The sequence below is a fragment of the Mustela erminea genome, chromosome 1 (assembly GCF_009829155.1).
Source record: "Mustela erminea isolate mMusErm1 chromosome 1, mMusErm1.Pri, whole genome shotgun sequence".
NCBI lineage: Eukaryota > Metazoa > Chordata > Mammalia > Carnivora > Mustelidae > Mustela > Mustela erminea.
In genome coordinates this window covers 8,615,359-8,755,001 of record NC_045614.1, presented here as the reverse complement: position 1 = coordinate 8,755,001, position 139,643 = coordinate 8,615,359, and the positions used below count along the sequence as shown (strand labels likewise).

The 139,643-nt window shown below is 50.3% G+C and overlaps 6 protein-coding genes and 1 long non-coding RNA gene across 16 annotated transcripts; 5 read left to right on the top strand and 2 right to left on the bottom strand.

Moving 5' to 3' along the window:
* Positions 1–47,916: 47,916 nt before the first annotated feature.
* Positions 47,917–50,453, bottom strand: LOC116572739. The gene is made up of 2 exons (XR_004278502.1): positions 49,675–50,453; positions 47,917–48,563 (listed from the first exon to the last, which is right to left on the bottom strand). It is a non-coding gene; the product is annotated as an uncharacterized LOC116572739 (long non-coding RNA).
* Positions 50,453–52,820, top strand: ACP5 (acid phosphatase 5, tartrate resistant). Its single transcript, XM_032311985.1, has 5 exons — positions 50,453–50,539; positions 50,786–51,046; positions 51,243–51,370; positions 51,493–51,838; positions 52,217–52,820. Exons 2-5 carry the CDS (start codon positions 50,786–50,788, stop codon positions 52,487–52,489), a joined length of 1,008 nt encoding a protein of 335 aa, XP_032167876.1. The 5' UTR covers positions 50,453–50,539; the 3' UTR covers positions 52,490–52,820.
* A 6,373-nt stretch (positions 52,821–59,193) lies between these two features.
* ELOF1 (elongation factor 1 homolog) lies at positions 59,194–64,478 on the top strand. Of its 4 annotated transcripts, none has more exons than XM_032311970.1 (4): positions 59,194–59,291; positions 63,196–63,329; positions 63,497–63,567; positions 63,876–64,478. In XM_032311970.1, exons 2-4 carry the CDS (start codon positions 63,214–63,216, stop codon positions 63,938–63,940), a joined length of 252 nt encoding a protein of 83 aa, XP_032167861.1. In that variant the 5' UTR covers positions 59,194–59,291; positions 63,196–63,213; the 3' UTR covers positions 63,941–64,478. The 4 variants fall into 4 exon arrangements, with proteins under 4 accessions (XP_032167861.1, XP_032167844.1, XP_032167836.1 ...); XM_032311953.1 differs by having other exon boundaries at positions 59,219–59,291; positions 63,871–64,478; XM_032311945.1 differs by having other exon boundaries at positions 59,223–59,295.
* Positions 64,479–67,582: 3,104 nt separating this feature from the next.
* On the bottom strand, positions 67,583–74,187 carry CNN1 (calponin 1). 2 transcript variants are annotated; one of them, XM_032311933.1, is made up of 7 exons: positions 74,016–74,187; positions 71,802–71,923; positions 69,616–69,682; positions 69,377–69,514; positions 69,087–69,197; positions 68,461–68,487; positions 67,583–68,356 (listed from the first exon to the last, which is right to left on the bottom strand). In XM_032311933.1, exons 1-7 carry the CDS (start codon positions 74,076–74,078, stop codon positions 68,111–68,113), a joined length of 774 nt encoding a protein of 257 aa, XP_032167824.1. In that variant the 5' UTR covers positions 74,079–74,187; the 3' UTR covers positions 67,583–68,110. The 2 variants fall into 2 exon arrangements, with proteins under 2 accessions (XP_032167824.1, XP_032167814.1); XM_032311923.1 differs by having other exon boundaries at positions 68,461–68,607; positions 74,016–74,186.
* Positions 74,188–84,979: 10,792 nt separating this feature from the next.
* ECSIT (ECSIT signaling integrator) lies at positions 84,980–102,352 on the top strand. 4 transcript variants are annotated; one of them, XM_032311883.1, is made up of 9 exons: positions 84,980–85,087; positions 85,298–85,437; positions 93,079–93,197; positions 96,634–97,060; positions 97,192–97,415; positions 100,834–100,891; positions 101,000–101,148; positions 101,345–101,450; positions 102,011–102,352. In XM_032311883.1, exons 3-9 carry the CDS (start codon positions 93,102–93,104, stop codon positions 102,259–102,261), a joined length of 1,311 nt encoding a protein of 436 aa, XP_032167774.1. In that variant the 5' UTR covers positions 84,980–85,087; positions 85,298–85,437; positions 93,079–93,101; the 3' UTR covers positions 102,262–102,352. The 4 variants fall into 4 exon arrangements, with proteins under 4 accessions (XP_032167774.1, XP_032167793.1, XP_032167782.1 ...); XM_032311902.1 differs by having other exon boundaries at positions 85,298–85,472; XM_032311891.1 differs by having other exon boundaries at positions 84,997–85,095.
* Positions 102,353–102,776: 424 nt separating this feature from the next.
* ZNF653 (zinc finger protein 653) lies at positions 102,777–119,004 on the top strand. The gene is made up of 9 exons (XM_032311871.1): positions 102,777–103,132; positions 109,738–109,781; positions 111,826–112,041; positions 115,263–115,871; positions 116,027–116,207; positions 116,309–116,420; positions 117,510–117,624; positions 118,259–118,358; positions 118,567–119,004. Exons 1-9 carry the CDS (start codon positions 102,834–102,836, stop codon positions 118,742–118,744), a joined length of 1,854 nt encoding a protein of 617 aa, XP_032167762.1. The 5' UTR covers positions 102,777–102,833; the 3' UTR covers positions 118,745–119,004.
* A 2,484-nt stretch (positions 119,005–121,488) lies between these two features.
* Positions 121,489–136,781, top strand: ELAVL3 (ELAV like RNA binding protein 3). 3 transcript variants are annotated; one of them, XM_032311844.1, is made up of 7 exons: positions 121,489–121,922; positions 128,726–128,942; positions 129,269–129,372; positions 132,739–132,892; positions 133,048–133,273; positions 134,229–134,267; positions 135,755–136,781. In XM_032311844.1, exons 1-7 carry the CDS (start codon positions 121,914–121,916, stop codon positions 136,104–136,106), a joined length of 1,101 nt encoding a protein of 366 aa, XP_032167735.1. In that variant the 5' UTR covers positions 121,489–121,913; the 3' UTR covers positions 136,107–136,781. The 3 variants fall into 3 exon arrangements, with proteins under 3 accessions (XP_032167735.1, XP_032167745.1, XP_032167728.1); XM_032311854.1 differs by having other exon boundaries at positions 128,723–128,942; positions 135,776–136,781; XM_032311837.1 differs by having other exon boundaries at positions 128,723–128,942.
* The last annotated feature ends 2,862 nt before the right edge of the window (positions 136,782–139,643 follow it).

Here is a 139,643-nt window from a genome sequence, read left to right as displayed (position 1 = left end):
CGAGAGTGGCTTACTCAGACAAACCTTGCTATCTTCTAAATGCGTCTTCCTGCTGTTCAAGGCGTTAGACTCAACCCTCAGTCTTTGGAGCCCATTACTTTGTTCTTGTCATCATGTTTGCTGATACGTTATGAGAAGAGGCCTTTCTACATCCGACATTTATGTCAAAATGGTCATTTTCACAGGCCCTTATTCACTCTAATAGTGCCCAACAGCCCACACTCTCAAAGCCCACCCCTGGACCTTCCTCCTAACATTGCCTGTACTCTGTACCCCGCATGTCAGTATTTCATTTTGGGCTCCCTCTTTCAAAACCACCTCAGGGCCATCTCAACACAAATGGGATATTTTCCTACCAACTACACTCACACATTCATGGTCATGGGAGTCACCAGCACTGTCCGGGCACAGATGACGTTATTCAACAAACTCATGTAATTGGTCCCAATCAAAAAATGTCCCAAACACTCTAAGCACATGTAGCAGACAGCTGATGTTTTAGACGTTTTCCACGGAGGGAAACTGGCAACTACGGTAGCTGATGACTACTCGGCTTTGGACTATTTACTGGCCAGGCAAGGAGAGTTCCAATCCCTTAAAGGGATTGCTTGCTGCACATGTAGACAGCACTGGCAAAGTGTCATCAGTAACTCAACAAATGAGACAATGGATGAAAAGAACCAAATACATTACTAAAATAATTGAATAGAGCTCTGAAAGCCTACTGACATGATATTCCCGGGTCTCTCCCAAAACCTTAGGATGACTAGATTCTTATGCTTTTTCAAGTTTTCCTCATCTTGATTATAACATGTTGCTTGGACTTTTCATGTGGCTTTAAAAATTCATATTCAGGGGCACCTAGGAGGCTCAATTGGTTAAGCATCTGCCTTCAGCTCAGGTCATGATCTTGGGGTCCTGGGATTGAGCCCCGTATTGGACTCCCTGCTCACTGGAGAGGCTGCTTCTCCCTCTCCCTCAGATCCTTCTCCCTGCTTGTGCTCTCTCTCGTCTTTGGCATGTTCTCTGTCAATAAAAATCTTTAAAATAAAATTCATATTCAAATTTGTGTAAATGCAATGTGCCATTATTCAGTCAACAATCACCAAAGAGTGAACATTAATAAAGACACTAACTCCTGGGGTCCCTGGGTGGCTCAGTCGGTTAAGTGTCTGCCTTCAGCTAACGTCATGATCCTGGAGTGCTGGGATGGAGCCCTGTGTTGGGCTCCCTGCTCAGAGGGGAGCCTCTTCCTCCCTCTCTCTGACACTCCCCCTGCTTGTGCTCTCTGGCAAATAAATAAATAAAATCTTTAAAAAAAAAAAAAGGCACCGACTCTTTTTTGATGTTTGACTGTTGGCTTTAGATACCCACTCACCCTGCCTGGCCCACAATGGACAACAAAACTAAGAGAGTTCACACATGGCCCTTCTCTATTTGTGCTTATGGTAGGGGGCTCAAAGCTTGAAAATCCACAACCTCAACTCCTTGACATATTAAAGGGTGTACCTGCTTTTCCCCTGTTGATCCAGCCACCCAAACCCAGCTGTACTTGCCCTACCTTCTTAAAGTGCCTATGAGTAATGAACTGCGAGTTTCCACTCACTGTTGAGCGAGGAACCTATAGGAGCACAAAATGTAAGAGATGAGTTGCTTGAGGACAGACCGCTTTGAGAATTAAGTGGGTTGAGGAACCCAGTCTTGGGGTGCTCCCTACAATTCATAAATTCTTCCAAACCAGGTTCTCACCCTGAAGATCAGAAAAAATTGCCTCGTGGTTCATGCAGAAAACAGGAGGAAATGTTTTGATACATACACAATGCATTCTGTTCTCTGTAATTTAAGCCATCCTCCAAAGAAAAGGGATTTGCCAAAGCTTTATCTGATTGGGGAAAGAGCAGTTACACAACTACAGCCCTCTTCACCTTTCCTTGTTGACAGAAGGGGAGGAATAAAGGCCAAGAAAATTTTTTGATTTTCATAGTCCAGGGATTCTAATGCCATCGAAACATCACAGGTCTAATCATAATAGGATATGTCCCCTCCCAAAAAACCTACTCATCATATTGGCAGATTCCTAATGTAAGAACTGGATTAAAATAGCTGCAAGACACAGACTCTACCTAAGATTGAGTTGGTGGGATACCCAGACACACTGGGGAGAAAAATTCAAGGACACTGTAGGATACTGAAGCCCATGATACCTACAGCCAAAATAAGTATTAAACGCTTTCAAGAATACATAAAACCTCCCAATTAAAGGCTTATTTTCCTCAAATCCTATTAACTGATATACCATGACTGGCTTTCAACCAAAAATTGGAAGGCATACTGAAAGGGAAGAGAAACATTATTTTTAAAAAACATTTTTATTTTATTTGACAGATACCACAAGTAGGCAGAGAGGCAGGCAGAGAGAGAGGAGGGGAAGCAGACTCCCCACTGAGCAGAGAGTCTGGCATAGGGCTTGATCCCAGGACCCTGAGACCATGACCTGGGCTGAAGGTAGAGGCTTTAACTCACTGAGCCACCCAGGCACCCTGAGATAAAACATTCTTAAGGGGCAAAGCAATCATCAAAAGAAGACTCAGGTACAGAAGAGATTTTGAATGACCAGGCTATGAACTTTAAATAACTGTTTCACACAAAGCCAACTTCAGAACAAAGAAGATTATCTGGGCAAAAACGGAATTACCTACTAGTGAATGCGCTAATTCTCAGGAAAACATATCAAACCTTAATATATATGTGCCAAACAACAGATTGTCAAAATAACTGATGCAGAATGTGCAGAACTGCAAGAGAAGATAGGCAAATCCACAATTATAGTTGAAGACTTTGACGTTCCCCTATCAGACAGACCCAGCAGGTAGAAAACTGGCAAATGAATTGTTGAAGGAGCAGTACTATGAATCAACAAGTCTTATGTGATGTTTATATTTATGTGATATTTATAGATTTATAGGGGTTTATAGATGACTTCATCTGACTGCAGGATGAACATTCATCTCAAGACATTTATCTCAAGAGAACATGGAACAAGTCCAGATAGACTACATTCTAGGCCATAAAACACACCTGAAAAACAGTAAAGACTAGAAACCCTACAAAGTATGCTCTCAGACCACAATGGATTTAAACTAGAAATCAGTAGCAGAATCATAGCTGGAAAACCACCAAATATGGAAGACTTCTACATAACACATACATCAAAGGAGTCCTGAGAGAAATTTTAAAATATTTCAGCTGGGGCACCTTGCTGGCTCAGTCAGAACAGCATGTGACTCTTGGTCTTGGGGCCATGAGTTTAAGCCCCATGTTGGATGTAGAGATTATAAAACAACAACAAATCTTTAAAAAAATATTGCAACTAGGGGCACCTGGGTGGCTGAGTTGGTTTAGTGTCTCAGGTCATGATCCCCGGGTCCTGGGATCGAGTCCCACATCAGGCTCCCTGCTCAGCGCGGAGTCTACTTCCCCCTTCCTGCTCAGTAGGGACCCTGCTTCTCACTCTCCTCTGCACTCATGCTCTCTGTCGCTATTTCTGTCTCTGACTCCTGAATAAAGAAAATGAAATCGTAAAAAAAAAAAAAAACCAAAAAACTAAAATCTAACCAAGTCAAAATCAAAAAGGCTATTAACAAGGTGCAATCAAAAATGGAGACTCTTACTGCTAGGGTAAATGAGGCAGAAGAGAGAATTAGTGATATGGAAGACCAGATGATGGAAAATTGAGAAGCTGAGAAAAATAGAGATAAACAATTACTGGATCATAAGGGGAGAATTCAAGAGATAAGTGATACCATAAGATGAAACAGTCTTAAAATAACTGGGATCCAGAAGAAGAAGAGAGAGGGGGGCCAAAGGTATATTGGAGCAAAGTATAACAGAGAATTTCCCTAATTTGGTGAAGGGAACAAGTGTCAAAACGCAGGAAGCACAGAGAACCCCCCTAAAAAAAATGAATAAAAATAGGTCCACACCCCATCATCTAACACTAAAACTTACAAGTCTCAGTGACAAAAGAGAAAATCCTGAAAGCAGTTTGGGACAAGAGGTGTGTTACATACAATGGTAGAAATATTAGATTGACAGCAGACCTATCCACAGAGACCTGGCAAGCCTGAAAAGACCGGCATGATATATTCAGAGCACTAAACAAGAAAAATATGCAGCCAAGAATACTATATCCAGCTAGGCTGTCAATTGAAAAGCAGAAGGAGAGATTTAAAGAACTTCCAGGACAAACAAAAACTAAAAGAATTTGCAAACACCAAACCAGCTCTACAGGAAATATTGAAAGGAGTTCTCTAAGCAAAGAGAGAGCCTAAAAGTAACATAGACCAGAAAGGAAAAGAGACAATATACTTAACAGTCACCTTACAGGCAATACAATGGCACTAAATTTTCATATCTTTCAATAGTTACCCTGAATGTAAAAGGGCTAAATGCCCCAATCAAAATACACAGGATATCAGAATGGATTAAAAAACAAGACCCACTGCTATGCTGTATGCAAGAGACTCATTTTAGACCCAAAGACACCTCCACATTTAAAGTGAGGGTGAGGAAAACCATTTACCATGCTAATGGACATCAAAAGAAAGCTCAGGTGGCAATCCTTATATCAGACAAATTAAATTTTAAACCAAAGACTGTAAGACATGAGGAAGGACACTATATCATACTTAAAGGATCTATCCAATAAGAAGATCTAACAACAGTAAATATCTATGCCCCTAATATGGGAGCAACCAATTACACAAACCAATTAATAACAAAATCAAAGAAACACATTGACAATAATACAATAATAGGGGACTTTAACACCCCCTCACTGCAACAGACAGATCATCTAAGCAGAAGATCAACAAGGAAATAAGGGCTTTAAATAACACTCTGGACCAGACGGACTTCACAGATATATTCAGAACATTCTGTCCCGTAACAACAGAATACACATTCTTCTCTAGTACACATGGAACATCCTCCAGTATAGACCACATTCTGGGTCAAAAATCAGGTCTCGACCAGTACCAAAATACTGGGATCATTACCTGCATATTTTTGGACAACAGTGCTTTGAAACTCATACTCAATCACAAGTAGAAAGTTGGAAAGAACTCATATTCATGGAGGCTAAAGAGCATCCTACTAGAGGGGTGCCTGGGTGGCTCAGTGGGTTAAAACCTCTGCCGTCAGCTCAGGTCATGATCCCAGGGTCCTGGGATTGAGGCCCACATCAGGTTCTCTGCTCAGCGGGGAGCCTGATTCCCAGCCCCCCACCTGCCTCTGCCTACTTGTGATCTCTGTCAAATAAATAAATAAATCTTAAAAAAAAAAAAGAGCATCCTACTAGAGAATTAATGGGTCAACCAAGAAATTAAAGAAGAATTTTAAAAATTCATGGAAACAAATGAAAATGAAAACACACTGTTCAAAATCTTTGGGATGCAGCCAAGGCAGTCCTAAGAGGGAAGATTATAGCCCTACAAGCCTTTTTCAACAAACAAGAAAGGTCTCAATACACAACCTAACCCTACACCTAAAGGAGCTGGGAAAAGAATAGCAAATAAAGCCTAAACCCAGCAGAAGAGGAGAAATAAAAAAGATTAGATCCGAAATCAATAAAATAAAAACTAAAAGAACAGTGAGACAGATCACTGAAACTAGGAGATGCCAGATTTATCAAAAAGAAAAGATTAAGGACCCAAATAAATAAAATTATGAATGAAAGAGGAGAGATCAGAACCAATACTAAAGAAATACAAACAATTATAAAAACATATTATGAGCAACTATATGCCAGCAAACTAGACAATCTGGAAGAAATGGATGCATTCCTAGAGATGTATAAACTACCAAAACTGAACCAGGAAGAAATAGAAAACCTGAACAGACCCATAACCAGCAAGGAAACAGAAACAGTAATTTAAAAAATCTCCCAAAAAACAAGAGCCCAGGGTCAGATGGCTTCCTGGGGGAACTCTACCAAACACTTAAAGAAGAATTAATACCTAATATTCTGTAACTGTCCAAAACATAGAAATGGAAGGAAAGCTACCAAACTCATTTTATGAGGCCACCATTACCTTGATCCACAAAGCAGATAAAGACCCCATCAAAAAGAAGAATTACAGACCAATATCCCTGAAGAACATGGATACAAAAATTCTCACAAAATACTAGCCAATAGGATCCAACAGTACATTAAAAGGATTATTGACCACGACCAAGTGGGATTTATTCTGGGGCTGCAAGTTTGGTTCAACATCTGCAAATCAATCAATGTAATATTACATTAATAAAAAAAAGAACAAGAACCATATGATATTCTCAATAGATACAGAAAACTCATTTGACAAAGTACAGCACCCTGTCTTGATCAAAACTCTTCACAGTGTAGGGATAGAGGATACATACCTCTCTATCATAAAAGCCATCTATGAAAAACCCATAGCAAATATCATTCTCAATGGGGAAAAAGAGAGCTTTTTCCCTAGTGTCAGGGACACACAGGGATGTCCACCATCACCACTGCTATTCAACATAGTACTAGAAGTCCTAGCCTCAGCAATCAGACAACAAAAGAAATAAAAAGCATCCATATCAGCAAAGAAGTCAAACACATCACTCTTTGCAGATGACATGATACTTTATGTGGAAAACCCAAAAGACTCCACCCCAAAACTGCTAGAACTCGTACAGGAATTCAGGAAAGTGTCAGTATATAAAAATGAATGCATAGAAATCAGTCGCATTTCTGTATACCAACAATAAGATGGAAGAAAGTGAAATTAAGGCATTGATCCCATTTACAATTGCACCTGAAAGTATAAGATACCTAGGAATAAACCTAATCAAAGAAAAAAAGAATCTGTACTCAGAAAACTATAGAATACTCATGAAAGAAATTGAGGGAGACACAAAGCAATGGAAAAATGTTCCATGCTCATGGATTGGAATAATAAAAATTATTAAAATGTCCATGCTATCTAGAGCAATCTACACATTTAATGCAATTCCTATCAAAAAACCATCAACTTTTTCACAGAAATGGAACAAATAGCCCTTAAATTTTTATGGAGCCAGAAGAGACCCTGAATAGCCAGACGAATGTTGAAAAAGAAAACCAGAGCTGGTGGCATCACAATTCCAGACTTCAAGCACTATTACCAAACTGTAATCATTAAGACAGTATGGTACTGGCACAAAAGCAGACACATGGCTCAGTGGAACAGAACAGAGAGCCTGGAAATTGACCCTTAACTCTATGGTCAACTACTCTTCAACAAAGCAGGAAAGACTGCCCAGTGGAAAAAAAGACAGTCTCTTCAACAAATTGTATTGGGAAAATTGGGCAGCTACATGTAGAAGAATGAAACTGGACCATTTCCTTAACCCCACACAAAATTAGACTCAAAATGGATGAAAGACCTCAGTATGAGACAGGAATCCAACAAAATCCTTGAGGCAGTAACCTCTTCGACCTCAGCTGCAGCAGCTTCTTCCTAGAAACATCACCAAAGGCAAGGGAAGCAAGAGCAAAAATGAACTACTGGGTCTCATCAAGATCAAAAGTTTGTGCACAGCAAAGGAAACAGTCAACAAAACCAAAAGACAACAGACAGAATGGGGGAAGATATTTGCAAATGACATATCAGATAAAGGGCTAGTATCCAAAATCTATAAAGAACTTATCAAACTCAACACCCAAAGAACAAATAATCCAATCAAGAAATGGGCAGAAGACATGAACAGACATTTCTACAAAGAAGACCTCCAAATGGCCAACAAACTCATGAAAAAGTGCTCAGCATCACTCAGTGTCAGGGAAATACAAATCAAAACCACAATGAGATACCACCTCACACCAGTCAGAATGGCTAAAATTAACAAGTCAGGAAACAACAGATATTGGTGAGGTTGCAGAGAAAAGGGAACCCTCCTACACTGTTGGTGGAAATGCAAGCTGGTGCAGCCACTCTGGAAAACAGTATGGAGGTTCCTCAAAAAGTTGAAAATGGAGCTACCCTACAACCCAGCAATTGCACTGCTGGGTATTTACCCTAAAGATAGAAATGTAGTGATTCAAAGGGGCACCTGCACCCCAATGTTTATAGCAGCAATGTCCACGATAGCCAAACTGTGGAAAGAACCTAGATGTCCATCAACTGATGAATGGATAAAGAAGATGTGATGTGTGTGTGTGTGTGTATTATACAGCCATCAGAAAATGAAATCTTGCCATTTGCAATAACATGGATGGACCTAGAAGGTATTATGTTAACTAAAATAAGTCAATCAGAGAAAGACCATTATCACAGGATGTCACTGAAACGTGGAATTTGAGGAACAAGGCAAAGGATCATGGGGGAAGAGAAGAAAAAGTGAAACAGGATGAAACCAGAGAGGGAGACAAACCATAAGAGACTCTTAATCTTAAGAAACAAACTGAAGGCTGCTGGAGTAAAGGTGGGGGGCAGAAGTCGGGTGTGGGTGAGGGATGGACATTGGGGAGGGTATATGCTATGGTGAGTGCTGTGAACTGTGTAAGACTGATGAATCACAGACCTGTACTCCTGAAACAAAAAATACATTCTATGTTAATAAAAATTTTTTTTTAAAAAATTGGAAATGCATCTGAGAACTTAAACTCACCCATCTCACCTCTTGAGGTTCTCTCTCCTAAAAGGTACAAAGAGCCCAGGTTCCAGAATGTTTTTGCCTAACTCACACCATACTTCTCAAACCCCAAGAAATTTTCAAACCCCAAGAAATGAAAACTCTTACATACTCACACAGGAAACAAATTCCAAAATGCTAAGGGAAAATCAGTTATATTAGGGCCACAATAAGGTCAGGAACATGGCAGGGATGTCCATTATCACCACTGCTATTCAACATAGTACTAGAAGTCCTAGCCTCAGCAATCAGACAACAAAAGGAAATTAAAGGTATATTAGGGCCACAATGTTCAAATGATAAAGGAACCCAAAGGAAAGAAATGCAAAATTTTGAATCAGCTGAGATAAGCAGCCTGCTTCCCTATAACTGAAGAGGAAAAGCCACATTCTGAAGTTCAAGCACCTTCCCAAGCTTTGGCTCTGGACTCCTCTGGTGGAGACGGAAGCCCTGGAGAGGGTGGCGCAGTCCCTGGTAAGGGAGGGTAGGGACGCCTGAGCAGCCATACCAATAAACTCATCCCAAAAGCATAATGGAAATGCTCCCTCCCTCTGGCTCCCATTCTCACAAGTGAGGATCATCTCAGCAGGATTCTGACCCAAATAACTCCCACAGTCATAGACCCTTTGTCAGAAGACAGAACTCCTGATCTTCACAGACTTTCTTAATGTAGGCAACTGATGTATACAATCACATACAAATGTATACAGTTTAGACCTGAGTGCACCTACACTATCTATGGAGGCAGAACTCCAACCTGTGTCCATGAGCTGGCGGCCACAACCATAGGAAGCCATCACCTGCTCACCACCCATCTACCACTGAACATGCATCCCCAGCTATCCAGGGGGGGTGTAGCTTCTCCCAGCAGACAGGGCTCCTGTGAGCAGCAGGACATCTACAGGGGGAGGCTTCCCAGGAAGAACCAAGTGGTAATTCCCTGTGCCATTAGCTTAGAGACTCTGACCTCAAAGCCAGGTTGCTTTGGACCACCACTGATATTTAAAAAGCGATAAGCCCAGTGTTCAGAGAATTCAGTAAAATCACTCAAACCCAGTTTTTTGAGTGTAAAAGAGAGAAAACTGTAAGACACTTTTTCTAGTTCAACCAGAAAATTTAAAAATCTCTATTCCTTTCAGTAAATAAAGATGTCAATTAACTGTCATTGACATGGCAAGAAATTGCTTGGAAAACAAATCTATCTGAACGCTCCTAGGTGTTGCAAGTCTAAGCCTCAATATTCCATTTAAAATCATCCAAATCCAAGAACCTCCAAATATTACTAAATGCCCCCAGGGGAATACAAAAAAGGGAAAGAAGAATCTTTTAACAAATGGAATGTTATAATATGGAATCCATTCTTTCTTTTTTTTTTTTTTTAAGTTCTGAAATTTAGTTCTTTCTTGCCTCTTTGGAAATATTTTACACTGTGTTTCAATATTGATTGATATAATTTTTTTTTATTTATTGAGAATCAAACCCAAGGGAAAAAAAACTTTGAAGGGGACAAACCTAGGGAGGAGCAGTGCTGACAGGAGAGATCACCCAGAAAAGTTTCCAAAGATACATCTCTACCCAAAGGACTTCCCATAGGATGTCTGTGCCCAGGAAACATCCTGGAGGGTATATTGTGGTGAGGGAGAGGCGTGGGATTTCATACAACGTAGCTCCTGGTGGTTAATTTGCTGCTTCTCAAGTAAAATAACCACAAACATTTTTTCATGTGTCTGCCTTAAGAAATTAAAAATGGAGCTACTCTATGACCCTGCAATTGCACTACTGGGTATTTACCCCAAAGATTCAGATGTAGTGAAAAGAAGGGCCATCTGTATTGCAATGTTTATAGCAGCAATGGCCACGGTCGCCAAACTGTGCAAAGAGCCAAAATGCCTTTCAACAGACAAATAGATAAAGAAGATGTGGTCCATATATACAATGGAATATTATGTCTCCATCAGAAAGGATGAATACCCAACTTTTGTATCAACACGGTGGGGACTGGAAGAGATTATACTGAGTGAAATAAATCAAGCAAAGAGAGCCATTTATCATATGGTTTCACTTACTTGTGGAGCATAAGGAGTAACACGAAGGACACTGCGAGAAGGAGAGGAGAAGTGAGTTGGGGAAATCGGAGGGGGAGAGGAACCATGAGAGACTGTGGACTCTGAGACACAAACTGAGGGTTTTGGGGGGGGATGGGTGAGCCTGGCGGTGGGTATTAAGGAGGGCACATATTGCTTGGAGCACTGGGTGGGGTGCATAAACAATGAATCTAAGAACACTGAAAAGAAAAATAGAATTACAATATTTTAAAAAAAATAACCACAAACAAAAAATAAACCTTTTAAAAACAGCTGGCCATTGACTATGGGAAACTGATAAGCAGTTAAAACACTGGCTCAGGTTGAAACGCACCACGGAGACTAATAGTGGACGATGCTGTGAATCAGAAGGCGGCGTTTGGGGACGCGGAGAGCGATACAGAAATTTCGGGATTTACTGCTACCCTTAGGAAGAGCTAGACTGGGGGAAAGGATCCTGGATTTGACCCTCTGCTTCCCCCAAATGTGGAACACTCAGGAGAAAACGGGTGCCCCTCAGGACAAAGGAAGGACTGGGGACCCCAAAGACCACAACACCCACACACACGCTAACCTCAAAAACAGAGTCACTACTGTTCCCTGATGATCCCCGTGGTCACCGCACGACTGGGGGACACGCGGCTGCACGCAGAGACGGGACAGGAGGCGGGCGCCCGGGAGGGGACTGAGGTCCTAGCGGCGCCACCAGGGATTCTGGCTCCGCAGACTCGGGGGCTCCCGCGGGAGGTTGGGTCCCCGCCACCGCCCGTCGCCAGCCCCTAACCCCCTTCCTGGCACACCCGGCCCCGCACACTCACCATTTCCCGGCTTCTCGGTCCACCAGCGTCGTCCCTACGGCTCCCGCACCCGGGACAGCTCTCCGCGCTATAGACGCGGCAGCAGAGCCACCCGGGACCTTTAAGCCGAGGTGAGACTTGACCGCGAGCAAGATCACAAGCGTCCACGTGGCTGCGGAGCGTGGCCACACCCCCCTGCCCTGGCGGCGCCCCTGATTGGACAGAGTAACTGCAGCTGGTGGTCACGTGGGTGAACTGACACTGCTTTCACTTTTGCAGCAGTACTTGGCCTCTCCAGGATGTTTGCATTTACCTGCACCGGAATGGGAGGCAGGTGTGCCCAGGGAATTCAAGACTCGGGTGGCTCAGCCCATTAAACGTCTGCCTTCTGCCCGCGTCATGACCTCAGTGTCCTCCCATCGAGCCCTGCGTGGGTCTCCTTTCTCAGCAGGGAGCCTGCTTCTCCCTCTGCCTGCTGCTCCCCCTGCTTGCCCTCTCTCTGACAAATAAATAAAACCTTAAAAAAAAAAAAAAGACTCGGTTTCTAGATGGTCTTACCAGTGGTGGAGGAAGAGGGGGCGACCATGCCAAAAAACTGGAATAGGAGGGTTTGTTGTCGTCTAGAGGTCGGGAGCTTGGCAAGAAAGCACTCATGGAACTGTGACCCTCGTTTAAAAACACAGACGCTTAAAAGTCACCTAGCCATATATAATAATGGGTCCGGCCCCATCTTTATTTTTTTAAGAGATTTTATTTATTTGAGAGAGAGAGTACGAGCAGAGAGAGCTAGAGGAAGAAGCAGACTCCCCGCTGAGTGGGGAGCCCGACGAGAGGCTTGATCCCAGGACCCTGAGACCATGACCTGAACAGGTCAGACGCTTAACCCGCTGAGCAACCCAGGAGCCCCCTCCCCATTTTGATTTTTGACCATTGATTGCAGCTTTCCACCCTTTCCTTGGCCACCCACATATATTTGGTAATTTAAAGAACCCCTTAACCTCTCACTCCTTGGCTCTGATGGGAAGTTAGAATCTTACAGCTCTATGCTAAGCACAGGGACTCCTCTGGGAACAACCACAAACTATGAGCCGGGTTCAATAAGTTCTCAGGTGTACCTTTCACACTGGAAGGAAATTTACATCAAATTTTGAGTGTGTGCCTAGAGGACTTTGACGTGTGAAAGGCTATAATATTCCTAAGGCAACTGAATTCTTATTTTCACTGATAAGAAAAACAAATCATCCTATAAATTTGGGTTGCACCTGAAAACTACTAAAACACTTAACAGATTGGATGGCAAAACTCTGGCACTGAAAAACTTAATGCGTTTACCCCTTCATTTGAACAGTTTATCCAGACATAACAATGGACCCCTTTAAAGTGTACAGTGCAATGATTTTCAGTACAATGTATTAAAAATATATGCAATAATCGCCATTTTATAATATTTTCATAATCTCAAAAAGTTCTTAACCATTTTCCTCTTCCTGCCTTCAGCCCTGGGCAACCATTAATCTACTTTCTATCTCTATAGGTTTTATTTAGTTAGTTAGTTTAAATTTTATTTATTTATTTGACAGAGGGAGACCACAAGTAGGCAGAGAGAGAGGGGGAAGCAGGCTTCCCGAGGAGCAGAGAGTCGGACGTGGGGCTCGATCCTAGGACCCTGAGATCATGACCTGAGCCAAAGGCAGAAGGCCTAACCCACTGAGGCACTCAAGCACCCCTAGTTAGTTATTTTTAAGATTTTATTTATTCAACAGAGAGAAACACACAGCAAGAGAGGGAACACAAGCAGGGGAGTGGGAGAGGGAGAAGCAGGCTCCCTACTGAGCAGGGAGCCCCATGTGGGGCTCAATCCTAGGATCCTGAGCGGAGCTGAAGGCAGTCGCTTAATGAACTGAGCCACCCAGGCACCCCAGATTTTATTTATTTTTAAAGATTTATTTATTCTGGAGAGAGAGAGAGCATGAGCAGAAGGGGCAGAGGGAGAGAGAGAGAATCTCAAGCAGGCTCCATGCTGAGGGTGAGCCCTGCATGAGGCTCCTTTCATCACCAAGAGATCAGGCCTGAGCTGAAAACAAGAGTGGGATGCCTCACACACTGGGCCACCGAAGGGCCCTTCTATATACTTTTTTTAAAAAAAGATTTTATTTATTTATTTGACAGAGAGAGATCACAAGTAGGCATAGAGGCAGGCAAGCAGAGAGAGAGAGGGAGAAGCAGTCTACCCACCGAGCAGAGAGCCTGATGTGGGGCTCGATCCCAGGACCCTGAGATCATGACTAATATTCATTGACTTTCTTATGAATGAAATTATGTAAGAAGTAGTCTTTATGGTTAACTTCATTTACTCTGCTGAATTTGTTTACATCATCCTGCTCGCTTCCGCAGCACATATACTAAAATTGGACCGTTTACATTAGCATACGTTTTTTAAAATATATTCATGTTGTAGCATGTATCGATACCTCATTTGTTTTTGCAGCTGAATAATAGCCCATTGTGTGGATTATTAACCTCAAAAATAGGGCGCCTGTCAGGAAAGCGTCTCCTTTCGCTCAACTCAAGCATGAGCTCAGGGTCCTGGGATCAAGTCCCTCATCTGGCTCCCTGCTTGGCAGGAAGTTGGCTTCTCCCTCTACCCCTGCCCCCCTTTGTGCTCGCTCGCTCTCTCTCAGGCTCTCTCTCAGGCTCTATCAAATAAATTGCTTAAAAAAAAAAATCTTAAGCAAAAAATTTAAAAAATAAAACCGGCAGTTATTTTACCAGCAAAAATGGGATTATTCGAGAAAAGTAGAGAATTGCAATTTGGAACAAGCAAGACAGGGCAAAACCATAGGCAAGGCTGGAGAAAAAGGAGAAAAAGGCTCTTTTGTGGAAGAAAGGGGAGAGAGTGGGCAGGATTTTGCGAACAAAAAGTCTATTGGAATAAACTGGAAGTTCAAAGTATAGGGGCTTTTCATTGGCGGAGTCTGACAGTCTCTCATTGGCTATTGCCAAGGGAGGAGAAAAAAAACTTTCTTCCTGCGGCTGGGGTAGTCAAGTAGCTACCGCAAAAAGAATTTACAAGGTTCCCCTGTTCTGTGGAGTTTGCAACTGATCAGGAGCGGTAGGGCCCGAGAGCTCCCCCTGCTGGCCTCCTGGCACCATCGTCAATGAGGTTTCCCTTTATTCATTTTCACAGGATCCAGTGAGTTTTCTTCATCCGTTTCATCCATTAATGGACATCTGGTTTGTTATACTACCTTTCGACTCTTATGAATGCTATTCATGTACGTTTTTGTTTTTTTTGTTTGTTTGTTTTTGTTGTGTTTTTCTTTCACTTGGACATATGCCTGGGAGTGGAATTGATGGCTCTTATGGAAATTCTCCATTTAATCTTTGAGGAAATGCCAGACTGTTTTCCAAAGTGGCTGAATCACTTATAGTTCCACAAGCAGTGTATGGGGGCTCCAGTGTATGCATATACTCGAATACACTTATTATTCTCTCATTTGTTGAGTCTAGCCATTCTAGTGGGTGTGAAGTTGTATCTCATTGTGATTTTGACTTGCTTTTCCTTGATGTGTGATCACGTCCAGCGAATTTTCATATACTCTTGACCATTGGTATATCTCCCTTGGAAAAATATCTGTTTGGGTGCTTTGCTATTTTTAAATTGGGTTATTTGGCTTTTTACTTTTGATATGTAGTTCTTTATATGGTGGATACTCGATACAAATACCTTATCAAATATATTTTCTCCAAAATTTTCTTCCATTCTGTGGGGCATGTTTTCTCTCTCTTGCTCTAAAACATGTTATTTTTGATTGCGGCAATATACACATACTATAGGGGCACCTGGGTGCCTCAGTGGGTTCAAGCCTCTGCCTTCAGCTCAGGTCATGATCTCAGGGTCCTGGGATCAAGCCCCACACTGGGCTCTCTGCTTAGCAGGGAGCCTGCTTCCTGCTCTCTCTCTGCCTGCCTCTCTGCCTACTTGTGATCTCTCTGTCAAATAAATAAATAAAATCTTTAAAAATATATATATACACATACTATAAATTTAACATCTTAATCATTTTTAAAAGGAAAATCATTTTTAATCATTTTTAATCATTTATTTAAAAAAATAAATTTTTATTTATTTGAGAGAGAGAATGAAAGAGAGAGAGAGAGAGCACGAGAAGGGGAGGGTCAGAGGGAGAAGCAGACTCCCGCTGAGCAGAGAGCCTGATGGGACTTGATCCCATGACCTGAGCCAAAGGCAGTCGCTTAACCCACTGAGCCACCCAAGCACCCCAACATCTTAATATCATTTTAAGTGAATGTAAGTAGTATGTTAAGTAGTATGTAGTACACTGACATTGGGAAACCAGTCTCCAGAACTGTTTTCATCATGCAAAGCTGAAACTGTAGTCATTAAACAACAACTCCCCATTCACACGTCTGTCCAGCCCCCGGCAACCACAGTTCCATTTTCCTTCTCTATGAATTTCACTACTATAGGAACCTCATATAAGCAGAATCATGCAGTATTTGTGCTTTGAGAACAGGCTTATTTCACTTAGCATATTGTCCTCAAGGTTCATGCATGTTGTAGCCTGGGTCGGGAATTCTTTTCTTTTTTTTTTTTTTTTTTTTAAAGATTTTATTTATTTATTTGACAGAGAGAGAGATCACAAGTAGGCAGAGAGGCAGGCAGAGAGAGAGGAGGAAGCAGGCTCCCCGCTGAGCAGAGAGCCCCATGCGGGACTCGATCCCAGCACCCCGAGATCATGGCAGTGGCATAACCCACTGAGCCACCCAGGCGCCCGGGAATTCTTTCCTTGTTGAAGCTGAATCGTATCCCATTGTATGTATGTACGACATTCATCCCTTCATGGACACTTGGGTTGTTTCCATTTTGGCTATTGTGAATAAGGGTCCTATGAACAAATATCCATAACACTCTGATTTCTCTTTAGATCAAATAAATCTTTTGCCTTTTACTTAGAAAAATAGTTTATAAATATATCTGAGTTCATGTTTTGAATTCTTTGGGGTATATATACAGGGGAGGAATTGCTCAAGCGTGTAGTAACTCTGTAATTTCTAAGGAACCACCATATTGTTTTCCATATTAGTGGTACAATTTTATATTCCCACCAATAGTATACAAGGAATCCAACAGGTCTGTTTATTTTCTTTCTTTCTTTCTTTTTTTAAGATTTTAGGGGCACCTATGTGGCTAAGTCACTTAAGCATCTGCCGTCAGCCCAGGTCATGATTTTAGGGTCCTGGGATTGAGCCCCACATTGGGCTGCCCACTCAGGGAGGAGTCTGCTTCTCATTCTCCTTCTGTGATCTCTCTTACTCTCACTCTCTCCCAAATAAATAAATAAAAATCTTTTTTTTTTAAGTTTATTTATTTATTTATTCAGAGAGTAGGAACAGGGGAAAGAGCAGAGAGAGAAGGAGAGATTCTCAAGCAGACTCCACACTGAGCACAGAGCCTAATGCAGGGCTCGATCTCAGGACCCTGAGACCATGACCTGAGCCAAAATCAAGAGCCACCCAGGTGCCCTGGATATATTCATTTTCTTGGTAGTGTCCTTTGGAGCAAAAAAGTTATTAATTTTTATGAAGTCCAAAATATTTTTCTCCTTCTTTCTTTCTTCCCTATTTTTGCCTTAGGTGTTGTTGGGAAGGAAAATTTTTTTCTCTGGCCTTTAAGATTCTTCTTGGTGGCCTAAGAATTACATTGACATGAGATGAATTAAGAGGAGGAAAAAGAAAACATGTACATGGAGGCCCAATAATAAATTTGAGACCCAAAGAAAAGACAAAAGCTTGAAGCTTTTATATGTTTTAGACAAAGAAACATGAATCTTTGAGGAATAAACAGTACAACGAAAACTTATTTGGGGAGCTTCAATTAGTAAGGCATTCTAAGCAGAATTTGAACTGGGGAAGTAAATTGGTAAAGGTAACAAGGTTTGTTTATATAGGCTTTTCTGGCCCCAAATCCCCTTTCTTTAACAATAGGATGTCTCTTTACTACCTGCTGCAGGGAGATTACTTTTCACTTGGGATATTTATTTCCTGCTTTCTGAAGATAAAGGAGGGTCACAGTGTTCTTCCTGCACTGACCATTTCTTAAGTAAATAATTCAAAATAACCAATTTGGGATGGTCTGTCCTGGGCCCCTACAGTGTCATATAAGAATTATTTCCCAACTCCAAGGTCATGAATATATCCTGTATTTTTTTTTTTTTTTAAGAATGTTGTCGTTTTGGAGCACCTGGATGGCTCAGTCATTTAAGCATCCAACTCTTGATCTCAGCTCAGTTCTTGATCTCAGGGTCGTGAGTTCAAGCCCCACACTGAGCTCCACACTGGTCATGGAGCCTACTTAAAAAAAAAAAAAAGAGTACTATATTTTAACCTCTTATGTTTGGGTCTTTGTTTCATGTTTGATAGATTATTGTATGTGCTGTGAGTAAGTAAGAGTCAACTCCTTTCGTTTGCATGTGGCTCTCCAGCTGCCTCAGTACTGGGATTTCTCAGACCTCATCACAGTCCAATATTCACTTGATCTTCACAGGGTAAATTGTCTTACCCTGATTCAGTGTGGCAGAGGGGAGTCTCCTAGCCCTTGAACCAATGCCCAAAGGTGGATTTACCCTCATAAGTTGAAAATTCAGGCCTACATAAAAAACCGCCCATGAATGTGTATCACAGCTTTATTTATAATTGCCAAAAGTTGGGAGCAATGGAGGTGTCCTTCAGTAGATGAATGGGTAAACAAATGCTCCATGCAGACAATGGGATATTACATAATGCTAAAACGAAGTGAGCTCTCAAGTCATTAAAAGACATGGAGGAAACTTAAATGCATATCTCTAAGTAAAAGCAACCCATCTGAATATTAGATATTATATGATTATGACTATATGACATTCTAAAAAAGGCAAAGCTATGAGACAGTAAAAGGTCAGAGGTTAGCTATAGGGGGGAAGAGGGATGATGAGGCAGAGCACAGAGGATTTTTAGGGCATAAAATTAATCTATATGATAATCTATAGGATACCTTAATGGTGGATACATGTCATCAACACATTTGTCAAAACCCATAACATGTACAACACCGAGAGTGAATTCTAAAGTAATCTGTAAACTTTGGTGATAATAATGTGTCAGTGTAGCTTCATTGATGGTAACAAGTAGACCACTCTAGTGTAAGATGTTGATATTGGAGGAAATTGCACACGTATGGAGATAGGGGCATGTGAGAACTTTGTATTTTCTGTTCAATTTTGGTGTGAAACTAAAATACCCCAAAAAAATAAAGCTTGTTGGGACACCAGGGTGGCTCAGTTGGTTAAGCATCTGCCTTCAGCTCAGGTCACAATCCCAGGGTCCTGGTGTCAAGTCCCACATCAGGCTCCTTGCTCAGTGGGGAGCCTGCTTCTCCCTCTGCCAGCCCCTCCCCCTGCCTTGTGCGCTCTCTCATTCTCTCTCTCTCTGGCAAATAAGTAAAATCTTTTAAAAATAAATTAAAAATTAAGCTTGTTAAAAGTAAAACAAAAACCCAGTCCCAGACAGCCTCACTGCTGAATTCTACCAAATGCTTAAAGAATTAATACCAGTTCGGAGTTGGGGTTAAAAAAAAAAAAGAATTAATACCAGTTCTTCACAAACTCTTCCAAAAGATAGAAGAGTGAACACTTCCCAACTTAGTCTACAAGGTCAGTAATACACCAGGTCAGAATAAGACACCACACACACACACACACACACACACACGCAAACACACACATACACATGCACCAATTTCTTATAAATATGGGCATAAAAGTCCTCAACAAAGTACTAGCAAACTGAATTCAGAGACATATAAAAGAACTGGGGCACCTGGGTGGCTCAGGGGGTTAAAGCCTCTGCCTTCAGCTTGCGTCACCATCTCAGGGTCGTGGGATCGAGCCCTACATTGGGCTCTCTGCTCAGCAGGGAGCCTGCTTCCTCTTCTCTCTCTTCCTACTTGTGATCTCTGTTTGTCAAATGAATAAATAAAATCTTTAAAAAAAAGAATTATACAATATGACCAAGTAGAATTTATATCCCAGGTATACAAGCTTAGTTTAACCCCCCAAATCAGTTATTATAGTACATCATAGCAAAAGAATAACAAACAAAACTCAACTCCATAGACAGAAAAGCATGTGACAAAATCCAACACTGTTTCATGATTTAAAAAAAAAACAAAACATGCAGCAAACTATTAACAGAAGAGAATTTCCACAGGCTGACAAGGGACAGTTAAGATCATAATTAATAGTGATAGAAAGGATCTTTTTACCCATAAAATCAGAATGAGGACAAGAATGTCCACTCTTGCTAGTTTTATTCGACATGGTATCAGATGTTATAACCAGCTCACTTAGGCCAGAAGAAAGAAGTTAAAGACATCCAGATTGGACAGGAAGGAATAAAACAGATGATGTAGAATATCCTCAGGAATCTTCTAAAAAACTATTAGAATGATTACATGAGCTCAGCAAGATTGGAGAGACAAAATTAATATACAAGGATCAATTGTATTCTTATACACTTGCCATAAAATATGTTGAAATGAAATTGAGAAAACAAGTCTATGGTAAGAGTGCTGACAACACTGACTCAATCTTTGGCCTTCCCTCTTGCTCATGCCGGTGCAGTGACTTCCCTCGGCCTATGAGTTCCAGGCACCTCAGAGGCTAACGTGTGTCCTGACCAGAATGTGGGAAGACTTGTTCTGATCCTCCCTAAAGTGACTCACAGAAGGAGAAGGCACAGCTTTAGATAACCAGTAGAGATAACTGGTGCACGGAGGGTGCCACTTTTTTCTTAATTAATTATTAATTATTTTATTTATTTATTATATAATTATTTAAGAGAGAAAGAGAAAGAGAGAGAGCAGGGGGAGGGACAGAGGGGAGAGAGACACCCATAAGCAGACTTCCTGCTGAGCATGGAGCCCCGCGTGGGGCTCGATCTCATGATCCTGAGATCATGACCTGAGCTGAAATCCAGAGGTGGATGCTTAACTGGATGCTTGACTCACCGAGCCACTCCTGGGTAGTGCCACTTTAGGTAACTACCCTGTGGCCTCACCAACATGTCCCTTGTTCAGTAAAAGCTGGAGATTAAAGTCCAGACTTGGCAGAGAATAGTTGCTCAGCAGCGGGACTCTTTGTCCACCCAAGTCCTCCCTGTCAGTAAATTACCCTAAATAAAACTGTAAACAGCATGGACTGGTTTCCTTCATTTTTTGGTCTTTAAGTGCCTTCTCAGTCTGGAGGACACGTTACTGACCCTCCTTCATCTTCTAATATCTACTTACCATAGCACTTATAAACTATATAAGAATAAACCGAACCCCCAAAGTGTAAAACTTAGACTCTGAAAACTACAAAACCTTGTTGGAAAAAACTGAAGAAGATCTAAATAAATGGGAAAACATTCCATGTTCAGGGATCAGAAGATTTAATAATGTTAAGATGTCAGTTCTCCCCAACTTGAACTATAGATTCAACATAATCCCAACAAAATCCTAGCAAGTTATTTTGGATAACAACAACCAATTTTAAAGTTTATATAGCTTGGGGCGCCTGGGTGGTGCAGAGGGTTAGGCCTCTGCCTTCAGCTTGGATCATGGTCTCAGGGTCCTGGGAACGAGCCCCGCGTTGGGCTCTCGGCTTGGTGGGGAGATATGTGTCAAATAAATAAATAAAATAAAATAAATAAAGCTTACATGGATAGGCCAAAGGCTCTGGGGTGCCTGGGTGGCTCAGTCAGTTAGATGTCCAACTCTTTTTTTTAAAGATTTTATTTATTTATTTGACAGACAGAGATCACAAGTAGGCACAGAGGCAGGCAGAGAGAGAGGGAGGGAAGCAGGCTCCCCGCTGAGCAGAGAGCCCAATATGGGGCTCGATCCCAGGACCCTGAGATCATGACCTGAGCCAAAGGCAGAGGCTTAACCCACTGAGCCACCCAGGTGCCCCTAGATGTCCAACTCTTGATCTCAGGTCAGGTCTTGATCTCAAGGTTGTGAATTCAAGCTCCTCATTGGACTCCCTGGTGGGTGTGAAGCCTACTTTAAAAAAAGAAAGAAGGATAAAAGACTCAGAATAGGCAACACAATACTGATAAAGAGCAAAGTCACAGATCTGGCAATACCTGAAGTCAGGACTTACTATAAAGCTACAGTGATCGAGACAGTGTGGTTTTGCCAAAAATGAGAGAGAGGGAGAGAGAAATGGAACAGGACACCCCCAAATAAGCACACGTATATAGTCAACTGATTTTTAACAAAGAAGCAATGACAATTCAATGGAGAAAATCCTTTCAACAAATTGTCTTTTCAACAAATGGTGATGGAATGCCTGGACAACCATGTGCAAGGAAATTAATTAGATGCAGACTTTACAATATTCACAAAAATTCACTAAAAATGGAACTCATAAAACTAAATGTAAAATGAAAAATTTTAACTTCTGAAAGATATCATAAGAGAAAATCCAGATGACTTGGGTTTGGCAATGAGACTTTCAGATACAACCCCAAAACCATGATCCATGAATGAAAAAATTGATAAATTGAACTTCACCAAAATTAAAATTTTTTTACTTTTCAAAAGACCTTGTTAAGGGAAGGAAAGTACAATCCAAAGACTGAGACAAAATATTTGCCAAGTACACATCTGATAAAGGATTGGTATCCAAACGATACAAAGAATTCTTAAAACTCAGTAAGAAAACAAACAACTTAATTTAAAGACAGGCAAAAAATCTGGAAAGGTAGCTCACCCAAGAAGATACTCAGATAGCAAAATAAACACATGACAAGATGCTCAACACCATATGTAGCTAGGAAATTGCAAATTAAAACAACAATGAGGGGCACCTGGGTGTCTCAGTGGGTTAAAGCCTCTGCCTTTGGCTCAGGTCATGATCCCAGGGTCCTGGGATCAAGCCCCACCTCAGGATCTCTGCTCATCAGGGAGCCTGCTTCCTCCTCTCTCTCTCTCTCTCTCTCTCTGCCTGCCTCTCTACCTAATTGTGATCTCTGTCAGTCCAATAAATAAATAAAATCTTAAAAAAAAAAAACAATGAGGTTCCACAATACACCTAATAGAGTAAAATCCAAAACACTGACAACAAAAAATGCTGGCAAAGCTGTGAAGCAACAGGAACTCTCCTCCGTTTTTAGTATGAATAGAAAATAGCTCAATCGCTTTGGATGATATTCTGGCTTCTCTTACGAGCTTACACTGCCTTACCATAAAACTCAGCCATCTCACTCCTAAGTATTTACCCAAATGAGCTGAAAAGTTATATCCACACAAAAGTCTTCACGCAAATGTTTCTAGCAGCTCTATTCACAACGGCCAAAAACTTGAAGCACCCAAGATGCACCTTTCAATAGACGAATGGATGAGCAAAGTGTGGTGCATCTATAGAACTAAATGTTATTCAGTGATAAATAGAAATGAACTATCAAGCCACAGAAAAAAACATGGAGAGACCTTAAGTGCAATTTTAGTAAGTAAAAGAAGCCAGTATGAAATGGCTAGACACTGCATGATTCCACCAAATAACGTTCTGGAAAAGGAAAAACTATTGGGATAGTAGGAAGATCAGTGGTGGCCAGGGATTTGGTGAGGCAAAGCAAAGAAGGGGAAGAGAAATGAATAAATGAAACACAAGGGATTTTCAGGGCTGCAAAACTACTGTGTGGTACCCTGATGGTGGATACAGGACACCACACATTTGTCAAAACCCATAAAACTATAAAACACAAAGAGTGAGCCCTACTGTGAACTAAGAATTTAATTAATAATAATGTATCAGTTTGTCAACTCTAATCATCATCAAATGTAATACACTGGTTCATCAGTTGTGACAAATGCACTGCACTAATGCAAAATGTTAAAACTCGGGGAAACAGTGAGTCGGGGGGAAAGGGTATAAGAGAACTCTAATAGCTGCTCATTTTTTGGGTGAACCTAAAACTGTTCTGAAAAACAGTCTATTAACTAAAAAGAAAGAATGAATTACCATTCCATGGAAGATTCATAAGTGTGTAAAAATGAAACCTGACATAGTATATATATATTATGATGCCATTTGCATAAAAACAAAAAAAAAATATATCAACATAGGGATGCATATACAAGTTACAAAACTATGAAAAAAAAGCATGGAAATTGTCTTATAATTCATGACACTAACTCCATCTGGAAAGAGATGGAATGATTGTTTCCTTAAGTGATGTCTTGAGTGCGATGGATGGTATAAAGTGTTCTTCCAAGTCCTGGCCTGATTGACATTATATGGATTTCCTTTATACTGTTTCAGTTGACTGTGCAATTATTTCATTTATCTTCCATATATGTAATATTTTAGTAAGCTTCCAGAATGTAAAACTCAATATGAAAATAAATCTCAGGGCAGCCGTGTGGCTCAGTCAGTTGAGTGTCTGACTTGATTTTGCCTCAGGTCCTGATATCAGGGTCCTGGGATCGAGCCCTGGGTCAGGCTCTGCACTCAGTGGGGAGTCTGCTTGAGGATTTTCTCTCCCTTTTCCCCTGCTTCTGCCCCTGGTTCCATTCTTTCTTTCCCTGTCTCTCTCTCTCTCTTTCTCTCTCTCTCTCTCTCTCTCTATATATATATATATATATATATATATATATCTCAAATAAATAAGTCTTTAAAAAAATGAAATAACTTTCAGTGCAGTTCAAATTACTAGCAATAAGACACTAGAAGTAAATTTTTAGAAGATATCATAGCTATAGTTTTAATAAATTTCTATTAAAGCTAATTTTCTTAAAATCCTATTAAATGGCTAGGGTGGAAAAAGTATAGATTGAATGACATCAAGGTATCATGTGAAATAAATGTTAAAATGACATATGTCCTTCAAAAGGAGACTGAATATCACAGTGATGTAATCACTTCCCATGTAGATCTAGTGTTTTTATTTTTTTTTAAGATTTTATTTATTTGTCAGAGAGAGGGAGAGAGAGCGAGCACAGGCAGACAGAATGGCAGGCAGAGGCAGAGGGAGAAGCAGGCTCCCTGCCGAGCAAGGAGCCCGATGTGGGACTCGATCCCAGGACGCTGGGATCATGACCTGAGCCGAAGGCAGCTGCTTAACCAACTGAGCCACCCAGGCGTCCCTAGATCTAGTGTTTTAATAAATTCCATTAAATTCACAATCAGAGTTTTGTTTTGTTTTGTTTTTGCTTTATCTTTTAAAGATTTTATCTTTAAGTGATCTTTACACTCAACATGGGGCTCAAACTTAACAAGCCCGAGATCAAGAGTCACATGCTTTACCAACTGAGCCAGCCAGACACCCATGTTTTGTTTTTGAGCTCAATTAAAACTCCTTTTAAAAACCAAAACATAAGACAAATGTCTAAGAATAGCTGGGATTTTGTACAGAGTGCTGTTAGAGAGTATCATGAGACTGAATGTTTGTGTCCTCCAAAATTCACATGGTGAAATCCTGCCCTGCAGTGTGACGGTATTAGGAGGTGGAGCCTTTAAGAAGTAATTAGGTCATAAGGATAGAAATCTCATGAATGCGGTTATATGAAGAGACAAGAGTTTGTTTCTTCCCTCTCCATTCTACCATGTGAGGATACAATGAGATCACAGCCATCTGCAAACCAAGAGGTCAGTCTTTACCAGACTCCAGATCTTCTAGCATCTTAAACTTGGACTTCCCAGCCACCAGAACCATAAGACACAAAGGTTTGTCATTGAAGAGACCCATTCTATGGTAATTTGTGATAGTAGCCCAAATGGACTAAGTTAGGAAGGCACTTTCTTAGCCTATATCGAGGCTTTTCAATCTGTAGTAATCGGGACAATATGGTATCAGTAGAGATATGTACAAACAGACCAGAGCGAAATGGGAATTTCTGGAACAAGGGCATCAATTTAAAATACAAGAACCTATGACAGAACAGGTAATTATGGACATTTTAACACAGAGAAATGATAAATGGTTACCTACAGTAGAATAATGAATCACCTGCTCATCATATCCACATACAATAATTATTGTAGAGCTACCTATGAAAGACAGAAATAGAATGCTTTCAAAGTTACAGGCAAATGTGGGGTTTTTTTACAGCTTCATTGTAGGGAGAGCTTTCTCTACCTTTGTCGTGTGTCTGGCTGACTCACCATGTGTTCTCCCAAGATTTGTAGAATCAAGTGATTGTGGCTGAGAAACAAAAGCAGAATTGTCCCATTCCCCAATGGACTCAGATGAAAGCCTGTAATAAAATCAGGTACAACCCCAAGAAGAGACACTGGAGAAGAACCAAGCTGGGTCTACAAGGAATCACACATGAGATGGCCCATGTGTTTATGCTGCGCCATGGTCCTAACATCTCACCGGGCCACAGTGAAAACATCACCACAATCTCTGAATAGTCAGGCATATTTTATTCAGGAAATAATTTTTCTCTTTGTTTCTATGCTTCTGCATTAGTAGGTGAGTTCAGAAATAAATATGTGAGACTTTAGTTTGGGGGGAAAAAAAAGGAAGAAAAGAAGTAGACCCAAAGAGATGGACAAAGTCAACTCTATTAAAATTAAGAACAGGCTTTGGCTCAGGTCATGATCCCAGGGTCCTGGGATAGAGTCCTGCATCGGGCTCCCTGATCAGCAGGAAGGCTGCTCCTCCCTCTCTTACTCCCCCAGCTTGTATTCTCTCTCTCGCTGTCTCTCTCTCTCTCTGTCAAATAAATAAATTAAAAATCTTAAAAAGTGTATTAAGAACAGGGGTACCTGGGTGCCTCAATCAGTTAAGCATCTGCCTTCAGCTCGGGTCACAATCTCAGGGTCCTAGGATCGAGTCCTGCATCCAGTTACCTGGTCTGTGGGGAGCCTACTTCTCCCTCTCCTCCATGTTCCTGCTCGCTCTCTCTCTCTCTCTCTCGTTCTCTCTCTGAAATAAATAAATAACACCTTTTTTAAAAATTAAGAAAAGTCCATAAAAATGTAGAATTGAGTCAAAATTTGGGAGAAAGTGAATTTGGGAGAAAATATTTTAATGATGATGAAGGATTAGTGTGCAGAATAGTAAAAAAGGACAAGAAATCGGGACGCCTGGGTGGCTCAGTTGGTTGGACAACTGCCTTCGGCTCAGGTCATGATCTCGGAATCCCGGGATCGAGTCCCGCATCGGGCTCCCAGCTCCACGGGGAGTCTGCTTCTCTCTCTGCCCTTCTCTTCGCTCATGCTCTCTCTCCCTGTCTCTCTCTCAAATAAATAAATAAAATCTTTAAAAAAAAAAAAAAGGACAAGAAATCAATAAATGTACAAATAAATTAAATATGAGAAAATGACAGAAATTTCAATCAGAAGATGATTGACCATATAGGAAAAATGCTCAACACCAATGGTAATTAACTAAAACAATATATAATCACATGGAAAGTCTGTGTAACACCATATAGGCAAAAATAGAAGGTGCTGGAAAATTGCAGAGAATAAATAAATGCACATGTATAAATGGTCAGATAGTTAACTCATACCTTCTATCGGCATTTCCTAGTAAATTTGAATTTACCTATAATCTGTAGCCCAGCAATTTTTTCCCAATGTGTACAAAATTTAATAATGCACCAACACTTAAAGACAAAAAGAAGAATGACATTATCATCAAGATTAAAAAAAAATGAACTAGTCAACTCTGTCCCATAAGCAGTGGGGTGGGCAAGTAAATTGGATGACCCACACTTCACAAAGCAGTATGTGTGAAACAGACTGAGGCAAAGAAGCAAAAAAAAAAAAGTCTTTTCAGCATAATAAAAATGATATATTAATGGTAATATGAACTTAAAAGAGGCAGAAGTCTGCTTCATAATAAATAGATGAAGGTCACCACGTAAAGTTTAGAAAAGTCAGTTGAACAGAAAGATTTAACAATTTTAAACATGTATGTACCCACCACATAAATACACCTAAGTACATAAAGCAAATACTTACACGTGAAGGAAGAAACTGACAATATCATAATAATATGAGACTTTGATAACCTGCTTTCATTAATGGACAGAACATCCAAACAGAATATCATAAAGGAAATAGCTACCTTGAACTCTATATCAAGTGGAACTAAGGAATTATACACAGAGAGAAGGAAAGATATATATAGAGAGAACTTTTCATCCAAGCAGAACACACATTCTTCTCAAATCCTCATAGAACATTCTCCAGGATAGAGCATAGGATCACAGGTTAGGTCACAAAACAAGACTTAGTACATTTAAGAAGGTAAAAATCATCCCAAGTATCCTTTCACACAGTATGAGATGTGATGAAACCGGAAATGAATTAACAACAGGACACCTGGGTGGTTCAGTCTGTTGGGTGTTGGGTCTTCAGCTCAGGTCATGATCCTGGCCAGAGTCCTGAGTTCCCACGTCAGAGTCCCACATCAGTCTCCTTGCTCAGCAGGGAGCCTGCTTCTCCTTCTGCCTGCTCTGTCTGCCACTTCCCCTGCTTGTGCTCTCTCTCTCTTTCTTGAGCAAGTAAATAAATTTTTTTTTAAAATTTTAATAAATAAAAAGTTAAAAAATAAACATTTTAAAAAAGAAATGAATTAACAGCAAGAAAATTCACAAATATGTGGAAACTAGTTCCCACACTCTTGAACAACCATTGGTTCAGAGAGGAAATCAAAGAGAGGTTTTCTAAATATCTCAAAACAAATGAAAATAAAAACACAACCTAACAAAACTCATGTGATGCAGCGGAAGCAATGCTAAGAGGGAATTTTATAGTGATAAATACCAAGAAGAAAGAAAGATCTCAAATAAACTAAATTTAACTTGAAGAAACTACAAAAAGAACAAACTAAGCCCAAAGTTTCAAAAGGAAGGAAATAATAACAAAGATTAGAGAAAAAACAAATGAAATAGAGAATAGAGAAAGAGTAAAACTAATTAACAAACCTAAAAGTTGGATTTTTGAAAAAGTAAAATCAACAATGAGCTAGACCTTAAAACAAAAAAAGACAATTCAAATAAAGCCAGAAAGAGGAAACATTGTAATGCGGCTTCAAAAATAAAAAAGATCATGAGAGACTTTTATGTACAATTATATACCAAAAAATCAGATAACCTAGAAGAAACGGGCAATGTCATTCTTTCCAGAATCTGAAAAAAAAAATTCCTAAAATTCAGATGGAACCACAAAAGACTCAGAATAACTAAAGCAATCTTGAATAAGAAGAAAAAAGCTGGAGGAATCGTACTGCTTGTCATCACAGTGTACTACAAAGCCATGATAATCAAAACAGTATTGCACTGAAATGAAAATGGTCATATAGACCAGTGGAATAGAACAGAGAGTCCAGAAACAGATCTAAATATTTACTGTCAATTGGTCTTCTACAAGGATACCAAGAACAGACATGGGGAAAGTCTCTTTAATAAAGGTGTCAGGAAAACTGGATATTCACGTCAGAAGAATGAAATCGGGCTCTTATCTCACACCATATACAAAAATCAACTTAGGGCGCCTGGGTGGCTCAGGGAGTTAAGCCGCTGCCTTCGGCTCAGGTCATGATCTCAGGGTCCTGGGATCGAGTCCCGCATTGCGCTCTCTGCTCAGCAGGGAGCCTGCTTCCTCCTCTCTGCCTGCCTCTCTGCCTGCTTGTGATCTCTCTCTGTCAAATGAATAAATAAAATCTTTAAAAAAAAAACAACAACCCGAAACATTAAAAAAAAAATTCTGCCATTTACAACAATATGGATAAACCTAGAGAACATTAGTTAAGTGAAATAAGCCAGACATAGAAATACAAATACTGCATGATCTCACTTATTATTTTGAGAGAGAGCGAGCGAGCAGGGGAGGGGGGCCAGGGATAGAGGACAGGGGAGGGAAAGAATTCCAACCAAGCTCCAGACCCAGGGTGGGGCCTGCTGTAGAGCTCAGTCTCACAGCTCTGAGATCACAACCCTGTGATCACCACCTAAGCCAAAGTCAAGAGTCAGGCGTGCTCAACCGACTGAGCCATCCAGGTGTTGTGACATGATCTTACTTATATGTGGAATCTAACAATGTCAAACTCACAGAAGCAGAGAGTGAGATGATATTTACTAAAGACTGAGGGATGGGGAAATGGCAAGATGCTAGTCAAAGGGTGGTAACAAGTTTCCGTTACACAGGATACATAAGTTCTGGAGATACAGTTAATAATATTAAATTGCATGCTTAAAATTTGCTAAGAGAGTAGATCTTAAACAGTCTCATCACACACATGAAAAGGTAACTATGTAAGGTGTTGCATATGTTAATTTTCTTGATTGTGGTCATCATTTTACAATATATACATGGATCAAAATGTCATAAATGTATTTTGCATATGGTAGAGAAGAAAAATTCCAAGGTATTATTTATGGATATAAGTATTGGCAAATAATTATTTCTTTGAGACTACAAAGATGTCCATAAACTATCATTTTCCCATTAACAAACTGCTATGTAAAACAACTCATTGAATCTAAACTTCTTCCTCTGCTTCAGAGCTCTCCAACCTTCATCAGTTCATGGTTGTCACCAGATGTTCCATCCCTGGGGATACACATGTCCAATTTGCCAATTTGGAACTCTGTCTCAACTCAACTTTCACCCCTACTGATCCATCCAATCATTCCTGTAGCTAAGTCCTAACCATCACATAAATAGCTTTTTCTTTCAAGCAATCTGACTGGCTCCAGGTTGAATCCACCTATACCTCTCTAATTTCCCTAATTTCATTCATTCATTCACTCATTCATTGTAAGCTCTATGCCCAGTGTGCTTGAACTCATGATCCCCAGATCAAGAGTCACATGCTCTACTGACTGAGCCAGCCAAATGCCCCTTCCTCAATTTAAATTATTAATTTGAAATGATCTTTTAAGATAGGCTGTGATATCTTGGTTAAGTGCCTCATCCATTTTCTTTGTTTCTGTTCTCCCTAACCTGTAACACCACTTGCTCATTGAGGGCACACAGAGAATATTTTAAATTGACTCTCCCCTGCTGTAAGAGTGTGTGGGTATTGGGGCGCCTGGCTGGCTCAGTGGGTTAAAGCCCCTGCCTTCGGCTCAGGTCATGATCCCAGAGTCCTGGGATCAAACCCCACATCGGGCTCTCTGCTCGGTGGGGAACCTGCTTCCTCCTCTCTTTCTCTCTGCCTACTTGTGATCTCTGTCTGTCAAATAAATAAATAAAATCTTTAAAAAAAAAAAAAGAGTGTGTGGGTATTAAGGCTGCCCTCACCCCAAAAGGGAGCACCACTGCCTTTCCATTTCTGGAAATGGTGTAAGCAGTTTCCCAGAGGACTTTTTATATAGGAGAATACAGTTAATAGAAGTAAGAGTAACACTGTTCAACTTCATCTCATCTATATGGTTAATTTTTATAAGTTCTTTTTTTTTTAAGATTTTATTTATTTATTTGTCATAGAGAGAGGAGCGAGAGTGAGCACAGGCAGAGTGACAGGCAGAGGCAGAGGGAGAAGCAGGCTCCCTGCCAAGCAAGGATCCTGATGTGGGACTCGATCCCAGGGCGCTGGGATCATGACCTGAGCCGAAGGCAGCTGCTTAACCAACTGAGCCACCCAGGCGTCCCTAATTTTTGTAAGTTCTTAAGAAAGCAATAAACCCTGTGAACCTTGATTTCCCTAATTCTGAAAAATGTGATGAAAAAAAAAATCCACACTTGGAAAGTAGTAGGAGTCATTAAGGTGGGAGGAAGGACACTCTTGGAGGAGTTCACACTAGGGAAGAGACCTGATATAACTGATTAGTATAAGAAAAGCAGAGGAAGCTGGGAAGATGGCAGAGCAGAATGCACGAGGAATGTCTCCCTACCTATACAACAGTTGCACTGGTAAAATCTGTCTGGTAGAAGCACTTGCACTCTGTAGTCTATTGAAGGTTTGCAAATTCCAGGGGATGGTTTGAAAGGCAAACTGAGGTTAACTACAATTAATCTCAGCTCTTTGCACCGTAGCAGCCACCCACCCCCACCCCTAGCCTGGTGGCAGTAATTCCTGGAGCACGTATTCCTGGAGCAGCTTTCACACAGCTTGTAGAAGAAAGGGTGGGGAAAAAGGACCTGGTTCCCCAAATATCAGGGATCTGTGCTCTGATGGCTGATTACTGCTTCTGATCACAGAGGTGCAAGCCAAATTTGTTGGTTGCTGCAAATCCCTGCACTGCTGTAAGTTCCCTTTACAAGTGAAATCATTTCCAAGGTATCATTTGAAGTGTCGGTGCCCTTCTGTCCTCTTTCATTTCTTCCCCCTTCTTTTGGGAGTCAGACAAGAATAATAAAAATCAACTATGTATACAGGTAAAATTACATAGTCAACTGTGCATGCCCAAGGAAAGTCATACTCTCAGAAAAGACCTAAATTTATACGTCCTGCTGATCTTTGGCACAGAGACAACCTACAACAATAAAACAACAAAAAAAATTTGTAATTTTTTAAATTAAGTAAGTGCTAAAAAGAATGAGGGGCTTGAACTTACAACCCTAAGATTAAGAGTGACACACTCTACCAGCCAAGCACTGCTAAAATAACAACAACAACAACAAAATTATAAAGCAAACCTTGGAGAAGGGGGAGAATATGATTTCCTGAGTTACAACAGTTTTAGATTCAGTTGTCCAGATTTCAATGAAGACATCATAAGGCATACAAAGAAATGAGAAAGTACAGCCATTTCAAAGGAAAAAATAAACCAACAAAAACTGCCCCTGAAAAAAACCTGATGGCAGATCTACTAGACAAAGACTTTAAAACAATTGTTTTAAGGTTCCTCAGAAAACTAAGGGAAGATATGGCAAAAGAAAACAATGTATGAACTAAGTGGACATGTCAATAAGAAATAGGAAACAAAATTGGGACACTTGGGAGGCACAGTCAGTTAAGCATCTAACTCTTGGTGTCAGCTCAGATCATGATCTCAGGGTCATGAGATCAAGCCCTGTGTTGGGCTCTGTGCTCAATGCTGAGTCTGCTTGAGGCTCTTTCTCCCTCTGTCCCTCCCCTCTGCTTTCTCCCTCAGTCTCTCTAAACATAAATAAATTAAATAAATTTTAAAAATTAAAAAAAGATATAGAAAACATAAGAAAGTCTGGTTAAAAGTTTTATTTGTCGGGGCGCCTGGGTGGCTCAGTGGGTTAAGCCGCTGCCTTCGGCTCAGGTCATGATCTCAGGGTCCTGGGATCGAGTCCCGCATCGGGCTCTCTGCTCAGCAGGGAGCCTGCTTCCTCCTCTCTCTCTCTGCCTGCCTCTCTGCCTACTTGTAATCTCTCTCTGACAAATAAATAAATAAAATCTTTTAAAAAAAAAGTTTTATTTGTCAACTAAATATCAATAAAGACAAAAAATTTTTAAAAATAAACCTATTCAGGGGGAATATTCTGGAGCTGAAAAGTACAATAACTGAAATGAAAATTTCATAGAGGGATTCAAAGGCACATTTGAGCAGACAGAAGAAAGAATCAGCAAACTTGGAGATAGGAAAATGGAAAGTATTGAGTCTGAGAGACAGAAAGAAGACTTGAAAAAGTGAACAGCGCCTAAGGGGCACTATTGAATGGACCAACATACACATCATGGGAGGCCTAGAAGAAGAAAGAGTATTTGAAGAAACAATGGCTGAAAACTTCCCAAATTTGATGAAAGACACATACAAGAAGTTGAATGGACTCCAAGTAAGATGAACTCAAAGAAACTCACACGATGACACATTATAATCAAACTGTCAAAGCCAAGGTCATAAAGAATTTTGAAAGAAGAGAAAAGTGAATCTAGGGATCCTCAAAAAGGTTAGCAGACTTCTTATCAGAAACTTTGGAGGTCAGAAGACAATGGGCTGATATATTAAAACAAAACAAAACAAAACTATCAATCAAGAATCCCATACCCAGAAAAACTATCCTTCAAAAGTGTGTGAGAAAAAATTTGCAAGGCATATACAAAACAAATAACAAGATGACAGAAGTCCCTCTTTATCAGTACTTATTTTACATATAAATGGGTTAAACGCTCTAACCAAAAGACAGAGATTGGACTTTGAATTTTTTTTTTAAAGTGGGCTCCACTGAGCCCATGCAGAGCTTAAACTCTTGATCCCTATAATAACACCTGAGCTGAGATCAAGAGTCAAATGCTTACACAACTGAGCCACCCAACGTACCCCTGGCCTTTGAATTCTTAAACATTAAGGTTTCCCCCCTTTTTATGAATCATAACTACCAGATATAAAAGCATTATAAATTGGATGCTGATAGTCATGGGGAAAAAAAGGAGACAAAACATCCAATTGTCATTAAATAAAACAATATCTTTAATCCACTTACAATAGATGTAGCATTTTCTGCAAGATCAGATGGGCATGTTTGGAAGATAAGAGAACAAGATGACTGAGTATAATGAATGAATAAATGATCCCACTTCCTTAGAAAATTACACGCACACACACACACAGACACAGAGTCTAATATTAGGGCATGCCGTATTATTTCTGAGGGATAAAATTCTATGCTCTAAGATACTCTGCTCCTCACTCCTCACATTAACCACCCCATAACTGTCATGTTTCTTGTTCCCAAGAGGTGTTTAGAGAAAGGGCGATGTATCCACCTAAGTGGAAGGGGGTATTTATTTATGGCTTCTGTCCATTTTTAAAGATCACAGAAATTAAATAGTTGATTATTGATTTAAATATCTATGAATGCTTTCAGAAAAAAATAAGCTTTTGTGTTACCATGATGTGGAAAAAAGTCAGGAATAATTATTTTTGTGAAAATTATAAAATAAATCCAGAAACCCTATAGGTAGAGAAACTTAGGACAGCCATGAGAGACCACATTTTGGTGAGGAATTTGGAGACTGAAACACACACATCACCATATGCTTTTGTAGTAGGATATTTCCTTTTGGTGTTCCTTCAAAACAAACAAGCTTCTTCCCTACCACTTGGCCAAAAAATATTATCCTGCATCTGCTGATAACTTTTATGTTTTTATACTTTTACTTCTCACCATTTCAGTGTGAGTTAATTTTTCTGTATGATGTGAGGTAGGGGTTCTCAGGTCATCTTTCCGCAGTTTAATATCTAACTGTCCCATCATCACCATGTTGGATAGACTTTCCCCATTGAATTGTCTTAGGCAATCAAAAAAAATTAATTACCAGGACACCTGGGTGGCTCAGTCAGTTAAGTGCCCAACTCGACTTTGGCTCAGGTCATGATCTCAGGGTTGTGAGATCGAGCCCCATGTCAGGCTCTGCACTGGGCATGGAGCCTGTTTAAGATTCCTTCTCTAAAAAATAAAAATTAATAAAAATTAAATAAATGAATAAATAAATAACTTAGCCAAAAATGTAGGGAATTATTCCTGGACTCTCAATTCTTTCCCATTGATCTGTGTCTAATCTTATGGCAGTCCCCTACTGTCTTGGCTACTGGAGCTTTGTAGTATGTTTTGAAATGTCCTATAGTTAACTTCTTCCTGTTCTAGACCCTATTGATCTCTGAAACCCAGTGACTCTCCTCATCCGTACTCCTCCGTCCGACTGGGATCCCGCTTTCCCATCCTACATAATTCACCCCACTCTGGTCTCCTACTCCCCCATATCTCAGGATTTTGCTTTTTCTCTTTCTGGCTCTCTCTTCCTTCTCTCTCTGGAAATCAGCTCTCTGTTTCAACGTTATACCTCCTCACTCTCATCCCCATGACACCCTTTCCTCCTCAGGCTACCTGGTCTCCTCTTCCTGAGCTGGTTCCCCTTCCTTGGGCAGGACTTTTCCCTGGGTTTGGCTCTGTCTAGGTCTGTGGGGTGCATTTCATGTCCTCAGATTGTTCACCTGGGATGGGCATAGCAAGCACAGGGCCCAGGTGCACAGGACCCTGGGATCAGGACCTGAGCCAACGGCAGACGCTTAACAACTGAGCCACTCAGGTGCCCCGAGAGCAGACCTTTTACCAGGGAAAATTAAAGGGGCAAGAAAAACCAGAAGAATGTTCTTTTTATAAAGGACAACACACATGTGAGTTTTTCCTGAATTGAACAGTTCCTTTGTAACACAAACCTTCACCAGCACTCAATCTGTGCATTTTACCAACTCAGGAGATTGTATCCTTCAGGGAGAGTGGGAGACTTTGTTACTTATGAAACAACTAACTCTCAGCTTTGACCCCATCCTTTATGCTTTCTCGTGTGTTGCTGGAACGGGGCCTCAGCAAACCATGTTTCTGCTTTCCAGAGGTTCCTGGTTAGATGCCACCAGTAGAAGGTGGTAGTGACAGAGAGAAAGCCTGTAGGGAGGGGAAGGGGACTCACTTCTTCCTGTTTCCTGTCACACCAGCTTCTTTGCTTAGCGGAAACAGCCTCATGGACACTCCTTGGGGGAGACTAGCACGAGTCGAGCTTCACTGCTTGGATTCACAACTTCACTCTCAGGATTCTGGGTTTGAGCCCCCCAGAACCCAACTTCCAAGTTTATAATACTTATTCTCTCACCTTCTTCCTGACTCCCCTGATCCCGGAGAGAAGCAAAGTTTTCCTATTTCTCCCTCCTCTCTACCTTTGAGTCTTCTTTCTGTTTTTTGGTTCTTTAATACCTGGTAAAAAATGTTTATATTCAATTCTCTTTATTTGTGTAACTTCTGACTGGACCATGGATGATATAAAGACCGTCCTCTAACTCCCTAAAGCCTATGCCTTTCTTACCAGCCCTGGGTGACAAGGGAGTTTGAGCTCAGAGATAGACCCTGCCTCTACCAAGCCAATCTCATGACAGGGGGCTTTGATCCCCCATATTGGCCAAGCCTGTCTCTCAGAAACTTCTTCCCTCTCTATTGTAGCCTCTGCTTCTCCTTCTACTATGCTACTCTTCTCTTTGGATTGCATCCAAAGCTCGTGTTCCGCTTTTGGGAGCCTGGCCCTTGGGCCGGAGGAACAGAGAGACCTTATCCACTAATCTGTGTGTTAAACTGTTCTAACTTCTTTGGCAGATGCCTGAAGGACTGGTGCAAGGGGCTCATGTCTCTTCAACCTCACTCAAATCTCAAATGGGAAAAGCAGTAGGCACTACTCATAAAAGCTATACATTATAAAGACCCACAAATGCCCAGGGCAAGAGATTAGGGGGTTAAGACACAAGTAGACTGCCTAAATTCTGGAGAAGAAGCTAGAGAGTTTCTCTGAGGTTTCAGGCCATCTAAAAGCCGCTGTGTCGCAAGTAATGTCAGGGATGACGCGGAGTATGAAACACCAGGAATCTTTTTTCCTACCTAGACAATTATACTGCCATCAGTTGTCTGGAATTAACTATTTTGAAACTATGGAGTCTATTTGGACTTGCACTTCCCTTTCCAGTTTTCTAACTTTCCAGGCTTTGATCTTGTGGCTGGTAAATTGCAGTTAATTTCAGCCTTTATTGCAGGAGTGGAGGAACCTACCTATTCCCCACCACCCACTCTATGCAGACAGCTTTGGTGAAAGTGGCTTGTAATTCCTGAACTGAGGTGGGACAAAAAGACTGTCTTCCAGTTATCTGGGCTCTATGTTCTGATTGCTGCTTACTGCTTTCGATCACTGAGGTACAGACACCAAGGCTGGCAGTCATTATTTCAACCCCCACCAGCTAATCCTGGGAGATTCTTTTTTAAGACTTTATTTAATTACTGGAGAGAGAGAGAGAGCATGTATGCCTAAACTCATGCACAAGTAAGCACGAGGGGCAGAGGGAAAGGGAAACGCAGACCCCTCTGAGCAGGGAGCCCGATGGAGGGCTCGATCCCAGGACCCCAGGATCATGACCTGAACCAAAGGCAGATGCTTAACTAACTAAGCCATCCAGGCACCCCAGCTTCCATGAGATTTTAAGGAATAGTATCTGTTTGGGATCCTCCCCCTACCATTTTGCTCCTTTTGGGAGCCAGTCATTTAAGTGAGGATGGCGACACTCATAAGCAACCAGATCTATGGGTGAATTTAGAAAACCACTGCACATGCCCAAGGAAAAACAAAGGTTCAGAAAAGACCTCTGAGGGGCGCCTGGGTGGCTCAGTGGGTTAAGCCTCTGCCTTCAGCTCAGGTCATGATCTTAGAGTCCTAGGATCGAGCCCCACATTGGCCTGTCTGCTCAGCAGGGAGCCTGCTTCCCCCTCACTCTCTGCCTACTTGTGATCTCTCTGTCAAATAAGTAAATAAAATATTAAAAAAAAAAAAAAAGACCTCTGAAGCCCTTAAGCTTCCACCTCAGGCTGATCTACAGAACGGAGACCCTTACAACAATTTTAAAAAGAAAAGGAAAAAGGAAACCCTGGAGAAAGGGTGAGAATTAAATTATCATATTATAAGGTTCAATGATCAGTTTCAACAAAACACAACAAAGCAAAGAAACAGAGAGGTCTGATGCATTCATAGAAACAAAACGAACAAAAAACCAGCCCTGAGGGGCACCTGGGTGGCTCAGTGGGTTAAGCCTCTGCCTTCAGCTCAGGTCATGATCCCAGTGTCCTGGGATCGAGCCCACATCGGGCTCTCTGCTCAGCAGGGAGCCTGCTTCCTCCTTTCTCTCTCTGCCTGCTTGTGATCTCTGTCTTTCAATTAAATAAATAAAATCTTTAAAAAAAAAAAAAAACCCAGCCCTGAGAAAACTCAGATGTTGAACTTACTAGGGGGAAAAAACCTATAAAATAACTATCTTCAATATGCCCACAGAATGAAAGGAAAACATGGGCAAGATGGGGAAATGATGTATAAACAAAATGAGAACATCAATATAGATAGAAGCTATAAAAAGTAACCAAAGGGAAATTAGGGAGCTAAAAAGCACAACTGAAATGAAAAAAAAAATCTACTATAGGGACTTATAGATTTAAGCAGGAATAAGAAAGAATTGGCAAACTTGAAAAATAGACAACTGAAGCAAATGAGAATGAAAAGCATCCTTCTTTACTAGCAGAGCTCTTATCAGAAATCTTGGAGGCCATACAGTAGTGGTTGATATATTGAAAGTGCTGGGGGGGGGCACCTGGGTGGCTCAGTGGGTTAAAGCCTCTGCCTTTGGCTCAGGTCATGGTCCCAGGGTCCTGGGATCAAGCCCCACATTGGGCTTTCTGCTCCGCGGGGAGCCTGCTTCCTCCTCTCTCTCTCTCTGCCTGCCCCTCTGCCTACTTGTGATCTCTGTCTGTCAAATAAATAAATAAACTCTTTTTAAAAAATAAGGTAAAAATTAAAATATGCTCATTTAAACAAAAGCTGATAAAATTCATTACTACTAGACCTACCCGGCAAGAAATGGTGGAAAAAGTCCTCTGGGTTGAAATGAAAGGATATCAGGCAGTAACCTGAGCCACAGAGAGAAAGAAAGGTCTTCAGCGAAGGTGCCTAAAAGAACAGGAAAGTAAAAAGTGGTTTGTTTTCTTCTTTTAAACAGAGTCACTAAAGTCTGACCCACACTCAAACAAAGTTCGGGAATTAGGTTCCATCCTTTGGAAGGAGGATGTTGGGGACTGAATGCTTGTTCCCTCCAAATTCATATGTTGAAGCCCTAATCCCCAATGTGATAGAAATTGGACGGGGGCCTTCAGGAGGAGATTAGGTTTGATTGTGGCCATGAGGGGGGGGCCCTCTTGATGAGATGCTGCCCTTCTAAGAAGAGACACCAGGGACCAGAGACACCAGGGAGCCGCCCCCTCCCCCTTACCACCTCTGTCCTCTGTCTCCCTCTGCCATGTGACAGCACTGTGAGATGGTGAGCATTTGCAAGCCAGGAAGAGAGCCCTCATCAGGAATTGAATTGCCTGGCACCTTGACCTTGGACTTCCTAACCTTCAGAACTGAGAAATACATGTCTGCCGTTTAGGCCACCCAGCTGATGGCATCCCATTAGAGCAGGCTGAGTGACTAAGACAGAGGGACAGGCAAGAAGTTAAACCCATCACAGCAGAGATGCATCATGATGGGGACAGAGTGTTGGGATTACACGTGAGCTTTGGAGTTGGAAAGAATTGAGTTCACCATCAGGCTGGTGACCTTGGACAAGTCCTTTGAGTTCTCTGAACCTCAGCATGCCCTTTTGTAAAATGGAGATGATAAAGCCACCGTTTAGCCGCCTCTAAACCACATGACACAGACTTTGCAGCGTGTATCTAGAGGTAACTGCTGTTATTATTACTGTTATTGCTCATGTAGTTGTTCATGCCAATGATGTGACGGAACAGGCAGGGCCGGGTCTCCCACTACCCAATACACAAAGATGAAGGGTGTGGACTTGCTCTCCGGAGCAGTGGAGGCCGGGGCAGGAGCTTGGGGGCTGAGCAGAGGAGAGACAGTAATAGGTCCCTTTGGGACTGCAGTAGGTGACTAGGAATTAAAGGCTGGGACAGCTACCCAAGTGACCGGTGTCTGGCGCTGGGTGGTGGCCAGGGATGGCAGGAGTGAGAGCAAGAGAGGAGTTCAGGACCAAGTGTGGGTCTCAATGGTGACCCCATGACCCAGGCTGAGAGGAGCAGTTAGCAGGAGTAAGACGGGCGGATGGATCAGGAATTCAGCTTTGACCTTGCTTTGCTCAGGCCCTTCCTTCCGCCTAGGATGTCTTTTCTTAGTGCCTCCCTGATGCTCCCACTGGTCCCTGAAGATGCCACGTGGACCCCTCCTCTGAGAATCCCTCTGGAGCAGATGCAGTGTGCAATTTCCAAAGAAGCCCACCGCCCATCGGGTTATCCTGAAAGCATCTGAATCCTCAGGTATTTCACTCAGAGTTTCTCTGGACCAATTCCTGGACCGACGCATCTCAGGATTCTCCATGCCCTGCACAAGGGGTCTGGAAGAAGCCTTGGCTCACCGAAACGGAAACGCGGTCTGCAGGATACTGCTGTAGTTCGCACTGTAGCCACGCGGGGGCAGCAGTGCACAGACCAAGGGTCGGAGAAAGGCACCTAGGCGATCTGGTCCCTGCTGGGCGCCCCCCTACTCCCCCAGCCCGCCAGCTTCCCAGGCCAAAACCTCCGCCTTTTTTTCTTTTCTTTTCTTTTTTTTTAAATGTGTAGAGAGGAAACCCCTACGACCCAGTTTTTTTTTTCCCCACCTGCCCCACCCACCCAGTGCCCGAGCCTCAAGTCCAACAGTTAGTGGAAATTATGCAAAACCAAGTGAGATCAGTCACTCTGATCAGAATCCCCCATGGTGTGCACCTCACTATGGATAAAGCCCCCTTCCCTGCAGCCCCGGAGCCCCTGTCTGTCCCACACACGCCCTCTTCACCTCGTGGCCCTCACCTCCTCCCACTCCCGCCACACTGCCCTACCGGTTCCTCAAAGCAAACAGGTTCAGGACAATGCCTGGGTTGAGGACAGCTTTAGTGCCTTGAAAAATGCATCGTTGTGGTTACTTTGTAAACGTACAGTCAATTCAAGTTGTATTTTTAGGGATGCCTAGGTAGCTCCATGGGTTGGGTGTCTGCCTCCGCTGAGGTCATGATCCCAGGGTCCTGAGGTCAAGTCCCACATAGGCCTCTTTGCTCAGCAGGGAGCCTGCTCCTCCCTCGGCTTGCAGCTCCCCCTGCTTGTGCTCTCTCTCTCTCTCTAATAAATAAATAAAATCTTTAAAAATATATAAACAAATAAAATTATATTTTTAGAAACAGAAACAGTTTCCCTTAAGCCTTTGGTTCCGGTCACAGCTGTTATGTTTCTTTTATACCCAGATAAGTGGACAATCACTTGGCAAAGAGGTCTCTGGCTATTCATTTGGATCCATTCAGAAATGTCGTGGGCTGAAATTGCTTAAACGTACGTGGCGGGACGCCTGGGTGGCTCCTGAGTTAAAGCCTCTGCCTTTAGCTAAGGTCATGATCCCAGAGTCCTGGGTTCCAGCCCCGTGTTGGGCTCTCTGCTCAGTGGGGAGCTTCCCTTCCTCTTTCTCTGCCTGCCTCTCTGCCTGCTTGTGATCTCTGTCAAATAAATAAAATCGTTAAAAAAAATTGTACATAGCACTTATAAAAGTCATATATCTGATTCTTTAATCCTGTTAAATGCCTCCACCAAGCAAACCCTTCTGAACTCCTTAGCAGTTGTTACAAATCTAAAAATTAAATATAAATAAGGAGAAATATGTTCTTTTAAACATTCAAATACTACTTCTACACCTGGCCAAATTATTAAGTAGTTTCCAACTTAAAGTTACCGGCCTGGAATTAATCAATCATCTCTGGAAGAAAAACCTGGGGACTCTCGTTCCTTCCAAAGCAGAGGTGGGAGGAGGTAGTCGAAGGACCCGAGAGGGAGGGGGGCTTCTCATTATAAACTACTAGGGACTTTCTGAATTGAAGTTATGGGGGGTTTGGGGAGGGTTCAACTTCAACCCTGTTTTCTTTCTTTTTCAAAAGGAAAACATACACCTGAAGCAATTGCCACCAAATGTTAACTTTTGCTTCTTCATGTGGAGACACAGGGGTTTGGGGGGATTATCTTCTGTGCTTTTCTGTCAGCTTTTAATTTTGGTAACATACAAGTGAGAGAAAGTTTACCATCTTTACCATCTTTAACTGCACAGTTCAGTGGCATTAAGTACACTCAGGAGGTCGTGCACCCGGCCCCACCCACCTCTAGGACTTTTTCATCGTGCAAAACTGAAACTCTGTCCCCATTAAACCTTAACTGCCCACCCCTGAGCACCCACCCCTCTACTTTCGATCTCTATGGATTTGACCACCTTAGGAACTTCCTATGAGTGGAATCATCCAGACCTTTTGTAACTGGTTCATTTCACCCAGCGGAATGTCCTCAAGATTCATCCGCGTTGTAACAGGTGTCAGAATCTTGCCTGTGTTTTTCAAATTAAACTGAAATTGAAAATACAAAAGCATGTGCTCATGATTAAAATAAATGAGATCGGGACGCCTAGGTGGCTCAGTTGGTTGGACGACTGCCTTCGGCTGAGGTCATAATCCCAGGACCAGGATGGAGTCCCGCATTGCGCTCCCAGGTCCACACGGAGTCTGCTTCTCTCTCTGACCTTCTCCTCGCTCATGCTCTCTCTCACTGTCTCTCTCTCAAATACATAAATAAATAATCTTAAAAAAATAAAAATAAAATAAAATAAATAAGATCTTTTGCAGCACGTGTGATGAATGGCAAACACCTGCAGAATCGCGGCTTTCTCTGGTCATTTCCATCGTTCTGAAGGTGCTGGATCCTTCTAGTTGCCCGTAGGGGAATGGAGCCCTCACCTGCTGATTTTCCGTGGGGATGGGGGGGTCAGGATTTAGCTCACAGCTTCCTTCTCTCTCTTTGACATTTTTCAGGAACATCCTGACCCCATTATTTCTTCTTCCACCAACTCTAGTTCCTTTGACTGTTCCAATGGGCTAATGTTCAAAGTGAGTGTTCTTTATTTTTTAAAAGATTTTATTTATGTATTTGACAGAAAGAGAGATCACAAGTAGGCAGAGAGGCAGGCAGAGAGGTGACGGGGGAAGTAGGCTCCCTGCTGAGCAGAGATCCGATGGGGGGCTCGATCCCAGGACCCTGAGATCATGACCTGAGCTGAAGGCAGAGGCTTAACCCACTGAGCCACCCAGGCGCCCCAAAAGTGAGTGTTCTTAAGGCATTTGCTAGGGGCCAGGCCCTCCCCAGTATTTCTATGTAAATTAAGTAGTTTAATATCCACAATAACTGTGTCTGATCTCAGATAGTACCCTTACTAGCCCATTTTAGAGATGAGAAGCTGAGGCCCAGAAAGGGAAAGTAATTTGCTCCAGGTTACAGAGCTTATTATCAAGTGGCAAAGCCAGGGTGCCCTCTGGTAATTTTGATTTGTTTGTTTGGTTTGAGTGTCACTGGGGGTGAATAAGTTCTTTATTCCATGGCTCTAGCTGAGGCTTAGGAGAACTCAGGAAGTGTATACAACATTTGTCCCCATCACCGTATGCAAATTTTACATAAAAGAAAAGAGCTATAAACAGCTATTGAACTCTGGTTGATAGTATAGGCACTGAAGTACTGGGAGGTGAGTGTGCAGGTGTTTGTGGCACTTTAAAATGAGTAAAGAGGGGCGCCTGGGTGGCTCAGTGGGTTAAGCTTCTGCCTTCGGCTCAGGTCATGATCTCAGGGTCCTGAGATCAAGTCCCGCATTGGGTTCTCTGCTTGGCGGGGAGCCTGCTTCCTCCTCTCTCTCTGCCTGTCTCTCTGCCTACTTGTGATCTCTGTCAAATAAATAAATAAAATTTTTTTAAAAAATAAAAATAAATAAAATGAGTGAAGAGTGGGGCCCCTGGGTGGCTCAGCTGGTTAAGTAGCTGTGGCCGAGGTCATGATCTCAGGGTTGGGAGACTGAGCCCCGCACTGGGCTCTGTGCTGAGCGGGGAGTCTGCTTGGGATTCTCTCCCTCGCCCTCTGCTGCCCCCACCCCCACCACATGAACTCTCACCCTCTCTCTTTAAAAAAAAAAAAAAAAAGAATAAAAAGTAAGATGGACGAATGGGTAGGAATCAGATACTGGAATACATTCAAATGTTCACTGCAATATGTAGGACTGTGTGGGTATTCACCGGACAGTTGTATAATTCTTTTAACTTTGCTGTATGTTCGAAATATTTCAGAACAAAATGTGGGGACCCCTGAACTGAGCTTCCACCAGAAAACTTGTCTTCTCTCGCCAAGACAGGCAAGAAGCCTCTCAGCTCAAGACAGCCACACTTGGATATGTCCGCTTCCCCCAAAATGGTTCCTCTCCCCGAGGTTCTTCCTTGCGCTTCTGTCTCACCAGGCCCCAAAGCTGGGAGTTGTCAGAGCTTTCTCCGTCTCACCAGTGGGTCCCAAGATTTATCTCAGGGTGACCAGCTGCCCTCCTGTTTTACCCAAGACTGAGAGTTCCCGGGCTGCGGGGTGTTCGGTGCTAACATCAGGGAAATCCCAAGCAAATTGAGATGCGTTGGTCCCCAACCTATCATTTCTGCCTCTTAAACATGTTCAGTTTATCCAAATTACCACTGCCCTGGTCTGTACTAATAACACACTTTCCAGTGATGACAATGAACTGTGGTAACTGCTTATTTCAAGGGCTCGTTATGTGTGCGAGGTGCGGTTCCGCCTATTCACCCCCGTGAGGTCTTTTGATGCGCACAATACCCTGCAGCAAACCACGTGATATCGTCTGTGTCAGAGAGGCAGGACGAAGGCACAGAGAGGTACAGTCACCAGCCCCCAGTCACACAGCTAAATAACAGCAGAGGTGCCAGCATCTGAAGCCAGGCCGATAGCCACAGAGCCCCCAGGGTCAACTACTTTGGATAGCCCTCCTGGAGCGCTGACTCCATCGTGCCAGCCAACGCGGGGAGGGGGGGGGGCTCTGCTCACTGTAGGTTCACCCTCATTCACCCCAATCATCTGCGCCTTCACCCAATCATCCATGATCTCATCAGAACGATTACATCGGTAAATATTGTTTCCATCACCCACATATCACCAGCTTATAATCTTTAAAGACGAATGCAATAAAGAAATAAATAAAGTAGAAAGTAATAATTTCCCATAGCAATCCTCCCCCAGGAGACCACTTTATTTTTTTTTTTTAAAAGATCTATTTACCCAGGGCACCTGGGTGGCTCAGTTGGTTGGGCCTCTGCCTTCTGCTTGGGTCATGATCCCAGGGTCCTGGGATTGAGTTCCACGTTGGGCTGCCTGCTCAGCAGGGAGTCTGCTTTGTCTCTGCCCTTCCCCTGTTTGTGCTCTCTCTCCCTCTCTCTCTGACAAGTAAATAAAATCTTTTAAAAATATTTATCTATTTGAGAGAGAGAAAGCCCAAGAGCAGAGGAGCGGCAGAGGGGCTTCTCTCCTATAAGCAGACCCCCCGCCAGGGAGGCAGGGAGCATGCCTTCAGGCTCTATCTCCTGACCCTGAGGTCAAGACTTGGGCCAAAATCAAAAGTCAGACACTCAACCGACTGAGCCATGCAGGCACTCCAGGGATACCACTTTTAACTGCGCTTCTGTTGGTTCCAGAATTTCCTCGTGGAGTATAGCAACCAGCACTTTTAGTTCTAAATCACAACATAGTGTGATGGACGGATAGATAGATAGACAGACAAATATAGAGATGGATAAATGGAGGGACAGCTAAATAGAGAGAGAAAAACTGATATAGAGGATATACATGCAGATCTGCCTTTGTCTTGTTTTTTCCCAAACTGATCTTGTAAAAACACACTTCAGAACCCATTCTCCAAACCTCTCACCTACACATCAAGCCCACAGTCCCTGGCTCCAGGACCTTGTTCCCGTGTTCCCATTAGCCCCTTATCCCTACCTCCTGAGACCATCTACCTGCCTCCCACCTGGGGTTATCCTCACCACACATGGCAGTCTGGTACACAGAGCCCTTCACTGACCTACCCTTGTCAGAGTCATGTTAACACTGTATCCCCATCTGCCCCCACTGAGTGTACATTGCTTGTCCATGCAGATATGCTTTCATGGAAAATCCCAGTGGGGAGGTAGAGAGGGGTGCTTGACAACATAGAGATTGGGGAGTGGGGGGGGTGGGGGTACTGCTAATTGAGTCAAGAGGTCAGGATAGTCTGAGAAGGTGGCATTTAAGCCAAGTACTCATTGACAAGAAGATAAGGGAGAGTGGCCTAGTAGTGGGAACAGCAAGTGCAAAGGCCCTGAGGTAGGAATTAGTTGTCCTTGGTGTTCCTTGAGCACTGTGACCCAGACAAAAGAGAGATGCAGAATCTAATCAGGGGTCATTGAAATATCTCCAAGAGTCTTGTCCTGGGCATATTATCATCATCATCAACAACAACAACCAGGTTAGAGCCAAAGCAAGCTATAAGGGAGCTGGTGGCACCCACTCAAGGGATGGAGCCAGGAGAGTAGGGGAGGAGGCTGGACACTCAGATGGAAGGGAGGAGTGTGTGTGTCCTGAGGGTGTTGCTTATGCCGTCATTCCCCAAATAATTCCTCAGCAATGGCCCTTCTGTGCTCCAGATTCCAGATGCCCAAGAAAACAGCAGTGAACCAGGCCAAGAGAGTTTGTGTCCCCTAAGAGATCATTCTGGTGGGGAGACAGAAAATGAGATAAGCAGTTGTGTGGTTTGTCAGCCAGTGATAAGGGTTCCAGAGAGTGAAGAGGGTAAGAGGGAGTCAGGTGGGGGTGGGATGCATTTTTGACATGTTACATGAACTTGAATACGATGGGGAGGAGCCTCAGAGTATATGGGGAAGGAAGGGCCTTCTAGACAAGTAGAATGACAAGAGCCAAGGCCCTGAGGTCAGAATGCAGCTCTATTCCAGGAAGGGTGAGAGACCACAGAAGTGTGACTGCAAGGGTGGGGGGGGGAGTGGGGAGGGCAGGACCTTCAGAAGCCAAAGGAGGAACTCAGCCATAGGACTGACGTTGGTGTTGGGACACAAGGCAAGAGGGAGCCAAATCCTCATCCACCTCCATAGAAAATGGGCAGAACAGGGCTCTGCTGGGCAAATGGAAGCTTAAGAGCTTATTCAGAATCCAGGAGGTGACCAGAGAGATAAAGCCAGGAATCCACAGGTTTCCTTACATGCTCAACACAAAGTCTGGTTTATTTTGATCATGTGCCCATGCTTTTGCACTTTTTCTTTTTTTTTTTTTAAGATTTATCTATATGAGAGAGAGACATGGGAGGGGCAGAGGGAGAAGGAGAGAGAATCTCAAGCAGATTCTCCATTCAGCACAGAGCCTGACATGGAGATTGATATCCCAACCTTGAGATCAGGACCTGACCCAAAACTGAGGGTCAGACTCAACCAACTGGGCCACCCAGGTGCCCCTGCACTTTTTCACTTTAAAAAATATATAGAAAATGTTAACACTTGGAAAAGCTATAAAATAGTATGTAATACTGTTTCCCACTTTTTTGACAACAAATGTAGGCATAGAATAATTGACAGGAAAAAGAAACTAACGGATAGTGACTCTCTGGGCAGGAGTATGGTAGGTAAGTGTAATGGTTTTCTTTCTGTTTTTCAGTATTTTCTAACCTTTTTATGAAGACTATGTACTAAAAAAGATAATACATATAATCTTGTGGGGTCTCAAAAATAAAAAATAAAAAAACACAGGAAGCAAAGAAGATAATCCCTAAAGTACCCCAATACCCTCCACATAAAGAAGCAAATATTTAACACTTAGTCCTAAATGCTTCAGATATTGTGTGGGTGTGTGAATGGAAACGGTAAGGAGAAATAGAAGCCCCCTTCCCAGCCCCCTTGTCCCCAGCCCATCTCCCCAGAAAACACCCATTGCCCTGAATCTGAAATGAGATCTTTGTTTCCTGGGTTTACATTTTAACATATAGATATGTCAAGAGGACGTCTAGCAAAATGACTAACAATACTTTTCAGGCCAAAAATCCAAACAGCACATAAAATATAAAATGGAAAGAGAATGCCCCACCCTATCCCCAAAGAAAGGAAAGTAATTAACAGCTAGAGTATAAATTTCCCTGCCCCAACAGAGCAGGTTTTCCTGTCTGTCTTGTTCACTGCTGGGTCAGCCAGTACTGGGAATACAGTGGGTGTTCAATACATGTTGAATAAAATTTTAGGTTTCTTGGACCAGTCCCCTTTTTAAAAGAAAACTTTTTTTTTAATTTTAGGATATTTTTAGATTTCCAGAAAAGTGGCAAAAGGTGGTGCAGGGTACTCCACTGAAATTCAGGCTTTATTTGGATGTTACCAGTCTTTCCACAATTGGCCCTTTTTTGGTCCAGGATCCCACATTTCAATTTGTCCTCATGTCTCCTTAATCTGCTGCAATCTATGGCCACTCCTCTAATTTTTCTTCTCCAGGACTGGTGCATTTTTGCAAATACAGGTCAGGTATTCTGTAGAATATCACTCAATTTGGGTGTTTGCTGGGTGTTATTTTTCTCACCCTCCACTTGTGATTACAGGTTCCTGGGAAGAAACCCACAGAGGCAAGGTGTCCTTCTCAGGACATGATGTCAGTGAGACCTATCCCCAGGGCTGTTAGCCTGGACCGTTTGGTTAAGAGGGTGTCTGCCAGGTGTCTCCCCTGGGAAGGTTCCTGTCTTCTGCTTTCCCATACTTTATTCTTTGGATGAAAATCACTAACTCCTTTGACTCTAGACCACATTCAAAAGGAGGCTGGAAGGGTTAACTCCAGCTCCTGGAAGGGCCCTTTCCACTTAACACTTACTTGGAATTCTTTCTAGGGAAGATTTGACTTGTCTGCCGTCACACCCATTTTAAAGACCAGGAAGCTGAGGTTGAAGACAACATACTTCCTCACTAGAGGGTGGCCCAGAGTGAGGCCCTACCCAGCCATCGCGGGCTGTGGGCGCCCCAGGTGTGAAGGAAGGGGGGGCGACTCGGCCTGCGTGGGGGCAGAGGGAGGAACTCCGGTGTCTAAGCCCCGTCGCTGGCCCCAGTTGTAGCCCAGTCGGCGGGTCTGCGCCTCCCCCTGGGGTGCTGAACCCTATTCTATAGATGTGCCGCCTGCGCCCCAGAGGAGGCGTGGCGGCGCTCGGCGGCTCAGCCGGATTCGGAGGCGCGGCGGCCGGGGCCAGAGGCCCAGGAGCCTGCCCTCCCCGCGGGGGATCACCTGGGCCTGCCCAGGGCCCGCGGACCTGGCGGGAAGGCACGGCCTCCTGCAAGCCACCGCGAGCGCCCCGCACCCCTGCCGCCAGGCCCACTGCTACTCCGGCCGCAGACGGTAGGTGAGACGGACCCACGGGTGTGAACGCCGCTGGGGCCCGGGGGCGGGGGGGCGGGGGTGCTCCGCCTGCCCGGGTGACCCACTTCCTGTTTGTCCGGGCTCTGCGGGGGCGGGAGGCACAAACAGCCGGCCTCTGCTGGCTGACCTGGGGCAGGTCACCTCACCTCCCTGAGCCGGTGACCTCCGCGTGAAAAGAGGGCCCCCCCCAATTGGCCCATTGTGAGTGTGCAGGGGACAAGTCAGAGCGGAAGGAGGAAGGCAGGGAGGTGAGGGGCAGGTCAGACAGGGCACCGGGGCAGGGAGGTGGGGGGGCACTGCCCAAGCACCCACCTGCCTACTCTCAGGGCAGCCGGCACTGGGAGGCCTGCAAGCAGCTGCTGAGTGTGTGAGGGTCAAAAATCGGTGGTCACGTGGTGTGTCACCAGCTGCCCCGCCTGGGTTCCTCCTGTGGGGAATGGGGGGTGGGGAGGAGGGGAAGATGTGGGCAGGACTTCCTGGAAAAGGGAGACCCTGGTGTTTGGGGAAGGGAGGTGACCCTGGGACTCAAACCCAGATGTTGTCAAACACACAACTCATGTGAGACACAACATAGACCCACAACACAAGTCAGTCCACAGTGCAGGGTCACAAATCGATGGCCCACGCAGTTCCACTTTAGATCCCAGGCAAAGGTCACCCACACGCCACACGGGCCTTGCCAGGCTCTCTGTGCACATCTACAGGGACAAAGGACTCCCGGGCACACGCAGACATGTGACCCAGGCAGGCACGCTTGGCTACACACAGGAAACAGCGCAGACACACCCAGACACAGGCGGACAAACATGTCCTGGGAGTGCATGGACACACAAGATGGGTCTGGCTGGGGCACACAGATATACAGCCACAGACACGGCACACACAGATAACGGGGAGCCTCGGGCCCATGACACAAACAAGCTCATGTGGGCAAACACAGAGGCTGCACTCACTCGGGGGCCAGACCCCCACCCGAATCCCGTGTCCGGCACTGGGGAACTCCAAAGCTCACATGACCCAAGGGGAGGGCTTCTGGAACAGTCTGTGGAGAAACTGCATCATCCTCACTAATGATCCATTTCCGCCCCAGGGAATAAAGGCTCGGTGACCCACCAGTTCTGCCCAGGAGCTCACCTGCCTCTGAGCCCCCGGCTGACTGCCTTGTGTCTCCCCCAGGGTGAGTGCTGGGTGTGGGATGAGGGTGACCAGAATGGGCCAGCACAGCCACCCTTCCCTGCCCCTGGACCCCGCCTACCCTCTGACCCTCCCAGCGGGCTCCTGCCTGAAGTCCTGGGAACAAGGGCCACACCCAGGGCTTCCCCCTGGGCCAGCCCTGCAGGGAGCTGTCTCCCCCTCTCTGAGCAGGGGTCCCAAAGGCCCACTGCCCGTGCCTCAGCCCAGGACTCATCTCCCCTCCTCCCAGATGGACACACAGACCGTGCTGCTCATCCTGCAAGCCTGGCTGGTGCTCCCCCTGGCTGATGGAGCCAACCCCGTCCTGCGCTTTGTGGCCCTGGGTGACTGGGGAGGAGTCCCCAATGCCCCATTCCACACTGCCAGGGAAATGGCCAATGCCAAGGAGATTGCCAGGACCGTGCAGATTCTCGGTGCAGACTTCATCCTGTCCCTGGGGGACAATTTCTACTTCAGTGGGGTGCAGGATGCCAACGACAAGAGGTTTCAGGTGTGTGCCACTTAGAGTGGGGTGGGGGACCCACGTGGAAAAGCCACTTGACCTGTGGGCTCTGGAGAGGGCAGGGGGAAGCTGGCATTTGTGGGTACCTAGAGCACTCCCTGTCTCCAGCCCCCAACTTGGTGGGAGCACCTGGGTAGCTGCCTGACCGTGGGGTTTGGCGGGGGGTCCCTTCTGTGGGCTGCAGGAGACCTTCGAGGATGTGTTCTCTGCCTCTTCCCTCCGCAATGTGCCCTGGTACGTGCTGGCTGGAAACCACGACCACTTGGGGAACGTCTCGGCACAAATAGCCTATTCCAGGATCTCTCAGCGTTGGTGAGCCTGCCCCACCCCCCTGCCCTGCCTCGCCCCAGTGGACAGAGAGGCCCCCAGGCCTGCGCTGAACCTGGGGCTCCTCTGCTCAAGACACGTACCCCCTGCCTCCGCCTCCCCCGCAGGAACTTCCCCAGTCCTTACTACCGTCTGCGCTTCAAAGTCCCACGGTCCAACGTGTCCGTGGCCATCTTCATGCTGGACACGGTGACGCTGTGTGGCAACTCAGATGACTTCCTCAGCCAGCAGCCCGAGAGGCCCCGGGACCCGGCGCTGGCCCGCACACAGCTGGCCTGGCTCAAGAAGCAGCTGGCAGCGGCCAAGGAGGACTACGTGCTGGTGGCCGGCCACTACCCCGTGTGGTCCATCGCTGAGCACGGGCCCACCCGCTGCCTGGTCAAGCATCTGATGCCTCTGCTGGCCACGTACAAGGTCACCGCCTACCTGTGTGGCCATGACCACAACCTGCAGGTGAGGGTCTGCAGGGGAGGTCGGGAAGGGGAGCCCAGCCCAGCCAATGTGCTGCATCGGATCCTTCTGCTGCTGGGGGGGGGGGGGGGCTCCCAAATGTCCCTCAAGCTGTATGCTGTCTAACCACGGAAACAGCCCAAAGCTTCCTAAAAGTCAGCATCCTAGCCACCAGTGGCCAATTGCTTACTCAGTTCTCCCGCTGTGAAGCAGGATGGATACATGGCCGCAGGGAAGGAAACTGAGACCCCAAGGGGTTCTGGTCCTTGCCCAGGGTGACTCTCTGGTCAGGGACAGACCTGACCCTGGACTCCAGACAGGGGGGCACAAACTCTCGAAGGGGCTGGGGCCCCCCACTGACCCGGTGCCCTCCGCGCACAGTACCTTCAGGATGAGAATGGCGTGGGCTACGTGCTGAGCGGGGCCGGGAACTTCATGGACCCTTCGAAGAAGCATCAGCGCAAGGTCCCCAACGGCTACCTGCGCTTCCACTATGGGGCTGAGGACTCGCTGGGTGGCTTTGCCTACGTGGAGATCAGCCCCAAAGAGATGAGCATCACTTACATCGAAGCCTCAGGCAAGTCCCTCTTCAAGACCAGACTGCCAAGGCGAGCCAGGCCCGAGCGCCCACGAGTCCACCACCCTAAGGCCTGAGCCAGAGGAACCTTCCTGCCAGGGGGTGGGTGGGCTCTGCTGGGACCCATGCCTATGGGCAGGCTTTCTCACAGGCCTGCCGGGCCGCAGCGGAGCAGGGGTAGAACCACAGACGAGGAGCTGTGGTCCCTGGTGGCCCTTGTGACAAAGACGCCCACGTATGTGGAAAACACAGGGACACGTGTACCAGCTGGAGCGCTGCGCCCCCGTAGCCGGGCTTGTGCAACTCAAGCTCTGAGCATGGGGGGCAGGGAGGGAAAGCCTTCTCCTGAATCGAGCATCTTTCTGTCACTGCCGAATATTCAATAAAAGAACAGTTGCACTGGCTGAACGTATGCCCTGAGCATCTCTTTCCTCCCTTCGCTGGCATGTCCCATCACCTGGGTCCCAGAGGGTTGGGGACCCTCCCCCTCGCTGCTCTGGGTCTCCAGCTCTCAGCTGGTCTGAGGCATGGATGAGATTTTAAGGAAAGACCAAACAGAAAGCAGGGTTGCCATGCCAGGCAAGCCTTCCTCCTGCATAAGACAACACGACAGACACAACAGAGTTGGACGCACACTCCTGCTCACGACAACGTGACTGTCCATAACAGAACATTCCCTTTTGCTCATCTCTGTATGGAATTGGTATGCCATCATGGGGATTAAAAAAAAATCTAAGGTTTCTAGAAAAATGAACTATCGGGGTACCTGAGTGGCTCAGTGGGTTAAGCCTCTGCCTTCGGCTCGGGTCGTGATCTCAGGGTCCTGGGATCGAGTCCTGCGTCGGGCTCTCTGCTCGGCGGGGAGCCTGCTTGCCCCTCTCTCTCTGCCTGCCTCTCTGCCTGCTTGTGATCTCTCTCTCTCTCTGTCAAATAAATAAAAAAATAAAATCTTAAGGAAAAAAAAAAGAAAAATGAACTATCTGCTCCCCTCCCTGTTCTTCCGTCCCCTTCTCCTGGAAGGAAAAAAAAAAAAAACTCTTTGTAATTGCCGTGTTTCCTTCCAGGGTTTCTCTGTTCAAAGAAGAGCGTACGTGACCTTGTTTTCTCCCCTCTCCCATGGATCTGCGCCTTGCTTATTTGTTTTCAAACCTGTGGTATGGCCGTGTCATTGACACATTGACACATTTAAAGGGTGCAGTTCCTTGAGTTCTAACACAGGCACATAGCCACAAATGCACCACCAAGGTAGAAGCATTTCCCACAGCCCCAAAGGTTCACTTTGCACTTGGCTGTTGCTGCCCTGTTACACCTGGAGATCTGCCCATCAGCTCTCAGGGGAGCTTCTGGCTCTTGCCCCAGCTACAAAGGCCCTGCCTGGTCCCGCTGTCTATCTAACTAGCCAGCTACCTACTGAGGATTGTCTGAATTGCTTCCAATAATTTTGCTATCCTCAAACATTCCTTCAGGAAATGCCTCTATGCGTTCATTACCTACGGGTACAAATATGTTTGTAGGATAACTTGGGTACGTTCCCACAAGTAGGACCGCCCTTCTTTATAATGGCCATGGAGCTTGGCTCCTGGCTGGGGTCTCGCGAAATCTTTCCCAATCCTTCCCTCTTTCCAGCACAGCTTCAGGGTGCCTGGGTGGCTCAGTTGGTTAAGGGTCTGCCTTCAGCTCACAGCATGGTCTTCAGGTCCTGGGATTGAGCCCCGCCTTTGGCTCAGGTCATGATCCCAGGACCCTGGGATGAAGTTCCACATTGGGCTCCCCGCTCTGCAGGGAGCCTGCTTCTCCCTCTGCCCCTCCTCCCACTTGTTCTCTCAATCTCTCTCTCACTCTCTCAAATAAATAAATAAAATCTTAAAAAAAAACAAAAACAAAAACAAAACACACATCTGCAGGGGATACCCTTGGAGCCATGTGCCTTTGTATATCTGTGCAAGTAGGTACATAGCAAAACTTCCAGAAGCAGAACTATGTCAGGCCCCGTTTCTTACAATAAAATGTTGAAAGCAGAATGGACATTGGACATCCTAAGTCGAAAACTGCAGAGAAGTCTAGTTCCCCCAGGGGGTTGTGGGGGTGGGGGGTGGGGGGGAGTTGAGTAACACCCACCCACACACTGCCTGAACCAGCCAGGGAGAGGCCGGTCACAGACGCTGCTCCCTTGGCCCGCCCTCAACTGTCACTTCAGCTGCCACAGGGCAGGGACCCATCTGTGGGGCTCCAACTGTCAGCCCCACCAAGAGAAATGAAATAACACCCTGGACAAAATGCAACTGAGTTACTTCCAGGGAGAGGAACAGGCTGAAAGGGGCAACTTTCATTTGCTACTTAATAGAAGTCGATCTTGTTACGTTTGTTATAGATGGGCGGGTTCCTGTGGACATGAAGCAAAGCCCTCTCACCAAAATGCTAGCCCTGGGTTCCTTCCAGCTGACAACAAAGGGGCACCTGGGTGGCTCAGTGGGTTAAAGCCTCTGCCTTCGGATCAGGTCATGATTGAGCCCCACATCAGGCTCTCTGCTCTGCAGGAAGCCTGCTTCCTCCTCGCTCTCTGCCTGCCTCTCTTCCTGCTTGTGATCTCTGTCTGTCAAATAAATAAATAAAATCTTAAAAAAAAACAAAAAAACACAACAACAACAACAAAACACCATCACTTCTAGTCCCGACCCATAAGGCCAGGGCCAGAGTCATCCTTGCTTCTCTGAGGATATTCGAGAAGCTTGACAGATTAAGTGATGTGCCCAAGGTCAAGCCCAGGAAGTGGCAGACCCTTAATCTTAACCACAACTGTCCAGGCGGTTCACAGCTACGCAGCCTCTTCCCACTGACTCAGAGGCTCCGGGCAGGCGGGGATCTGAATCAGAAGTCAGCCCAATGTCCCTGTTCACAGGGCCCAGAGTGTGGAATTAGCCCAATGTCCCTGTTCACAGGCCCAGCACGTGGAAAGGAGAAGTGACACATCCAAGCTGACACAGGGAATGAGGGGCAAGGAGCGGGATGGTCAGCCAGGCCCCCTTCTCCGCAACGACCAAGTACTGCTGCCAAGCACCTAGCCTTGTGTCAGGCAGCTGCAGACCCAAGAAAAGCCAAAAAGAATAAGGCAGGGCAGACCCTCGCCCTCGGAAGGCTTCCATCCTGCTTCGGGGTGAATGCCAGTTAGCATGCAGCCACTGTTAGAAAGAAGCCTTCTAAACATCTGTCACACGATGGCAGAGCTCCTCAAGGCCACTCACAGGCTCTCACCTCCTCTCACTCTCCACAGGCAACCTCTAGTGATCCGACCACCATCACCATGGATATTATTATCTCCCCAACTCTGCTCCTCACACCAGGGCCAGGAGAGGCAGTAGTGTTCTCTTGAGGCCAGCAGCTGGTCGTGGAGGTCAGTGTATACCCTCCACAACCTCGCAGGCCAAGAATCGGAAATAAGAAGGTAAGAGACCTGCCTTACGAAATGCACTGTCATCAAAACAATGTGACATCAGATCAGAGAAAACATCCAGAGGAAATCCAGAAACAAATTCAAGAACACATGAGAACGTGACGCAGGTTGAAGGCAATGCTGTAACTTCGCAGAAAGGTGTTATTTGCCTTGTCAATTTTCCCAGAAGACAGAGCCTAAGCCCTACTTCAGACAAGAGGCAAAAATTAAAACCCGGAGGGATCACATATTTTAGTATAGAAATAAAACACAGGGGCCCCTGGGTGGTTAAGTTGGTTAAGCATCTGCCTTTGGCTCAGGTCCTGATCCCAGGGTCCTGGGATCGTGCCCCGCTCAGGCTCCTTCCTCAGCGGGGAGCCTGCTTCTCCCTCTGCCACTGCCCCTGCTTGTGTTCTCTCTTTCTCTGTGTCAAATAAATAAATAAAATCAAAGACAGAAAGAAAGAAGACACAATAGAAGAAAAAGTACATCCACACAAAGATAATAATGAGACGGTTGCGAGTAGCTCTACTCATAACCTGCCCCAAACTGGAAACAACCCACACGGCCATCAACAGGGGCGAGGATAAACAAACTGTGGTCCATCCACACAATGGGATACAACTTAGTGACAGAATGAAGGAAACAACTGAGAGACGCCACACAGACAAGTCTCAAACTGACTGAGCTGAGCTAGAGAAGCTAAAGTCAAAAGACTGTACATAACGTATGATTCTGTCCATAGGACTTCCTGAAAAATATAAGGGCTATAGGATCTAAAAACAGATCAGTTGGTGCCAGGGGCTGGGGGCAGGGGCAGGGGCACGAACTGACTATGAAGAAACTTGAAGAAACTTTTGGGGGGTGCTGGAGCATCTGAGTGGCTCAGTCAGAGAAGCCTCTGCCTTTGGCTCAGGCCATGATCTCAGGGTTCAAGTTGTGATCTCAGAGTCCTGAGATCAAGCCCTATGTTGTCACCGGGCTCTCTGCTCAGCAGGGAGTCTGCTTCTCCCTCTTGCTCTCTCTCTCTCTCACTCTGCTCCTCCTCCCTCCTCATGCTCTGTCTCTGTCTCTCAAATAAATAAAATCTTTTTTTTTTTTTTCTTTAATAGGAAGGGCCAGGCCATGCAGGACCCTGTGGGCCATGCTAGGAGTTTGGTCTTTTTTCTTTTTTCTTTTTTTTAAGATTTTATTTATTTATTTGACAGAGAGATTGAGAGAGAGCACAACAAGGCAGAGCAGCAGGCAGAGGGAAACGGAGAAGCAGTCTCCCCACTGAGTGGGGATCTCAATATGAGGCTTGATCGCAGGACCCTGAGATCATGACTTGAACCCTGAGATCATGGCCTGAGCCGAAGGCAGCCACTAAACCAAATGAGCCACCCAGGTGCCCCTAAATAAATAAAATCTTAAAAAATTTTAAAAAGACACCTTTTGGGAGTGATGGATACATTCACTATCTTAATTGTGGTGATGGTTTCATGGGTGGACACTTATGTCAAAACGTGAAATTTTGTACTTTACCTGAGACTTATTTTCTGTCACTTATTATCTCAATAAAGCTGGGTAGGAAGGAAGGTAGGAGAAAGTGAGAAAGACAGAAATAGAAAATAGAAGGAGAAAGAAAAGAAACTAACAAACCCGCCAATCATGAGCATATAAGGGATTGTCCATATATACCATGGCTGAGTTGCAATACGAATTGTGTAGCTACTAAAAACAAAAGCTACTCGGATGTGTTTTGACTATTCAGAGTAATAGCAAATTTCAAGGTAACATACAGTGGGATTCCATCCACAGCGTATACAAGTTTGTATCCGCACTGAAAAAGGTCGCTAAGTCAGTTCCAAGGCTAATACTGCCCCCTAGGGGTTACCTTGAAGATAGCTCAACTTAAAATACCTCTCAATACAAATTATTTTCCTGAACGCTCTAATGAAAACAGCTCTTATCAAGGTCACCAGAGACCAAAATACTTGCAGAGTCAGAAGAGTCAATTCTCTTTCCTCATCTCAGTGAATGTCTCAACCACATGTGAGACAGCTAACCAACTCTCCCTGTTTTGAAATAACCTTTTTCTGGAGGCTGCTGGAAAAGGACACCTACCTCTCCCCGCCCTACCTCATCAGTCTGTTCTGTCTCTTGCTGACACCTTTTCCTAACATCCAAGGATGGGGTGCCCCTAGTCTCCTTCTTAGCCCTCTTCTTTGGCCATACTTTGCCCCTCACCCTGAAACCAGATGACTTCCTCAGGCTCCAAGGCTTCAGATCACCTCTATAGGTGAGTGGCTCTCAAAATCACATCCAGATCCTTCCTCTGAGCCCCAGACTCCACTTCCAATGGCCTGTCCCATACCTCTTTTTGCTTGTCTCAAAAATCATGGCTAGAATACAACGCTTAATTTCTCCTCGAAATCATCTCCCTGAGAGGCAGCACCCAGGGCTTCCAGACAGTGGCTTTCATCTTTGATTCCTTTCTCTCCTTCACTCCAGAAATTTCATGTTTCTGTGTAACTCCGGCCCAGCCTTAGATTTCAACCTTAACGTCAGCCTCCCAGAGAAGCCTTCCCTAAGCTCTCAGGCTGGCTGGGCAGTCCCCACCGCCATCATATGCTTTGAGAGCCACACATTCTCCTCTGCGGCAGTGCAGTACTACCCTGAAGAGTGTAGTAATTGATTCTTTATGTCCAGCCTCTTCCCTAAGTTGTGGGATTCGTAAAGCCTTATTCCTTCTACCTCCAACTCCAAAGCGGTCCCTAACATGGCCCACAACACTCCACGTGGTCTGGTCCACGTATGCCTATCCAGTCTTTTCTTACAACTTCAGCACCCAGCGTGGTGCGTGGACTAGCAGCATGGACGTCACGGGCGAGCTTGTCGGAAATGCAGACTTTTAGACCGCACACTTGACCTAAAGAATCAGACCTGAACTTTAAGAAGATCCGCAGGCTCTTATTAAAGTTTGAGAAGACAGTCCGACAAGCTCCCCCGTCACCGATTCAGCCGTAATGGTATCTGCAATTCCTTAGCCCTGAGATGTTTGAATGTGTCCGCCGTTGGGGAGACCCTGGTGGGCTGCGAGGGGCTGGGGCTTGAACTAGGAGAAAAGACAAGTGAAGATGCTGCGGCCAAGGGCAAGTCAGCCTTTCCCTCGCTGGAAACTCAGCCACCGCCGCTCCCGAAACTCGGTTATCTACCCTCCTGAGAACTCAGCAGAAGGGATGCTGCGCAGTACCACAGTCCGAGGCGCACGCGCCTCCGCGCAGGCGCACTGCGACCCTGCCGTCCGGGCCCGGTACGCGAGTACGCGTGTGCACTGGAGGAGGCGGGGCCTGCCCGCGGGGCGGTCCTCGTCGCGGGTAAGAAGAGGAGAAGGGTTTCCGCTTCCGGCGGGAGACGGAAGTCACTGTCTCCCGGTGAACGAGCCGTCGCAACGAGGGGAGAAGAGTGTAGGTGACTGTTCGCACCGGCGGGCGTTGGGCTTGGCGTGACTGGGCGATCTTCCGCTTGGGGACGCTCAGGGGGTCCCAGAGGAGGCGTCGAGGACCTGGGGCTTGGGGGGGGGGGTGGCCTGCCGGGGAGCTTGGCTCCCTCGGACCCCAGCCCGCTAAGCGCGGCTGCACGGTGGCCGGGCTCCCACTGGCGGCCGGCGGGAGACGTCACCGAAACCTCGGTGAGCTTGGACGGACCGCTCACCTGCCGCCTCGTGAGTAACGGCAGGGTTGAGGACCGATTCCTTTTCCGGGCCCCATTGGCGCGCTTGGACTTAGGTCACCACAGGGCAGGCTAAGGCCCCTGGAGCTTTGTGTACAGGCCAGACCCCTTTTTCGCTGTGGGGTTGGGGATGCTGCAGATGCTGGGTAAAAGGAGATTCTGGGGTGCATCCGTACCTTCTGATTCAAGAGACTTATTCATTCAACAAGTAGTTATTGAACGCTTAATGCATACCAGGCACTACCCGTGCTGGGGATTCAGCGGTGGGCAAATGGTGCCTCCCACGCTGTTCCATTGGGGGCAGATCTGAGATGAGGTTCGGAAATATCCACCACCACCCCCATCCCCCCCGTCAGGTGATTCTGTTACAGATGGTACCCGCGACCGGCTTTGGGAAAACAAAACACTGCCCCTAGCAGTGGAGAGACATGGGTCAGTAGAAATGGCCACACCTTTGAGGTCTGGCTGCATTCCTCGGCTGCCCCATCTCGTACCCTTTCCCATTGCTCACTGAGCTTCTGCTGTACCAATCTTTCCCTTTCTGGGAAAAGGGGGGGGGGGAGCTGCTTCTACCTCAGCCCTTGCAATTGCTGTTCCATCAGGTTGGACTGTTTCACGTGGTTGCTCTGTCTCATCATTCAGGCCTCCGCTTAAGTGACTTTTACCCAGAGGGTCCTTGCCACCCCACTCTTACCTGAAGTAGCCCCATTCCAGAGGTATTCACTTAGCCCTGATTGATTAATCTCATAGCACTTACTGATAATGGAAATAATTTTTCTCACGACGTTGTTGAGGGTCTATCGTCTTCTACTAGAATAGAGGTTCCGTGAGAGCATGCACTTTGTCTGCCTCGAATGCAGCCTTGCTGTGGTTAGCAAAGGGCCTGGCATTGGTTCATTCATTCATTTATTCCGTAAACATTAGTTGTGTGCCAGCAGTTCCAGGCTCTGGGGATACAAAGAAAAGACAGAAATCCCTGCCGCCACATAATTTGCATTTGGAGGGAGGTGGGCGGGGAAAGAGATGCAGGGAGACCAGTGAGGAGGCTGTGTGAGCATGACGGGGACTCTGGACCCAGACCTTGGTCTTGGGGAGAAGTGGGCAGATTCTGGATTTCTTTTAGAGGCAGAGCGGTAAGATCACGATGAGATAACGGGTGTGAGAGGGAGAGAAAGGAATCAAGGGTGAGTCCAAGTTTTTTTGGATAGATGGATTTGCTGTCTGCTGAGATGGGGAAGACCAGAAGAGCATCCCAAAACCAAGCTGCTGGGGTGCCTGGGTGGCTTAGTGGGTTAAGCCTCTGCCTTCTGCTTAGGTCCTCGTCTCAGGGTCCTGGAATCGAGCCCCACATCCAGCTCTCTGCTCGGCAGGGAGCCTGCTCCCCCCGCCACTACTACCACCTGCTTCTCTGCCTACTTGTGATCTCTGTCAAATAAATTAAAACAAAACAAACAAACACAAACCAAGCTGCTGAGTTATGTTTAAATGTGTCTTAGCCTCAGGTGAAGGTGTAGCCGAGGCAGTTCAACGAGCCAGTCTGCGGTTGAGAGGAGACACTGAGGATGGTGGGATCAGGAGGCATCAGTATAGAGGAGGCATTTGAAGCCCTGCAGTGGGGCGAGATCTCCACGGAGGTGAATGCAAATGAAGTAGACCCCCAAAGATTGACCTTGGGGGCTCATGTACCATTAGAGACGTTGGGGCTGGGGGGAGCAGCAGCAGCAGAAACCGAAAGGAGCCATCAGTGAGTTCTGAGAACCGCAGGGGGAAGGGTGGGAAGAGGGACCAACGTGTTCAGTGCCCTGAGGCGGGGATGAGCAGACCGGTGGGGAGGTAGGGGGAGAGTGGGAGGAAATGAATGCAGGCAGTGAGTGCAGACAGCTCTTCTAGAAAAGCCCAGAGAGTGAAGAGGTGGTTGTCTTTTTGTTTAGAAAGAGTGCTCCAGCTGGTGAGCTCCGGCAGGGGCAGAGGGAGAGAGAGAGAATCTCAAGCAGACTGTGTGCTGAGCAGGGAGTCCTACGCGGGACTCCGTCCCATGACCCTGAGTTCATAACCTGAGCGGAAATCAGGAGTTAGACGCTCAACCCACTGAGCCAGCCAGGTACCCCATGAGGTGGTGGTTTTTAAGGATGTATATAATAACTGTGTTTGTTAATGAGCTAGAGGAGAGAGACAGTGTTGTTGGGATTCAGAGCAAAGGAGGGGAGGCAGCATGGGGGCTTCCTGGGGCTTGTGGGTATTCCGTATGACTACTTCTGGACACTCAGAATTGGGAACACCCCAGGTCAAGAATGAGGATGGGATGTAGAGAGCGATCGCTAAACATGAGTGAAATTTATTTTTCTGTTGATTGTGGCAGGCTTCTGGCCTCTCGTGTCAGCGTGGAATAGTTAAAGCCACACGGACTGGGGAGAGGGGCAGCAGCAAGGGGGGAGAGTGCTTTGGGAAGGCACTCCCAGGTTCGGTGATCATGGAGCCCTGAGCACAGTGTCTGGCAGGGGAGATGTGCTCAGTGGTCCCCCCTGCTTCCAAGATGTCTGTTCTTGGACATTCCAAGATGTGTTGTTCTTCCTGTGTGTTAGACATCAGAGAACGATGCCACCTTCTCTCCCACTCACCCTCTCCATCCGCCACCATTGTGGGAGTCATCCTGGACCCCTCCTCTCGCCACACCCACTCAGCTGACGCACCTCAGACTCTGAGCCACTGCGGTCCCTCCTTGCTGAACAGCCCAGCCCTGGTTCCGGCTTCATCCAGACCTCTGCCGGGATCTCCATGATGCCTTAGAAAGGCAGAGATTTCGGGGGCACCTGGGCGGCTCAGTGGGTTAGGCCTCTGCCTTCAGGTCGGGTCATGGTCTCAGGGTCCTGGGATCGAGCCCCGCATCGGGCTCTCTGCTCAGCGGGGAACCTGCTTCCCCTCCCTACGGCCTGCCTCTCTGCCTACTTGTGATCTCTCTCTCTGTCTCTCTGTGTCAAATAAATAAAGAAAATCTTTTATAAAAAAAAAAAGAGAGAGATTTCATCCTTCCTCTCCTCACTGCCCCCAGGTTCCATCCAACCCCCCCCCACCTGCCCCTCCTCCCTCCTTACCCTGCTCCTCACCCCACCTGTGTAGTCCCCAAATGTTGGCCTCAGGCACCTGTCCTCAGACTTGGTATGTGGCATTTCTGTATACTTGATGCTTCTCCCATCTCTTCTGCCCACCAGTTCTTTATCTGTAGAGAGCGGCCCAGGAGGTTCATCCCGAGAATCTGCCAAATGCCTTGAGTGTCGTTGCTTCCTTGCATGTCCCTTTGACGAGAGGAGCAGCTGCTCCTAAAATCATCGGCTTCCTCCTCTCTCTCTGCCTGCCTCTCTGCCTACTTGTGATCTCTCTGTCAAATAAATTAAAAATTAAAAAATTAAAAAAAAAAAAAGAACTCAGGCTTCCTGATTGATGCCAGAGCCTGCTGCCATGCCCCCTGCCCAGAGTGTGCCCGGACTGTCCACCTGCCTGGGGACTGGGCGCCTCCTCCCTCAGGGGCAGGGCCTGAGCTGCCAGCCAGGCTGCCTTCCCAGCCTGCCTCCTAGAGCATCAAGCTGGAGGGCTCTGTGGATTCCCCGAGTTGCTGACTTCCGCTCCCACCGCCCCCCCCAGGTTTGCCGTCCTTCAGACATGGGGCGCAGAAAGTCAAAACGGAAGCCACCCCCCAAAAAGAAGATGACCGGCACCCTAGAGACCCAGTTCACCTGCCCCTTCTGCAACCACGAGAAGTCTTGTGACGTAAAAATGTGAGTGGGGGCCTGGCCTCCTCCCTCCTCCCACAGTCGGGCGGCGGCTTCCCTGCTCCCACCATCCTCCTCTCTGCCCCAGGCCTTCCCGGGGGGGAGGGGGGGGATCGTCACCGAGAGACACAGGCTCCTTTACTCACCAGTCCCTCCCCCTCCTCCTGTTCCAGGGATCGTGCCCGCAACACTGGAGTCATCTCTTGTACCGTGTGCCTAGAGGAATTCCAGACGCCCATCACATGTATCCTTGGGAAACCAGGCTTTTCCTGGAAGGGGGGGTCGGGTGGGAAGGGTTGGGGGCAGTCAGGGCTCCCCTGCCCCGGGTGGGCTGCCCCAGGGCACCTGGCCAGGAGCAGAGGGACCGGACTCAAGTCTCTGCTCATCTGGCCCTGCTCTTTGCCGCAGTGCAGGGCTGTGGCTGCCCGGGGGAAGAGGAGCCACCTGCTGGTTTCCATAGGGTGCAGGGCAGGGACCTGGCTGATACCAGTGAGAGGTGTATACGGGGAAGGGGCCCTGTGCCACCGGTCGTCCTTGACTTCAGCGGCCCAGACTTGTCAGAACCAGTGGACGTGTACAGCGATTGGATAGATGCCTGTGAGGCAGCCAATCAGTAGCGACGCAGAGGACCCGCTCCCCTGGCAGCGCCGCCTGCCATGGACCTGCCCCTTTGGCTGCCAGTCCAGAGACATTCCAGGGTCCAGGGTGTGGGTCCAGGGCCTTCCCAGCCCTCTGTGTATATGGAGTGTGTGTGGCTGTGAGTGAGTGCGGTTGTAAGTGTGACCTTGGCGGTGTGCTTGTGGGCAGGGACTGGAGGTGAGGTGGGGTTGTTGGGCCCCCTGGGGGTCTGAAGTGCATCACTGGGCTCTGAAAGCCTTGAACTTGATTGCTCCTGCCAGCAGAGGCTGCCTCGGGACCCTCCGGCCTCCTCAGCCACTTCACCAGCACCTTGCCCGTTTGAACTGGACTGCCCTCCCTCCTTCCCTGCCTTCCAAGGCCTGTGGCCTGAGATTGAGAGCCACGGTCCCGTAGCCCCCTTGGCCAGGCCCTGGCAGAACAGCCCCTTTTCATGTTCAGTTGCTTTTGTAGCTGAGAAGGGGCTGGGTCGGGGCTAGCTGTCAGCCACAAGCCCTTAAATAAAGCAGCCGATGCAAACTCCTGCCTCCCTGTGATTTCCTGGGTTCTGGGTCAGGCCCAGGGGCTCAGTGAGGGAGAGGAGGAGACAGAGGCATTCGGAGGTGGCCCGGCGGGCCTTTGGAGATGGGGTTTGGTTAGTCCAAACTGTCCATCTTGTCCACGTGACACACATTCGGGGTGAAACCAGGGCAGTGCTGGGCCCAAGGAACCCACGGACGTCTGGCCAGGCACTTAGACGCACAACAAAATGGGACCAGTGGAGCCTGGGGTGGGGTGGGAGGTTGGTCAGGACGATCAGAGGCGGCTTCCTGGGGTGGGGGGTGACCTGACGGAAGTAACACTCCAGGCCCACCCTGTCCCCCCATGAGGTAGGTGCCCCAGGCTCACAGGTGACAAATTGGGCCAGAAATGGCAAGTTACTGGTTGAAGTCCCCCAGCCAGAAGGCTGCAGAGCTGAGCATTGAGCCCGGGAGGCCTGGCTTCATGGCCCAGAGTCTGTCTTCCTGTGAGTCCAGGGTCCAGGCTGAGGGAGCAGCTCGCAGATTCCTTGAGGAGGAATTGAGAGCACGGTAGAAGAGGGTAGGGTCCACAAAAGGGACCTTTTTCCAGGGGTGATGAGGGGGTCACTGAAGGCTGGACATGGGGCCAGCTGCACGTGCGAGGTACAATAAATAGTGGCCTTTGTCCCTGGTTCCTGGCACAGAGTTCCTCAAACCCTTGCAGTTTCCTGAACGATGGTGTCACTCAACAGCGCCCCTTTTGAACACACCTGAGTTGATGCTGGTCACCAAAAAGACGGTGTGCTTACCAAGTGGGCCCCTCGGTAACTCCCACAAGCTCTGAGGAGATAAAGGGGAGCTGCAGGTTAAGCCGTATAAAGACTTCAGTGAGATCCGCTGAGCTCGGGGCTGGTGAGCTGTGGGGCTGCCGGCAGAGTGGGGCACCTGCAGAGGGAGTGGGAACTCCACGCTCCGTGCCCCGCACTTCGGCCTAGGTGCCTCTTCCCTCTGGCTGTTCCTGATTTATGTTCTTTTCTAATAAACCGCTAATCTAGTAAGATACAGTGTTTCCCTGAGTTCTGTGAGCCACTCTAGTAACTGAGTCAAACCTGGGGAGGTGGTCATGGGAAGCCCTGACCTATTACTGATGGATCAGAAGCACGGGTGACAACCTGGACTTGGCAATGGGCCCAAAAGCAGAGGGACAGTCTCATGAGATGGAGCCCTTATCCTGTGGGACCTGATGTGGCCTCTAGGTCATGGTGGAATTGAGTGAATCGCTTGGTGATTCTGGAAAAAAATGCCTCTGAACCCAGCTTATGGTGAACAGCTGTGTGTTGCACAGTGGCCTTAGGCAGTCTCGCAGTTATGGAGATCCTGGTGCTCTGGCTGCCTGGGGCTGATCGGCACCTGCTCCCGGCCTCCAGCCTGGGCACCAGGTGACCTGTGCTTTGCGTTCCTCCTTGGTATAGCAGGAAGGATGATGGAACCTTCTGGACCATGCTGAGGCTGGAAGGGCCCCAACATAGTGCCTAGGTTTGAATGACTCTGGAACCCACCCAGGGCAGTAAGGGGTGTGAACAGTCGAGGGAGGGAGATGCTGAGCTGGCTGAAAGCCTGGGCCACTAGGCCAGGCGCTGGGTCTGGCATGCACCCCCCACCCCCACAGGCCCACCCAGCCCCTGACATGCCCTTCCCTGGTGTTCCCACCTCCCCCTCCAAAGTCCCAGGTAAGGTCGTCTGGCCCAGGAAGGAGCCAGTGGGGGTGGGCAGAGCCATGGACAGGAGCCTGGGTCGGTGGGGGTGCCCTCAGGGGTCCAGCAGAAAGGGGGCTCATTCCTCTGGCTTCCAGGGCCCGCCCACCCCAAGCACACAGGCCAAGTGCTAATATGGTGCTGTTTTCCCGAGGAGGCAGGCCCTGGGCCAGGCATGGATCCTCCTCGGCATAGCTTCCCCATGCTGGTCCTGGGGGAGCAGGACTTGCCCTGGACAGGCCAAGAGCGCCTGGAATCCCTTTTACGAGGCCCCAGGGGTTGCATGCGTCTGTGCGTGTCGGTCTTCTGGTGTCTGTCTCTGCAAGTCCCCGTGTTCCAGCATCATCCCCGCTACGGGGAAGGAGGGAAGAGCACGGATCTCTAGCCCCTCCCCGCCATGGCTGCGTTCTCTCCTTGGAATTCTGCAGGTGGTGGCTTCCAGGCAGGACGACCAGGGCCCACATCCCTGGGGAGACAGGGTCCCCTCTGAAATGTGGGGAGGTTGAGGCTGTCCGCACATTCCTAGGGCCCTGGGCTGGCAGGCCAGGCTCAGGAATCAGCCCTAAGAAGAGGTGAGCCGAGTGCACAGGGCAGCTGTGCCAGGCAATGCTACTCACCGGCTCTGTGCCAGTGTTCAAAGGGCCATTGCTCTGGGCCCCCAAAGTGCCCACGTCCTCCACTGCCTCGTCTCCTCCCACCTGTCCACCTGCCCTCCCACGGCGGAAGGGGCCCTGCTGCCCACGGGAGCCTCCAGGACCCGGCTTGTCCATTTTCATCAGTCAGTGCCAAATGTCATCCCCCGTCTGTTTCATGTCAACCTCCCCCTGTCCCCAGGAGTCTGTCTGTCCTCTTCCTGATGGAAAATGGGCCTAGGGAGGGCAAGCGAGTTGCCGCAGGTCACCCAGCTAGTGGGAAGCAGAACTGTGATTCACACCCCATTGTGCCTGTCCCAGTGCTAGGGCGCTTTTTCACCCCAACCCCAGGCTTCCCAGAGAGGCACGCCAGAGCTGAGCGTGTGTGTGGGTACCATGTGTGTTGGGGGGGAGGCTGTGTGTTGATGTGTCTTGAATGGAAGCGGGTCCTGCATGAATCTGTCTGAAAGGGGAGTGTGTGTGTACCCAAGGCTGCAGAGTATATGCACACTGTACACACAAGTGCGTGTGTGTGGATTTTGTGTGTGAGTGCGTGCCTGTCCTGGGTCCAGCCAAGGGCTGTGGGCTCCGTGTGTGTGTGTGTCTGTCTGTCTCACGGTGTGTGTGGTATGTGTGCCCGCGCCCCAGTGTATGGGGGGAGACGGAGCGCTTCTGAGGCCTGGCTGTCGGCGCATGCGCCAGAGCCACGCAGCTCCAGGACAGAGCAGCCCCGAGGCAATGATTTTACAGCTGTTTATTGTGCTCCAGTGAAATAGAAAAAGAAAGTGCTCGCGTTGACAAACGCCGCTGTCACATCCACACATGCCAGTCGCTGCAAACCAAACCGCGTGTGTCCGCTGGGTTTCTGGGCATGCACTTTGCTCCCACTGCGGGAATGGGGTGGGGGCAGGCCGAGCCTGGGCTCTGGGGGCTTTGCTTGGGGGGACCTCTTGTCCTGCGGGGACCCACCTGGGAGGGAGTGGAGGGGGGACAGCTGGGGTAGCTGCGCTCAGTGCGTCCTTTGGGTGCTGTTGGGCACACCCGGCTCAATGTAGGATCCTGCGGCGCTCCGGGGAAGAGGGTCTCCCTTCCCCCCCAACCTACAACTCCCCCCAGTCTGCCCCCCCAAACGCTAACCCTGTAGGCAGGTGCCAGGGGGCTGGAGGACGCCATGCAGGGGGAGGGGGTCGGCGGGGCCGGCTTGGCCCTGCCGAGAGCAGCAGCCAGCCTCCCTGGTGGGGAAGGCGGGGTGGGGGCCCAGGGCCCTAGGCGGAGTTATAGTAGTTGTGCGCGTGGTGGTTGTGGGTGGGCTCGCCCAGCTCCGGGTACTCGGGCGTCAGGCAGTACTTGGGGTCGTAGACCTGGCGCGGCAGCCCGTACACCGTCATGCCCCTCTGCGAGGCCCCCTTGTTGCTGCCCATCTGCAGGCTGACGTTAAGCGTGTCACAGTGCTCCATGCCCAGCCCGGGCTCGAAGATCTGTCGCTTGGTCCCAGGTGCAGTCATGCCGGCCTGCAGAGGGCAGAGAGGTCAGGCCTGGGGTGGGGGCGGGGGAGGGGGGAACCGCGGAGGACTGGGGCCCCACCAGCCCCACCCCAGGATCCCCCCTCACACACCTGGCTGGCTCCTTTGTTGGTGCCCATCTGCAGGCTGATGGTGGCCTGGTCCAAGGGCTGGTCCGTGCCCAGCTTGGGGTCGTACAGGTGACGCCGGGTGCCATAGGCCGTCATGCCCTGCTGGCTGGCGAACTTGTTGGTGCCCATCTAGCAAAGCAGAAGGAGAGTCACCCCAAAGATCGCAGAGAGCCTCACCCCCGGCCATGAGACATCACATGTCACCGGATGCCTGCGCGGCCCTCTAACAAGCCACGGCGTCCAGTCTCAGGGGTCCGGACTGGAAACTGAGGTCCAGAGAAGGCATGTCCCATGATCTGTAAGTGTGGAGCACCAGGGCCTGACCTCCAGGGTTCGAGCCCTAGCCCAGCCACTTATCTTCCTGGGCAGTCCCGGCCAGTGAGCTCACTTCTCCAGGCCCCCGTTCCCCCATCTGTGTGGAGGAGTGAGTTAAGGTACGAAAATGGCAAGCATGGTACCTACCATATGTGTGAGTTAAAGCCAAATATTCTGTGCCACAAAGTCTGCAGGACCTGGGTGCCCTCCTGGCCGCCTCGATGCCCCCCGCCCCTCCCCTCCCCATCCCTGCTCAGCTCAGCAGCAAGACCCCGGTGAGGAAGGGCCAGTACCTGCAGCCCGATGATGTTCCGCCCTTCTCTTAGCTTCTCTGGCTCAAATCTCCGTTCCTGCTTCTCTGCATACTTCACCCCTACATTCACCTTATTCCCTTTCGTCTTGGCCTGGAGAGGGCGAAGGAAGCAGCGGGCTGGCGGGGGAGCCTCGGGGCTACATTGTCCCCCCCTGGCTCCTTCTCTCCCCCTCCCACCCACATTGCGTTTGGGTGTCCCCCCTCACAGCCTAGACCCTCCAAAGCCACCCCTGCCCCAGCCCCACACCCCTACCCTTCGGCCCCACTCACCATGCTGGCCAACGCCAGCAGGGTGGACTGCACCTGGGTGTGGTTGGTGTTCTCAAACAGGTCGTTGGCCTCAAAAATGTCGTGGGGCTTCACCCCGTACTTGGTGATGGCCTTGATGAAGTTGCCGATGTTTTCCAGCTGGAGGGGAGCAGGAGGCGGTCAGTGGAGGGGGAGCGCGGTGGGGGGCTGAGAGGCTATGGGCCAGGGGTTGAGAGAGGTAAAACAGAGCCTGGGCTCACCTGGTGCCAATTTTGGGTAGACTCATTGACTTTCTTCACGGAGCCTGGCTGGAGCTTATTGATGAACCTACAAGGGGTCAGCGAGGGCAGGGAGAAAGGTGAGCCCCGCCCTCCGCACCCGTGCCCAAAACCGTGGGCAAAGGGGTCAGGATGACAGCCAGTGGCCATCTTGCCTTTTCCTACTACAGCCAGCCCAGCCGCAGCCCCCTGATCCACCCCACACATGCAGGCAGCACTGAGATGGAGAACTAACCTCCCGGAAGCTGGGCTCAGGTCTCTAGCAGGAAGCCCCCTCATCCCCCCTAAGCAAGTCTCCCGCTGCGCTCCCATCTCCCTGGCAACCACGTTTCCATCTCCTTGAGCTTTAGGGGGTACCTGCACTGTGGACAGCCCACAGCTCAGGCCTCAGACTTCCCTTCTCTGGCCACACTCACCGCCTTGATCTCCTCCAGTCTCTCGCCCTTCAATGCCACTGATCCGCCCAACTCCCCCCTATTTCCCTGCAGCCAGGACTCCCAGTCCCCAGTCCAGCGCCCTCCATGGCATCTTGAATCAAAGACACCCCACTCCAGACTCCTGGCACCCACTTCCCCCAACTCGGCTCCCTCCATACTCCCAGGCTCAGGAAACACCCTCCCAGGGGCTCAGGCAAAGCCCTCACTTGACTCTCCTATCCCTCTCTCCCATTCCCACACCCAACCCCTCCACATGGCCACTGGCTCTTGCCTTCGGAAGATATTCAGAAGCCTATGGCTCCTTGCCACCTCTGCCCTGCTCTGAGCTGCCCGGTGTGTCTCTCCGGGGCTCTTGCAGGGGCCTCCTATGGTGTCCAGCTTCTACCTTGTCCCCTGCAGACCCTCGTAGCTAGAATGGCCTTTTCAAAATAATTCTAGCTACTCCCAGCTCAGATCTGCCCCCCAGTCTCCCTTTAGCATACAGACCCTAATCCTTAGCGTGACTAAAAGACCCCCAGCAAACTCCCTCCACTTCCCCTAATCTCTCCTCACTGTTCCTTCAACACAAGATGCTTGCTCGCACCTCAGGGCCTTTGCACAGCTGTCCCTCTCCTCCTCCCTCAGCCTGGCCCACTCTTTCCTCAGATGCCCTCCCAGCCCCCTCACTCACTTCATCCAAGATTCTGCTTAAATGCTACCTCTTCCGAAAGACCTCTCAGACCATTCTGTGCAAAGCAGCAACCCTTTGCTCTACCCGACCCTCCCCTCCCCCATCCTTCCCTGCTTCTCTTCTCCATGGCACTTGCCACCACAGGCAAGTACTGGATTATTTCATTAATTACTTGATCAGTCTCCCCCACTGGGACTCAAGCTCTATGTGGGCTCAGAGGTGAGTCTGTTTTGTTTACTTTCCCCAGTGCCTAGAGCGGGCACACAGCAGGTGCTCCGTAAATTCTTGGTGCATGAATGACTGAGTGGGTGGGTAGTTCTAGATCTTTAAGGCCCGAGCAACCCTGTCTGAGCTGGGACACCAAGATGTCCCCGTCCTCCTTATTCCCACTGGATATGGTAGAACAACATCTCCCCACCGTGCCACCTTTCCAGCACCTAGATCTTGCTACGCCTGCACCATTGGGAAGCTTCCCAAGGTCACTCTTTGGCCATCACAGTCACCCTGCCCTGGATGAGACTCAGAGATACAGACAGGACCCCAATGGCCTCAGGGCCCTATCCTGCAGTAGTGTCACTGTGGAATCTGGAACCAGGGAAACATTCCTCTCGGTGATTTAAGTTCTGAGAAGAGCAGAAAACCAAGACCTACTCAAATTACCATGGCATAATTCTCTTGTCACCAAGCCAGTGACGAAAGGCCCTTGTTGCCCGCTGCCTTTTAGCTGCTCCTTGAGCACACTATGCTTGGAACTCTTTCTTGGAACCTCTTTCTTGGAACTCTGGAGACCATAAATGGGCCTGCCCTCTCTGCGTGGTGGTTAAGCCTAGATTCTGGTCATTTCTGTTGGGAACAGAACGGGACTCTGGGTGATGTGTTTTATTGAACTGAGCCTCTGTTTTCTTCCCTGTGAAATGGGTACAATGATTCTTTACCACCGCTCTTTCAGGGTTTCAGCTATAAAGTGCCTAACCCAGCTCTGAGCTCCGAGTTGAGGGGGTGAGGGGGAAGGGATAAATGCCCAGATCGGGGGCAGCCCAGGCAGAGCCAGCTCCACTCACTCGCAAAGAATGATGCCGTCTTTGAGGCCGTCCATGAAGTTGCTCCCAATGCGGCGCCCTGTCACCCCCTCGATCCACTCTCGAAGCTCCTGCTCCCGCTGGTGGTCGTACTTCTGGGCTAGCTGGGGGTGGGGGACAGAGAAAAGGTGGTAAGGATGCATTGGGGAGCAGACTTAGCTCCCTGGACCCAATTCAAGGTTCCCTAGGCCTGATCTTTCTCATCCCTTCCCAACGAAGGCAATTCTGCCCCAGCGTCCATGGGGGCGCTGAAGTGGGCTGAGGGCCAGGGCTGAGGTGGCACCTGCCCAGGGGGCCATTCCGGACATTCTGAGGTTTGGCACCAGAGAATGAAGACAAGGGGAGGGTGGAGAGCGGGGTACTCAGCTGGGGGTGGGGGGCGGTGCCTGGCCTCTCGGTTCCCCCTCCAAGCCAAACTTGGGGCTTAGCTTCCCCCGACCCCCCGCCCTGCCCCCCCAACCCTCTGCTGGGACCCTGGGAGCCTCAAGCAGGGGAGGAGGAGCCTTAGGGAGGTGGCTCTGAGTCCTGCGTTGCGTTGGGACTGTTCTGTCTTGCATGTCTGTCTGCCTCAGTGTCTCCCTAGGTCCTCATCCCCTGGGCTCTCGCTGGAGGCTTGGGGTTGGAGGGGGGGGCTTGTCTTTGTCTTAATCCTGGCCGCATGCACACATGGCTGTATCTCTCTCTCTCTCTCTCTCTCTCTCTCCATCCCCATCCCCATGGCCTCTGTCTCTCCCCAGCTCTGTCTTTCCACGGCCCTGTCTTCCTGTCCCCAACTCTTCGTGTCTGGCTGGGGCAGGGCGCTTGGCACGCCCCTCTCGCCCGCCAGTCGCTCTGGTCTCCGACTCCAGGTTCCCTGCCTCTGTGGGGGTGGGGCTCGTCTGTCTCCCCTCTCGGCCTCTCCAGCCCTGTCTCAGTCTTATCTGGCTCCCGGCTTCCCCTCCCCATCCGTCCCTCTCAAGTCTCAGGCTCCCAGAATCTCTGTCTGCGTCTCTCACCCTCTCCACCCCCCAACCCTGCCCCCTCCGTTTCTCCAGAACCCTCCGCCCCAGCCCAGACAGGCTTCCAAGACTCTGGGGGACCCAGCTGGCCCTTCTGCTGGGGGAGGAGGAGGTGGGAGAGGGAGGCCCCTCACCTGGCCCCGGCCCTGCCGCCCCCCTCCCCACCAGCCCGGCTTTATAAAGCAAACCGGCCCTTATATAGCGCGGCCCCGCGGGCCGGGCTCCCTGAGGCCGCCTTATATGGCGCGGCGCCTTCGCGCAGCTCTGGGGCCGGCGCCGGGGGGAGGAGGGGGGCGCTGGATCCCGCCTGGCCCGAGCACCCGCCCCCCACCAGCCCCCTCCTCCAGCCGCGAGGATCCCCCGACCCAGGATCCAATCCCAGCTCCCCACTTCCTCCCTGTACGCTGGGAAAAGCCACCTTGGGCCTCAATGATCCCCTCTGTCAAATGGGGCGCTGGGACTCCTCTCCTGGCAACGCTCAGGGGAGCATTCCAGGGAGTTGGAAGTTCACTGCCCTGGAGAAGCTGAACCCCATTCCGTGGTGTGTGTGTGTGTTTCCAGGGACGTGAGGCCAGGATCCTAGTTCTGCAACTCCTTTATGTAGAACCCAAACTCCTCGCCTCTCCTCTCCGGACCTCATTATACTCAGCCATATCAGGAAGGCGATGTCTGGATGTTTTTCCAGCTCAAAATTAGGAGACCCCTGCCGTGTCCCTAATGCTCACACTCTGACCTCCCCAGCTGTCTGCCTCTCCCTTCAGGATCTCCCCAGAATCCCAGCTCTAAAGCACTCCCCGGTTTCCTTCCGAGATGGGGGTGTGTGAGGAAAATCAAGCCCTTTCCCAGCACCCCAGGAACACATAAGCAACAGGTGACAGATTAACAGAAGATTCTGATCAAGTGGGGATCTTTACAAGGGACCGACCCCCTCAGTTGACCTGTGGATGCCTGTATGCCCCCCATTTTGCCCACCCCCCAACAGTAGCTGAGGGCTCTGGGATGCTCAGGGTGGGGATTAAGGCGGACCCTACCCTGTATCTGTCCTTTTTCCCTTTCTGGTTCCAAGTCACATGGGATAGGCAAGAGGGGGTCCAGGGAACCCCAAGAGTGGGCCTCTGGCCTGCTAGGGTGTGTGGGCCAGGCGGGGGCCCTACCTCGTTCCTGACCTCTGCTGACGACCCATTGGTGGGGGCCTTACCTTGTTCTTGACCTCAGCAGACAAGCCATAGGCAGGGCCCCGGTTGAAGTGAGCAGAGGACATGCTGGCTGGCAGTGGGCGGCGGTGGCAGTAGCTCCAAGGACCCTCTGAGAACTGAGGCAGCTGCTAAGGCTCCTTCTGCAACCTCTTCCCTCTTCACATGTTTTTGAAGCTCCGGAGGCGGCCCGGGCCTCTTCCAAGGCCCTCCCATTGGCCGCAGGGGCCTGCCAAGGGGCGGGGCACCGCCCCCCCCACCTCGGCCATCCTCCTCCCTCCCCCATCCCCCCCCACCCCGTGATGTCAGGGCCTTGGTATTGGGAGCTGATTGTGTCATTGTTTCCACCTAGGGGGGCAGCCTGGGTTATTATTTGGGACGGGGGCATGGTCATAAGAGATGAAGTGTTCCCCAACCTTGCCGACCCTCTACTGTTCATTGGACCTCTGGCTAGGCCTCCTGGTTTCTCTGTCACTGAGGCCATCTCTCCTCATCTCTGAGGTCATCTCTCTTCGTCTCCCTGCAGCCTGTGGTAGCTTAGTGAGCATCACCCTGGGTTTAACCGGAGACACCAACGGTCTCTAAGTGGGCCTCTACTGCCACGTCTATGTAATGGACTGATGGATAGTGCGTACTCACTGTGTAGTGGCTGGCACAAAATTGTAATATTTCCAAAGAACATCTGGCACCCCCCTTCTGTCCCCTCCAGTCCCTCATAAGGATCTGGGGGAGCAGAGATCCTGGATGCCACCCTCTCCATCTACCTGTGGGTCATCATGGAGTGACTGTGTTAGTAGTTTCAGGCCGCGGACACCCGCCCTGTGTTTCCCTGTCCCAGCCAGGGTGGCCTGGAGGAAACACCTGCAAACAGCCACAGGACCACAGAGGTTGATGACATGACCACATCATGCCACTTATGTCAAGGCAACATTAGTGACCCTTGAACGACATGTCAGCAACCTGCCATACACTGAAGATATCTTAAGGACATACAGTTTGCTGGCCACATGCTTAGGGCATGGCTATAACATGCTAATGTCAGGCCCTGTTCCAATTACTGTATGTGTATCAATTCATGCTTCACAACACCCTCAGAAATGGATGCTGTTTTTATGCACACTTTACAGATGGCGAAACTGAGGCACAGGGCATGGAATCCCTTTCCAAGTGGCAGTGGCAGAGCAGAATTTGAAGCCAGGCCCCGTGCCTAATGTCGCCAGGCTGTCAGGTTTTCTCATCCTCAGCACTGTGGACATCAAGGCTGGATAAGACTTTAAACAGCATCTCCGGCCTCTATCTACTAGATGCCTAGAGCACTCCCTTAGTCTTAACAAACAGAAATGTCTCCAGACATTGCCAAATGTCCCTCGGGGGCGGGGGGCAGGGGGGAGGGCATATCCTTCCTGTTTGTGAACCACTGGGTTAAACCAGTATGCTAAGGACAAGGGGACTAAAATAGGACAAGGGAGAATGAACTAACAATTAGCTCCTGCTATATTCTGAGTGCATTGGGTCTGTTAACACATTCCTCACAACAGCCTTCGGAGGTGGGGCCTGTATGAAGCACAGAGAGGTGAAGACGAGCGCCTGGCGTTGCACAGCACAAGAGCGATGCGGCCAGGACTCGAACGCGCAGATTCCGGGATCCTGCCCACGCGGAGTGGCGCGGCCCCTCCCCGCCCCACCTCTGCCCCGGCTGGGCCGCGGGTCGCTACTACGCAAGTGAGAGCCGGCGCCGTGGCAGAGCAGGCGGCCGGCGCCCCCTGGCGGCCCAGGAGCGGCGAGGGCGGGGCCGCGGCCTGGCGGGGTCGAGCCGGCGGTGACGCAAAGCGCTGACTCAGTCGGCTCCGCCCCCGGCCCGCGGCCGCTTGGCCATTTATAGAATCCGCGCGGACTCTGAAGTCACGGCCCAGGCACGACGGGGGCGGGGTGGGGGCGCTCTTGGCGCGTCCCCCGACGGGGCAGCCCGGGGTCTCCCTAGGGGGTGGCCCTTTCTGGGTCTGGAGTGTCCCTCGGATTCTAAGTCTGTGTCTGCAGCTCTTGCTGTCTCTAGGTTGCAATTTGCCCGTCTCGACCTTGCCTAGTCTTTTTCTGTTTTTGTATATGAATCTGCCTATCTCACTGTCTCACTCTCTCTCTCTGTTCCCGTCTCTCTCCAATATCTTGCCATCCCCGGGTCTCTGTTTCACCTCTCGAAATCACTGTTTTTTTCACTGGATGTCTCTATGTTTCTTTCTATGTGTCTCTGTCTGGTTGATGGGGTAGAAGCAGAACAAGAAGGCTGATCCCATCCAGAGGTCCAACCCCTGGGGACACCCCCCCAACATTACTGGCCCCCTGCTCAGTCCCCTACTTAACTCCTCTCTGGTGTTTCCCAAGCTCCAGCGCCTCTGTGCCTCAGTTTCCCATCTAAATGAAAGGTGGGATCTCATAAGAAATGGAGTTTACCCGAAGGATCTAGGACAGTCATGAAAAGAAAATCTCTGCCTTGCCTTACTCTTTGGAGAGCCCCCAAACCTTCCTTTCTCTCAGGGCCATCTAACATACACACACACTAGCAGTGCCTTCCAGTGGACACATTTCCAAAAGATGCCTGCATGGCCCCTCCCTTACTTCCTCGGCTCAAATGTCACTCACTTTGGAGAGGCCTTCCCTGCTCCAGACCTGCTCTAAGACAATAGCATCTCCCGCCTTCAGACTGACTGGGAAAAGAGGGGCATGAGGAACTACTGAATTAGCGTTTGCACCTGACCTAGCTATGTCTGCCTCCATAAAAACTTTTACTTAAAAAAATCATTTTTAACGGGGCACCTGGGTGGCTTAGTTGGTTAAACCTCTGCTCAGCAGGGAGCATGCTTCTCCCTCTCCCTCTGCCACTCCCCCTGCTAGTGTTCTCTTGAGTTCTGCCAAATAAATAAATAAATCTTTAACAGTATATCATTTTTTTAAAAGATTTTATTTATTTATTTGACAGACAGAGATCACAAGTAGGCAGAGAGGCAGGCAGAGAGAGAGAGAGAGAGAGAGAGGGAAGCAGGCTTCCTGCAGAGCAGGGAGCCCGATGCGGGGCTCGATCCCAGGACCCTGAGATCATGACAGTATATCATTTTTAAAGCCCCCGTTTACACCTGAAACTAATATGACATTGTATGTTAAGTGTATTTTAATGACAAAAATTAGATAAATTTTAAAAACCCCACCGCTCTCTATGTCCCTTCCAGACTTTCTTTTTCTTATCATCTCCTTTTGCTTACTTCTATTTCATCCTTTGAGAATATAAAGCTCCACAGATCCTGGGCTTTGTTTGGTTTTTGTTTGTTTGTGAGATTTTATTTGTTAGAGAGATAGAGAATGAGAGAGAGAGAGAGAGAGAGCACAAGAGGGGGAGAGTCAGAGGGAGAAGCAGACTTCCCACTGAGCAGGGAGCCCAATGTCAGACTCCATCCTGGGACTCCAGGATCATGAGCTGAGCTGAAGGCAGTTGCTTAACCAACTGAGCCACCCATGCGCTCCTGGACTTTGCTTGTTTTGTTCACTGCTCTGACTCTAGTGGCCAGTACAGTGTCTGCACTCAACAGGGGCTCAAAAAACAAACAAACAAACAAACAAACAAACGCTCCCTGGATAAATGGAATTAAAGCTGGTGATCCAGGACTCAAACCACATTTGTCTGAAATGTTGGTGTTTAACCATGCCCAGAGGAAGGTCATACTTTCCAGGCACTTGCTGGACTAAAGACAGTGGAGCTGGGTGTCTCTTTTGTGTTTCCATACCAACCTTCCCCTAGAAGACCAGTTGGAGGGTGGATGGGGGTTGTGGCTGGGGTTATGTAGGTCATTCCACTGCTGCCTTGTCCAGCTGTGAGCTTTGCAAGATGTTTGTAGGAAAAACATCTGCTTGAACAAGAAGAGCCTACCAGATTGGCAAAATTCAGAACATTTGACAACAGGTGGTGCTGTGGAAGCTGTGGTAACAGGGTTGATGGGTGTGGGCGATGTGTTGATATCTTTCAAAATGACAAGGTCCTTACCTTTTCTTTTTTTTTTTTTTTTTTAAGACTTTATTTATTTATTTGACAGAGAGAGAGATCACAAGTAGCCAGAGAGGCAGGCAGAGCAAGAGGAGGAAGAAGGCTTCCTGACAGGCAGAGAGCCCGATGTGGGCCTCAATCCCAGGACCCTGGGATCATGACCTGAGCCAAAGGCAGAGACTTTAACCCACTAAGCCACCCTGGTGCCCCAGTCCTTACCTTTTCTGGTGCTTAACTTTACATATCAAGTTGATAGGGCCCTAGGGCACCCAGAGATTCAAACATTATTCTGGCTGTGTCTGTGAGGGTATTTTGGGGATGAGATTGGTATTTGAATTTATAGACAGTAAAACAGATTGCCCTCCCCAATATGGATGGGCCCCACTCAATCAGTTGGAGGCCTGAATAGAACAAAAAGACTTACCTTTTCTGTTCAATAAGAAGAAATTCCTCATGGGGTGCCTGGCTGGCTCATTCAGTAGAACATGAGATTCTTGATCTTGGTGTTGTGAGTTTGAGTCCCACATTGGGGGTAGAGATTACTTAAAAATAAGATCTTTAGGCACCCCTGGGTGGTTAAGCGTCTGTCTTTGGCTCAGGGTCCCGGGATTGAGTCCTGCATTGGGCTCCCTGCTCATCGGGGAGTCTGCTTCTCCCTCTACTCCTCCCCACTGTTCGTGATCTCTCTCATGCGCACGCAAAAATAAATAAAATTTTTAAAGAGTAAATAAACGAATAAAATCTATAGAAAGGAGAGAGAGAGAAAGAAACTCCTTATATGTGACTTCTTTGAGCTGGGACATTGGTATTTTCCTGCTTTCGGACTGAAATTGGAACATCAGCCTGGGTCTCAAGCCTGCCAGCTCTCACACTGGAACTTATGGGCTCCCTGGGTCCTCGGGGCTTCAGACTGGGACTAGAACTACATCGTCTGCTCTCCCGGGTCTCCAGCTTGCCAACTGCAGATACTTGACTTCTCAGCCTCCATAATCATGTGAGTCATTTCCTTATAATCGCGCGCGCGCGCGCGCGCACGCGCGCGCACACACACACACACACACACAGTCTTTGTCTTTGCTGCTCTCTATTCTGTTGGTTCTGTTTCTCTGGAGAATCCTGCTATCTAATACACCTTCAGATCCAGAAAAATCTCTTTTTTAAGAATATACCTAAGAAGTACAAGCGTAGGTGTGAAAAGAACATTTATTGCAGTGGCCTTTTAATTTTTTAATTTTTTTAAAGATTTTATTTATTTATTTGACAGACAGAGATCACAAGTAGGCAGAGAGAGAACGGGAAGCAGGCTCCCTGCTGAGCAGAGAGCCCCATGTGGGGCTCAATCCCAGGACCCTGGGATCATGACCTGAGCGAAAGGCAGAGGCTTTAACCCACTGAGCCACCCAGGCGCCCCTGCAGTGGCCTTTTAATAAAATTACTCTGTAGGTCCATCAACAGGGAACAGATGAGACAGACACAGATAAAGGCAGAGTATGCAGCATTTTGTGTCAATGACATAACAGTTCTGTGGTGTTGTGGTTAAGAGTTGGGGGGGGGGGGAGCTCTGGATCCATATTCCATGGGTTTGGGGCATGCCCTTGTGCTTCCTGGCTGTGTGACCTTGGATAGGTATCTTAACCTCTCTGTGATTCAGTTTCCTCCTCTGGAAAATGGGCATATTGATAGTGCCTGTTTCCTAGGTTTATTTTTTAACTTTTTATTTTGAGATAATTTTAGACTTACAGAAAAGTTGCAAAAATAGCACTGAGTTCCCATATACCCTTCACCTTGCTGCCCCCAGTGCTAACATCTTACATAACCATAATACATTTCTTAAAACTAAGAACTTAACCTTGGTACAATACTATTAATAAACTACAGACTTGATTTGGCTTTCTCCAGGTTTTCTGCTGGTCCTTTTACTGTTCCAGGACCCAATCCAAGATCTCAGTGCATTATGTTGTCATGTCTCCTTGGACTCCTCCAGTCGGTGACAGAGTCTCAGTCGTTCATGATCAGACGCTCTTGAAGAGAGCCTGCCAGTGACTGTGTAGACCCTCTCAGTTTGGTTTATGTTGATTAGATTGAGGTTTTCACATTACTGGGAAGGATACCAGAGAGGTGATGTTCCCTTCTCATACCCGGGGCTTATGATGTCACGGTGACTCACTGCTGGTGATTTTAACCTCCATTCCTAGTTACGGAGCTGTCTGCCAGGATCCAAACCTGTGAAGCTGCTATTTTTCCTAGGGTTGTTTTGAGGACTCTGTGTTAAAGGGTTTATATCGGGGTTCCACGCAAACTGTTGGGCTCTGTGTTAATAAAAAAAAAAAAATCTATGTAAACGCTTGTGTTTGAATCCACTACTTCAATAAAGATAAATAAGAAAAAGAGAGCCATAACTGCCTCAAAAGGAGAAGGAACACTGGGAGCTCCGGAGGCCGCGGCCAGGTCGGCGACACCACCACCACCCACGCGTGCCCTCACCCACGTCCCAGCTGAGCAGAGCGAAGTGCGCCTGCGCAGAGCTGGGCGCTGGAGCCAGGGGCAGGAGCTTTCCCAGCAGCTGCCCACGTGGCTGTCAACGTGCTGGGGTGGGGGTGCCCAAGCCCCCTGGACCCGCAGTTGATTGGCTGGCGCTCCTTTCAGCCTGGCCAATCACAGGACTCTTAGTGAAGCGGAAGTGCGGAGGTTTAGCAGTCTTTGAGGCATCCTACCCGTGGCTAAGGTTAGCCACCGGTCCCCAGGGCAGTGCCATGTGTCACGAAGGCCTAGGGACTGCAGATACGGCTATTCGGGGGCGGATGACTCACTCGCTTGGAGCCTCTGTTACTGCCAAGCCCGGTTTTGTGCGCTAATCCGCTTAGGTTAATAACCTTCAATTGGCTCTTCCCAACCCCTCCCCCCACCCCACCCCCCGCCGCTCCTCCAGCCCAGGAGCCCCGTACTCCTGCCTGACTTCATCCCTTATCACTTGTCTTTTTTTGTCTTTTTTTTTTAAGTAGTCTTTTTAAAAATTGTGATGAAATGTACATAACACAAAATTTACCATTTTTAAAAAAGATTTTATTTATTTATCCGACAACGATCACAAATAGGCAGAGAAGCAGGCAGAGAGAGAGGAGGAAGCAGGCTTCCCTCTCCCAGGACCCTGGAATCATGACCTGAGCTGAAGGCAGAGGCTTAACCCACTGAGCCACCCAGGCGCCCCCAAATTTACCATTTTTAAGTGTCCAGTTCTGTGTTACTAAGTACCTTCACATTGCTGTGCAATCATCCCACCCTCCATCACCAGAACTTTCTTCCATCTTCTAAAACTGAAGTTGTAGCCGGTAAATGCTAACTCCCCATGCTCTCCTCCCTCCAGCTCCTAGCAACCACCATTCTACTTTTTGTCGGTATCATTTGCTTTTCTAGGGACCTCATATAAATGGAATAATACAGTATTTGTCCTTTTGTGGCTGGTTTATTTCATTTAGCACCATGTCCTCAAGGTTCGCCCATGTTGTATCGTGTGTCAGAATTTCTTTAACTTTTAAGGCTGAATAATATTCCATTGTATGTATATGCCACGTTTTGTTTATCCATTCGTGATCCAAGGACACTGGAGTTGCTTTTGCTATTGTGAATCATGCTGCCATGAATATGGGTGTGTAACTATCTGTTCAAGTCCCTGCTTTCAGTTCTTTTGATTATATACCCAGAAATGGCATCGCTGAATCATATGGTAGTTCTATTTTTAATATTTTGAGGAACCGCCATACTTTTTTCCTTAGTGGCTGAACCAGTTTATATTCCCACCAGCAATGTACAAGCATTCCACTTTCTTCAAATCCTCAGACACTTGTCTAGACTTTTAAAATACGTTATACATACAGAAAGGTGTGTAAATGAGCTCAATGAGTCATTTATCATGTTTAAAAACTTTTAAATTGAGCTATTACCTAAAAATGTACAAATCTTAATGGAGAGCTCAATGAATGTTTCCATACATATACACCCATGTAATCATCACATAGCTCAAGCTATAAAATATTTCTTTTTAAAATTCCTTTATTAATGTCAACATTCAGTTACAATCACGTGTAGCATTTTACATTTTTACTTCATGAAAATATGTCCTTCCTTGGAAAATTCTAAGTACTAGGAGAACTTAAGTTTCTCTTTTTTTTAAAGATTTTATTTATTTGTTTGTAGAGAGCGCAGGAGTGCATGCCAGTGGCGGGGAGGGGCAGAGGGAAAAGGAGAGAGAATCCCAAGCAGACTCTACACTGAGCACAGAGCCCAGCGTAGGGCTCAATCCCATGACCCTGAGATCACAACCTGAGCCATAACCAAGAGTTGGGTGCTCAACCAATTGAGCCACCCAGACCCCCAGTTGGAGAACATAAATCTCTTTACCTATTCTCAAATTAATATTACATTTCCTTCTAGATCTAGCACACAACCTGAGTTTGTTTTTTAAAACATATAAATATTTGTTGAATTGATAAATGTATTGAGATTACAGATTGATGGAAGGCATAAATCTAAATAAATTATACACAGGACACACAGAATCTGGCTCTATACACAAGCAAGAAGGGATTAAAATTTTTTGTTAATTACAATAGGTCAATGTTCCAAGTTCCAGGTAGATTGACATTAACAAAATGATACACTTGATCTTAGCTAAAAGACTGAGAAGCAATTAATGTCAATAAGATGATTTGAAGTTGCACTTAATTTTTTTCAAGTTGTAAGTAGTTGTGAGATGTTTCTATAGAACGAGGGTCTTTTGTCTGTCTCCCCCAGGAATTTGTCTGTGCTCACTGTTCTTCCTCAAAGCTTAGAACAGTGCCTGTTACAAAGGCAGCACTTAATGAATTCCTGTTGAGTGAGTATGAGTCTTCCCCATGGTGGGGTGGGAAGAGCCACAGGCTCCTGGGTACAACCCCCTACACTCTTTGGCCCAGGGTCCAAGTCTGCTGCAGGGTTGAGGAAGCTCTTCTGGATCTTTTCAATAACTTTCCACTCTCTGCTCTGGGTCATGAGAGTTCCTCTGCCTCAGGCCCTGGACCATGTGAAGTGGTACATCTACAACATGCTGAGGAGGTCCAGGACCAGCAGAGCCATGGTCAAAACCCCTCGGCTTTGAGAACGGCATCATAACAATGTCAGCTACATAGACTATGTAGCAAGACCACTAGTGAGTTTCAGGGGCAGCTCGAGGTACTCAGGAACCAACTGTGGACAGGTCAGTTGGAGATTCGGAGCTTGAAGGAAGGGGAGGGGGATGCAGGAGAAGACCAGGAAGGTCCCAAACCCGAAATACCCAAACCCAAGTACCCAAGATTAACGAAGGGCTTTGAGCAGACCCCACTGGCATAGAAGTCTGCAAGGTAATGCAGACTGCCCTGGGGCTGGGGAAAGAGGAGGAAAGGCAGTGGTAGGGTAATTAGTCAGGCATGTGGAAGGCGAGTTGCATGGGGCTGTCACAAGTGACTGTTGGTAGGGTTTCAAGATCAGGAGGAGCATCAGGCCCATTCATCCATTAATTTATTCATTATTGTAACTAACATCTATTGAGTGTGTACCCCATTCCAGGCCCTGTCCATAGAGCTGGGGACACCACACATAACAAACCGCACCCCCTCTCCCCCTATCCTCATGGAGTTTATAGTAACTGGGCACACAGGCAATGTTCAATATATGTGGGTATGGAGCAGGGGAGGGATGTGTATGTCCAGGGGTCTTTACCAAAGCAGTAGAAGCCAGAGAGAGAAACCTCATGGTAACACAGGAACATCTGATCCCAGGTGTGGAGAATCTCTACCAGATCTGGAGGAAGCAGGGGTCAGAAGGGTGCAGGGAATTGTGTGAATGTGACCTTGGGGTCCCACCCAGCTGGATCCTATATGACATTGGGCAGGTAACCAGAGGCAGCAGCTACAGTCCGTGGGGCGAGCAGGCGGCCCACTGAACCCTGGACAGCTCTGGACAGGGAAGCTAGGGGCCTGGCATGGAGGGGTGGAGGCCTTGGGTCAACCTCTGCCTGGGTTAGGGTAGAGAGACAACAGGCTGGCCAATGAACCTCCTCAGCTGGGCCAGCCTCAATCTGAGAACCTTCCTGAAGAGATCCCTTGTCATCTGCTCACCCTTATCACCTGGCCATCCTTAGCCGTGTCCACCCCACTTCCCCATGCTGCCAGCTCCCCACACCCACAGGAGTGCAATGAAGCGTTGGGAGTGCAATGAAGAATGTTCCCCTCGCGGCCCTCCTGCCCCGCCCCCCGCCACCCTAGCCGGGTCCAGGCCCCACTGACTCTGTAAGAGTAAAGTCGATGTTGATGGTCTCGGTTGATTGCTGAAAGCGGTGATGGGAAAGGAGAGGACAATGAATACACACCTGGGAGGGGGCAAGTTAGGCTCCACCCCTCTCTCTGCGAGACCTTTCCGGCCCGAGGCACACCTGAAGTCCCATTGGAGGCATTTGAGTCCAAAGCGCTCCTGGGCCGACAAGAGGCTGCCGGATACGAGCTGGCGGAGCGCCCAGAAGCTCATTTGGTGCAGAAGGGCGAGCCACGGGAGGGGAGCCGCCATAGGGATGGGCCGGAGTGGTCACTGCGCTGTGGTCAATTGTGAATCTCAAGCACAGCCTCTGCCCAACTGCACAGCCAGTGGGGAGGATGCCAGTTGCACTATCTCCAATGTCGCCAAGACCCAAGGCAAGGGGATTATCCGGGATCACAGGCCTGCTGCACAAAGGGAAAAGAAGTCCAAATCCAGGACACTGCATCTCTCACACACATTCACCGGTCCAGCCTCCCATCCGGGTCAGTCCAGTCATTCCTTTCCCAGCCTTAATCGGGGTGGGACTTGGGTCGGTATGAGGCGGGGCCAAGGTCTTTCTTCCTTTCTATTGGTGCTCCTCCATTTGGGGCGGGACCTCTCTAAATCGGCGTTCTCGATTTGCTGTCTCCCTGGTGGCCCGTGACCTGGAAGCAATCTGGGTAGAATGGCGGCGCCCAGAGTCCAGACCAAGTGGGTCTGGAGCCCGCGGCTTGCTGCGTGAGTATGTAGGTGGCCCGTGGGGAGGCGACCTCGAACTGCTGGGTCCTGGGCGGTCGGTTCTGGGCCGGCAGGGCGGGAGGGCTGCCCAGAGCGACCCAGCTGCTGGGCCAGGGCACCATGACCTTTTGAGATGCAGGCGGGGACGTGCTGGGAAAGGCCGCTCTCCGTGTACTCCCCTCCCCCTGTCCCTAATCTCCTATTTTGCAGATGCGACAATTGAAGCCCAGAGAGGTTAAGGCCCTGTCCCGAAGTCACACCGCAAGTTGGGAGCTAGGCCGGAATTCGAACCGCGTCAGTCCGTTTCTCCCAAGGAACCCAGAATCCTGACAGCCAGCCTCAGAGCTACTGTAGGTACACCCCGCCACGGGCTTCGGACTTATAGGTCATAGACGTTTTGTAGAAATTTAGCTGTTCTCCGCCATTACACTGATGCTTGTTAGGCACCTACCACATTCCAGGCACTGTCCAGCTGCTGGAAACACAGCAATGAGGAAGACAAAATCTCCGGTCGGCTGGGGGAGCCAGACCTTAAGTCAGAAATAAAGGGAACAGGTGATTTCAGATGTTAATAATTGCTAATAATGCATTCGTCAGGGTGATGGGGGCTTTAGATTGAGAGTGGGGCTGTGGTCAGGGAAAGCCTCTCATTTAAATATGAACCTGAATGACCGAAAACAGCTATGGACTGATCTGGGGGAAGAAATTTCCAAAAAGAGGGAAAAGCAAGTGCAAAGGCTCTGAGACCAGAATAAACTTAGCTTGTTTAAGAAACAGTGTACCTAAGGGCCCCTGGGTGGCTCAGTCCAAGTGTCTACCCTTGGTCAGGTCATAATCCTGGGGTCCTGGGGTAGTATGCTTCTCCCTCTGCCTCTTCCCTTCCCCCTGCTTGTGCTCTCTCTCTCTCTCTCAAATAAATAAATGAATTTTTTTTTTTTAAAGAGTTGAGTTTGGAGGGGTAGATCGTGTCTGAGTATTTTAAGTGTGATATAACACTAGCAATTTTAGGCAGAGAACACTGAATTTCGTTTACATTCTAAAAATCTCCCTCTGGCCGTGTCAGGGAAAATTGACTGGTGGAAGGCTGGGTAGGTATTAAAGAGATCATGGGGGGGCGCCTGGGTGGCTCAGTGGGTTAAAGCCTCTGCCTTTGGCTCAGGTCATGATCTCAGGGTCCTGGGATCGAGCCCCGAGTCAGGTTCTCTGCTCAGCAGGGAGCCTGCTTCTCCCTCTCTGCCTACCTTTCTGCCTGCTTGTGATCTCTGTCTGTCAAATAAATAAATAAAATCTTTAAAAAAAAAAAGAGAGAGAGAGATCATAGATTGGGTCTGTGGCTGGCAGATGGAGAGATAGGGATGTATTTGGAATGGATTTGGAAGTACTCATCAGGACTACTCATTGGATTGAATGGGTGAATGAGGGACATAGTGGCCTCAGAAATGACTCCTAGGTTTGTGGACCGAATGACTAGGAATAATGGTGTCATTGGCTAGAATGTGGAGGAACAAGTTTAAGCAGGGATATCATTGTGGAGCAAATTAAGTGTGAGATGGCTAGGTATATGTCAAAGTGGCAGTTAGGTATGGAGGTTGGATCTCAGGACTAGCAATAACTATTTGGAATCCAGGGTGCCTGGCTGGCTCAGTCTGTTAAGTGTCTGCCTTCAGCTCAGGTCATGGTCCCAGGGTTGTGGGATCCAGCTCCACATTGGGCTTTCCAGCTCAACGGGGAGTCTGCTTCTCCCTCTCCCTCTGCCTCCCCTCCGGCTCGTGCTCTCTCTTGCTCACTCTCACTCTCTCAAATAAATAAATAAAATCTTTTAAAAAAATAATCATTTGGAATCTATCAGCACATAGATCACCATTTCTGAGACTTTAACACACATTTGAGAAGCCTGGACTCTTCTTAAAATGTGGATGCTGATTCAGGAGGTCTGCGTTAGGGCTGAGATTCTGCTCTCCTGAGTGATAGTGTTAATATAGCTGGTACCTGGAACACACTTTGAGTAGCAAAGATTCAGGTATGGTCTTCATTTTGGCTTCATTTTGGAGTCAATGGAGTGTCTTGGTTTTCTGTTTTTATTTTTTTATTTTGTTTGTTTTTTAAAGATTATTTATTGCAGAGGGGAAAGGAGTAGCAGACTCCCTGCTGAGCAGGGAGCCCTACATGGGCTTGATCCCAGGACCCTGAGATCATGACATGAGCCAAAGGGGGCTGATTAACTGACTGAGCCACACAGGTGCTGCTGGAGTGCTTTATTTATTTATTAAAAGATTTTATTTATTTATTTGACACAGAGATCACAAGTAGGCAGAGAGGCAGGCAGACAGAGGGGGAGAAGCAGGCTCCTCGCTGAGCAGAGAGCCGGATGTGGGACTCGATCCCAGAACCCCGGGATCATGACCTGAGCTGAAGGCAGAGGCTTTAACCCACTGAGCCACCCAGGCGCCCCTGGAGTGTTTTAAAATGCTGATGCCTGGGCCCTAGATTTAGATACTTGGATTTATTATATCCAGGATATGGCCTGGACATGGGGATTTTTTAAATCTCCCTAGATGAATCTAATATGAACAAAGTTTGAGAACCATTAGTTCTGCCTACAGTAGTATGGAGAATAGAGGAACAAGTTGAAAGACACCTCAGGGTAGCAGGCAGACATATCCAGAATGTGGGACTCTTTGCAGCTTTATTACTCGAAGTGTGGTCCCCAGACCAGCAGTATTAGTATCATTTGGAAGCTTGTTGGATGTACAGGGTCTTTAGCTCTACCCCAGACTTGCTGGACCAAAGTCTACATTCTTTTAAAAAGATTTTATTTGTTTATTTGACAGCAGGAGAGAAAGTGAGAGAAAGCGCAAGCAGGGGGGAAATAGCAGAGGGAGAGGGAGAAGCAGGCATCCCACTGAGCAAGGACCCTCCCATCTCAGGGTTTGATCCCAGGACCCCCAAAAGTAGGTGCTTGAGCAACTGAGCCACCCAGATGCCCCCAAAATCTGGATTTTAACAAGATCCTGGGTGATTTATCTGCCCATTCAAGTTTGCAGACATTGCAGACTTCAAAGAAGGAAGTGGGTCTTGCTGACTGGCTGAGAAGCAGCCTGGGTTCTAGGAAGAAAATCTAGAATGCCAAGAAGGTGGGAAGAAGGCCTCACCCATACTGCATACTTCTGAGAAACTGAGCAAAATGAGGTCTGAGAAATAATCATTGGCTTTGATAAGTGTTAAACGCAAAAGGGGCCTTTACAAATGGTGCCAGTGGAGTGGCTGGGGCAGCAGCCAAGCCGGAGAGAGTGAGGCAGCCTCGTGTATACACATCTGCTGGGAGAAGCTTTGCTGTAAAGGGAACAGAGATGTGGAGCAGAAGCTGGAGAGAGTCTTTGGGACAAGATGGGAGATGCTAGGGAAAGTTTAAATGATAATAATAATCCAGACACTTCCCAGCTCATTTTATGAGGTCAGTATGACCCTGATACCAAATCACACAGCCACTCAAAACTACAGACCTTTATCTCTTATGAGTGTGGATGTAAAAATCCTCAACAAAATAACTAGCAAACCAAATGTCAGCAACATATAAAAAGGATTATATACCATGACCAAGTGGAATTTGAACCAGAAATGCTAGATTACTGTGAAATCTGAAAACAGTTAATGTTATATACCATATTAAGAGAATAAAAGACAAAAGTTACATGATTGTTTCAGTACTTGGAACAAAAAGTACTTAACAAAATCCAGTACTGTTTCTGGTGAGAACATTCAACATCTGGGTATAGAAGGGAATTTTTTTTTTTTTTTAAGATTTTTATTTTTTTATTCCAGAGAGAGAGCATGAGGCAGAGGGACAAGCAGACCCCATGCTGAGCATGGAGCCTGATGTGGGTCTCAGTCCCACAACCCTGAGATTATAACTTGAGCTGAAATCAAGAGTCAGATGCTCAACCAACTGAGCCACCCAGGCGCCTCTGGAAGGGAATTTCTTTAACCTTATAAAGCCCATTTATGAAAAACCGACAGCTCACATCTTACTTAAGGATGAAAGACTGGATGCCTTTCCCCTAAGATCAAGAACAAGAAAAGGATATTAACTCTTGTCACTTCTATTCAACATTGCACTAGAGGTTCCAGCCAGGGCACTTGGGAAAGGAAAATAAATAAAAGACATCCAGTTTGGAAAGGAAGAGGTAAAACTATATTTGCAGGTGATGTGATCTTATATGTAGAAAATCCTAAAGAATGTAATAAAGAGCTATTGGAACTAAGAAGTGAGTTCAGCAAGGTTGCAGGATATAAATCCAAATATATAAAAATAAATTGTGCTTCTATACCTGGCCCTGAATAATGTGGAAATGAAATTAAGAAAATAATTCCATATGTAATAGCTTCCTAAAGAATGAAGCATAAGTAGGGGTACCTGGCTGGCCCAGTTGGTACAGCATATGACTCTTGATTTCAGGGTTGCGAATTCAAGTCCCATGTTGGGTGTAGCGATTACTTAAAAATAAATCCTTTAAAAAAAGAATGAAATGTGAATAAATTTGACAAAATAACTAAAAGACTCATATACTGAAAACTATAAAACATTGTTGAGAGAAATTAAAGATGATCTAAATAAATGGAGAGGTATCCCATGTTCATAGATCAGAAGACTAAATATTATTAAGATACCAATATGCCCTAAATTGATCTGTAGACTCAATACAAACCCTATCAGAATCCACAAAACTATAATAATCAAAACAGTGTGGTGCTGGGATGCATGGATGGCTCAATCGGTTAAGCATCTGCCTTTAGCTAAGGTCATGATTCCAGGGGTCCCGGGATCGAGTCCTGCATTGGGCTCCTTGGTCAGAGGGGAGTCTGCTTCTCCCTTTGCCTGCTGCACTCCCTCCTTATTCTCTCTTTCTCTTCTCTGACAGATAATAAAATCTTTAAAAACAAAGTAAACCAAAAAACAGTGTGGAACTGGCATAAGACTCAACATATAGATCAATGGAACTGGGAGCCTAGAATTAAATTCTTACATTTATGGTCAGTTGATTTTCAGCAAGCATGTCAAGACAAAAGAGTACCCTTATCATGGTAAGCACTGAGTAATATATAGAATTGTTGAATCACATTATTATACAGCTGAAACTAATATAACCATGTTAACTGTACTGAAATTAAAATTTTAAAACTTAATTATAAAAAAGAATGCCAAGGGCTGCTGGGTGGTTCAGTTGGTTGAGTGACTGCCTTTGGCTCAGGTCATGATTCTGGAGTCCCAGGATCAAGTCTTGCATCAGGCTCCCTACTCTGCAGGGGGTCTGCTTCTTCCTCTGACCTTCCCCACTCTTGCTTTCTCTCTCTCATTCTCTCTCTCTGTCTCTCAAATAAATAAAGAAAATTTTAAAAAAGAACAAAAGAATGTCAAGACAGATGGGGCAAGAATGGTCTCTTCAACAAATAGTACTAGAACAACTAGACATCCATTTGAAATGAATCCCTTTCTTACACCATTCAAGGTGGATCATAGCACTGAATGTAAGAGCTAAAGCTATTAAACTCTTAAAAGGAAATAGGAGTAAATCTCTCTTTCTTTACTTTTTTTTTTTTTTTTTAAGATTTATATTATTTGAGAGAGAGAGGGAGAGGAGTCCCAAACAGACTCCACACCGGACATAGAGCCCAGTGCAGGGGCTCAGTCTCAACAACCCTGAGATCATGACCTGAGCTAAAACCAAGAGTCAGATGCCTAATGAACTGCACCATCCAGTCACCTCAACCTAAGAATAAGTCTTTATGACCTTGGCCTTGGCAGTGTTTTTTTAGGTAGAACATCAACCTCCTAGATAGAAAAAACATAAATTGCATGTCATCAGAGTAAGACTCATGCCGCAAACAGTAACATTAAGAAAGTGAAAAGACGACCCAAGGAATGGGAGAAAGTATCTGTAATTCACAAGGGTTAGTATCCTGAATATATAGAGAACACTTACAACTCAGTGATAAAAAGCTAAGGAGCCCAATTTTTTTTAATGCCCAAAGGATCTAAATACACATTTCTCCAAAAAAGATACACAGTGGCCAATAAGGACGTGAGAAGATACTCAGCATCAGTTTTTAGGGAAGTTTAAATCCAACCATGAGACAGTCACATCCACTGTGTATCTAATTACAAAGACCATAAGAATTGGCAAGGATATGGAGAAATTGGAATCTTTATACTCTGCTGTTAAGAATGTAAAGTGGTGTGGCCAACTGAGAGAACAGTTTGGCAGGGGGCGCCTGGCTGTGTCAGTCGGTAGAGTGTGCAACTCTTCATCTGGGGGTTGTGAGTTCAAGCCTCACTTTGGGCATGGAGGCTACTTAAAAAAAAAAACAGTTTGGCAGTTCCTCAAAATGTTTGAGACAGCATTACCATATGTCTCAGTAATTTGACTTCTCTCTATATAAGAGGCATTTAAGCACCTGTTCAAAGGAAACTCCCACACAAGTGTTCATGGCAGCATTGGTCATAATAGTCGGAAAGTGGAAACCCCAAATGTCTATCAGTCGATGAATGGATAAATAAAACTTGGTCATATCCGTATAATGGGATTTTTTTTGCCAATTAAAACAGATGAAGTCTGATCCATGATACAAAGTGGGTAAGCCTGAAACACTCGCTAAGTGAAAGGAGCTTGTCCCGCAAGAGCATGTGTTGTACGGCCCTGTTTTTATGAACTACCCAGAGTCGGCAGATTATAGAGACAGTGGATTAGTGGTTGCCTGGGGGAAAATGACAGGGACTGCTAATGGGTGTAGGTTTTCTTCTTGGGGTGAGGAGAATGTTTTAAAATTAGATTACAGTGACGGTTGCACGATTCTGTGAATATATTAAAAAACCATTGGATTTTACACTCGAAAAGGGTGAACTATAGGATATGTAAATAAAACTGTTTAAAAAAAAAAAAAAAGAGGGCTCCTGGGTGGCTCAGTTGGTTAAGCAACTGCCTTCATCTCAGGTGATGATTCTGGAGTCCGGGGATCGGGTCCTGCATCAGGCTCCCAGCTTGGTGGGGAGTCTGTTTCTCCCTCTTACCCTCTCCCCTTTCATGCTCTCACTCTCTCTCAGTAAATAAAATCTTTAAAAAAAGAAAAGAAAAGAAAAAGATTCAGAGGCACCTGGGTGGCTCAGTTGGCTAAGCATCTCACTCTTGGTTTTGACTCAGGTCATGATCGCAGAATTCGTGAAATCAGTTCCTGCCTTGGGCTCCACACTGGGCATGGAACCTGCTTAAGATTCTCTCCCTCTGCCCTGCCCCCCTCACGTGCATGTGTGCACACTCTCTCGCGCGTGTGCTCTCTCTCCCTCTCCCGTATTTTTTATTTAAGAGAAAGAGAGAGCCGAGCAGGGGAAGGGGCGGAGGGAGAAGTAGGCTCCCCACTGAGCAGTGAGCCCAGCGTGAGACCTGGCCCTGAGATCATGACCTGAGCCCAAGGCAGATGCTTAACTGACTGAGCCACCGAGGTGCTCCATAAATAAATCTTTATTTATTTATTTATTTTTTAAAAGATTTTATTTATTTATTTGACAGACAGAGATCACAAGTAGGCAGAGAGGCAGGCAGAGAGAGAGGAAGGGAAGCAGGCCCCCTGCTGAGCAGAGAGCCCGATGCGGGACTCGATCCCAGGACCCTGAGATCATGACCTGAGCCGAAGGCAGCGGCTTAACCCACTGAGCCACCCAGGCGCCCCATAAATAAATCTTAAAAAAAAAAAAAAAGATCCAGTGGGGAGGGGGACCATGGCAGGAGCAAATGCCTCCAGATAGTGGAGGGATTAGCCCAACAAAGTAGGGACCCTTGGCTGTAACACCCATTTTAAGTCCATCTTGTGGATGCGGAGACCAGGGGGACTGGTGAGTTAGCTGTGCCTTTTGGAATGTGGTCTCTGCACAGGCGGGGTCTCATCTCCTCTAGCAGGTAGGGGTGCCAGGCTGATGCTGTCTTTTCTTTCTCGTCCAGGTGGTTGTCTGACAAGCAGCAGCATGAGCTGGGCCCAAGCCCTCCTGCTGGCCCGCGGCATCTCTCAGGGCTGGAGAGGCATCTGCGGGGCCACCGTCATGGGAGCCCCCTTCCCCCAGGTAACCAGCACCCGAGCAAGTCATCTGCTCACAGCAGCTGACCTCTCTGAGGGCCAGCTGGACACGCCTTATTCATTTTAAGAAGTGCTGCTGCCCATGTGGGTAGAGAGGTTGAATTTGGAAATGAGGATACAGGAGCTAAATAGATTTGAGTGGTGACTGCGGGTGACTCCTGAATCCATTTGTAAAAATACGGGCAGAACACTGAACTTCCTTCCCTCCCCAGAGTGACCAGATGGCCCAAGCCGATCAATGGGCATAGACAGCCATAACAGTGATGGTGGCAGTTTGATAATAATAATCAGGCAGACATCGTTTTATTATGCTTCACAGATAATGCAAGGGTTTCTTCATTTTTGGTTTTTACAAGTTGAAGGTTTGTGGCAGCCTTCCATCGAGCACGTCTCTTGGTGCCCTTTCCCAACCGCATTCGCTCATTTCGTGCCTCTGTGTCACATTTTGGTAATTCTTGCAATATTTCAAACTTATTCATTATTCCCGTGCATGTTATGGTGATCCGTGAGCAGCAGTTATGACCTGCTGAAATCTCAGATAGGCTGGTTAGCGTTTTTTTAGCAAGAAAGTGGTTTTTAATTGAGGTTTGTCCTTTTTTTAAGACTAAACGTTACTGCTCACTTTATATATAGACTACAGTGTAGTGTAAACCAAACTGTCCCATGCATTGGGAAGCCAAAACGGTCATTTGGCTCACTTGACTGTGACATTTGCTTCATTATGGGGCTCTGGAACTGAACCCCCAGTGTCTCCGGACTATGTCTGGGTCTCCCTTATTTAGCACTTCCTCTTTGCCAAGCCCTGTGCTATGTTTTTTGTTCATACAATCTCTTGTCTCCCCTTCTTTGGGGCATTCTAGAGCCGCCTTTCTGATTTTTGACCCATGCACATACCACCCGCAGAATGAGTTGCCTACAATTTCGCTTTAAATGGACTTTTTTTTTTTTAACATCACCTTATGTAAGTAGGACACTGGGATGGCTGTTGGGGCAGCATAGCAGAGGGACCAAGGACGGGGACTCTGATCTCAGCTCTGTCACTTAGCAGCTGTGGGACGCCAGACATCCCATTTTACATCTCCAGGCCTCAGTTTCCTCCTCTGTGAAATGGGTACACTAAGAGCACTTTCTCAATGGGTAGATGGAAAGATTAAATGAGCTTCACACTCAGAAGGTGCTCAAGAAGAATGCCTGGAAGAATAATCATTAACTATTAGCTCTTTTTTGCCAAAAAAAAAGAGAAAAGAAATTTTTTGTTGTGGGCTCCATGCCCAATATGGGGCTTGAACTCACGACCCTGAGATCAAGAGTTGCACACTCTACCAACTGAGCTGGCCAGGTGCCCCTTGCTATGTATTTTTAAAGATGCCATGTGTATAATCATTCTAATTTAAACATTTGGTTTCACTTAAAATAAGAAATTTGGTAGCGTACTATCCATACAGGGGTTAGCAAACATTTTCCTAAAGAGAGAGTAAATATTTTTGGCTTTGCAAGCCACACAATCCCTATCACAACTACTTGCCTCTGCCAATGGAGCATAGATACAGCCCCAGATTCAATGTCACGAATGTGTCTGGCTGGATTCGAGTAAGACTTTATGGACAAAAGCAGGCAGCTGGCCATAGGTGCCCCTCAGATTTGCCCCCAGAAGCCTCCACTACCCACTCTGGGGAATAAAGTCTGCTTGGCCCAAGGGAAACACCATTGTAACAGGCAGGGAAACTGAGGCCTGAGCAGCAAAGTGGGATGTGGGTGTCACCTAGCAGAGGACAGTCAACCCAAGACTCCTCCTGACTCCAAAATCTACATTTTTCTTTTCAAACTCAGTTGTTGAATTGTATCTTTTTTTAATATATATTTTGTTTATTTATTTGAGAGAGAGAGAGCGAGAGAGAGCATGAGCGAAGAGAAGTTCAGAGGGAGAAGCAGACTCCCCATGGAGTTGGGAGCCCTATGCGGGACTCGATCCTGTGACTCCAGGGTCATGACCTAAGCTGAAGGCAGTTGCTTAACCAGCTGAGCCACCCAGGCACCCTGAAATGTATCTTTTGAATAGACAACACAGCTAATTAAAGCAGGCAATCCCAGCAGTTCTGGGGCTACACCTGCAAGGGTCTGTCCCTCCTTTGCTTGGCTGCCACTTAGCTCCCCTGTCTAGAGGCTAGAGGTGTTACCCATTCAAGGTATTTCCTCCCAGGCATACTCTACAGGAGCAAATAATGTATGTGCATACCATCATTCTCTTACCCACAATAGTTACATTTTGCATAGTGGCCGCCTGCTCGGAATTAGTGAATATCAAACTGTTGCTTCCAGGGAAATACGGAGCCTCTGCTCACATTGTCATCAACCCATCAATACATACCTCATTGTATGTGTGCGTCTGTGTGTGTGTTTCTGGTTTGTTTGTGTTTGTGTGTGTGTTTCTGTTTAAAGACATCTTGTTGGATATAAACTGTGGATTCATGGACATTGAACTCCCAGCCCCCAGCATTGTAAGTCACACCTGAAGGAAGCTTCTTGACCACATGCTATTTTCTCTGTAAACAACTGCGGAGCCTTCTTGCAGGGAGGACCACGAGGCAGCCCTTCAGCACTGTGCTTGGGGGCCATTTTCTACAGCAAAAGTCACCCACAGAAAGATGTGGAAAATGTGCACTTAAAAAATCTCCAAGAGGACACACATTGACAGCGTGCCAGCTGAAACAGGAGGGCCGAGTGTCCCTGTGCTCTATCTCAGCTGGAAATGACCAGGCTTGGGCGACTCCAGTTTTTCACCACACTGCATGTGTCTGTGAATGACCAGGAAAGTGTTAAGAGTATTGACTTGGGGATTACAAATCAATTTTAGCAAGTAGGCAAATTTGCAACCAGGGAGACCACAAATAATGAGGATCTATTATATATAATTTGGTGAGCTTTTTCTTTTCCCCCCCACCTCTCTGGGCACTTTGTTCCACACGCTGCTTGTTTTTGTTTCATATTATACCTGAGAGCTCGTTCTGGGTCACTCAAGACCCTCCTGGGTGGCTCTCAGAGACACAGGTGCCCCCTCTCCACGTTCATGGCCATGTGCTTAACCATTTCCTTGCAGACGCACGTTGTGGCTATTCCCGCCGCTACAGCAGACATACAAACGTCATCTGGCCCAGGTCTTGTCGATAGCTGTGGGAGTTACAAACCCGAGGCAGGATCCCTGCATCAGAAGCTGTGTTTGCCGTGTGGGTTTCCCTGTTGTTTTCTCACACTTTGTAAGGGTGCCTGATCTTGGTCTAGTCCCCACAGCACCACACTTCCTTGGGGACCCTTCGGGATGCCCACTGGCACCATTCCCAGGAAAGAGCCAGCCTGGCAACCTCTCGGGGTGGGGGGGGGGACCTGGGAGGTGCCAGATTCCGGCCACTGTTCTCTGTCCCCAGGTGCCTCTCCAGGCCCCACGAGGCCTGCACTGCAGCGCCGCCGCCACCGCAGCTGGTAGCTCCGACTCGTGGCTGGCCCCGCCCCCATCGGAGCCCCAGAAGGGACCCACGAAGGCCTTGGCCTTCCACGAGGAGCTGTTCCAGCGGGCACCGGAAGGGACGCGCGACAAGGCAGACTTCGTGCGCGCCGTGCAGAGCTTCGGGCAGCATAATGTGCACAAGCGGGGTCACGTGGACTTCATCTACCTGGCCCTGCGCAAGATGCGGGAGTTCGGCGTCGAGCGGGACCTGGCTGTCTACAACCTGCTGCTCGACGTCTTTCCCAAGGAGGTCTTCCGGCCTCGCAGCATCTTCCAGAAGATGTTCATCCACTACCCCCGGCAGCAGGAGTGTGGGGTGGCCGTCCTGGAACAGATGGAGAACCACGGTGAGGCCAGCAGGCTCGGGTCGGGAGTTGGGGGTCTGCCTTCTCCCTGGTCCTCCGCCCCTCTCTGTTTCTCATGTCTGTCTCCCCTTCCCTGTCGGCCTGCCTGACGCCCTGTCTCCTCCCCGACGCAGGCGTGATGCCCAACAAGGAGACCGAGTTCCTATTGCTTCAGATATTTGGACGTAAAAGTTACCCCATGCTCAAGTTTGTGCGCATGAAGCTGTGGTTCTCCCGCTTCAAGAATATCAACCCCTTCCCTGTGCCCCGGGACCTGCCCCAGGACCCGGTGGACCTGGCCAAGTTGGGCCTGCGGCACATGGAGCCCAACCTCAACGCCACCGTCACCATTTATCAGGTAATCCACCCCTGGCTGTGCCCTCAGCTGCAACCCCAGCCTGGCCCCCTCACTCACCCTGAGCGATGGTGCGGAGACAGGCTGAGCCCTGACGAGATTCCCATGGCCCTCACTCCTCCCTGCAGCTTGACCTCTGACCTCTGACCTCTGCACCTACTCCTCTCGCCACACTCTGTATTCTAGGCATCTATCTTCCTTTCTGGCCCTTGAGCCTGCCTTTTTTTTTTTAAGATTTTATTTATTTATTTGAGGGAGTGGGGGAGGGGCAGAAGGAGAGGAAGAATCCCAAGCAGATTCCACACTGAGCTTGGAGCCTGATGCGGGGCTCCATCCCAGGACCCTGAGATCATGACCTGATCCAAAATCAAGAGTTGGATGCTCATCCGACTAAGCCACCCAGGTGCCCCAGTTCCCGAGCATTCTATGCCAATTTACTTCTCAGGCCTTTGCGCTCACTGCTTCCTCTGCCAGGACCACTCCTCCCTGGGACTTCATGTTCTTATGATCTCAGCTACGCCATCCCTTCCCGACCACCCTGGCTGAGGCACTGGGTACCTGGCTTGGTTTCTCATTCACAGTGACTCAAGTTTCCCCCGTGTCTCCCAAGATTCAGTACAGGGTCTGGCCCAAAACTGAGCTCAGCGGTTGTTTGTTGAATGACTCAAGAAACTAGGACACACACATGCAGACACACACATACCGCACAGGGTCCTAGGGACCCCACTCATGCCAGACCACATGGAGAAGCCTGTGGTCCTGGAGGCTGATCAGTTTCTCTCAGAGCTGCTGGTTCTGAGATGGAGAAGCACTGGGGGCTGCGGGAGCACAGGAGGGGCAAGCTGAAAGGAGAGCTTCCCAGAAGAGGTGAGGTGAGCTGCACTTGCACTTGGGCAGGACAGGAGAGGTGAGGAGAGCATTCTAGGCAGTGGAAGTAGCGCGGGCTGGGGTTCAGAGGGCAGCTGGCAGATGCAGAAAGGGCTGCTTCTGGCCAGTGCAGGCAGTGGGGCTGGAGGAGAAGGGGCACGGAGGCACCAGGCTAGAGTGTGATTTGAACCTGTTGGTGGGGAGGGAGCCCCCAGGAAATTTTAAGAACAGGAAGGATGGGGGGGGAGTCATGGTTCTGGAAGGAGTTTCTGTTTCAAAAGCACCCTCTGGTGGCCCCATGGATGGTGTTGGATGGGGGCGGGCAGAGTGGTAGGGACAGGGGGTAATGGGGTGTCCAGGTGAGAAAGGACAGAGACTTGGCCTGGAGCACATTAACTCACTTCTTCATTTTGAAAAGTAAAGCTTTAGAAGCCAAACAGTCCTCAAGAACACACAATGAAGAGTTGTCTCCTAGCCTAGACCTTCAGTCCCCAGGCTCCTTCCCCAGGGGTGACCACCCCTGTGTCTCCTTCCAAAGAGCTCCTATGCACTGGCAAGCAGATATAGCCTTTGTATGTATGTTTCCCCTCACTGTGAAAAGTACATACAGAAAGACTGAGAACCTGGTGAAATGATCACCAACACCACTTAGATTTAGAATGGGAACAATCCAAGGGTCCCATCAGGAGGTCATTACCTACATAGAGTCTAACACTTCTGTTAGACTGGTTAAAAAAAAGGCAAGTGAAAAGTTGAAGTATGTTCAGTGGTATAGTAAGTTCCCTTCAGTGTGAGAAGGGAAGGGAAGTCAAAAGGCATATCCCTATTTTCCTATTTTCACAAAAATAAATAACACAAAGATAGATCTGAAATGCATAGAAATTATCATCTCTGGGCAGGCAGAGGAGATGGGGTAGAGAGAACAGGAGAGGAAGAGAGACATCTGTTTACTACGGATTGACTTTTAAACTGTGCAAATGTTTACATGTATTTTTTTTTTTAAAGGCAGGAGGGGAGCTCCACTAAAATTGAAAACAAACAGAAGCAAGTGGATCTGGCCAAATATCTAAATGATAGGATAATCAATGAGATAGAAAGTTCTCTCGAGTCAGCTGTCCAATAGCCCCTCCTTAGTGGTTTCCGTTCTAAGAACAAACATACCCGTAGAGAAATCCTAAGCTTTATCCCATAGCATTACGGTGAGCAGTAATATCAAAACTATTTCTGTAGTTTGATGGATAAGTAAATGTACTACTATTAATAGGAACCAAGATTTTTAGTGTAAGAAAAAGAGAAGAGAAAAATATACAATCAAATGTTGGGGGGGGAACCTCCATAATGTGAAATTTAAAATGAAAAATCAGTTTTGGGGCGCCTCAGTGCCTCAGTTAAGCATATACTTTTTTCTGCCTCCAAAGAACTTATGCTTTATAATGTTACTCCAGTGGCACAGCATTTTATACATGTTCTGCACCTGGTCTTTTGCTGTTTTCACTTAAGAATATTGGCCGGGAGCCTGTCTGTGTCTCCCATTGATTCATCTTAGTTCTTCTTCACATGGAAGGATGGATGACAGTTGTCCCCTCTAAGATGTTTCAATCAAAGAATATATGCATTTTTAAAAAAGATTTTATTTATTTATTTGTCAGAGAGAGAGATCGATAGAGAGCACAGGCAGGGGGAGCAGCAGGCAGAGGGAGAACCAGGCTCCCCGCTGAGCAAGGAGCCCCATGTGGGACTTGACCCCAGGACCCTGGGATCATGACTTGATCCAAAGGCAAATGCGTAACCGACTGAGCCACCTAGGTGCCCCAACTGTGCTTTTTTTTTTTTTTAAATTTGGGGGGCGCCTGGGTGGCTGAGTTGGTTAAGCATCTGCCTTCGGCTCAGATCATGATCTCAGGGTCTTGGAATTGAGTCCCGCATCAGGCTCCCTGCTCAGTGGAGAGCCTGCTTCTCCCTCTCCCTCTGCCTGGTGCTCCCCCAGCTCCTTCTGTTCCTCTCATTTCAAATAAATAAAATCCTTAGCAAAAAGATTTCATTTGTTTTGGTTTTTGAATCACCGCAGTTATGTAAAGTCAGAAATATATAAAAGGGATTTCCTTTCCTCCCTGTTCTCCACAGAAGCGAACACTGATTTGCTTCTTGTGTCTCCTTGGGAATATACTGTGCATGTGAAATTATTTCTCCTTTTAAAACCTCACAAGCCGGAGCATTTACTATGTGGCAGGCATTGTTCTTGGCATTTTAGAACTGCCTGAATTAAGTGCTTTATGCCTCCATTTTTTGGAGAAACTGAGGCACACCGTTATATCGACTTGACCACAGTCACACAGCCTGTATGGCAGATCCCGGATTTTAACACAGGTAGGCAGGCTCTAAGATTCTAGGCTCGTGCCACATTGGATAGAAGTGAGGAAGGGATGGGCTTCAGTGATGGGTAGGAGGCCAAAAGAAGGCCTGAATTCGCTGGGATCCCCTTCCCCCATTTTTCTCCCCAGCTCTTCTAGAGAGGCTGGGGGCCACAAGCTTCTACCCCTACTCCTCCTTGCAGATGCCTTCTTCCACAGACACCACAGGTGCAGCAGATCCCGCTGAGCCCCACATTGTAGGTAAGGCTCTGGCATGGGGTGGCTGGATTCTCATCGGACTTGCTCCCTGGGGCCTCTGGGCAGAGCCCATCAGCCAGGGCCCCCTGGCTCTGTGTGTCTCCACACCAGGAATCCAGACTCCTGATCAGCAGGCTGCCTTGGCCCACCACAACCCAGCCCGGCCTGTCTTCGTCGAGGGCCCCTTTTCCCTGTGGCTCCGAAACAAATGTGTCTATTATCACATCCTCAGAGCTGACTTGCTGCCCCCTGAGGAGAGGGTAAGGGCCCAAAGCATGAGTGGCGGGTATGGGTATATTTGAGGAAGGCAGCGTTGGCACCACTCCAGGGGCTCCTGTGAAGTCTCAGAGGGGCAGGTGGAAGAGGAAGGGATAGCTCCTGGTTTGGGGAGGTAGGCTGCCACTGCCTGCAAGATCCTGGGCCTCTGACCCTACTATATCCGCCTCCCTGGGGTAGGAAGTAGAAGAAATTCCAGAGGAGTGGAATCTCTACTACCCGATGCAGCTGCACCTGGACTACGGGAGGAGCAGCTGGGATGACTACGAGTTTGACATCCATAAAGGTAAAACTGGGGTTGGCAGGGTTCCCTGCACTGGATATGATGAGGCCTCTAGGGTACAAGGGTAGCACCCAGGCTAAGACCTGGCCCAGTTACCACATGCAGACCCAGTAGACGTCCAAGTACACACACACACACACACACACACACACACACACACACGTGTGCTCCCCAGGGGCTCCAGGCCTGTCAGCCCTTGGTCATGGAGCATCTCTGTGCTGGCTACTTGAGTGTGACCAGGACAGGCCAGGTCCCTCCCTTGAGCAGCTCTGGACAGTGGGGGAACAGGAACATTAAGTTACATTCTGGAGGTCTCAAGGGAGGAGCACACCAGCCAGCATCGGGTAGGCTGTGGGGAGGACTTCTTGGTGGAATGTTGAAGAAAGGCATCACTCAGGTGAAGCATGGGATTAGCAGTCTAGGCAGAGGGGATATCTTGTGCAAAGGCTTGGATGCACAAGAAACATCCCACCTGTGGCCTGGAAGGGGTGCAGGCATGGGGGGGGCGGGGTGTTCCTCCAATCCCCACTGCACAAACTCTAAGCACCTGTTTCCCCCAACAGTGGAGGAAGGCCCTGTCTTCGCCATATGCATGGCGGGTGCCCACGATCAAGCTACACTGGCCAAGTGGATCCAGGGCTTGCAGGAGACCAACCCAGCCCTGGCCCAGATCCCCGTGGTCTTCCGCCTGGCAGGGTCCACCGGGGAGCTCCTGGCGCCCTCCTCAGGGCTGGAGGAGCCGTCCCCGCCCCCACCAGAGGGCCAAGAAGAAGAGGAAGACGATCAGCAGCGACAGCATCAGGGCCAGAGCTGAGCTTGAGCAGTCACCCGAACAAGCTGTGGACTGGTGTGACAGCGTGAGATGCCTTTTGAGTGTACAGCAAATAAAAGTTTTCCGTCCTGGGGCTGTCCTCTGGCAGCGTGGCGTCTCTGTCCTTGTAATGCTTGGTGGCCTGACTTTTCAAGGGATCTGCAGCATCCGGGACGGACAGATCGGACCCCAGGCTTTCCCTCTGCCTTCACCTGACCGCTCCTACCCTTTCCTTGTTCTCTCCAAGATGCATTCGGGATGAGACGTGGAGAGAGGAGCCCCTACCTCCTAGGGTCTATGGGCTCATCTAGGTCTTTCTTCCCGTGGCTGGCCTCAAACCTCAGCCCCTCCCTCGGTCTCTGCGAAGTTAAAAAGTTTAACAGAGGAAAAGAGTAAGAGAGGAACGGGTCACCGCTCGCGCTTGTGGCGCGCATGCGCAGTTTCTGCTCTCGGTCTCCTCTTGGCGCCTTGGGGCAGTGAAAGTCCGTGAGAAATTTCCCGTCGGCGCGGAAGATGCGCGCCACTTCCGGCCGGGCTCCTAACAACGGGGGAGGTTGGTAACCAGGGAGGGGGGGATGGCGGAGCGGGTGCCGGAGCCCGAGGCGGAGGCGGAGGCTGAGGCGGGCGCAGGCGGGGAGGCGGCGGCCGAGGAGGGCGCGGCGGGCCGCAAGGCGCGGGGTCGGCCGCGGCTCACGGAGTCCGACCGAGCCCGGCGGCGGCTCGAGTCCCGGAAGAAGTACGACGTGCGGCGTGTGTACCTGGGCGAGGCGCACGGGCCCTGGGTGGACCTGCGGCGCCGCAGCGGCTGGAGCGACGCCAAGCTCGCAGCCTATCTCATCTCGCTGGAGCGCGGCCAGCGTAGCGGCCGCCACGGGTGAGGGGGCCCGGCCAGAGGGAGGGAGGGAGAGAGCGAGGGAGGAGACGCCCCCATCCCTGCCAAACCTGGTCCCGCCCCCTCTGCCCACGGCCCCGCCCCCGGCACCTGTGAGCCCCGCCCAGTGGCTGGGCCGCCGGCCGGGGTCTCCTACCGCCGGTCCTGGGACGCGCCTGGCTCGCGGCCCCGCCTCCCGGCTTTCCAACTGTCCAATCCTAGGATGCGCCCAGCCTCTCGACCCGCCTCTTAGTACTTTTCCCCGCCCACCAGATTTCTGGCTGCCCAATCCTAGTGCCGGCCCCACCTCCAAGCATTCTAACTACCTAGTCCCTGGAGGGGCGGCCCCGCCTCCTGAGGCCTTAACGTCCCTTCTTCCCTGCTGGGCCTTGGGATCTCAAATGCCTCATCTTCTAAAACCCCTACTGTGCAGGCTGGGGCTGTGACTGGATACACTGGACAACGCAGCCCTGTCCCTCATGAGGTTCTGGCACTCCATCTGGGGTTCTGTGCCTCCCCATTCCCACGACCCTTCACCTCAGACATAGAAAGACTCCTCTCGATCCAGATCGCGTTCCTTTAAACCTCTTGGCTCCTGGGGAACACCTTAGCCCATGGAGACTCAGGTGAAGAGGAAGTCCCAAGTTAGCTGCTCGGGTAGAAGGCAGGCCTTTGCAAGAGTCTCAGTCTTGAGAATGAGGAATGTGGATGCAATTCTTCCTTCCTGCCTAATAGGTTGGCGTGACAATTAAATGAGTTAAAATACAGCAGAAGGCTTAGAACGTGGTTGGCACGAGTTGAGCTCTCCAAGTATTAGTTGTAATGATGATATTTGTTCTCTGTCGCAATGCTGCGACAGTATCCTCCTTGTGCCCTGGTTTTTATTTGCACACATTGCACATTGGCATATTCCTCTGGGGGGAGATTCTAAGGGTCAAGGATCAACCAGATCCTTCTGAATTGCACTACCACCTCCCTGCGGTGGCAGGCTGGCTTATTTGCCCAAGAGTAAATCAGGAAATGCTGGGCATTTAAAAAACTCAAGTTAGTGTTCCATTATTGGAGTTTCTTTTCTTTTTTCTAGACAGCGCAAGTGGGGATGGTGGAGGGTGAAGGGAGAGCAGAGTGAGAAGGAGAAAGAATCTTAAGCAGACTCCACACCCAGTGCAGCGTGGAACCTGTCACGGGGCTCTGTCTTACAGCCCTGAGATCATGACCTGAGCTGAAATCAGTAGTCCCACACCTAACTGATTGAGCCACCCAGACACCCCCCCACACACATTAGTGGAGTTACTGATTCAGTTAATCTGGGTAGAGTTGCAGACCTTTGCTTTTTTTCTGCAAAGCTGCCAGGGAGACATTATGTGCAGCTGGAGTTAAGAACCACTGGCCAGAGGGAGCTCCTGGAGGTTCCTAAGCTGAAAGTGGTATTTTCATTAAAAAATATATATATATATATATATATTTAACAAAGAAGAGGGGAAGCAGGCTCCCCGCCGAGCAGAGAGCCTGATGCGGGGCTCGATCAAGGACTCTGAGACCATGACCTGAGCCAAAGGTAGAGGCTTAACCCACTGAGCCACCCAGTTGCTCCTGAAAGTGGTACTTTCAGAAGCTCAGTTTGTGTAGTCCTGCAAGACTGGGGCCAGGACACTGAGACAGCCCAGGCCATACATGGCAATAACTGGGCCCCAGGACACATGGGTAGTCAGGAAAATACAAACCCTGAATGAGGGGTCTCGGTGGTAAATGGACATGACCAGAGATAGGGGGTCATTTATTTCAACTGTTCAATTATTTGTACCTGTCTTGTCCCTGGAAGATTTCAGTTCAAGACTATGTGCAACTTGGACCAGAAGACAGAAATGAAAAGTGGGATGAAAAGAGAAAGGAGAGGTGCTGGGTGGCTCAGTAAGTTGGGCCTCTGCCTTAGGCTCCGGTTGTCATCTCGGGGTCCCAGGATCAGGCCTGCCTCGAGCTCTCTGCTTGGCGGGGAGCCTGCCTCTCCCTCTGCCTCTACCCCTCCCCACTGCTTGTGCCTGCATCTCTGTCAAATAAATAAATAAAACTTAAAAAGAAAAGATAAAGGAAAAGGAGGGACACGGTGGGGCCAGGATCTGTGCTATTTGATTGAAACATAAGTCACAGGGGACATGGCAAGGGCAGTTTTGTGGCATAGTAAATTAAAAACCCAACCAGAGGGGTTCGAAAGACATGACGACGTGGGAACAGAGAATGGGCCATAAATTTGCCTCAGAAGCATGACGACGTGGGAACAGAGAATGGGCCATAAATTTGCCTCAGAAGCATCCTAGCAGCCAGTGGGAAAAGGGAAACAATGGCCAATAGTAGGGTTTCCGGTACCCGTTTGTTTAGGGAACGCTTCATCAGCACCCACTGTGTGCCAGGCACTGGCGTGAGTGCTGACGGTGCAGCAGGAAACAGCACAGAAAGTCACTGACTTACGGAGTCGCCATTTTAGAGGCCAGAGGGTGGAGGCTTGTCCACTGTGCAAAGGCTTGTCCGCTGTATTACTTTACATTTACTATTATTTATGATCATGAATAAATTACATGTGAGAGATTTGATGGGGCTATGTAAAGAAAAAAAGTGAAATAGGGAAAGAGGAATCAGGAGGGGGTGCTGGAGGTTTAAATAGGGTGTTAGGGTGGGCTGCAGTGAGAGGATAGCATCCGGGGTACAGACCTGAAGGAGGTGGGGAAAGCCATGCAGATAACTGCAGGAAGAGTGTTTGAGGAAGAAGGAGTGGCAGGTGCAAAGGCCCTGAGGCAGAGCCCAGCCTGGTGTGTACATGAGGCAGTGAGGAGACCCATGTGGCGGGAGCACAGTGAAAGGATGAAGAGTGGGAAAAGACGAGGACAGGAAGGTGACAGGAACTCACAGACTGCATGGAGGACTCTGGTTTTTCCTCCCAGTTAAGTGGGAGGCCTGATAGGATTTTTTTTCTTTGCTTTTTTTAAGTACAGAATTTCAGACAGAGAGGTCCCATACCTGGCTTATATTTTAACAGAAGCACTCTCCAGGGTATGCGTGGCAGGAGGATTGGGTGAGGGTTGCCCTGAAACAAGGTTGACTAAGAGCTGGCAGTCTTTGATGCTGGTGATGGTCTCTAGGAGGTTCACTCTTCTCTCTAGTTTTGTATGTGTTTGAGTTTTTCCTTTTACATCTTACAATGTTAACAAGAAAATCAGAAGAAGCACACGGACTCCGATGTTGAGGCTCTGGGAGGGGAGGGCCAGAGCTGGCAGACGGGGAGGGAGCTGACCGCACCGGTCCAGGTGAGTGAGGCGGGGCCGTGCAGAAGTGGGGAGAAGTGGCTGAAATCAGGGCCAGCAGGGTTTGCTGTTGGGTGTGGATATGAGAAACGATGACCCCCAGGTTTGGGCTTGAGCACCTGGAAGGTTGCAGGGGCCGGTAACAGAGAAGGGACAGGTCAGGGGACAATACAACAGCTCACGTGTGTGATGTCTGAGAAACCCCTACGTGTAGTGCTGGGGAGGCATGCTGGTGGCGGTGTGGTCAGGAGAGGGCCCGGTGGGAGATCCGGGTTTGGGGGTCACCAGGCCAGTGATGGTACAGTGCCAGAGGTTGCTAAGGGGGCGCAGGTACACACACAGGTCTGAGCCCGGCACTCGCTCTCTGTGATCAGAGAAGTCAGGGAGACAAGGGAGAAGCAGCAGCCAGGAGGCTGGTGCAGAACTTTCTGGGCCAGCGTCCTGGAGGCCGAGGGAAGGACTTGCGGTCTGACACTGCTGGGCCGAGGGAGGCAGCCACCCCCAGGGTCTGGAACGGGACAGTTTGTGGTGGAGAAGACCCTGACTCGAGGGGCTCAGGAGGGACGCAGGAGAAGACAGGGAGACTGCCCACACGTATAGACAGCTCCGGGGGAGTGGGGAGAGGAATGAGCAGGACTTGGCAGGGAAGGGGCTCCAGATTATTTAAATCCAGTGTAGGACTGGTGGTGTGTTGGGACACTTGGCGGGGATGAGGGAGTCGAGCATGAAAGCAAATGGCAGAGGCGAGCGAAGGAGAGCTGTTGGGCACCCTTTGGGGGCTGGCCACTGCGGGGAAAGCAGAGCCCCAAGGAAGCCCCAGAAGCTGCTGCCCTCCAACAGGGTGATGTGTAAGGGCTGGAGCCCGGAGAAGTGGACAGGGGGAGGGAAGGCGGTTTGAGGTCTGGCCTTGTTTAATCGCCACAGCGACTCCGTGTGGGAGGCACCGCTGTCTTCCCCACTTCGCAGGTGAGGACACTGAGGCTCAGAGGGGACAAGACCTGCTCAAGGTCACACAGCTAGTCAAGAGCGGAGAAGAGACTTGAACTTGGATCTGAGGCACCCAGCCTGTCCCCAGCACCAAGCGCCGTTCCCAGTCATGGCAAGGGTCTGAGCGCACAGAGGCGGCCGCGGGTGTTTGCACTTGGCCAGCCTGCCCCTCTGAGGGAAGGAGAGAGCTGTGGGCGGGTATGGAAGCATCTGGGATGGGGGCGGCCGGAGACCTGGACGAGGGCAGAGCCAGGGGCAGAGGAGCCAGGGGAACTGTCTTGGGACCAGACTCGGGGTGCAATCCCAGGACAGGTGTGGTCAGCCTGGACAGGTGGGGTAGATGGTGAAGCTTGTCAGCTTCACCTGACAAGCCCCTGGACTGCCTGTCAGGGTGATTTGTGTGGAAAGCACGGTCTGGGCCATAGCGGGGAGGCCAGCGTTCCAGGGCCGGGCTCTGTGAGAACATCAGTAATGGCAGTGATCATCTCTACCACTTGCTGAGCAGTTACTTAGTCCCCGGGGCCACGCTAAGCTCTTGCAGTGCGTATAACCTCATGCCAGCCCACAAGAAAGGGATGGTTATGATCCCACGCTACAGATGGGGAACTGAGGCATGGGGAGACAAGGTCACCCAGGGTCTCAGGGCCTCCTGCTGCAGCGTAGAAAAGGAAGGATGAGGGGCATCTGGCTGGTTCAGTTGGAAGAGCACGCGACCTTTCATCTCGGGCTCATGAGTTCAAGCCCCACGTTGGGTGCAGAGATTACTTATTTATTTTTTTAAGATTTTTTTATTTATTTGAGGGCGAGAGAGAAAGAGAGTGCAAGTGGGGGGAGGGGCAGAAGGAGGAGACAGAGAATCTTAAGCAGACTCCCTGCTGAGCGATCTCATACCCCTGAGTCCAGAGCTGAGATCCAGAGTCAGACGCTTAACCCACGGAGCCACCCAGGTACCCCGGTGTAGAGATTACTTAAATAAATAAATTTTATTTTATTTTTTTTTAAAAAAAAAGGAAGGATGAGGGAGAAGCCAGAGCAGGTGGGCAGATCCAGAAGCGTGGTGTCAGGAAGGCAGAGGGAGCCCAAGCGGATGCGGGAGGACTAACTCCAAAACACCTGCCCTCAGCACACGTAGAGCCAGTGCTGGGCCACAGTACGGGGTCAGGATCCCACCTAGTGGTTCTGGTGGCCATCTGGGGGGTGGGAATCCTTGGCGGGCCCCCAATGCTTAGGCCTCGGTCATGGCAGCACATGGTCAGGGTGTCACACTCCGGCCAAAGTGGGGAAGGCCCCAGAAGCTGGTGACATGGTGACCAGAGCATGTGGGCCCGAGCTGGCTGCAGGGACAGCACTGATGGAGGGGGCAGCACCTTGGGTGGGGGCCCACACAGAGCCTGCAGTTAGGGCCAGGGGCAGGGTCTTTAGCAGGGCCAGCCCTCCTGGCTTGGCCTGACGGTCTCTGCAGGGATCTCAGCCAGCCTGCGGGGCGGGAGCTGCTGGGCCCTGGATAGGGCCAACTCCATGAATGTCCTTTTGTTACGGAATAAATGACCACGGACCTAGTGGCTTAAAACCACACGAATTATCTCACATTTCTGTGGGTCAGGACTCTAGCATGTGTAGGCTGGATCTTTTGCTCAAGGTCTCACAGGGCTGAAACAAGGCTTTCAGCTGGCCGCATCTTCATCCGGAGGCTCAGCTAGGGAAGGAGTGGCTTCCAGACTCCCTCGGAGCGTTGGCAGAATTCATTCCCCCCTGCATTGTACAGCTGAGGTCCCCACAGCCTTGAGGCCGTCTACCAGGATTGCTGTCAGCTCCCAGAGGCCGTTTTCAGGTCCCAGCCCCTCATAGGCCATTCCTATCCTCATACTCAAGGGCTCCCCTGATTAGGCCAGGCCCACCTTGGAAAGCTGCCTCCCGATTCATTCCAAGTCACCTAGGCACAGGAGTGGTATCCCAGCATATTGTCAGGCCGCCCCACTCATGAGGAGAGGATTACAGTGTGTGACCCGGGGGTAGGAATCGTGGGGCCAGTGTAGAATTCTGCCTGCCACACTGACTTTCTGTTACTCTTTTCTGAGTTCTCCACTCCCTGGCCACAGGCCCCTGGGCAGGCAGCCTCACTGCTCAGCCTCATTTTCCCACTTGGTGAAATGGATGGCGATGCTAGACCACAGTCCCAGGGCTGGTGTCCGTGGAGGAGAGAGGCCACTGCAGACCCCGGGGAAACAGGACAACAGCTACAATTCGGCCTTGGAGCAGGGTGCCGTCACTGGCTCAGCGTCAGCCATGCCCTGTGTTCACTTCCCCTGCCTCTCTCTCTTACAGGAAGCCTTGGGAGCAGGTCCCCAAAAAGCCAAAGCGGAAGAAAAGTAAGTGGGGGTGCAGCCAGCAGGGAGGGGATGGGTGTTGGGAGCAAGTGGCTTTGTTGTTCGTTCCCTCAGTCATTGTCAGGCCCCATCTGTGGAGCGCCTGCACGGGACAGTGCTGAGGGACCGGCCCAGACGCAGCCCTGCCCTCCCAGAGCCCATGGTCTCAGGGGAAGACAAGGGACAGGCCCAGCAGGGCTGTGGCAGGGAAGTAGGGTCACTGGGGGCCCAGAGAAAGGGCCTGACCCAGCTGGGCCTGCGGAGAGCTTGGGGACGGGGGCAGGAAGGGGACTGGCACCTGTGCTATGCCCAGTGGGGGTACCCCACCCCCCCATCTCATACATAAAAGGCCAAGTCCCCACCCCACACTGCACAGCTGACAAGGGGCCAGGCCAGAGCACACACCCATGTCACCCGAGCCGTCCCCTTAGCTCCTGCACTGTCCTGCCTGATGCGTGGGAGTCACCCAGGGAAGAGCTGGACAGGGCAGAGGGAACAGCTTGTGTGGGGGCCTTAAGAGCACGTCACGTGCCAAGCTGAGAGGATCAGGGCGCGAGCAGTCGGAGTGGAGGCCTGCCACACGTCCCTCCTACCCCCGGGCTGCAACCTCTGAGCCCCAGCTCTGTGGGTCTCAGGCCTTGTCCAGCAGGGTGAGGGCCAGCAGTCTGAGAACAGCCATCGGGTGGCCGTGAGTCCCGCCCCTTCTCACAGTTGTCAGAAGCAAGGGCCGAGCTAAACCTGTGGCCTCCCAAGTCCCAAAGGGGTGAGGAGGGAGATAAGGAGACAAGTGCGGTCTGGAGGGGCGGCTAGGGGCGGGGTCCCTCTTGTCCCCACGGTCATCCCAGAGCTGAAGTCCCCAGACAACATCCCTAGGCCCCAGGACCCTTCTGGGCACCCTCCTCATCTCCCAAGCTGGAAGATGGGGAGGACGGCTTCCTCCCCTTTGGCTGCAAGACCAGCATCATTAGACAAATGACAGGTTCCATTTCTTGAGCACTCAGAGTGTACCCAGCCCTGTCCCATGCCCTGTCCTTGTCTTCCCTGCCTCCCCTCTGGCAGCCCACAAGGAGTGGGGACGGTTACTCGCCCCCGGCCCAGAGGAGGCAGCTGAGGTTCAGAGAAGCTGGATCCACCCGGCTACAAAGTGGCAGTCAGAGTTTGAACCCCGCAGTCAGGCTCCACTGGGCCCACCTCCTTGAAGCATCAACTCATCCAGCAAGCCATCCTGCCAGGCCCTGCATGGGCACTGGGGACACAAGAGGACCAGCAGACAGGTGTCCCCGCCCTTGGGGAGCTGGCACTCTAGCAGGGAAGACAGAAACACAGATGGGATCTGGGTACTACCTGGAAAAAAAAAAGAAGAGCAAGTCAGGTCAGCTAGAAGGACACTGGGGAGGGGACAGGAGACTGAAGGAAAGACCTGAGTGAAGGGGAAAAGGCAAAGCCATCATCTGGAAGGAGACACAGTCCGCGCAAAGGCCCTGAGGCAGGGCAATACCTGGGAGGAAGCCATGAGGCTGGGATGCAGTGATCAAGGAGAAAGGCAGAGCAGGGCTTGGTGGCTCTGGGGAGGACTTTGCCTTTTACCCCCAGCCAGGTAGGAGCCCTGGTGGCTTCTGGGCTGAGGAGGGCATGACCAGACTCAAGCGTTTGCAGCAGGTGCCCTCTGCTGCAGACCGAGTAGACTGGTAGTGGGACAAATGTAGGAGCAGAGAGATGCGGGCAGAGGGGACTCAGCGGGTCCAGGCCAGAGTCTCTTCATAGCAAGCAGCCGCTGACCACCTATCACACGCCGGGCTCCACAGTTCATGTGGTTTCCCTTATCAGTGAGGACCCTGTGGCCTGTCTCCATTCTCACCAGCGCAGACCTCACCTCGCAGAGCCTGTTTCTTCATCTGCAGATGGGGGACAGGCCTGGACAGGGTGCAGGAAGGTGTCTCACCGCCCGGGGAGCCAGAAGGCCAGGGCATCCTGGGGCTCTGGATGGGCGGGCGGGGGGCTGGCGATCACTGTCCCTGACCCCGCGCCCCGCCCTGTGTGTGTGCAGGGAGGCGACGCAACGTGAACTGCCTAAAGAACGTGGTGATCTGGTATGAGGACCACAAGCACCGCTGCCCGTACGAGCCGCACCTGGCCGAGCTGGACCCCACCTTTGGCCTGTACACCACGGCCGTGTGGCAGTGCGAGGCCGGCCACCGCTACTTCCAGGACCTGCACTCGCCCCTGAAGCCCCTCAGCGAGTCAGACCCCGACAGTGACAAAGGTGGGTCCGAGGGGCGAGGGCTCCACGGCTCCTCTGGGGCCGCGTGGCCCGGGACTCCCTGCCCTCGTGATCTCGTCGGCCTGGAAGCAGTTGAGGGAGGAGGCCGGCGCTGGCTGGGCCAGGGACGGCGCCCCGGCCCCGCAGGCTGGCCTGCCATCTTCCAAGTCCTTCTGGGGCTGAGAGGCAGTGGCCCCCATTTCCCAGAGGGACAGCTGTGACAGCTTGGCCCACCTGTGCCCGAGGCCAGCCGGGCTGGAGGTCAGGAAACCTGGCTCCGGAGGGAGGGGTGGGTGCTGGGTGTCCTCAGGCTCCGCAGCTCTCCTGGCCTCTGCCTCCTCCTCTGTTTTCCCTGGCCCTTTCCCTTTCAGGTCTGGGCTGTCTCCAGCCTCATCCTCTTCCCCTCTCTGCCCTGCGCTCCTCCTTCCTCCCCATTCTCTGTTCGTGAGCTCTCTTTCGTGTCCCCGCCCCTGCTCACTCTTCTGTTCCATCCTCTGCCTTCTGTCTCCTGCCTTCTCCCTGCCCCCACCGGTCTCCCCCACACTCCACTCCCTTCCCCCCCCCCCCAGTCCGTCTCTCCCTGCTCTGCCCCTGCCCCTCGTCTGCCACCCCATGTGGGTCACATATCCTGAGCAAGCAGCCGGACCAGGAGGGACTCAGGTCCCGAGGCCCAGTTGGCCCTGGTGGGGGAGCAGAGGAGGCGCAGCGGGTGGCCTCAGGATCTCGGCTTCAGCTGCGAGAAGGAGCAACGGGGCCGCTGCCAGGTGCCCTGCCGGGGCCGAGGGTGAGGTCAGTTGCCAGGGCTGAGCCTGCGCTGGCAGGAATCACAGAGCAGGTGGCATCCCAGCTGGCCGAGGGGAAGCCGTGGGCGAGAGCTGTTCCAGGTGGGCCCCCCGGCCAACGGCCATCCCATTTGTGTCAGCCAGAGCCCTCCGCGTGGGCGGCCCCTCGGCTGTCCTCTCCCGGCTCCAGGTACCACCCCCCTCCACCAACTCAACCCACCTGAGTCTTCCCTATAGCTCTTCCGTCAGCGCCCCTTGGCTACAGTAGGGAAAACCAAGGCCCGGGGACAAACTGTGACTGAACCTCCTGGTGATGGGTCCGCTGGGCTGGGGATGGCACCCAGAGGAGCCCCCTTGGACCCCCACTCAATTGTGACACCAGTGGCTGGGGCATCTGGCTCTCAGGAGCGAATGCTGGGATCTACAGTCGGGGGGTTCCGCTGCGGCTGCCGGGAGGGGGAGGGGCTGTGTCCCCTGTCCCAGTCCGGTTCCCTCAGCAGCTCCCTTACCAGCTCTCTGCCTGGGGTACCTGCTTCTCACTAAGTAGGCGCACCTCCTGCCGGCACTGTGAGAGGCTATTTCTGTGATTCAGGCCATGATCACCCAGTAAGAAGCGCAGTCTGACCCCTCACAGTCCGAAGCTACAGCTGGGGAGGCAGGCGAACCCCTAGGCTGTCCCCCCTGCAGCTCACTGGGTGACTGCCCCCTGCTTCACGGTGGAGCCCAGGGACTCAACTCACCCTGCAGATTACAGGGTGTTGCAAGGAGGGGCCGATTCCCCTACCCCACCCCTGCTGCCATCTGGGGGCCTTGAGTCAGGGATAGGGCATTACGATAAGAAGAATAATAGAAAACATTGGTAGGGTGCTTACTCAGAGCCTGGTACTGTCCTAGGCCCTTTACACATATTTCCTCATTACTCCAAACAGCCCCTGGGGAAGGTACCAACTTATCCTCAGGCCCAGAGAGGTTACGTAAGGCCCCCACATCACACAGCGGGTAGGGGGAGCACCAAGATCCCAGCCCCGAAGTCTGGCCCCAGAGTCTGTATGCCCCATGTGACCTTCTGGGAGGGTAGGACGCGCGGTCCCCAGACACTGTGCCCTGAGTCTGTCATGCGTGTGTAACCGAGGGTCAGCCCTTGATTTTTCTGTCCCCTTTTCTCTCCATGAGTGGACTTTAGCATGAAATAGCCTGGGCGAAATGTGGGTCTCCTTGACCTCCATCACAACATCAGGCTGAGATTCATTCGTTTTTACAACCGTGTGCTCAGTGTGCACCAGGCGGCCTTCTGGGCCCTGGGGCCTGTGCCTAGGGCCCCCCCCCCCCATCCTTGTGGAGCTTATGATCTTGAGGGGAAGCAGAGAAGAAACAAGATAAACAATTAAAATCTAGAGAATAGCGGAGAGTGGTATTTCGGAGGAAAATCGGGGAGAGAAAGAATGCTACCGGAGATAAGACAGTCAGAGGCTTCCGTGAATGAACAGCATTTCAGGAAAGGGTCTGATGGAGGTGAGGGAGAAGGCCCCTGTAGGTGTCTGAGAGAAGAGTGTTCAGGCAGAGCAAACAGCAAGTGCAAAGGGCCTGAGGCCAGAGCCTGCCTAGTATCCCTAAATACGAGGATGTAGTGCCAGTGGGGTTTACTGACAAACTGAAAGTGGCTGTGAGAGAAAGAGAAGTCAAGGGCAGCCCTCGGACTTGGCTTGGCCTGAGCGCCTGGAAGGACAGAGCCGCCATCAACCCCTGAGAGGGATGTCTGCGAAGGGTGTGGGCTTTTTCTTAGGGAAGATTCAGAGCCCAGAATTACTGAGTGGACTCTCAGGTGGCTGTGAGACTCCCCCTCCCCCCCGGGGGACAGCAGAAGAGGCAGTGGGAGGTAAGAGTCCCCAGCCCCACAGGAGGTCCAGGCCGAAGCTGTCCACATGGAGACATGGGGTATGGGTAAGGGCAGTGTAATGAAAATCCGCATTTGACCTCTCTCCCTGGTTCCTGGCACAGAGCTCCTAAAACCCTTGGAATTTCCCGAGTGATGGGAATGTTCTTCCTTGTTCGTCACGAGCCCCTTTCATAAGGGGCCCCTTTGGAACACACCTGAGTCTGTGCTAATCTCGGTGACTCAGGCAGGGACCCCTAGACAGCTTCAGGAGGGGGGCTGGTCACCAAAGACACATGATTAGTGGGGGCGGGGGGGTGGGGAGACTCAACCCAAGTCTGACCCCATAGGGCCACCAGAGAGGGGCCAGAAACCCAGAATTCGGGTCTGAGGCTGAGGGAGGAGAGCGTCTCTGAGGAGCAGGGGTGGTTGGGACACAAGGGGGACTGAGAAATGAGAGGGGTTTGTGGCTCTGAGGGGGTCGCCGTGCCCAGCCCCCAGCAAGCCCAACAGATACTGTTGCCGTCACTGTTGCTATCGTGACCGTCCCCTTTCCTCTGTCACCACAGTGGGCAATGGCCTGGCGGCTGGCAGCTCCGACTCGTCCAGCTCTGGCTCGGGCTCCGACTCCGAGGAGCCCCCTGAGGGCCAGCCGGCCAAGGTGGCGGCAGCGGCGGCAGTCACCCCCACCAGCCCGGCAGGCAGCAGCGGGCTCATCACGCAGGAAGGCGTGCACATCCCCTTCGACGTCCACCACGTGGAGAGCCTGGCTGAGCAGGGCACCCCACTGTGCCCCAACCCAGCAGGCAGCGGGCCTGAGGCCCTGGAGACGGTGGTGTGCGTGCCGGTGCCCGTACAAGTGGGCCCGGGTCCTGGCACCCTCTTTGAGAACATGCCCCAGGAGGCCCTGGGCGAGGTGGTAGCCAGCTGTCCCATGCCGGGCATGGTGCCTGGCTCGCAGGTGATCATCATCGCCGGCCCCGGCTACGATGCCCTCACAGCTGAGGGCATCCACCTCAACGTGGCAGCAGGCAGCGGTGCCCCCACTGGGGGTCTGGGGGATGAGGTGCCCTGCGCGGTGATGGAGGGCGTGGCGGCCTACACCCAGACGGAGCCCGAGGGCAGCCAGCCCAGCACCACAGACCCTGCCGCCTTGGCAGGCATCGAGACCAAGAAAGGTCTGGCGGGGCCAGGAGGGGGGCCGTGCCGGTCCAGGGAGGGCTGCTGGGGTCTCTGGCAGGGGTTGGGGTGAAGGGAGGGAGGGGTGGCCCTGGATCCAACTCCACCACGCAAGTACCCCCCACGGACACCCGCCCCGTGTCCGCCCCCGTAGAGAAGGAGGACTTGTACGTGCTTAAGAAGGAGGAGAAGGAGGAGCCTGTGGCCCCGGAGCTGGCGGAGCTGGCGGCCACGGTACCTGAGAGCACGGAACCGGAAGCAGAGGTGGACGGGGAGGAGCTGGACGGCAGTGACATGTCGGCCATCATCTACGAGATCCCCAAGGAGCCTGAGAAGTGGGTGCCTGGGTAGCGGGGGGCTGGGACGAGGAGCAAGCCACGGGCCCATAGCCAGCCTGATGTGACAGCCCTAACGCCACAGGCCCCTTCCCCTCCAGGAGGCGGCGGAGCAAGCGGACTCGGGTGATGGACGCCGACGGTCTGCTGGAGATGTTCCACTGCCCCTACGAGGGCTGCAGCCAGGTCTACGTGGCCCTCAGCAGTTTCCAGGTGAGACCACTGGCCCAGCAGGCTGAGCAGGGCCTGCTTCCTTTTCCCGCTGCCTGTGTGCAGGCATCTGAGCAGTGTGGCTCACAGATGGTCCCTCATGGCCCCACCGGGTGCCACTGGCCTGCTTCCCACATGCCCACCTCTCAGGAGCTTCTCACTGACCCTGCCTTGGCCACAGGGTGCCAGGTGTCACCTCGCTGCCTCCCCTTCCTGCTCTCTCCAGTGCCTTTGTCCTGCCTTCTAGTCAGCCTGGACTCAGCCTCCTTTTGGCCCAGCCACCGTCTTGGCTCCGGATGCTTCTTCTCTGGACTTGGCTCGGGAGGCACCTCCACCAGGAAGTCCTCCCTATCCCCCCCAGGTCTAGTGGGGTCTGCAAGCCCCAGGTCACCACACCATCAGGACGTCCCTGTAGTTTGTCCCCAGGAGGCTGGATGGGATGCCCCAAGGGCAGAGACTGTCCTGTCACATTCCCATCTGTGGCAGGAGGTGGCACCAGTAGGCCTTTGAATTTGCCCGGTCTCATTTTCTAGCATTGTGTTGAGCATCTATCGGGTGCCAGGCCTAGCGCTGGGCCCTAGAGCTACAGATGCGCTGGTGAGTGGAAGAATAAAAGAACAAAATAATGACTGAGGGGCCTGCCCGCCTGGACTGTGGGCACAGCACATCTCCATGGCAAAGCCTGCCTCGGGACTGAGAGCCCTGGAACCCAGGCCAGGCCTGCCACTGCCCACCCGTGAGACATGGGCCAAACCCTCTGCTCCTGGACCCTCATCTCCCCATCCATAAAACCGGGCCAATAGCAGGGCCCCACCGCACGCAAGGTTATGATGAGGCTGCCTGATGCCCCAGCCCAGGCCCTCGCTGTCGGCGGTGCCCAAGAAAGCTGTGGCTGATCCCAGTTGTGTCCCTGAGCCTTTGCTCAGAGCCAGGAGGCCCTTGCAAGGGCAATGGCAAGGGGCCCCCTCTTCGCGCCCCCAGAAAGCCTGGCCCCAGCCTGCCTCCCAGCTACGCTTGTCTGTCCCCATGTGGATAACCCTGGAGGTGGGCCCATGGCACCCACAGCCCCACTCCTGCCCCTCTTGCCTGCAGAACCATGTCAATCTGGTACATCGGAAAGGGAAGACCAAGGTGTGTCCACACCCTGGCTGTGGCAAGAAGTTCTATTTATCCAACCACCTGCGGCGACACATGATCATCCATTCAGGTCAGGCCCCCGGTGGCGCTGGCAGCAAGGGGCATAGGGTCATGGGCCTTGGATCTAGGGCGGGGGCATGCGGGCTGGAACCTCAAGGAGCACTGGGTCCCCAGGCATAGGACTGTCCCCCTCCCTGGGACTGACCCCCTGCGCACAGGTTGCTGACTCCGTGGGTAGCTGTGGTGCCTCTATCCAGCGGGAGGGCACGGCTTCAGGTTTTTCAAGAGGTGGGAACCTTGGATTTTTATGTGAAGTCACCCCGAAGTTCAAATATTGGGGTCAAATTCAGACCCACTTTGGCTTGACAGTTTGCACTTGTCACATTCCCATCTGTGGCAGGAGGTGGCACCAGTAGGCCTTTGAATTTGCCGGGAATTTGCTCGGGAAGCCGAGCTCACATTTCAGCTCTGCCCCGGAGCCTTCCCCTACAGCCTCTGAGCCTCATCCGGGGTCGTGAGCTGCCCTCGGTATTAACCGCCCTTGTCATTAGATTCAGCAGTGGCTCCCAGAGTTTGTGGGATCTGGTGTCCCTGCGCCCGGAGGGCCGGGAGCCCGCCAGGGAAGCCGGTTTTGGCAGCGCGGCAGAGACATCCCGCAGCCCCCGCCCCCGACGGCCGCGCGCTCAGCCCCGCATCTCCCCCAGGTGTCCGTGAATTCACCTGCGAAACCTGCGGCAAGTCCTTCAAGAGGAAGAACCACCTAGAGGTACACCGACGCACGCACACCGGCGAGACGCCCCTGCAGTGAGTGACAGGGTTCCCCGTGAGGTTGATGGGGGTGCTGGGGGGGAGAGGAGAGGTCCTGGGCCTGTAGCCGCAGAGGGCGGGTCCACCCCTCGGTTTGGGGGTGGGGCGGGTGGCCGGGTGGGTCCTAGTGGCTTGGGCCCCACCCCCATTGCGGCCCCACCTCAGTCTGACCCTGCCCCTGGTGTCGCCCGCCGGCTCCCGGCAGGTGCGAGATCTGTGGCTACCAGTGCCGACAGCGTGCGTCGCTCAACTGGCACATGAAGAAGCACACGGCCGAGGTGCAGTACAACTTCACGTGCGAGCGCTGCGGGAAGCGCTTCGAGAAGCTGGACAGTGTCAAGTTTCACACGCTCAAAAGCCACCCGGACCACAAGCCAGCCTGATCCATCCAACCACTGATCGCCCTTATTTATTTGTCCGCTCGGACACGATGCCCGGGCTTGCCGGGGCCCGGACAGCCGCGGGGGCCTCCCGGACCGCCGGCCGGAAGGAGGCGCCCCTGCCCTGCCCCAGGGCTGGGCCCCCCGGGGCTGGTCCCCCCTCAACCCCACTCTATCTCTGGAGGTGGTGCCTGGGGCTTGCACTGCTAGAACTGTGTCAGAGAGCAGAGCGAGATTAAAGAGCGAGAAAGGAGACGCCCTTCCCCTAGGCCTGGATGATTGGAGTGGGGTGGGCGGGCCCCTCCTTGTCTCTATCTTCATCCCTTCCAGAGCAAGGCCAAGCCAGGCGGTGATGACCCTACAAGCCAGAAGATGCCCTTTTCTTGACAGCTTCTGCTAGGCCTCAGCTATCTGGACCTGGCAGCTCCTAACACTCCCTGTCACAGGCCCACGGGTGGGAGGTTGGGAGCCTGGGAGGCCACTGGACATCTCCCAAGACTCAGGATCCTCATGCTCACTCCTAATTCTTCCCACGGAACACACATTCCCCACCATCAGGGAGCTCAGAGACCGGTTGGGGAGATGTTCAGTAGATCCCTAAGTAAGATGTCTACAGCTGTGACAAGCGCCCTGCAGGAAATAGAGTGATGTTAGTTTCTGGCTGTTTAAGTCGGTGGTCAGGGCGGTCCTTTCTGAGATGGTGGCATTTGAGTGTAGACCAGAATGACAAAGAGGTTCCTTCCCTGAAGAAAGCTGGAGGAGGCAAATCCTAGGGCGAAGGAACAGCCAGTGCCAAAGCCCTGAGGTAGAACGGCTCGGCTTGTTCCTGGAACAGGAAGCCGCGGTGGGGAGGGAAGTTGGCAGCGACGGGGCGGCTGCCCTGGCCCCATTTCCCGGAGGAGGATGCTGAGGTCGCCGCCGCCTCCTGGTCGCTAGCAAGAGAAGCGGGGAGCGATACGAAGCCGGCGGCCGCCAGGTGGCGCGCAAGCTGCGTGGGCCCTGGTGGCTGCAGCCACGTGACCCCGGGGACCGCATCCGCGAGCCCCGGCACGTGCCCGAGGGAGCCCAGTGGCGCCACGCGCAGATTGGTCCCTTGGCTCCTCACCAGCCCGTGGGGGCGGGGCCGGAGCTAGGCTTCATTTTACACTTTGGACCAGGGGTTATCCCAACCAGGGATGGAAGTGTCGGCGGGTATGAGCAAGTCTGGCCGCTGGGGCCACCCACGCGAGCTCCCCAAATCTCCCAGGGCTCAGTCCCCTTCGCTATCCTCGCACATCCAGAGCCAGCAGTTTCCATGGAAACCGCAGCCGGGTCCGCGCGCCCAGGAGGAGCTCCCCTCCCGGCAATGGCACAGTTTGCAATACGATAGGAGCCTGGAGGAACACGGGGTGGGAACAAGCCTTCGTTCGGGGTCTCTAGGGTCGGCAGCCCAGGTCGCCCAGGCAAACCCAAGAGGGGGCCACCAGGGACCTGCAACGCCACCGCCCAGGTTGCGCGGGCCACTGTGATTGGCCTGTCCTCTCCATCAGCGTGGCAGGGCTCTCTGCTGCGCGCTGTCTCATTGGCTCAATCTCGAGGGCATCCTCCCGCAATTGGTTCTCTCGAGGACAGTCCCTGATTGGTCAAATTAGGTTCTCCTCGCTGGGTTTGATGGCATTCTTGGACAGTCTGGAACCTAAAAGGGCGTGCAGGGACGAGGGTAGGGTGGAGGCTGTGACTCCTGGATTAGGGGCCCCGCGCTAAGCATCCCGCAGCGCCCTCCGCCAGACCGTCGGGCCGCTGTCTGTGGTGCTGAAGTCTCAGTCGAAAGCGACCCTGCCCTAGTGAGAACACTTCCTCCCGCCTGATAGCCGTCCCGACGTAAATGTGCCCTTGAGCCCGCGCACCGAAGAAGGCTGCGCCAACCGCTATTGCCTAAGAGAGGAGCCAGATTCCTCCTAGCTGAGAAGAACCGTGACTCCACAGGCGGGCCAATCCGGAGCCCGGAAAGCCAGGACGTTTATACAACAGATCCACCCACCAAAAATTTATGGGGTCTGAGAAGGCCGGGTGGTTTCCCGGAACCGCAGGCGCCGGTGGGTTTGGTCTGGAATCCTAAGACCCAAACTTCTTCACACCCCCTTGGATAAGTGCCGGGTGCCCTTGCACTGTGGGATGCCAGTGCCCACCTTTCTAACGAATCTTTTGAACCTAGCCCACTCAAAAGCTGCAGGGTCCCAGTTCTTTCCGCAGGCAGAGGAGAGCTCCTGCCACCCCCCCCCCCACCTTTCTCCATTGGTCTTGGTGGGCTACACCTACTGCCCCAAATCTGGGAACCTGGGCCTCGGCTCATAGAAATCTTGGTTCCTCGTCCCTTTCCAGTCTTCTTGGTGGACAGCAACTCCAGAAGTTCGTCCAATCGGGCCACCGATATCTCCTCGCTCTCTTCCCTCCAAGAGCTCAGAGTGTTGGACAGAGGAGGGGACCCGTCCCTGTCTTTTCGGCAGAAAGCCCGCCCGAGAAGGGGCGGCAATGTAGGGAGCAGGGTCTACGGGGCAAAGGGGCCCGAATCTGGCAACCCGAGCCTCTAGGGCGTGCTTTCTGGGGGTGCGGAGTCCCAGCCAGCGCGCGCTCGCTTCCACCTGCCGCGCCGTCGGGCGCCGGGAGGAGGCGGGGCTCAGCTGTCGCAGCCAATAAGGGACGCCGGCTCTGGCAGCTGCTCCTATAAAGGGCTGGGGGCGGCGGCGGCGCGGCCCAGAGCGCGGAGCGCGCAGCGCGGGCTGGAGGGTGGGAGGGAGGGCGGGCGAGGGGAGAGGACTGAGCACCCAGGACCGGACAGGCCCGGCCGAGGGGCGGCGGTGAAAGGCAGAGCGCCGCGATCTCTGTCAGGAAGCGCAACCTCCCCGGGCCCCGCGGGGCCGCGCAGGGGACGTTCTCAATCCCGCGTCCGCTCCCTCTTTCCATCCCCTGCCGCCCGCAGGCCACCCCGGGGCCCGGCTATCCGCGCGCGCGTCCTCGGGCTCGGGCCCGTCCCCGGCCCTCGAGGGAGCCGCCGCCTTCATCTACACCTCTGCAGCGGCCGCGCCAGAGGCCGCCCGGGCAGGACCCCGGCGTGAGCATCGAGCGCCCCCCAAGGAGTGCACGACCCCCGGAGCCGCCCTCAACACGGACCGCGCCCGCTGGGCACACAAGAATGGTCACTGTAGGTATTCCCTTGTCGCTGAGATGGAACCTGGTTGGGGAGGGGTTAGGCACAGGCTCCGCGGAGATGGCGGGGGGGGGGGGGGTAGGACCAGGCCTAGCTAGGCCCGGGTGGGGGGGTAGGACCGATCCTCGGGCCCTGAGAGTGGGCTGAGCCGCACCCAGAGTGCTGGGGGCGCATAGAGTCTGGCCTGAGAGGCCTTAGGGAGCCGAACTCTGATTTGGATAGGCGTCCTAGGGCGCCCTGGGAGCGGGATTGCCCCCCTCCAGCAGGCCTGATGGGGGAGGGGCCGCAGCGGCGGAGGATGCCTTCTCCATCCAGGCCCGGACCCCGCAGGCCGCCCAGCCAAACACAGGGCCCCAGTCACTGGTGCTGGGCCAGGAAAAGGCGGCAAGCCGTCCCTGAGAACCTCAGGAAAGCCGGTAGCGTCGGATCGCGCGCCCCGGGCCCTGGCCGCGCCCGGGGAACCGGGCGTCTCGTCCTCGAGCCTGTCGACCTTGCGGCAAGCGGGGAGGGGAGAGGAGGGGGCGCGCCCGGAGGCCCCGCGGGCCCGCCGCCGCTGCCGCCGCGTCCCTTTGTTTCTCGGAGCTTCTTAGCGGGCCGTAGCCTCGCGCGGGCGCCTCAGGCTTCGGGGAGGGGGAGGGGAGAGGAGGGCCTGCGGGGGGGGGGGGCGCCTTCCTGACTCCTGGGCCCCCGCCTCACGGGGGATGGGGTAAGAAACTCAGGGATGTCTCCTAGCCCAGGGCCAGGCGCCCCACCCCGCCAGGGCCCTGGGCCTCGGGGTGACCTTGAGAGCGCCCGCCCGCCCGCGCCGCTTGCCCCACTCCGGATGCTTTCAGCAACCACCGAGCTGGTCAGCTCCCGAACCCGCGGCCACGCCCGGCCACGCCCTGTATAACCACGCCCCTGCCCCGCCCATCTGGACCCCGCCCCCTTGGGCCCCCAGGGCCCGGCCTCGCCCGAGCCCTCGGATTTCCACTCGGCAACCCGGGCGTATCCCGGGGGCGGGGCTGGCCGGTCCTAGCCCCACCCCGGCTCCACCCCCGCCCCCGCCGCGCGACTCCGCTCCCCGCGCCGCCGCGCGTCCTTTGTCTGGTCCCAGCGCCCAGGCCTCCTTCTTCCGTACTTACTGTCTTTCCGGTCTGTGTGTGTGTGTGTCTCTATGCACTGTGTCTCTTTCTGGGCCTCTTCTTGGAGTCTTGGCGAGCACAGTGGGTGGAGGGATGCTCAGCACTCCCTCCCTGCATGGGACCCTGGGACCCGCCCACCTGGCTCGGAGAAATGAGGACCGAGAGGCCATGCTTCCCTGCTGTGTGACCTCAGGCAGGCACCCTCCTCTCTCTGGGCCTCAGGCGGCTAACCCAGTCGCAGGAACGTGAGTGCAGCCTCCTGAGGACCCTCAGAACCCGCACAGCTATCCAGCATCCATTCCTCTGATCTGTTCCTTCATTTGAAAGAGGGAAACTGATGCACAAAGGGGCGAGGGTGTGGTCAGAGGTCACAGAAGGGCCTTGAAGCCTTGGAACGCCCGGAGAGCACTTCGTTGGAAGTCCACCAGGGGGACAAGCTGGGAGAAAGTGAGGGGATAAATTAAGACAGTGAGGGCCCTATATGGAGGAAGAAGGACCCAGAAGTGAGAAGCCTAATTAGCACCACGTGGTGGCCCAGCCTTAGCATGTATAGTCACTCAATGCCCTATTGTGGCCAGTATCCAGACATCTATCACTGCTCCTGGGACCAGGGGGGTCACAGCAGGGGCCAAAGGGGTAGGTCACAGGAGAGTCTGCAGAACAAGTGACCTCAGGTGTGTTCCCTGCAAAAACCGTATGTCATATGTGTGTGCAATGGTGCAAAAGAGTTGAAGAAAGAGTAGCAGAGAAAGGGAGGGGGAGACAGACGGGTTCAGAGGGGACAGGAGGACAGAGAAACAGGGGGAGAAGAGGGAGAGAAAAAGAGAGAGAGAGCCAGAGGAAAAGCTGGAGAGACTGGGAGGAAAGGTTCCATTGCTCCCGGATCATCTCTGCCTCCCCATCTTGGATCTGCCCTCCTCCCTTCTGACTTCGCCCCTCCACTCCTGACCTGGAACAGCCCTCCAAGGTCCCTGTGATTCCCCGAGTCATCCCAGGCCACACGTTTGCCATGGGCTGGGGCCAGGCGGGTGTGATCTCCACCAATCCGATCCCTATTAGCGGCTCAGCCGGCTGAGCTGCAGAGGAAACGCGACACTGATCCTGCTAAGCTCTGGCACAGATGGGAGGGAGATGGGGTGCTGGGGAGATTAGTCGGCTGGGCCTCAAGATCCCAATTACCTTTTAACCCCATCCAAGTTGAGGACATTTGCGGTGGCTCTGTACGCTCTAGGATAATCAGACCAGTAGTCAAACCTCATCACTACCTCCGCCGCCGGTCACTCCCAGGCAAATCACAAATCCCTCTGACCCTCAATTTCTCCATGAGAGAAATGGAGCAGATGACCTCCAGCTTTCAGTGTGGTTGTGGGAAGTCAGTGAAACCTTTGCACCTGCTCAGTGCCTGGCACATAGTAGGGGTTCCAAAGCTGCAACCTGCTGGGTCCTGAAACAGCGTTTTGTGTTACTGCTAATTATTTGGTGGGGGCAGGGGTCCCACAGCAGACGTCATCAACCAATCACAGAACTCTAGTTTGCCAAGCCCGGAAGGGAACTCCGGTTCCATCTTCATGCGTGGGAAACTTTGGTGCCATATCTTTAGTGGTGGGACAGAGGCCCGGAGAGGCAGTGTGTCAGCGGATACACAGTGAGGAGGTTGGAGCATGTGGTGGTACCCAGTAATTGTTTGTTGAATTGAATGGATAGACTCAGCCAACAGAGTGGGTTTAAATGTTATGATGCCTGGGCTAGGTGTAGAGTAAAGGCTCAGTTTCACTTTGTTATTTTTTTTTTTTTACTATTATTGGCCTTTTTGGCCACTAGTAAAGTGGGCTCTGATGGCCAAACTCCTGATTTGAATTCTTGATCCACCATCTGCATGCCACCCAGCCTTGTGTAAATTCCTAAACCCTTCATTGAGATTCAGTTTCCTCTTCTGGTAAATGAAGGAAAGAGTCCCATAATGTTCGATGTTGGAAGAATTGCCAAGAAATTGTCACAGAAAGGATTTTGTCTGGCACATAGCAGGGCCTCAATACGTGGCCATCAGTGGAGTATTAACCTTACGAAACTGGACGGGCATCTATAGCGTGCATTCCCATTTGATGGCAAGTGCCTGTGGCAGACATTGCTAATCAACCCCCGGGGTGTGTTCCTGCTCAGTCTGGATATGGCTTCAGAATAACTAACTCTCCTAGAAGCCCCCGGACAGCCACTCAGCCAACTGGAGACGTAGGGGAGTTGACCCTCTGTGCCATCCTTTTAATAAGAGTAAATGGAAAGACAGCAGAGGCTCGAAGAAGAGCTAAGATCAGCCCTGAGAATACACACCTGTAAGGTGCCAGAGCCACCCTCATGCATTGGTCGCTGTCATTAAAAACAGCTTTAGAGTCCAACATAGCCAAGTTTGAGATCGACTTCGCCATTGATATCACTCAGCGTCTCTGGGCTCGGTTGCCTCACTTATAAAATGGAGACTGTTGCTGTCTGTAAAGATGACTGGGAGAAATACATGATATGATGCCTGGGAGCACTTCGCAATGCGCGGTGCCTGGCCCACAGATGTCAATGGGGCAGAACCAGTATTAATAGCCGGGATTATGAAACAGGGATGGCAGACACGACAAGCTGCTTCCTGTGATTGTCCCCATGGCAGACCTGATCCCAGAATACTTTCCAGCTGCACCCACGTGTGGTTTTAGATCCTTCCCTGGGGTCACTGTGCCAATAACTTGGAGTTTGCAGCAAAGTGGAGCAGAGCTCCAGGAGCATTATGAAGCCTACCCGAGGACACAGAGCTGAGAAAGGTTAGGGCTAGCACTATTCTTCCGTTGGCAGTGGAAGCTGAAAATGCAGACACTCGATCAGAAACGCTCCTGTGCAAATCCCCGTTTCGCCATTTATAAGCTGCGTGACCTTTAATAATTTTTAAAACATTGTTGAACTTCACTTTCCCCCTCTGGTGTCTTAGTCAGCTTAGGCTGCTCTAACAAAATGCCATAAACTGGGGAGCTTAAACAACAGACATTTATTTCTCATAAATCTTCTGGAGGCTGGGAAGTCTAAGATCAAGGTACCATCTGAGTTGCTTCCTAGTAAGGAGTTGCTCCCTGCTTTGCAGATGGACCTCTTCTTGCTGTGTCCTGACCTGGTGGAGAGAGATCATTTCTATCCTGTCCCCCCTCCTTTTTATTTTTTTAAAGATTCTATTTATTTAACAGAGAGAGAGACAATGAGAGAGGGAACACAAGTAGGGGGAGTGGGAGAGGGAGAAGCAGGCTTTCCGCCGAGCAGGCAGCCCCACGCAGGGCTCCATCCCAGGACCCCGGGATCATGACCTGAGCCAAAGGCAGACGCTTAACTGATTGAGCCACCCAGGCTCCCTGTCCTTGCCCCTTTTTATAAGGACATGAATCCCATTCATGGGGGCTCCACTCTCATGACCTAATTACCTCCCAAATGTTCCACATCCAAATACCATCACATTGGGGATTAAGTTTTCAACATATGAATTTGAGGGGACACAGCCATCTAGTTCACAGCATCTGTTAGGCAGGGGAAACTAAGCTCTCTTTTCAGGGTGGTTGTGAATAAGAAAAAAAAATAAACATTGCCTATAGAAGGCTTTGCACTGTGCCTGGCACACAGGAGGCCCAATATTTGGGAACAAGTATGGTATTGTGTTTTGGCTCAGGGAGGGCTGAGATAAAATGTACCTGCCGACTTCCTAATTCTGTAGCCTCAAAGACATTGCTAATCAATCACAGTGATCTCTCCTGCTGAAACCGAATATGGCTTCTAAACCTTCCTAATTCATCCCTTTCGGAAAACCCTACCAATCGATTTGATTTTTCAAGTAAGGGCACCCATCTGCCAACCGTGCCATCGAGAATACCTAAGGAAACGCTGGCTGCTTTACCTTCCTACATCCGTTACAGATAATCCCAGTACTGTTTCCTGCTGAGCACAGATGTGGCCTTAAAATTCTTCTCTGTGTGGTCCTTATATGTAAAATACATGAAGAATTTATTTGATAATTGCTAAAGAAGTAGATCTTAGAGGTTCTCATCACAGGAAAAAAAATTATAACTATGAATGGTGATGGATGTTGACTAGACTTATCGTGGAGATAATTTTGCAATACATACAAATATTGAGTCATTATGTTACACACCTGAAACTAATGTAATATTATATGTCAATTATTAAGAAATAGATGCAGGAGGAAAAAACGTTAAATAAAATTCAACATCCATTCTTTAAAAAAAATCATCTTGGGATAATAAGAATAAAATTAAACATTCATAAGTGAAAACCCACAGCAAAAATCAAATTTATCTGTGAAATGTTTAAAGCATTTCACTTAACATCATGAATTAAAAAGCCACTATTGCACTGTAGCCCCTGCAATAAGACAAGAAAAATAAATAACAGGTGTAGATTGGAGATAAAAAAAATAAAGCTGTCATTATTTGCTGGTGTTATTATGTTGTATATTTAAATAGCTCAGGGGCACCTACCTGGCTCAGTCAGAGCACACAACTCTTGATCTCAGGGCTGTGAGTTGAGCCCCACATGTGATTTAGAGATTACTTAAAGTATGTTTTTAAAAGACTTTATTTTAATTTTTATTGATTTTTTAAAAGATTTTATTCATTTTTTGGAGAGAGAGAAAGAACACGAGCAGAAGGAAAGGGAGAAGCTGACTCTCCACTGAGCAGGGACCCCCATGTGGGACTCAATCCCAGAACCCTGGGATCATGATCCAAGTCCAAGGCAGACGCTTAACAGACTAAGCCACCCAGGTGCCCTTATTTTTTATTTGGGAGAGAAAGAGAGTAAGTGAGAGAGATGGTATGAGCAGGGGGAGAGGCAGAGGGAGAAGCAGACTCCCCGCTAATCAGGGAGTCGGATGCAAGGCTTGATCCCAGGACCCCGGGATCATGACCTGAACCAAAGGCAGATACTCAACAAACTGAGCCATCCAGATGCCCCTTAAAAATAAAATCCTTTTTTAAAAATCATGATAATTGGGGCTCCTGGGTAGCTCACTCGGTTGGGCATCCAACTCTTGATTTCAGCTCAGGTCATGATCTCAGGGTTGTGGAATTGAGCCCCACATCAGGCTCAGTGTTGGGTGGGAGGGAGTCGGCTTAAGATTCTCTCTCTTCCTCTCCCTCTGCCCCTACTCACTCTCTCTCTCTCAAATAAATACATTTTAAAAATAATAATAAAAAACAGCTCAGCGGAAAAACTGGGGGAGGGGGATAAATGTCTAGGGGGATAATTATGCATGAAACAAAAGAAATATTAACACATTTGGGATAGGAATTCCCTTTGGTGGGAGGAGGGCAGGACATCGTCAGGGAGGTATTATATTTCTTATTCTGAAGACAAGAGTGTTCATCTTCTTCTTCTAGAAATGCACAGACTGATTTTAGACAAACAGGCAAACCTAGCAAGCATAGCAAGTAAACATAGAAAGCAAAATCACATGCAAGGTACATGCCTGATGCTGGAGGAGTGGAAGGGATTATTGGAATAATACTTCTCCTCTCTCCATGTTTAAGCCCATGTCAGACTTGACTGATCCATCACCACTGAGCCCCTCTCACTCCCACTGATGCCTGTGTGGGGACTGGGCCGTGAGCGGGTGTGGCCTGTTGTCTCCAGCAGATACTCGGGGCCATGGAGTCTCAGGTGGCGGGGGGCCCGGCCGGCCCGGCCCTGCCCAACGGGCCACTCCTTGGTACAAACGGAGCCACTGATGACAGCAAGACCAACCTCATCGTCAACTACCTGCCCCAGAACATGACCCAGGATGAGTTCAAGAGTCTCTTTGGCAGCATTGGTGACATCGAATCCTGCAAGTTGGTTCGGGATAAGATCACAGGTGTGGCTGCTGGCAGGTGGGGAGGGAGGGGACAGAGGTGATAGTCTCAGAAGTACAGGTGTGGTGGGGGCAGGTAGCACCCTGGGGAATCTGAGGTGTGATGGGGAGACAGGTGTGACCCCTGGCAGGGTATCTCAGGGGTGATGGGGGCAGGCAGGACTCTGGGGGATCGGAGGTGTCCTGGGGACAAGGTAGTACTCTCAGGGAACAGTAAGGTGGGGATCCAGTGTCTCATAACCTTGAGTGATGACAGTCAGCCTCTCAGGACCGGGTCTGGGAGGACACTGGTAGGTCTGGGGAGGTCATCATTCTGGTCCTGCCCACAGGGCAGAGCCTCGGTTACGGGTTTGTGAACTACTCTGATCCCAACGATGCAGACAAAGCCATCAGCACCCTCAACGGCCTCAAACTGCAGACGAAGACCATCAAGGTTAGTGCTCTTGTTTCCCTCTGCTGCCCATCCCCCATGACTGCCCATCTGCGACTGTCCCCAATCTGCCCGTATTACTGCCCTCTTGGACTGCCCCCGTCACTGCCACTGAACCCCTACAGCCCCTCACCCTCACCACGCACCCTTTTCCCCACTGCCACCCGCCCTTCTCCACGGCTCATCCCCTGAGTGGTTGAAACTCTCCTCTAAGGGTTCCTAGCTGGGCATCGGGGGCCCAGTGTCTCTGCCTCTCTGAAACTCTGTTTCCTTATTTGTCAGAATACCAGCCGCACATTCTCTGGTAACTCAGGGAGGTAGCCATACCATTGGCAGTAGCAGAGTGACCAGGGTCGGATGGGCAGTCCCCCTCGCCTTTGTCATGTAAATGGAGGAGGGGTGGGGGCCCATCTGCCATCTGGAGCCTAATTAGGGTCTGGGAGGGCGGGATTAGGGGCGAGCCCCTCCCCCACCTTTGTGCAACGCCCCTCCCCCGCCATGACCTCCCCTCTCAGCAGCTGCAGCTGGGACTCTGCTAGCCCAGATTCCCTGGAGGGGGATCGCCATGGAAACCCCCCTCTCTAGGTTCGCCTGGGGGTGTCTGGACTCCGCCCCACAAATCTGCTCTGGAACCTTGGGGGAGGTGGAGCTGGGGGTGCCCATCTGGCCCCCAGTTCTCTCTGGGAACAGAGGTGCAGGAATCTCTCCCTCTCCCCATTGTGCGTTGTGGGGGAGGATGAGGTCATGACCTGATGGGTTGCTCCATGGCCAACTAGACTCAGAAGCGCTGGGGCATGAGAGCGACAAATCCAGAGGGCAACTGTATGCACGCAATGCCATGAGTGAACGTGTGTATGCGATACCCTGGGCTGTGAGCCATTGTGTTTGTGGGACACCGTGACTGTGACTGTCTGTTGTCACGTGAGTCCGGCTCTTACAGACTTTGTGTCATTGTGTGTCTGTGGGACATGGTGTTTATCGCTCGGGTGCTTTGTGACACGCTGCGACTCTGGCCGTGACCTGGTGGGGCTGTGTGGGTATGTCTGTCTGTGCCCCATATGGGATGTGGGTTTGTGCGGTGGTGACCGGTGTAGTTCTGTGACTCTTAACTGTACTTATCCAAGACCCCCAGAGCCTCTGGGAATGTCTTTGTAGCCTGAGTCACCCTTCTGCTGGTCTAGGCACCGGGGCCGTGCAGAGCGCGGGGTGGCCCTGTGTGTGTGTGTGTCTGTGTGTCTGTGTCTGTGTCTGCCTGGGTGGCACAGTTGTATGGTCAGCCCCAACCAGGTGTTCTGGCAGATTCTGCCTTTGTCCTGTCCTGGTGAGGGGGTGTGGCTGAGCCCACACCCAGCTGAGGGACGTGGGTCAGCCCCCATCGTGGGGGGGATGGGAAATACCCCAGAAGTCCTACTCAATGCCTCAAATGAGCCCTGATTACCCCAAACACCCACCCAGGAGCTCAGGCCTATCTTCCCCTCACCCCTAAGTCTGATTCATCACCAAGCCCTCACGCCTCAAAACTCACAGCCCCGTGGGCCAGAGTGGAAACCATTGAGTACGTGGCTGTGATTTTGAATGAATATTACCGGGGAGAGGAGCAGCTGCTGGGTTTCGGGTTGTTTCCTGAAGGACCCCAGGTGCGCACAATTGAGTTAATTAGAACCTCTCTACCTCCAGCCTAGGAGCGCCTTCACCTTGACCCCCGCCCCCCAGCCCAATGTTCGCCTTTTGTTAGTTTTTTAATTAGTCATTTCTAATGAAGTTCTATGCCCTCCCAGCTCACCACGCCAAACAAAAAGCCCGGCCCTTGACAATGACCCTTACCTACCCAGAGGTTAATTTAGAAGGCTACAGAGGATAGACAGTGGCAGAAATAAGCGGAAAGAGAAGCTCATGCCCCCCAGGGCCCCCGCCAGCTCTGGGTCAACCTGTTAGCATCTGTGGTAGCCCCCCCAGACTGTGTTTCCAGGACACAGATAAGCACACAATGAGACGGGGTCACATCTCACACCGCAGGCTGCTCTATAAATGGACTTTTCTTTCCCCCCGTTTACAATACTCACCACTGTTTCTGGGAAATAAATATACATGTCCACCATTTTTTAAAACAGCTGCAGAGAGTTTCATTGTTGGGCTGGACCATAATTAATGACACAAATCGAATGATCATACTAAAACGTGTCTAATTCACCACTGAGAGAAGTGCTCGGAGAGAGTGACAGGGCCAGGGAGGCGCGGAGGACCCAATTCAGATGGAAGAGGACAGGGAGGACCCTTCAGCTGAGACTGGAAGAAGAAAGTAGAGGAAGGGTGTTCCAGGCTGCAGGGATCAGCCAGAGCAAAGGCCCTGAGACAGAAGTGTGCCTGGTGTGTTCGGGGAACACGGAGGAGACTGGCGAGGCTGAAACAGAGAAAGTCTAGGCAGAGATGAGAGAGGGTGTGAGCTGATGGGCAGGCTTCAGGGCCTAGTGGGCTGTGAGAAGGACTTTTACTCTGGAGAAGGTGGGAGCCACAGAAGGTTCTGACCAAAGGAAGGATGTGCCCTGACTCAGTTTCTCACAGGTGCCCTCTGGCAGCTGTGGTGGAAAGAGACGGGAGGTTAGGGTGGGAGTGGGGACCAGGGTAGAGCCTGCTGTACTGGCCTGGGTGAGCCATGGTGGGTGGTGGGCCACGACACAGCAGTGGAAGTAGGGGGCAAGTGTGGATTCTGGGTAATAAGGAGGAATCGATGGTGGATTGGATGTGGGTGTGAAAGACGGGCATCAGGGACAATGGAGGCTGGGGACCTGAGCACCCAGGAGGATAAAGCTACCACTACTGAACTGGGGCGTCCATGGGGACAGTTGGGAGCTAGATGCAGCCTCACTGAGTGGAATCCCCTGCGAGATCTCGGGGGTGCCCAGAGGCAGGTGTCACACAGGTATGCAGCTTGGGGATCAGGCCCAGGATCAGGGACGGACATTTGGGAGTCATCAGCATTGAGCTGGCAGCTAAAGACCTGAGTGACCCTGAGGGCCAGAGTCCCAGGCTCACTTTCCAAAGGAGCGGAAAATGTCTTGTTGACGGAATATATGGTATGAGAGCAGGAGCTGGGGACTCGAGGTCCTCAGGGAAGACATGTGCCACCTCGGGACCCAGTGACAGGTTTCCCTTCCCCTTTATGGGGGCCGGGCCACATTATCAACCATGGCCACGGCCACGGCCCCTCCTTCTAGCCCTCAGCACCGCCCATGGAGATGACTTGAGAGATATTTATTGCATGAACAGGTGAGGCAGTTCTGCTGCTCGCTGGTGGCCAAGACACGGCCTCAGTCTCCCCATCTGTGAAACGGGTCTTCCCTCACCTCTGTCCACTTACCCTCCCTGCAGGTGTCCTATGCCAGACCCAGTTCGGCATCCATCCGTGATGCTAACCTGTATGTCAGTGGACTCCCCAAGACCATGAGCCAGAAGGAAATGGAGCAGCTCTTCTCCCAGTATGGCCGCATCATCACTTCCCGCATCCTGGTGGACCAGGTCACAGGTCAGGCTGCCAAGGACGATGCACTTGGCAGGGCACTGGGCAAAGGCACGGAGGTGGGACCAAAGTAGAGAAGGCGGGCACGGCGGGGGCAGAGAAGTGGGAAAGGGGGTCACATCAGGGGGCAGGGTCCTCAGGACACCCTCACTCCCTGACAGGCGTCTCTCGGGGTGTGGGATTCATCCGCTTTGACAAGAGAATCGAGGCTGAGGAGGCCATCAAAGGACTGAACGGGCAGAAGCCGCTGGGCGCGGCGGAGCCCATCACGGTCAAGTTCGCCAACAACCCAAGTCAGAAGACTGGCCAGGCCCTGCTCACTCACCTCTACCAGTCATCAGCCCGACGCTATGCAGGCCCCCTACACCATCAGACGCAGCGCTTCCGGTAAGGTCCCAGGCACCCTGGACCCCCACAGGCTGGGGGAGGGGGGTCCAAGCCTTGCAACCAGCCTCCCTGAACCCCATTTCTGCAGGGCAGAGGGACCCTGGGAGGGTGTCCACACGCTGGGGCCACTGAGGGCAGCAAAGGGGAAATGTGTGAGTATGTCAGATGCTGAGGCCAAGCCCTTGTACACAGCAGGCACTCAATGTACGCAGGGCACTATGAGTGGCATCGGCATTAAGAGTTTTATTTTTTGTAAAGATTTATTAGAGAGAGAGAGGGAGAGAGTGCAAGCAGGGGGAGGGCGAGGGGCAGAGGGAGAGGGAGAAGCCGACTCCCAGCTGAGCAGAAAGCTCAAAGGGGGTGGGTTGGGGGGAGTCAATCCCAGGACCCCAGGATCATGACCTGAGCCAAAGGTAGATGCTTAACCAACTGAGCCATCCAGGCACCTAAAATCTTTGAATTTTAGAGTCAAAAAAAAAGAAAGAAAAACTTTAGAGTCACCTGATCGGGATCCCCCTCTCTCAGGGCTGGGGTCCCATGCTGTGTGCTCATGGGAGAGGAGTGCCTGTATTTTACAAACAGGGACCCTGAGGCACCACGAAGTGTTGTCACTTGCCCAGCCCAGGCACTACCCCAAAGAGACCTGAGCCTCCCCTTCTGGGGACCTGAGCCCCGCAGGCTGGGGGCAGGCAAGTGGGACTGGGCAGGCTGGGATGGGAGGACAGGACACGGGCACAGGCCAGGCAGAGGCAGGGCGGGCGAGAGGCAGTGCCCGAGTGACCACGGTTCCGTGCCAGGCGGTGTCCAGCCGGGCGGGGAGCAGGCGGGTGGGGGCAGGGCCGGGCTGCTGGCCTGCTGGGTGGGGGCGGGGAGGGCAGTCAGGCCGGGCCGGCCAGAGTCACAGCTGGGGGGTGTGGCCAGAGGCCACGGGTGACCACCCTTTTTGCTTCCACAGGCTGGATAACTTGCTCAACATGGCCTACGGAGTCAAGAGGTAACAGTGCCCCCGCCCTGCTGCCCCCAGCTCCCCACTGTCCTTCCTCGGACTCTTGGCCCAGTGCTGGAACCCACCCTCCCCCACCTCCCCCCGGGGACTGCCAGCTTAGCTGTGTCTGCCCCCTGTCTGGGGTCAGGGAGTCGTGTGTCCATTAGGAGAGTTAGAGGCTACGAAGCCTAGTAAATGCCTGGAAAGAGCTACTATGGAATTCGAACCCAGGAGGGCCTGTCCAGGGCGCTCTCCAGCCCATGGAAGGGGTCATGGCCATGGGCCCGGTCGCAGCCATGCCCCCTGGTTCCCACACTGTCCGAGTCCCATCTGCCACTGCTCATGATTTTTGCTGAGGGTCACAGAACACCCCCTTTCACCCCCGAGTCTGGGCTGGACCTTGTGGCCCGCATGGCATTGTCCACATTCCTGCCCCCGAGAGGGTCCCTGCGTTTACTACAGGGGGAGCTGTTGAGCACGCACTGAGTGCCGGGCGCTGGGCTTAGGGCTGGGGACCCAATGTGGCCCAGCCAGACTTGGTATCCCGTGGAGATGACATGGCATTGAGCACAGCGCTTGGCACGTAGTGGGCGCTCAATAAAAGGCAGCGGCTCCTGTGATTATTGTTACCGTTATTCATTATCTCCGCCTGGTGGGGCAGAAGACAGAGGAACAGTGAACAGGGCTGTGAAGGGGGCAGGAGAGGGGGTGACAGGGACCCTGCCGAGACCGCGGACGTGACCAGGGTGCCAGCCAGCAAGCTGTTCGTCCCCGCTGGGGCCCCCTCTGAGCTGAGCGAGGCCCGGACTGTAGGGAGGCAGTGAGGAACAAGGGTGGAGCCAGTCCTGTCTGTTCATTCACTCGGGCCCTCAGACAGTCAGTCAACAAACCCTCCCCGGTGCTGCTGCGCTGGGAGCCATTCTGGCTGGAGCAAAACCTTGCAGAGAAAGGGGAGTGGATCCTAAATATACAATTTGAGCAGGAAAAGGCTGGCAAGAGGCAGAGGAAGGCAGCAGACCGCTTTATGAGTTAGAGACCTAGTCCCAGAGTGGGGGGCTCCTCCAGCCACTCTCTCCGCCTGGGATGAGCGCTGCCCTTGGTGGGGGGCCTCTAGCCAGGGAGGGGTGACAGGGTGCGGTCCGTGCGGGGGAACATGTGCCTAGGGAGGGGTAGTTCATCAGGAGTGGGGAAGGGGCCAGGGTCCATAAGGCTAAGGACCCAGTAAGGTCAGAGGTTAGGGGGGTCTGGGTGTAGCTGGAGGCTCCTGGCAAGACTGGGTGAGGGCCTGACGTTCAGAGCAGGTCAGAGTTCAGGCCACAGCTGCAGGTCAGGATGGAGGCTCGGGTGGGGTCAGGGGGCAAAAGTCAGGAGACCGTGGCAGGGTCAGGATAACGCAGGGATCACCGCATGGCCTGAGGTCACCACGGCGTCAGGGGTCCCAGGGGCTCAGGGGTATGCCGGGGGTCAGGGCAGAGCCCGCGTGACCCCCAAAGTAGTCCCCTGTCGCTCATCGCCAGGTTCTCGCCCATCGCCATCGACGGCATGAGTGGCCTCGCGGGCGTGGGCCTGTCGGGGGGTGCGGCAGGCGCTGGCTGGTGTATCTTCGTGTACAACCTGTCGCCGGAGGCGGATGAGAGCGTGCTGTGGCAGCTGTTCGGGCCCTTTGGGGCAGTCACCAACGTCAAGGTCATCCGCGACTTCACCACCAACAAGTGCAAGGGCTTTGGCTTCGTCACGATGACCAACTACGACGAAGCGGCCATGGCCATCGCCAGCCTCAACGGCTACCGCCTGGGCGAGCGCGTGCTGCAGGTGTCCTTCAAGACCAGCAAACAGCACAAGGCCTGAGCCACAGCCGCCCGCCCTCCCCACCCTCCCCGGGCAGCAGAGAGAGAGAGAGAGAGAGAGAGAGAGGGGCCCCGAGAGAGACAGCGCAGGCAGACCACCGACGGCACGAGGGCCCCGCGTCCCTGCGGAAGCCACAGGGTGAGCACTCGGGGTGGGGGGGGAGAGTCTGCAGGGAATGGGGGGGTGCCTGGGGGTCCCCCACCCCATCCTCCTGCCCCCACCCCAGGCTGGGCTGTTCACTCTCTCGTCTTGGTTTTGTTCACGGCGATGGTTTTTGTTTCTTTTTTCGGCTAAAAAGAAAGCAGAGATGTGCCCCCGCCCCACCTTCAACCACCCTCCACGGGATGGCTTTGCAGGGGTGCCGGGGGTGCACTCCCAGACCCCCCTGCCCAGGCCTCCCCAACACCTAGATGAGCCTGAGGGGAGGGGGGACAGGTTTAAAAATCCCCAAAAAAGCGAAACGGAGGAGGGGTGTGGGCATCCCTGGCCCAAAGCCGCTGGATGGAGTATGAGGCGCAGGGGGAGGGGCTGGAAACAGAAACAAAATGAAAAAAAAAGGGGGGGGTGGGAGGGGAAGAAAAACTCTATTTTTGTAAAAAGGGAAAAAAGACCTCGTGGAGAATTTTTACTGGGGATTCTTGAACTTGAAAAAAAAAAAACACAAAAAAAGACAAAAAAAAAAAAAAGAAAATATTTTGGCAGGTTATGTTTACCAACTGGGGCAGGGGTAGGGAGCAGGGCTTGGGGGCTGGGGGTCCATGGGGCCACACAGAGAAACACAGCCACACGAAGACCCGTGGGGGCATGCACGCGCACACACACACACACACACACACACACACACACATACCCCACAGAGACACACAGAAGCACTGACAGACCCAGAGACACGCCCCGGACACCTCCAGGAGCTCGTTGGCTAGAACCCGACGTGCAGTCACACACACAGATAATCACAGGAGACCGAAGCGGGGGGGCTCCGCAAACGTGGCCACGGTCAAAAACACCGTCATGGGCAAATGCGGCCACAGGTGGGTGCGGAAGGCGAACATTTCCACGTGGACACGTGAGAGCAGAGACAGATACGTGCAGACACACAAACCTAGACACCCCGTCACACCCAGGAGACACCAACACGCCCATAGCATCCCTCAGGCCCAGGCGAGAGGTCGTGGCCCAGAGCCTGGCCCAGTCTACTTCCTCCAGCTAGGCCGCCTGGGTCTCCTCTGGACGCGTGGCCCCGCTCAGCCCGGCCCCAGGTTCTCTTCAGAGCTCTCTCCTGGCTCATAGTGGTCCCTGCCGCCCACGAACACAGGCGTGCACACACAACATCCATGCATCCAAACACACGATACCTCGTTTCACTTTTGGCGTCATGGTGGGCTGGAGGCAGCCCCCCCCCCCAAACACTTGAGGCCAAAGGACCCCCTGTCCCCGGGGCTGAACCTCCCTGGGCCGAGGCCCTGGCCCAGAGGCTGAGGGGGGAGGCTGGGCCCTGAGCCTTCTCCATCCCCAAGGCCTCCCCAGCAGGAAGTACCCGCTGTTCCCTCCAGGCCCCCACCTTCACCCTGCGGTGGCCAGGCCCAGGGGCCCAGCCCCGAATTCCCTTCTCCCCCACCACTTGTCACCCCCTTTCAGTTTGTTGGGTTTTTCCGTCTTTTCAAACTCCTGAGGGCCGGGGATGCAATGCAGCGCCCATCCCAAGCCCCAGCCCCGGCTTCTGTCTGGAAAGTCCAGACACTTTCCATTCCCCTAGTTTTCATTCTTTATTAAAAAAAGAAAAAAAGAAAAAAAAAAAAAAGAAAGAAAAGAAAAAAAGAAAGAAAAAGAAAGAAAAAATTCCAACAGAAGCCGAAGGCCGGAGCCCCTGGGAGCCCTCGCAGCCCCCCACCCCCCGCAGCGGGCCCAGTCGGAACTGAGAATTGCAAACCCTGAGTTCAGTCGCCCTTTCTCCGGTGTCCCTGCGCTTGGTGTCTGGCCATGGCCCCATCTGACTGCCCAGCTCTCTCTCCCCGACCCCTCCCGGTGTTTGTTAGTAAACGTCTGTGGAGCTTCTGCTGCAAGGAACAAAAAGGAAAAAAAAAAATCAAAAAAGCGACAAAAAAAAAAAAACAAACAGAAGAGGAAAAAAGCGACAAAAAAAGGAAGAAAAAAAAAACACAGAAGAGATTTAAAAAAAAAAAGGAAAAAAAAAAAAGACATAAACTGGCACCAGTTAACTTTCTTGTACTTTTTTGCCGAATTTAGCTTCTTGTAGTTTTAACTTATTGCTCTGTTAACTATTTATTCTCCTCGTTGCCCTGTAAGGACGTTTGTGTATATTTCTGTTCCTTCATCCAGTTTGCAAGTTTAAAGGAACCACGATGTTCTCTTTGTTTCTTTAAGTTTTGCTGAGACGTGGTTATGCCTAATTTATTTATAAAAGGGGAAGTGGAATCATTAAAGTAATAATAATTATTAATAACAGTAATGGTAGCTGAGCGGCGCCCAGGGGGGCGCGTGCTCTGTGGGGCGGTCCCCGCGGCCAGCGACGTCCGGGGTCTTAATGGGATTATTTTTGCTCGTCTTGAGAATTTTTTCAGTCCTATTTAGCTGGTGAAAACCCTAGCTTGTTCTTGATACACGAACCTATTTATTCTTGTGGTTTTTAAGTCCTTCCCGACCTCCCAGCTCCCCTCCAGCAGGGCACGCACCCCCCAGCGGGTCCACCCCCTCCCTCTGCTGTTTTTTGGGGCTCTCTCCCCTCCGCCCTCCGAGCGCAGGGACACGTGTGCACACGTGGGCAGCGTGCAGGAGGCGTCTGTGAGCAATAAGGGCTGGGTTTGTCCCCTTCCCGGGGGCAGCCGGGCTCTGCAGAGGGGGCACCTCCCCACACCCCCCCACACACTGAGGCCTAGGCCCCTGACACCCCTGAGTCTGGGAGGGGACTTCTTTTTCTAAAACACAGAACTCAGCCCAGCAAGGCCCCCTCTCCAGAGGCCAGCCCCTCACCCCAGGGGCTGGGGTAGGGGGGGCCGGGGGTCTTCCACATCCCTGGGGGTCAGGGGCAGGGCCAGTGGGATGGGGGCTCAGCCCCTCCAGCCCTCCCTTCATCTTGTTATTTATTCAGAAGGTTTCAAATCACGACAGAGTCCATGTTGGAGGTGATAAAGAACTGTAAAAAAAAAAAAAAAGAAAAAAGAAAGAAAAAAAGAAAAAAAAGAAAGAAAAAGAAAAAAAAAATCACAAAAACCCAAAACCCAACAAGAACACTTTGCGTTGCGTTTAGACTATTTATTACCGGGATTACAGGCCTGGCCGCGGTAACAGACTTTTACATGGAATTGTTTAATTATTTGTACTTTTCATGCCAGAAAATAAAAGTTCAGAATCTTACAGCCTCGGCTGTGTGTGTGCTGGCGGGTGGGGAGCACTGCATCTCTCCTCGGCTGGGGCTGTGCTGTCGCCACACTAGCCACCTAGGCTGCTGGGCCCAGCTGTCACGTGGAGCCCCGGGGCTCCCCGAGGACACACCTGGGACTCGGGGTGGGTGGCAAA

Coding starts and splice junctions, on each gene's coding strand:
- ACP5 (XM_032311985.1), top strand. CDS start 50,786: ATGGACACACAGACCGTGCTGCTCATCCTGCAAGCCTGGCTGGTGCTC. Junction 51,047..51,242: donor CCAACGACAAGAGGTTTCAG/GTGTGTGCCACT, acceptor TGTGGGCTGCAG/GAGACCTTCGAGGATGTGTT. Junction 51,371..51,492: donor TCCAGGATCTCTCAGCGTTG/GTGAGCCTGCCC, acceptor CCTCCCCCGCAG/GAACTTCCCCAGTCCTTACT.
- ELOF1 (XM_032311970.1), top strand. CDS start 63,214: ATGGGGCGCAGAAAGTCAAAACGGAAGCCACCCCCCAAAAAGAAGATG. Junction 63,330..63,496: donor AAGTCTTGTGACGTAAAAAT/GTGAGTGGGGGC, acceptor CTCCTGTTCCAG/GGATCGTGCCCGCAACACTG. Junction 63,568..63,875: donor ATTCCAGACGCCCATCACAT/GTATCCTTGGGA, acceptor TCAGCGGCCCAG/ACTTGTCAGAACCAGTGGAC.
- CNN1 (XM_032311923.1), bottom strand. CDS start 74,078: ATGTCCTCTGCTCACTTCAACCGGGGCCCTGCCTATGGCTTGTCTGCT. Junction 69,198..69,376: donor TGCTGGCGTTGGCCAGCATG/GTGAGTGGGGCC, acceptor CGCCCTCTCCAG/GCCAAGACGAAAGGGAATAA. Junction 68,357..68,460: donor CCAACAAAGGAGCCAGCCAG/GTGTGTGAGGGG, acceptor TGCCCTCTGCAG/GCCGGCATGACTGCACCTGG.
- ECSIT (XM_032311883.1), top strand. CDS start 93,102: ATGAGCTGGGCCCAAGCCCTCCTGCTGGCCCGCGGCATCTCTCAGGGC. Junction 97,061..97,191: donor GGAACAGATGGAGAACCACG/GTGAGGCCAGCA, acceptor TCCCCGACGCAG/GCGTGATGCCCAACAAGGAG. Junction 100,892..100,999: donor CGCTGAGCCCCACATTGTAG/GTAAGGCTCTGG, acceptor TCTCCACACCAG/GAATCCAGACTCCTGATCAG.
- ZNF653 (XM_032311871.1), top strand. CDS start 102,834: ATGGCGGAGCGGGTGCCGGAGCCCGAGGCGGAGGCGGAGGCTGAGGCG. Junction 112,042..115,262: donor AGACCCCGACAGTGACAAAG/GTGGGTCCGAGG, acceptor CTGTCACCACAG/TGGGCAATGGCCTGGCGGCT. Junction 115,872..116,026: donor AGGCATCGAGACCAAGAAAG/GTCTGGCGGGGC, acceptor CCGCCCCCGTAG/AGAAGGAGGACTTGTACGTG.
- ELAVL3 (XM_032311837.1), top strand. Junction 128,943..129,268: donor GGTTCGGGATAAGATCACAG/GTGTGGCTGCTG, acceptor TCCTGCCCACAG/GGCAGAGCCTCGGTTACGGG. Junction 133,274..134,228: donor CATCAGACGCAGCGCTTCCG/GTAAGGTCCCAG, acceptor TTGCTTCCACAG/GCTGGATAACTTGCTCAACA.